Source organism: Anguilla rostrata, chromosome 1 (genome assembly GCF_018555375.3).
Source record: "Anguilla rostrata isolate EN2019 chromosome 1, ASM1855537v3, whole genome shotgun sequence".
Lineage (NCBI taxonomy): Eukaryota > Metazoa > Chordata > Actinopteri > Anguilliformes > Anguillidae > Anguilla > Anguilla rostrata.
This window is the reverse complement of record NC_057933.1, coordinates 32413088-32517329: the sequence shown is the minus strand read 5'-3', so window position 1 is coordinate 32517329 and position 104242 is coordinate 32413088. Positions and strand designations below refer to the sequence as shown.

At 40.0% G+C, this 104242-nt stretch overlaps 2 protein-coding genes and 2 long non-coding RNA genes across 7 annotated transcripts; 1 reads left to right on the top strand and 3 right to left on the bottom strand.

The window, feature by feature from the left end:
- Positions 1 to 3541: 3541 nt before the first annotated feature.
- Positions 3542 to 22504, bottom strand: LOC135254905 (dnaJ homolog subfamily C member 5-like). The gene is made up of 6 exons (XM_064335502.1): positions 22222 to 22504; positions 19276 to 19400; positions 18351 to 18564; positions 17092 to 17248; positions 10575 to 10631; positions 3542 to 6524 (listed from the first exon to the last, which is right to left on the bottom strand). The coding sequence occupies exons 2-6, from the start codon at positions 19389 to 19391 to the stop codon at positions 6439 to 6441; spliced, it is 630 nt and encodes a 209-aa protein (XP_064191572.1). The 5' UTR covers positions 19392 to 19400; positions 22222 to 22504; the 3' UTR covers positions 3542 to 6438.
- A 16011-nt stretch (positions 22505 to 38515) lies between these two features.
- Positions 38516 to 82197, top strand: LOC135254771 (uncharacterized). 2 transcript variants are annotated; one of them, XR_010329961.1, is made up of 4 exons: positions 38516 to 38874; positions 74798 to 74852; positions 79388 to 79454; positions 80721 to 82197. It is a non-coding gene; the product is annotated as an uncharacterized LOC135254771 (long non-coding RNA). The 2 variants fall into 2 exon arrangements; XR_010329960.1 differs by having other exon boundaries at positions 74795 to 74852.
- On the bottom strand, positions 52126 to 75168 carry LOC135254768 (uncharacterized). Its single transcript, XR_010329958.1, has 6 exons — positions 71549 to 75168; positions 68917 to 69032; positions 57361 to 60329; positions 57165 to 57208; positions 56084 to 57034; positions 52126 to 53367 (listed from the first exon to the last, which is right to left on the bottom strand). It is a non-coding gene; the product is annotated as an uncharacterized LOC135254768 (long non-coding RNA).
- cenpo (centromere protein O) lies at positions 82031 to 98869 on the bottom strand. Of its 3 annotated transcripts, none has more exons than XM_064335222.1 (6): positions 98525 to 98869; positions 98115 to 98356; positions 97660 to 97822; positions 84186 to 84454; positions 83065 to 83158; positions 82031 to 82351 (listed from the first exon to the last, which is right to left on the bottom strand). In XM_064335222.1, exons 1-6 carry the CDS (start codon positions 98553 to 98555, stop codon positions 82242 to 82244), a joined length of 909 nt encoding a protein of 302 aa, XP_064191292.1. In that variant the 5' UTR covers positions 98556 to 98869; the 3' UTR covers positions 82031 to 82241. The 3 variants fall into 3 exon arrangements, with proteins under 3 accessions (XP_064191292.1, XP_064191283.1, XP_064191301.1); XM_064335213.1 differs by having other exon boundaries at positions 83065 to 83230; positions 98525 to 98868; XM_064335231.1 differs by having other exon boundaries at positions 83065 to 83230; positions 98193 to 98356; positions 98525 to 98865.
- Positions 98870 to 104242: the final 5373 nt, after the last annotated feature.

Below are 104242 nucleotides of genomic sequence, written 5' to 3'. Positions count from 1 at the left end.
TTCTTCTATTTTTTCGGGGGGCTATTGGTAGCTGTTCAGTTTTTGAATTGACGAAGTCACTTACAGCTGAGTTTGTGCTGAAAGAAGGATATCATTTATTGGAGGTATAGACCGTTTTTAGTTGCTAAACAAAGATAATCCAAACTCCAAACAGATAATCAATAGTTCATTGCCAACAGGCTTTTCTTCTCAATTTTATTTTATATTTCCAAGATATTGAATGTAGTTGTTTGGTTCTGGAAAAATGTGGAGACATTGGCCCAATTAAAACTTGTTTCGCAAGCGAGGCTGGCGGGTTGGGGCTTCCTGATGAATAAATGAATAAATGAAGACAACCAATCCCTCCCTGCCATGTCTGACATTCCATGCTTCTGGATATTCCAGCTGATTATCCTTGGCAAACTGGAAAGCAAACTTCAGGGCCTAGAAATTAAATGAATGACTATTTTAACTTTATTTATGTTAACTCCATACATGAAATGACATTAGCTTAATGTCACATATTACATGATTATGATTTTTAAAAATAAATTAACTGATGAATAATATACTGAAGCAATGTATGGCATTAAATTATTAAATGCACACTAGGCAGACATAGAGTTGGAGGGTTTCCTTGCACTAATCCTATAACTAACCTCTCTGGGACACTGCCCATAATCCAATCTAGATGTTTCCTTGAGATATACCAAAAGCTCTGCTTCCTGCCCTGTCTTGAACATCTGTTTATGGCTCCCGTATCCAACTCGAATAGACGATGTGTCTGAGCTCCATGCTTTACCCTCCTAACTACTTTGACAAATCAATGCAGAGTGATGTGGCAGATATCAAATCTTGTGGAAGAAACCCTTACAGATTGGCCCTTGTCTTGGACTTCCATGGTTGCTATTTCAAGGACCTGCCTAGGGACTCCCCCATCAGTTGTTCTCTTCCGATTTCTCATTTTCAAGACAGATGACTGTTGGTGGCCTGAAATATCTATTCCGCACTGTGTTTTTGTGTTTGTGTTTGATTGGTTGGCACACTTTTCACTCTCCCGTATTTCTCTGGCAATTTATGTTAGAATATTACAATCAGTAGCAAATGAAAAGTTAAGGTCTCAGCTATAAATAAACATAATCTCCACAAATGTTTTCTAAAATTATATGACTAATAATTAGTCATGTTGTGCACTTGTGCCAACAAGCCCCAACATGGGGTTGGTTGGAACAGGTTATGGGTTGATTGGCACGTTAAAATGCTATAGTTACAAAGAATGAAGCAACCAACATTTTCAACATTTAATTCAAATAAGAACCAGAAAACATGAATATTCAATGGAATAAATATTAATATAATACATATAAGGAATAAGTATAAAATATATAATAAATATAAAATAGAATTGAAACAAAGGTTGATTGGCACAATTAGTGAGGGGCTGTGCAAATCAACCCTGGTATAGATGTGACAACATATGCATATTACATGTAATATCACCACCTCCGAAAATATTTGCCGAGATCTCCCGCCGTTTGTTGGAGAGAAGGAACTTCTGTATTTTTAACAGGAAATACGTCACCCAACCACCGTTGCAACCACCTAAAAGGTCTTTTACATTTGGCCCCAGTCTCTCCAACAGTACAATCTGTAAGTATATGGACAGCGACACTATTTTTATTTTGGCTTTGTACTCCAGCACGTTAGATTTGAAATAAAACATTGAATATGAGGTTTAAATGCAGACTGCCAGCTGTAAGTGTATTTATACCCATATCCAGTGATTCATGTTGGAACTGCAGCCTTTTTTATACATAGCCTCCCTATTTCAGGGGACCAAAATTACTTGCAGAGTTCTGGAAAAAGGTCTTGTGGACAGATGATACCAAGATTCATTTGTATCAGAGTGATGGCAAAAGCAAAGCCTGGAGGCCAAAAGGAACTGCCCAAGATACAAAGCGGAGGTGGGGGTGTTTGGTTTGGACATGTATGGCTGCCACAGGTACTGGCTCACCTGTCTTCAGTGATTATTCAGTTATTACTGCTAATAGCAGCATCAGAATGAATTCTGAAGGAAGACAAGAACCAACAGGAAGACAATGATCCCAAACAGACTGCTACAGTAACAAAGAAGTTTTTAAAAAGCCAGACTGGAAAATCCCCCAATATGAATCCAACTGAACATGTATTTCATATGTTGAAGAGAAAATTTAAGGCAACTAGCCCTGAAACAGGCAGGAGCTGAAGATGGCTGCAGTACAGGCCTAGTAGACCATCACCAGAGAAGACATTCAGCACCTGCTGATGTCTATAGGTCACAGACTTCAAGCAGTCATTGCTTGCAAAGGATATGTGACTGTCATTTACATAAAATGAATATGTCCCAAATATTATGGTGCCCCAAAATGGGGGGACTATGTTTAAAAAGTGCTGTAATTTTCACATTTTTACTAAAATGGTGGGGTAGAGCCAAAACAAGAATATCTTTGTCCCAAACATTATGAAGCTCACTGTATGCTTGTGTACACTTCAGAATTCATCCTGCTCCTGTCAGCAGTCACATCATCAATAAAGGCAAGTGAACCAGTTCCAGTGGCAGCCTACATGCCCAAGACATAACACTACCTCCCTCATTTCAAAGATGAGGTGGTATGCTTTGGATGATGAGTAGTTCCTTTCTTTCGCCACACTTTTCTGTTTCCATCACTTTGGTACAAGTTAATACTTATCTCTCCCTAAGAGCCATAGTTTTTTAATTAACTTTTTATTAAACTCTAATCTGGCCATTCTGTTCTTGAGGCTTGCCAGTGGTTTGCATCAAGCAGGGAACCCTTTGATGTTATACTAGGTTATGCTTTTCTCTTTATGTTTTGAGTTTGACACATCTATGCCTACAACCTGGAGTGTTCTTGATCTGTTAAACAGTTGAAAGGTTTTTCTTCACAAAATATTCTTTGGTCATTCAATAAAGTAATTTGCTACTGCTGAGCTTACTGAGTGCACTCAATTTATTCAGATTCTTCCACCCCATGATGGCCTGCTTTACTGACACTTATTTGGTTCTTATGTTAAGAGACAAGGCAATTCCAAAATGGTTCATCCGATATTGATGTAATACCTGAAAATTTAAGCTAACAGTCTGCACTTCAACCTCACATTCACTGTCATATTTCAAATCCAATGTGCTTGAGTACAGAGCCAAAACTGTCAAAATACTTATGGACTGCTCTGTATTCATCTCCTTATGGCATACTGCACAAAAGTCTGAAGGTATTGCACAACAATAATTCAGAAGTTTTATAACTGCCAATATTTTTGGTGAAAAAAAAAAACACTCCCCCAATCATATATAACATCATCATTAATAGTTCTGTTGTAATGTACCTTTCCAACATTCCAGAAAACATAGTCATCCTTGCCATCTTTTTAATTTTATAGATGACATTAACTGTCAGGTTAAGTCAAAAACATGCACAACCATTTATGAGAACAGTAACCTTGGTCACCATCATGTAGGGGGAAAGAAGGTCCTCCCCTTGAAACGTGATAAAACAGAAACAAGTTTTTAGTACAAAACCCCATCCCATTTTTAATTAAAAAAAAAAAAATCATATAAATATATTCAAGTTTACAAGTAGATTTTCATAAGAAAAAGTCAGCAACAAAATGATCACAATTTCAATTGAAACAATTCCAGGTTGTGAGAGTCACAAAGGAGATTATCCATCTTTTCCAGCAGTGGCCTTCAGAAATCAGCCAGGCCTGCTCACCTGCTTAAGGTTACCAGTGAAAGTTATCAACCTCTTGCCACAACCAGCAGGACCTTTTTTTTACTACTATACAGCCATGCGTTCCCCAACATTAAAAAATGTATATGGCTCACGAATCCATGTTACCAAGGCTTAAGGTATGTTCACCTTTCAAAACTGATAAGGCTTGTTAAATTAAATCCCCCTGGAATTCAAGTTTTTCCCAAATGATACAGATGAAAACATATCAGTTGAAGGAACATCAGTGCAATTGCTATTACACCCAGTTACAGATGTAAAATAATCTGTGTAAAAGAGTTTCTTTCCTAATGGAATAAAATGTGTAACTTATTAAGTGTATTTAAAACCAACACAGAACAGGCACTGCAGTGCTTTCAAGATCTTTACGACCTCTAGTGGTGACAAGTTTACTGCAATTCACAGCAGAAGGGAGCCAAACAAGACTTGCTCTTGAATGGTAAAAGTGACGGATAGCTCTACCCACAGTTTTTTAAAAATTCGCTCAAGGGGAACTTGGAACGTTTTTCGAAAAATATCCAGGATTTAGAAATTTTTATTTAAAACAAATGTAACTGCAAGGCAGATACTGTATGTGCCTGGTATGTCCAAGCACTTCCTCTTGGTTTACATTTTTTTCACAGATCCACCACTGGAGTCTTGGAGAGGGAGCATCACTCTACAACTGGCAGCCACCACACTTTCAAATTCAAAGGAGATGAATAGAGAACCTCATCAAAATTCTAATAAAGAAGCTGCAACAGTCAATCTAAAATCTATTTTGTAAAGGTTGCCAAAAAGACCATGACAAGAACTAAACAACATCTGCATATGTCTGAATATTACATTTCTGCTGAATGAAACATTTGACCTCACAGCAAACCACGTAATGCAAGTCCAGAACCTAACACTAACAGATATGGTTCTTCTCGACTGGATTTAGGTGGTTTGCGCAAATTAGATTCAGTACCTATTTGATTTAGTAAAGTGGAACTAATCAGTGGTATATGCCTGAGAGATTCGGATGGTTTTGGCCCTGTACAGCAACGTGCCTCATTGAGCAAGGAAATATTTTTCTCATCCAAGTATTTCTGTTCTTCTGGATCATTTTTTTTGACTGGCAATAATACTGGAGAAAAATGGAAGTCGTGCAAAAAAGCTTTTCTGTTAAGAAAAAGAACTACACAACTTATTTTATGAAAAAAAAAAAACAGTGAAATAATGAAGAACATTTTCTTTTGCTATTAGTTTCCGAATGCAAAGTCGCAGCTTGAGTGGTGGTCTTTTTGAGGACAGCTGAGAGACATGCCCTACTGCCACTGAATGGTCACAAGACAAGTAATCATCAGGCCAGACACAAATGGATGTTTTAAATACCTTGACACCAGTAAAATTCCTGCACATTGGCAATTTTAAATGGAACATTTTTTTCATTACTATCCTGAACCATCACATAAGGAATTTTAACATTTTCAAATACACTATATGACTAAAGACATCTGGACAGCTCTTGGTCTGGGGCAGTTTTTCAGAAAGGCTCTTTCCTGTTTCAGCATGACAATGCCCCAGGCACACAATGAGGCCCATACAGAAATGGTTTTGTTGAGAATAGTGTAGAAGAACTTTACCGGCCTGTACAGAGCCCTGACCTCAACCCCATCCAACACCTTTGGGATCAATTGGAAAGCCAACTGTGAGCCAGGCCTAATTCCTCCATCAGTGTCTGACCTCAATAAAGCTCTTCTGGCTGAATGGAAGCAAATCCCTGTAGCAATGTTCCAACATCTTTTAAAAAAACCTTCCCAGCTGGCGGGTGTGAGCGCAAGGAATTGCGTGTTATGCATTAAAATGACAAAGTGCTTCTCGTCACATTAATACCGCTAATTAAATCAACCGGCAGTAAACTGCATCGGAGAAATTATCTTTTTCAACTCATCTCTACACAAAACACTGCACAAAAAATTTATTGCCAGTCATTTCGGTGTCACCCCCCTCTGATGGTGTCACTTGGTGCGGTCCGCACCCCCCGCACCCCCTAGTGACGCCTCTGCTCCCAGGCCTAGTGATGAGGCAGAGAGGGTCGAGTCACACAATGGCATGTTCATTTGAAACCTTTGGTGGTCTAACCACATTTTTAGGGTACAGACTTTTGTATTTGATCAAAGACTCGTTGAATTAATTGAAACTGAATTATTGGGCAATTGCAAAACAACCATTTTGTTTTCAGTCAGTAAGAAAGTTTGGAACAGTAACCAAGGTTCAACAGAAGTGCTTCAGAATTTGTAAAAACGAATGGCACCTCAACAATGGCTGGTAGCATCTGGTTCAGAAATACTAGTATTGACAGGTCGACATGCAGGCCATTTCATGTATGCATGTGCGTGCTTGTGCCAATTCACATTCAGAAGATCAGTGTTGTACATTGTCAACAAGATGGTGCTAAACTGATGCATGCTTTAAGATAGATTTTTTGAACGTCCTGATTGTTCTTCAACCATGCACAACATCAGTGTTCAGGGAGTGGTCCCCTCCTCAAACAGGCGGCCAAACGTAACCAAAAGAATGATTTTTGTAAAAAAATAATAAAAGGCAAAAGACATGGCAAACAGTTCCCAGTTAGCAACTGGATGGAACCATGGACCCGGAAAGGTGGTGGGGTGAGGCTGCACAAGCTGGGTTCCGAGCCTATGGTTCACGGCTCTGTGGCATCTGCGAGATCCGCAGCCTCTGAAGTGCTGTTGACGGAATTTGGCTGGATCACGACAGGGGCATTGGGTCCTGTGGAGGGAGAAAGCAAATATGAGTACATGAAGCCACCTAAATCCACTAGAGACCAATCAAAGAAATAAGTGAACCAACTCAATCCCCTGCAATGTTAAAAATAGGTTGTGAATGATTCATAAACTCTTAAGAGTGGCAACACATGCAGCTTTGCATGTCAAGCTTATACCTCGCTCATAAGTCTGGCAAAAGAAGTGCAGTTCCGCAACCTGCAACATCACAAAGTGTGCAGCCACAAGTATAGACAATCAGTCAAAGCCACAATTCACAGGCAACATCCAAAACAGCAGAAAGAACAGTCGCAGTACAGATACAGGATTCAATTCCAGACAACAAACTGCACGAACAGACTCAGAACACAAGTTCACAATCTGACAAGGAAGGTGCAGACCAGGAATAAATACACATGCAATAAACAGAAAAGACAACAAGGAACAGGAGGTAGTAATAGGGGTAATTAAAGTATTAATCTCTAAGATTTTCATTAAAATAAATGTCTGTTAAGTCACTATCTATCATCGAATTAGGTAACACAATGGTGATTGAACCTATTATTATATTAGTTTATATTATTATTAATATAATAATGTATGATTAAAGAACTGGGTGTCTGTGGCGACATTCCCAGGAAAAAATCACAAGTGGCGCATAGTTAGTGACGCGTTTTCCATCACCCATCAGTGGTTGGTCCGCCAGAGAGGGTAGACGGAGCTAACGCAACAGGCTCGCTCTTCAACTCACTTGTGTTTGAGCGGTGTACTGTTTTGTGTCTGCTAGCGTTACAATAACAGAGAAAGGGGGGGGGGGGGGGGTGTTATGGAACCCTAAAAAGTTTTTGTGTAACATGAGAGGTCATATTATTTGTTGATGTAGATTTCGTATTACATTTGATGACAATGTAACGTTACTAAATTACATAGCCCAGCTATTTGCACAGCTAACGCTAGCTACCGGACCATGTCAAGAAAGGCAACATTAGTTTAGACAACGTTGCGCACAGTATCCATCTCTCATATCAGGTAACGCTGTGTTAGCTAGCTAGCTAATGCAATTAACACAATTTAATGTCAGCTACCAATAAATAAAAAACGCTAGCTAATGCTACCGACTGGTACCGACCTCGCAAAACGTCTCTCGAATGCAATGCTACCTTGTTGCAACGTTGCAATGTAGCTAACTAAAGGTCAGTTCTGATCAATGATTCGCAACGAGACTGGATGCAATTTGCAAAATTCCAAGACGTCTGATTGTAAACGTTCTAACTGCACTTGGCAATTTGACACGGTGGGTCTTTTGAGACCCCAGGCAACAGCTTCAGACGCTCTGCAACTAACCAGTTCACACTGCTGCAATTTTCTCTGCAACATTCTAAAACCGTTTTGTCTCATTGCGAATCATTGATCTGAATTGGCCTTAACGTTACCGTTATTTACATTGCCATCAAGTTCATCAATATATTATAATGATCGGAATAAAGTCGTCTTTACACAGAGCATTAACCAGGGGTATAGGTGGAGCAGAGCCAGGTCTGATTTCAGTGTAAAGATGTCAAACCGGAGAAAACTAAATAAAAGAATACAGCAGTATGGATTAGCGTTATTATTTTATTACGCTTCCTCATATGGTCCTTCAGCCTTGCCCTTTTTTGATGAAATCTCCTTTGTTTTTGTTTTATTATTCTTGTTCTGATTGCCAATTTAACACCCAGCTCCGCTTTATTCTCGAACAGTTTGCTAGCAAAACCAGAAACACCAGCAGTAACATTTTGCAATGCAGTTGTTTCAAAAATATCACACAACAATCATTCACAAGAAAGACTGTTTAGTGTGCACGAGATACATAATTGTATGAGCCGCAGCGAATCCCGCAAATTCTTCTCTGCAGTGTAAAGATGTTCATACCGGGCAAAATGTGGATAAAGAACGTCTGTGGAAATTGATCATCACTAATTCTACCCCAGGTCTGCTACAGCATTTTAACCCAGCTCTGCAGTGTAAAGGCAGCTTAAGTTAGCCTAATGTTAGACAATGAATGAGTGTGTACATAACGTTACTTTTATAACAACCATTTTTTATTCAGTAAATAGTAAGTGTTATAGTTGGCGTCACACGCGACACTGGTTGGATCTCTGGGAAGTGAGGTCCAAAAACACACCTGCAATTACTGCTTTTCGCCATTGGTACCGCCAAAGAGAACGAAACAGAAATCTTCGAGATGGTAACTTTAAGGCCCCATTCTGGTGCATGGAAGAGCCCCACTCTCTCTGATCGAATCCGGACCGAGCCAGTGCCACACTGTGGTTGGTATATCCACAGAGCGACACCTAAGTTGTGGCTATGTTACGCAGGGATGGGAAGGGAGGGATTAAGTTGGTGAGGGGTCCGTGTTTCATCACTCTCTTGTGACTCCCACTGGTTGATCAGAGGCCTGTGGACTGCTTGCCAAACCTGCACATGAAATGTCTTCTACTGACTCGCTTCGGCTGTGCACTGCAGTGTGAAAAGAACCAGGCAGGTGACACCACCTTGGATGTCTACACCGAATCAGCAGTGGGGACTACCGCATAAGCGCAGAGGTAAATTATTTAAAAGAAAAAATGAACTAGGCTGAGAGCAACAGTGATGGTGAAGAGATTATAGAGAGCAAGGATGAGGACCTTGTTAGGAGCAAGTTTCTGGGGAGTAGCATAATGAAACAAAAACAACTGTAGATTCTAGTGTATAATAAAAATGAATATTAATGGAACACTGGCACGTCTGACGGACGACTGCTGCTTCCCTTTCTTATACTGCTGCTCCTCTTATTACACTGCATGGACTACCTGCTTGTTTTGAACTTGCAGTTTGCCCTGTGTGTTCTCCGAGTGCTTCTCTTGGGCTCTTGGGAAAAAGCTTTCAGTTGTTTCTTAGTAGGATAATTGGCAAAAATGTCATACTGTAATGATAAATGTATTTTTTTCGGACACTAGCATACAGTTTGTAGCGCTTTCGTTCTGGAGAACGCAAGATCAGCATTTTTTGCTAGCAGTTACCGGCTATAGGCATGTTCTCTTTAATTTCAGAATTCACTGCCAGTGAGTTGGGCTATTCCATGTCAAATGACTGGTCAGACTGGAGAACTTTTTTTCAAATAGACCATATTTTTTATAAATATAAAATATAAATATAGAAAAGGTGAAATCATCTTGGGAAAGGCTAATGTATAAGATTATTAGTTGAATCACTTTAATTTAAAAAATTAGTTAGCTTATCCTCAATGAATATGAACATGACTACTTAAGTAGATACAACAGAATTAAGCTTTAAAATACAGAGGAAAAACACATTGGTTCTACTTAAACTAGCTGTGTTGGTCAATGATAGGCTCATAGAATCTATGCAATACTACTCCAAATAGAAATTACACAAAAACCTCAATGCAAATCGCTACCTTATTTTATTTTTTGAGTTGAGGCAGTTAATTATTTTATAGAGTGTATGTGATTGAACATGATTGAGCGAGTAAACATTATTATAGTATGCAAATACTGTACACGCTCTGGGTTAAATAAACAATTAGATATGAAGACTTATAAACTGTTTGTGGGACTAAATGGGTGGCAGTCTTAATTTGTTTAATTTAATGATATTAGTGTGTCACTACCACTTGGACTTCAGCAGATATTCTAGAAAATATCCATGGTGCAAATGCTGGCAGATGCACAAATGTTCTTCTAAAGTGTACATTTCCCAAGACTGTGAAAGGATGGAAGGAGCACAGGTGCTGACCTTTGACTGCTATAGAGAATTTATGCTGACAAACTGATGATCTTTACCGGCATGCTGCTTAATGGACTGTTCTCCAGAAATTCATCATAACTTTATAGCACAGCTATCATTTTGTTTGTGTATCAGTGGCATTAGACGTATGAATTACAGGAAAAATGCTGTGTACACCCTAGTGCACACTGAGTCAAAAGTCCTTTTAGGATTGGCTATAAACACCTGGAAGGTTTCCTTGCAAAACCTCCGTAAGTTGTTTTTAAGGGTATGGATGACAGCAGTTCACCTGAGTTTTCAGTAGATGAGCTGGGCATCGGCTGATCAGTTGTCACTGGGTCTGCTCCTGGATTAAACAAAAGCGTTCACAAGCTTTAGCAACACCAAGTGATATTCATCTACAAAGATATGTCCCAACCACCTTACCCTGTACTCAGGGTGTAAAATTAACACCCGCCACCCACCAAATGTGGGCGATTTTGCGGAGTGGTTGGTAAATTTGTGAGGCTCACACGCCACAGTGGCAGATGCCCAAACTTTATCTGTACTGTGTAATCGCGTTATTTACATGGCAGTAACCTGGCAACCCATCTCGCGTCACGGCCCCGAGATGATATTTCAATGAGAAGTGGCGACATGATCAGGTGTTCGAGCCGTCTAGCAAAAAGTATTGCTCCCACTGTTGTATTTTGCCTTTTAGTGGCAACTGGTGAGCTGAAAACTTTCCTTTAAACTAATCATTGATCTCAAACTGTCTTAATTAATTTTCTGTGATTAACAAGCATGCAAACGATCTGACTAATCAATTGGAAAGTGACACACAGCTTCTTCGCATTGTGTTAGGGAGATTAAATGATTAATGCGATTTAGAAAAATCTGTTTTAATCACTAAGCAGTGGCGGAAACTTCCCCTGATTTTCCTTGAGTATCAATACAATTAATCCACAAAATAAGCTACTCAATACTATCATATATAGCCTGGTCTCCCAAAATAGGCAGTTTTAGCGAGTAGCCTAGGCCTTATAGCCTACATTTATTTTCATTTACAGTATGAAATTGTGCACATTTTTAATCAGCATTATTTGTGGATACATGCACTTCTTTCTCCGCACTCGTATTCATGGCAAATATCTGCAATGTGTAGAGTGTAAACAATACTGAAGTGCAGGTTTTGTTTTATTGGTTATTCTGTAAGCTAACACGGTAGATAACAGACTGGTGTATCTTGTTTGTTAAGTGTAGACTACTTGGTGATTAAAACAGATTTTTAACGGATAGATTGAATTTATCCCCCTAACACGGTATGAAGACGCTGTGTGTTAGGCTACTTGCCATTTGATTAGTCCGGTCATTGGCACGCTTGATAATAAAGGAAAATTAATGAAAACAGGTTGAGATCAATGATTAGTTTAAAGGAAAGTTTTGCGCCCCACCAATATTCAGCTCAGTCGCAGCTGCTTTAATATTGATTTTTAAAAAGTGGCTGGTAAAAAAAGGTGAGTGGCTGGTAGAAATTGAGAACCTACCAGACACAGTGGCTAGTGCATAAAAAAGTTAATTTTACACCCTGCCCGTACTCCTGGTCATGTGACCTAAAGTCAATATATAGATACACTATATGATCAAAAGTATCTGGACACTCCTTGGTCTGGGGCTGTTGTTCATGGTTTGGGCTAGGCCCCTTAGTTCTAGTGAAGGCTAATCTTAAATCTTAATGCTACAGCATACCATCACATTCTAGACAAGTCTGTGCTTACCCAAGAGAACGGTGTGGAAGAACTTGACTGGCCTGCAGAGAGCCCTAACCTCAACCCTATCCAACAACTTTCGGATTAATTGGAAAGCCATCTGCAAACCAGGCCGAACTGCCCAAACAGGGCACGGCCTCACTAATGCTCTGCTGGCTGAATGGAAGCAAATCTCTGTAGCAATGCTCCAACAAGGGGTGTTATCAATCATTAATTTTTCTTCCCGATTCTGATGCTTGATTTTTTTTTTAAAGCCTAACCAGCCAATTCCAATTGCAGATTTAAAAATTTTTTTTATGTTTTTGTTTTTTAAAGCAACAGGTAACAAAGAAAACATAAGATGTAATTTGCTCTATACAGTTGAGGACAATACACCTAGTCTAAAGATATTCAAAGTTTTTCACAACTCTGCACATTTCATGTTACCATACATTTCTTTTAGCAAGTCAATTAGGGCATAATGGTAAATGGATGGTAAATGGACTGCATTTATATAGCGCTTTTATCCAAAGCGCTTTACAATTGATGCCTCTCATTCGCCAGAGCAGTTAGGAGTTAGGGGTTAGGTGTCTTGCTCAAGGACACTTCGACATGCCCAGGGCGGGGTTTGAACCGGCAACCCTCCGACTGCCAGACAATCGGTCTTACCTCCTGAGCTATGTCGCCCCTAGATGCTCATGGTACCTTGAGTTGTTTGGAATTTGCCGATGCTGTCAAGGGCAAAAAGGCAGTGGCTCTAAAGGTAGGCCCTTAAAGCCACAGACGGCAATTAACTCCCAGTTAACTCCTAATTATGACAGTTGGCCAATCAGAAGCTTCTAAAAAGTCATTACATCAATTTCTGGAACCTTCCAGAATGTTTAAAGAGACAGTCAACTTGGTGTATGTTAACTTTTGACCCACTGGAATTCTGACACAGTAAGTTAAAGCTGAAATAAATTTGTAATCGATTGCATCTCCTTTGTTCACATAAGAGGTCATTTTAAAAATCGTAAATTATTTCAGCTTACATGTGAATTCAGTCAATTTCACATGACTGTCTGTGTTTAGAGTTCCAGTGGTAATAAGCTTCTGATTGGCCAACTGTCATAATTAGGAGTTAACTGGGAGTTAATTGCCGTCTGTGGCTTTAAGGGCCTACCTTTAGAGCCACTGCCTTTTTGCCCTTGACAGCATCGGCAAATTCCAAACAACTCAAGGTACCATGAGCATCTGTACAAACAATTTTATGCAAATATAAAAATCTTGGGACCACACAGACACTGCATCATTCAGGAAGGAGGCACAAATTAACTCCCAGGGCTGAATGAACTTTGGTCCGAAAGGTTCAACTGAACCCCAAGACAACAACAAAGGAACTGGTGAAGGAGTTGGAGGCATCAGGTACCAAAGTATCTACATCCACTATTAACAGAATCCTACATCGCCATGGCCTGAAAGGCTTTCGCGCAAGGAAGAAGCTCCTACTCCAAGACCAGCATAAAAAAGCCAGAATGAAATTTGCAGGTGATCACCAGGACGAAGACCTAGCCTTTTGGAGGAGTGTTCTCTGGTCAGATGTAACAAAATTGAACTGTTTGGCCGTAATGATCAGCGCAATGTATGGAGGAAAAAGGGTGAGGCTTTTAATCCGAAGAACACTATCCCAACTGTGAAGCATGGGGGTGGCAGCATCATGTTGTGGGGGTGTTTTGCTGGAAAAGGGCCTGGTGCACTTCAGAAAATAGATGGCATCATGAGGAAGGAGGATTATCTAGAAATACTGAAGCAACACCTCAAGACATCAACTAGAAAGTTAAAACTTGGTCGCAACTGGGTCTTCCAGCAGGACAATGACCCTAAGCATACCTCCAAAGTTGTAACAAAATGGCTTAAAGACAACAAAGTGAAAGTATTGGAGTGGTCATCACAAAGCCCTGACCTGAATCCCATAGAAAATTTGTGGACTGAACTCAAAAAGCATGTCCGAGCAAGGATGCCCACAAACCTGACTGAGTTACACCAGTTCTGTCAGGACGAATGGGCAAAACTTTCAGCAAAGTATTGTGAGAAGCTTGTGGAAGGCTACCCCAAGTGTTTGATTCAAGTTAAGCAATGAAAAGGCAATGCCACCAAATACTAACAAAGTGTTTGTAAACTTTTGACCCACTGAAAATCTGATATAGTACATAAAAGCTGAAATTATTTTGAAATGACATCTTATGGAATTAAAGTAGGTACCCAAATTGACTTAAATGTATGGTAACATGAAATGTGTGGAGTTGTGAAAAATTGAGTATGAATGTCCTTAGCCTAGGTTTATGAAAACTTTTGGCCTCAACTGTAGGTTACCAATAGATTCAGATACTTTCATTATCATTATAATAATAATAATTATTATTATTATTAACAGCATTATTGTGATACTGTTTTCATAGCCACACAGTGAAGGAGCTCTGTTTCAATGTGGCTGAATCTTTTCTGCTTCCAGAAGAATGTGTTTGGCTGCTTTACACCAGGATTTGCACCCGTGCTTTATCTCATGCAAGGTGCAAGTAGAGACAATGTGTTTTACCTTTAATGTGGACTACCTTTATATAATAATAATTTGCCTTATTACAGAAAAGCTAAATGTACAAAAACATCCACCTCAGAGATACTATGCTGCAATCAAATAGCACTGTTGCAGCACTTGCGTGGCCGGAAGCCGATTTCCGTTTGTGTATCAACAACCTGCATAGAGAGGTTCACATTCATACCACAGAGAACAAACAAGTTGAGCAGGTATTCATTTTATAGGGGCTACAGACCAGTTTACAATTTTAAGGCCTTTCCTGGTGTGTCCATATTGTATCTGGATGTTTAGACTCTTTCCAAACTTGGTACTAATATCACTGCACATAATCTCAAAAGTAATAATCTGTTCACTTATACTGTACTTTTAATGATGAAATGTTGCCAGAAGTGCTTTACAGAAAAGTGATTAAAATAAAAAAGGAAGATAAAACAAAGACAAGCAAACAAAAACCACATCAGCATAAAACAGCATATTAGAATCCTCTGTAGGACTGTACTCAACCATACCAAATAGCACAAGTGTCTGAACACTGCGTGTAACCTCAAGAATGGGATAAAGCTAATATAATCGGACACTTAATTTAATCCTATTAATATTAATCATTTGGACTCTCAGTTTATAGTTATGCACAGCATGTCATAGCATGCAAATGTGGGGCTATAGTCTCATATCACTCTATATGAGCAGCAGTCTGGGAAACATCCAGAATTCTGTATTTTGTGAGAGCACTATGCATAGGCCATTGACTGTAGAGGGCATCTAACCAAAGATCATGTGTACCTGCTGTACATAGTGGCCTTAAAGGGCTAGTTGCCTTACTAAAGCATTTGATATTATTTAAGTTTTAGTGGATATTTTAATTTGGTCCAGACCGTTTTTGCATGCATGCTGTGAAGGAACTTTTCGATATTTACAACAGTTGCTGACAACCTTCTGCCTTTGCAATGTCAACTAAAGGGACATTAACCGGTTTGTGGTTCAAATGAGGATGTATATATAAACTGATTAATTTAATTCCATAGTGTTCTTTCACAATGACAAACAAGAATGTGTGTTTTTACATCTTGATGACCATAGAGGTCTCAGGTTGGACTCACCACAAGAAGTAGTTAAAATAGGTACTTAATACCTAAAATAGTACTTCATGTATTTTTGATGAACACACAGGTAGCCTAATACAGACATACAACCTCTGAAGGCATAACTTTGGTGTACAAGTTGCTTTGGAGTTACTTGAAGTGTAATTTCCTGCTGTAGAACCCCCACATGTCCCATACCTGCCATAGTAAAGTCAGCAGGTCATCTACAGCCTTTTGTTAAAGGCACATATTTGAAGAACTTGAAGAATGAAGAACAGTCAAATGGAATGTGACTCTTCCAGTTATACTGGATGTGGCATGCACTTATGGTCTGATGTATCCTGCTTCAGAAATGCTGAGCAGTAACCTGGGCTGTACAATGTAATAACTACAATGCCATACACACTGATAACAGAAAATCAGCGGGAGTTCCTTACCGAAACCATATGTAGGCTATACTGACAACCCTGTCGGAGCAAGAAGCATCCAAAAAAGTGAAAATTACTTGTTTTTTTTATTTTATTTTGCACTTCTGGCAAAAGGTTTAGTGTTTCTAGTGAAGCATTTCACAGACATTTTACTTCAGTGAACTATGCTAGACATGGAATTTGAGATACTGACAGCCTCTTTCAGTGATAGTCAGTCAGGAAAATTTGTACATGTACTCAACAAAAATGTACATAGTGTCAAATATAATGTGAAGACGACAAAGGCTGTGCATGTGTTTAAAATCTAATCAATGTGCAAACTTATGACAGTGCTGCTTGGTATTCTTGGTATGTACAGTACCAGTCAAAAGTTTGGACACACCTGCTTAAACCAGTTTTTTCCTACATCATTTTCACCACATGCAGTACCATATATTTCCGATGGAGAGTAGAAGGGTGAAACTGATGTAGGAATAAATCCCATGCATTTTGAAATATGGCGGATGGTCTTTATTTATTTTTTTAAATTCTAAAAATTCTACAGGTCCTGGAGCACCTGTTAAGATAGACGTCATCATGAACACCAGTACGTACCAAGATATTTAAATGACAAAACAATGTAGCCCCCCCCCCCCCCAATGAGCTTACAAGATTTCCATTTTCATTTAAAAATTAAACTTTTGAATGCAATTCACTTATGATTATCTGCTTATATAAGTACAGATATCATATAATTAAATATTAAGTGTTTATATACAGTTTAAAGCATTTTTAATCATGAAAGAACTGGTTTAAGCAGGTGTGTCCAAACTTTTGACTGGTACTGTACATACTACCAGGTGCACTTCTGCGTACTGCAGATGTATATTTCTATAAAACAGACATGGTAAGAGAGAGAAAATTGCCTTTCTCTGGCCGTGTTTTTTAGGCCCAGGCTCATAAAATATAGGCCAATATGGCCCTGCTCTCTACATCCCTGGCCATACCCACTCACCTCCATCCTGCTCTGCCCTTATCTGGGCCTCCAGGTCTTCAGGGTCCACGTAAAGGTAGTCCTCCTCATCCTCAGGAGCCTTGCACTTTCCACAGCAGAAACAGCAGCAGCAGCAGCAACAGCAGCAGGTGAAGATCGAGCAGCACACAAGCAGAGCCTGAAAAGAAGTCACACAGATGTAAGTGCGGAGGCTGTGACCGCAACCACTTTAAAGCAGTGACTGGCTACTAGGGCCAAAACCACAGTAGGATAGAGTCCAGGTATCAGAAGCACAAGAAAATTGTCATACAACAGCATTCAAAGCCGGGTGGGTCTCAGCACATGCCAGTTGTCCTAAATGCTGCACAGAAGAGCATTTGCAATTACAAAATGGAAATAAAAAACAAAGAAATAAAGAAATGGAAAAATAAAATCAGAAACAATACGAAAAGTGTACATAAAATAGGAGAATGGCAAGATAAAATAATAAATTCATAAAAAATTAATAAAAATCTTAACATAAAATCCAAAACAAATGTACTGAAAGCCAACCTAAATAAGTGTGTTTTCAGCTGTGTTTTAAAATCTGATATATTATGGTTGAGTGTTCGACAGCTTTGTGGCATAAAAACAAAAGGTTAGCTCTCCACTTTGTTTATGCTTTACCTTTGGAAACTTGAGCAGAACAGCGCTAGAGGATCTTAGGACTCGATTGGGGACATACTGTACTTCAGATAAGTAATCACTGATATATTCGGGTGCAAAGACGTTTAGTGTTATTAAAAACAAGTAAAATAACTGTAAGATCAACTCTAAAAGCCAAAGGTAGTAGAACGTGCTGCCATCCCAATTACCTCCACATAACCGGCAACTGGTGCCTTTTCTGCAGATTCGTGTTGTATTGAGATTCTTGCACACAAAATGATTATCTCTTGAGCAGGGTTTCAGCTAAATGTCAGCAGAAGAAGATGAGGAAGAAGTAGTAGTACAGGGCTTGACATTAGTGGTAGCCCTGGGCCGTAAATGAGCAGTTTCGGCTAACAGTCTTTTCTGTCACACTATCAACTTGAATAATTTTCGTATAGTCGTAACATCAAAAATGTAAATCAAACAAACACAACTGAAGAATAAAGCTAGAAAAAGTATTTCCTCAGGTGTCTGTAGTAGTGGTAGTAGTTATTCTTACTTTTTCATAAACCTGACCAAAGTTAGGTTTATGAAACACGCATTCCTTGAAAAAAAGAAAAGCACCTAAAATGCTCCGGGCACAAAGGCCTCACCTTAAACCAACACTTGGACATTAGGAAGTAGTGCTTGACGCTCTCCTCCCCAAACTGATCAGCCACATACAGCCCCATGGAGCCATACTCATCATAGATTTTTCGCTTGGTTTCATCGTTCAGAATGGAGTTGGCGTTGTTGATCTCCTTGAACTTTTCAGCAGCCTCTGGGTTATCTGGGTTCTTATCTGGGTGATACCTCAATGCCAGTTTCCTGTGGCAGAATAGAATTCAGAATTTAAGAGAAAGTGAGATCCAGAGAAATTATATGGTTTGACATACTAAGGCAAACAAACATGCCTCACACAGACCATTGATTTTGCATGGGCCGGTTATATGCAAATAAATGCTTTCCAAGGGGGCTGTACATTCCCTAATTTACTTCTGAAAACAAGAAATTAATTAATATCATTCTGTACAGCAGTAGTTACAAACAAGTCATTCAATTGAACTTCAGTATTAACCTGGTGACCAAAGACGTTTTCAGGTCATGGTTTCAGAACAACATGACTCAAGTAAGATATAGAATTGGATTTTAGGGGATGGGTATTGAACAAGAGGCTAAAAAGGTAACTTTGGTCAGAATTCAGTTCAGTTTTTTTATGAGTGTCCATAAATGTAGACATTAAGCCTTTTAAAGAATAAAATAAATATGAGCATTTCAAATGCACACTTCTCCCTTCAAGAACTATCAAGTCTTTGGTTAAATAATAAGAATTTTTTCAGGAAACACACGGCTCCATTTGAACATTTTTTTCAAGGAGCGCATGTGGACCTAAGGTGAAAAATTTAGGAGGACATTAATGCATCCTAATTAGTAATTGTGCTCCTAAATATTTTTTACAGTTAGCACACATCAATTTTCAGGAGCAGATGCTCCTAAAATGGGAGCATAGCATAGCAGTGGAATGTTGTAGCTGGGTACCTGTAGGCTCTTTTAATGTCTTCTGTAGATGCTCCTTTCTCCAGTCCCAGGATCTTGTACAGACTGTCCCCGGCTGTGGACATCTTCCGTTGGGGGGGTCTGTTTGGATCCGCCATGATCCAAGTCTGAAACAAGAAGTGAAAATGAGAAAGATGCTCTGTTCTGCAGAAAATGCAAGGCAGGGCTGGACCACTCCAGAGCATTCCAGTCAGGAAGCAGCTGACTGCACATAACTTCTAGTACTCTGTTTTTACCACTTTCACTTTGAAGATGTCTGAAATTCTTTTCCTCCACCAAAACGGGCAGAAATCCTGGATCTGCAGTGGCACTGACATCTACTTTACACAACATAACTTTTGTTTCATCCGAAAAGTTATATCAGTGCAACAGAGAAACGGATCATTCAGTTCTGGAGGGTAGTGAAATTTTTGAACTTAGGCCAAAAATGAATTCAACTATACAGGTAAAAGTTAAGATGGATTAAAATTCATAAATATCTTAGGCACTCCAGGTAGAGGGTTGCTGACGCCTGGTCTAGGGGCACTGTGACATTTTGTATTAGGCTACATTTTAATATATAACAGACTGATTTTTTTCCACTTGACCAAGTGGGATCTGAAAATGAGTGTTGATTACACCTCATCTGCAAAGCACACAGTGGGCATTGCTTACTTGGTTCACTGACAAATATTTGCTTTGCTTCAGACAGGTACAAGCTAGGTATCATTACATCTAAAAAATGCTAAATGTGCACAATTTTCAAGCGGGGCAGGACATGGTACTTGCTTCCTTTTTCATGAATTTCATTAAATTCCTTACAGAAAACTCAAAATCTAAAAAGTTTTGTTAGATAAACTTCAACATGGCTTATCTCTAGTTTTATCAGGGTATACCTTAAGACATGTCAAACTGGATCTCAAAAATAATCTAACTGAAAAAGTGAACATGTACTTGAAACAAGCCCCACTGAACATAGTTATTCATATATAGCAACACAGCACACTCCAAGGAAGCAGTCTAAATTTTCACTTGCCTACTCTCTGTAACAACAGGAAATGTGTGTGACTGACATATGAAGTATTGATTCAAAACTCATGTCCACGAGTGTGTGCATAGAAATTCTCAGGGTAAATTATAATCTACATGCAAGTTTTAGAAAGCAACTTTGTTGGCCCTTAGAGTATAGGTCTGTATGTTTGGTAAGTCAAACATAGCACCTTCCCTGAGCTTCAGATTCTTTTATCTGAGCTTTAGATTCTTTTTGTGCCTAGGTCATTAAAAAAATATGTGGGTCCCTGACCAAAAGTGAGGCCTCACTTTAAGAAGAGCAATTTTGTCTGGGGTTGGTATCTGTCTGAGGGAACAAACTCAGTGCTGTGAGGTGAATGACATACGAGTCATTTAAATGGCCTGGGAGGTTTCTCCTTAACAGAGCTCTGCAGGGTTCTACAGTTGCCATCACACAGGCTACATCCCTGGTAAAGGCTGCAAGCAAATGTGTTCAGTCAGTTTGTGTGCAAACCCTTTCTTTCACTTGACTAATCAGAAACATCAAAGTTAATACCAAAGCAAACTAAAGGTTAGGTGGGGAGGTTGTGTACACACACTACATTTACAAAGGTATGTGGACATCTGAACATCACATCCATAAGTACTTGTTGAAGATCCCATTCCAAAACCATGGGCATTAATAAGGAGTTGTACCCCCCTTTGCTGCTGCAACAGCCTCCACTCTTCTGGGAAGGCCTTCCAGTATATTTTGGAACATGGCTGTGGGGATTTGCTAACATTCAGCCACAAGAGCATTAGTGAGGTTGGGCATTAATGTTGGGCATAAGGCCTGGCTCGCAGTCGGCATTCCAATCCACCCTGAAGGTGTTCGGGTGTTTGATGGGGTAGAGGTCAGAGCTCTGTGCAGGCCAGTCAAGCTCTTCCAAGCCAAACTCAGCAAACCATTTTTTTATGGACCGGTAGATTAAATTCAACAATATAGCCTCAGTACTAGTAAGGCCTGTGAGCTGTGTGCGTTGGTAGAACTGTCATTAACGTGGAGATACAACACAGTGGCGGTAGTGCATGCCATAAAAGAACAGTGACTAATGCCGTTGTCAGACTGGAATGCTTTAATCAATCTTCCGATGGATGGCACCATATGGCCAATATGAAGACCAGTTTTCATCAAAGCTTGTGTCAGAAAACAAATTTTAAAAAGTTATTAGCTTAGTGATAAGCAGGGCATTAAAACACCTTATAGTATCCCTATTGGCTCAAGTGAAACCAAAAGCCTTGGAGCCGAAATGTAGGGCGACTGGCCGCGTCGAGTACTGACAGCACTGTCCGACTTCCGAGGCTCTGATATTGTTAGCTCTTTTGATGAACATAATTTCCCAATTTCATTTGATCGTCTAGAGTACAATACGTTGCAAAAGTTGGTACTGTGTATTTTTGTGCGAAATGACCTGCCTTCAACATTTTTGGTCCTGGTATGTAATGTTCGAACAAAAGGCGTGGCACACAAAAATCGTTCCTAACGACGCAATACAGGGTGTATATTGATGGTTAATGGACGTTTGAGCTCTCAGTTCTCACACTGACAGGACAAAACTAAGCCAGTTAGCTACAACCTTACAAGGTACGAATGATCCATTATATCAATTAGATTAAACAAAGCTTCGTGTAACGTCTTTCACGTCCAGATCTGGCTGCAGTACGCTACTAGTAAGTGCATTTATGAAATTGATCAAAAGCACTTTACCAAGAGCTACTAAAAAACGATTGCACTCAGGCTTCAGTGGGAAACCAATATCTTAAAGGTAACGACAGGACGTAGTTAGCTTGAAGTTCTTCGAGCGAACAAGTAGTATCGCTTGCTAGTTGGCTCCACACTAACCTAACGTTACAACAGTCAACTTCGCAAGCGATGGCACCCGGAGGCGCTCACCTTACCTAGTCAGTGCAAATGAGATGAGGTTTGGCTTTTGTGGGATCATAGAGACACTCTCTTCTATTTCAGAAATCCCCACACTCAAGCAGCGTAGCAAGTAGGCTTGCTAAGACCTTTGGTATTTACTGCTTCAAATATTTAGCAAAAATGCGGTAGCATGGGCAAGGGCAACCCGCGCCACAAGGAAGAATTCTTGGGGAAAGATTCTTCACTGCTAGAGACAGGTCTCTATGTACTTCACTTTCGAAATTCTATCTTTGCCACTGGATGTGCTATTACCGGAACCATAGACTCCTAGATAATTGAAAAAGTAACCGGAACTTCTTACATTTTCTATGACGGCACAGTGAAAAGCAGCTCGGCGTTCTGAGTACAGGAAGCGGAAAAGAACAAAAGAATAAGTCCTGGCAGGTGGGAGGGGCACCGATTTGAAGCTGAGGAAGGACGCCTTCGCCTCTGTGCTGGGAATTGCAATTTCATTTTTGCTTGGGGGCAAATAAACACTTAAAAAAAATAAACAAAGGGTATCGTGTGGATATCTTATGCTCAAAGGGTGGCTGTGTTTTTGCTAGGACCCCAAACAGCCCCACATTACATTACATTACATTACATTTATTTGGCAGACGCTTTTATCCAAAGCGACGTACAAAAAGTGCATTTCATGGTCACAGACAACTGCTAAACACAGGTTCAGTAAGGTACAATACTTAATTTTGTACAGCTATTTTTAGCCAAGAACACAGTTTAGTTCACACAGTGAACACTATTCAGACCTAAGGCCTCCATCCTCCTCTATTTAAAATATTCATTTAATACCTAACCAAGTTTTAACCAAGTTATAGGACTCCAAATTTCGAGAAATAGAGGGTCTCTAAATGGCTTAGGCAGTTATGCTTTGACTGCTATTTTAATTGTTGAGACCATTTAAAACTATTAAAGCATTTTATAAACATGATAAACATTTTGAAAAGGGTCTGGAATTGTGTCCTGAAAGAATACAAAAATGTGTCTGATAAACTATTTTTTAAGAAGGTCATAAATTATCAGATGACACCAGTTTGTTACTTAATAACAAAGAACAAATTGCATAGGATTTACACACCACTTATTGTTTATCTTTAATGTCCCCATATGTTGCTAATTTTGATATGGAACTCACATTTGGCAATAATTTAATTTCTTCTGCAAATAACAGGGAAAAAATGTGAGAAAAACACAACAAAAACAATTACCTTATGTACAGTCATGTAATTATACCATCATCTCAATGACCTACATTCCAAAATATTCACCAAGTTGAAAAGAAACAACATTCAACGTAGTAAAATATCTTCTGCATTACCATTTCCTCTTTAAAGCTATTATCTAAGAGTATATTATGAGAAAGATTCAACTATCTTCAAATGGAAGTCTTGTTTTAAATGTCAATTGATCCCACAGATTTTTCAAAAGTGCAGATTGTTTAACTTCACAGGCTCAGTTACCAGGCAGCACAGATACCAAAACGTGTGTAGTAACAGGATAAAACTGTGAATTTCATTTTTAAAATTTCTTTAGCAAAACAGGATGGATATGCATTTTTAACATTATTTATATTATGGTAATTTACATAATGTTTTCATGGTTCTTTGCTGGCTAGCCATAGAAGGTGGTGTTACATTGGCAATTTAATGTGGGTCACTCTTTTATATTTTATCTTTATGAAACCCATCAAAACCACCAAATACACATTTAACATTGGCTAGAAAGGAGCTGCTGGGTGGCTCATTCAGTTAAGGCACCATGCATGCTGTGGTGCATGGATGAGCCTATAGTGAGGTTTAGTTAGGTTTATTCAATACAATAGAGTTCAACAACCAATCAGAATTCGGTACATCAGTAGAGCCCAAATTATTGAAATAACATAAACACGACAATTGCTTGGATATACATTTATTGGTTATGATTGTGAATATGGAGATAGGCTAATTTAAAACAAATGATTTGCATAATATGAAGAATAATATTATATGCTTCTAATAAGAGGAAATGATAATTCTGTGACGGCTAAACATAGAGGTTAGCAGAACTACCATTTAACAAAGGTTAATTTGTGTTATGGGTTAGTGACACGCTTTTCTATGTTACGTTGATAATTTTCTTAAATCAGGCTCATAAAATAAAGTTTCAACAATGTAAAACTACAAGGTCAGGGAATGCTATTCCTGACCAACATACGTACAACAAACAAAACACAACAACAAACAGCAAAAAAATAACCTAATCAGGTATTTCAAGTTTCATCCTGTCCTATAGTTTGATGTCAGTGTTAAAATGTGTTCCATTACTTAATGGTGATAAAGGAGGCCAGTCCTGTCCGTGGCAGGTGCGCAGAGACTTGGAAAACTTCTTCTTTGAAGTCGGGGTAACAACATGTATCTTCCACTTGGGTCCGGCCGCAAGGGAAATACGAAGGAAAAGTATGTAGATACGTGTTCCTCAAACAGCTGTTGATCGGAAATAAATCAGCTTGGTTTATTTCATGGATGGTGGCAGGCCAACTCAGACAGGTCTCCAGCGAGGTGCGAGTTGGGAATCGCAGCAAAGTCCGGCAATGTCCTTTAGGAGATGTCTCTGGTCGGTTAGGCAATGCCTTACCTCAGAGCAAAGTTGTTAGGTTTTTGGATGCGTTTTATGCTCAAAAGTCACTGACGCGACGGAACCCCACGTGTAAGCTCTGTAATGTGATTGGTGTATTATTTTGGCCACACAAACATTTGATTGGCTTGTGATATTGGAGCGGTCAATGAAACATGGATAGATAGACCATTGATTACTGTGTTAATGTTTAAACGTATTAAATCGATCTCCCCATTCCTCCAAAAAGGGGGTGTTCTTGCCCCAAGCTGATGCATAATTGATCAAGCATAGAGTTTATTGCAGGGTCACAAGAGGAAAGGGACGTCATTATGCCTTGGTTGACCAAAAAAGTAAATGATGTTGACTCAGCAGAGAGTCAGTCCTGTGGTTAGGGAGCCAGAGGCCCCATAGTTCCTGTGTATAGTTAAACATTTTTACAAGCCCTACTACCTCGGATAGAATCTGAAACACACCGAGCCAGTGCAGACTGTGGCTAGTAGTTCCATAAAGCCACATGCAGTTAGCATTACACCACCAGTGGATCGGGCGCATCTGGACTGCACGCCAAAGCCATACATAAAACATCTTCCTCCGACTCCACTGTATGTAAGCTTAGCTTTGGTCTGTGTTGTGAAAATAAGCAGGCCAGTAACACCACATGTTTTGGAGGAGAATGCAGATGTCCGAACTCTTCCAACTTGGAAATGGGGGATCACCTATGTATGTGGCAATGTTGAAACTATGCTTTAAAACAACACCCCAGAATAATATCATTCTGTTTGGGCTAATGAACAGTCCCCAACCTTCATACAGCTGGTGGAGCGGATCCTGCAGGGCATCCCAGCTAGAGCCTGCACCATGTATTTGGACAACATCCTGGTGCATGCCTCCAGCTTCAATACAGAACTAGGTAAGCTGCAGCTAGTCCTCCAGCTTACCTCAGGCTCAACCCTGCCAAGTGCCAGTTCTTCAGGAGAGAAACCAGCTTCCTGTGCTTCATTGTGGAGAGATACGGGGTCGCCACTGATTCCAGCCAAAGTGGGGGCGGTGAGAAGTTGGTCCACCCCCTCCTCCTGGAAGGAGGTCCGCAGCTTCCTAGGCCTAGCATCATACTTCAGCCATTCCATCAATGACTTTGCTAGCACTATTACCCTCTACACGTACGCACCAAGAAGCACAGCATATTCCAGTGGTCGCCTAAGTGGCTGCAGTCCTTTAACCGCCTCTGCACCACCCTGGTCACAGTTCCAGTTCTTGTCCTGTTGGACCCTGCCAAGCCTCTTGGCTCGCTGCTCTGGACACTGGCCTAGGTAGTGGATTTTGAAAGGGCAAGGACTTTGAAGGTCTGCAACAAGGTAATTTCTCAACTTTAGAGGGGGGAATAGTGTAGCAGTGGCTAGTAGAGTTAGGGAAATTAACAGAATGTTGCTGTACATGACCACCTGCGCTCAGTCAACCTAACCTGCATAAATAAAGGTTCATATTTAAATAATAAAATAAAATGAGTACACCTAGACCTCTTAGCAAGTTTTAAATCTAATGTTCTGGTTTTTGTTTAGGCCAACTTGTTTTGCTTCGTTCCATCATTTTAGCCAACTAGTAACTGGGAAAATAGACCACCCCCATATCACCTGCACTTGCACAAAATCAATAAATACATTTTTGGCTGCCTTAAGGTAGAACATATTCAATGCGCCAAACAACCTACAATAACACAAAAAAGATTACTTTTACTTTAAAATATTCTTTCCTAGACACAACTTTCTTCAAAATAGCCTCCTTTGGATTTAATCACAATTAAACAAATTATTGGAAGTCTATCCAATCATTTTTCAAATGGGGATGGGAGGGAGGTGGAGGGATAGTTAAACTGACTGAAATCTTCTCTAGCTTAAATTCTTTAAAACCACAGGGAGCCTAATACCATTGGCCTGTCCTGTCAGTAAAACAGGCACTAAAGCTGAAAGAAATATGGCAAAGAGGAAAGTGTTAGGCTTAGATGTGCAGGGCCAAGTAAACATATTGTATCAAGGTTATTCCCAGTGAGAAATAACAAAGAAGCTTAAGATTTCCAGGTGCAGTGTTCAGTACACACTCAGCTGGGCCCAGCTGGTGGGCAGTAATGTTAACAGGGAAAGACCAGGAAGATCAAAAGGCAGTAGACCAATATCTTGTGTTGTCTAACAAAAGAAACCGTTGTAAAATTGCACTGCAACTACAGGCAGAACACAATGCAATTAGAGAGAAACCAGTTCCCCTGACTACAGTGAATGGCAAGTATGATCTGCTGGTCTAAAATATTGTGCGTCTGTCTTTTCCCATTCTTTTTGGTCCAGTGTTGATGGTTCTTGACCAACTGAAGTCTTTTCTTCTTTGTAACAGTATATAGAAGGTTTTTTTTTTTCAGATACACACCCTTCTTGCAAAATGCATACTTTTTGCATCCTTTTTCCACCTCCCACTTTGCAAAATGAGTGGATAGACTTCCAATAATTAATTTAATTGTAATAAAAGCTATAGGTGGCTATTTCAAGGAAGAAAAAAAAAGACAAAAAAATGTCTAAAATTATTAAGTAAAAGTAGTCTTTTTGTGTCATTATTGTAGGTAAAAATAGAAAAGAATGTTTGTGAATGTCAATAAATGTGCATGTACAGTATTAACTGAATTCTTTTCTACCTAAAGTTTTTATTTTATTTGTTAAAGTTACCATCACGAAGATTTCGGTTTCGTTCTCTTTGGCGGTACCGATGGCGAGAAGCAGTAATTGCACGTGTGTTTTTGGACCTCACTTCCCATAGATCCAACCGGATCCAACCAGTGTCGCCTGTGTTACGTCAGTCAGTTGGCACCTGGGCCACGCCAACTATTACACTTATTATTTACTGAATAAAAAATGGTTGTTATACAAGTAACGTTATGTACATACTCATTCATTGTCTAACATTAGGCTAACTTAAGCTGTCTTTACACTGCCTAGCTGGGTTAAAATGCTGTAGCAGACCTGGGGTAGAATTAGTGATGATCAATTTCCACAAACTAGCCACCTTTTGCTCGGTATGAACATCTTTACACTGCAGAGAAGAATTCGCTGTGGCTTGTGCAATTATGTATCTCGTGCATCATCATCGTGAATGATTGTTGTGTGATATTTTTGAAACAACTGCCTTGTTTCTGGTTTTGCTAGCTAAACTGTTCAAGAATAAAGCTGAGCTGGGTGTTAAATTAGCAATCAGAATAAGAAGAATAAAACAAAAACAAAGGAGATTTCATCAAAAAAGGGCATCAAGTCTGAAGGAACATATGAGGAAGCGTAATAAAATAATAACAACGCTAATATATACTGCCGTATTCTTTTATTTAGTTTTCTCCGGCTTGACATCTTTACACAGAAATCAGACCTGGCTCTGCTCCACCTATACCCCGGCTTATATCTTGATGAACTTGATGGCAATGTAAATAACGGTAACGTTAAGGTCAGTTAAGATCAATGATTTGCAACGAGATGAAACGGTTTTAGAATGTTGCAGAGAAAATTGCAGCTGTGTGAACTGGTTAGTTGCAGAGCCTCTGAAGCCGTTGCCTAGGGTCTCAAAAGACCCACCTTGTCAAATCGCCAAGTGCAGTTTTAGAACGTTTACAATCAGACCTCTTTGAATTTTGCAAGTTGCATCCAGTCTCGTTGCGAATCATTGATCTGAACTGGCCTTTAGTTAGCTACATTGCAACGCTGCAACAAGGTAGCATTGCATTCAAGAGACGGTTTGCGAGGTCGGTACCGGTCGGTAGCGTTAGCTAGCGTTTTTTCTAATTGTTAGCTGACATTAGATTGTGTTAATTACATTAGTTAGCTAACGCAACGTTACCTGATAAGAGAGATGGATACTGTGCGCAAAGTTGTCTAAACCAATGTTGCCTTTATTGACACGGTCCGGTAGCTAGCGTCAGCTGTGCAAATAGCTATGTAATTTAGTAACGTTACATTGTCATCAAATGTAATACAAAATCTACATCAACAAATAATATGACCTCTCATGTTACACAAAAACTTATTAGGGTTCCATAACCCCCCCACCTTTAACGCTAGCAGACACCGGAAAAAACAGTACGCCGCTCACACACAAGTGAGTTGAAGAGCAAGTCTGCTGCGTTAGCTCCGCCTACCCTCTCTGGCGGACCAACCACTGATTGGTGATGGAAAACGCATGTCACGTCGCGGGTAGGGGGAACCCAAACGCAGAGGGAAAAGAAAACACAAGCAGGCAGGTACATCAAAGTCAGGGAACAAACACAACTCGGGAACAAACACAAACAGGTAAAAAAACGCGGGCATGTATAAATGGTCTGAACATTAAAAGGCAACAAACACAAGGAAGAACAAACGCAAGGAACCAGCACCCGAGTCAAGGGAACAGAGAACTTAAATAGACAAGGGGTAACAAGACACAGGTGAACTCAAAAACAATCAAACCAGAAGGAGGGGATAACAAGACACAGGTGGGAACAAAGATGGGATAACGAGACAACCAATAATACAATTAACAGGGGGGGAACAGGACACAAAACAGAAGTGCCGCCATCTGGCGGCCCAACAGGGAAAACGCAGACAGGAACACCGGAACATGACAGAGGGATTAGTAGAAATTAGTAAAACTAGAAATAGGCAGGAAGTAAGAAAAGCGAGACTGGAAAGAAGGGGGGAAACCACGAAAACCCGGAACCACCCGAATAGTGAAATCACACAGGGGAGTACAGGGGAGTGAAGCAGCTCAGGGAACACAGACACAGAGACAGTACTGGGGAGACAAGTGACCGGAAACACAGACTACAACAACGCATCACTATCTATGCGCCGCTTGTGATTTTTTCCCGGGAATGTCGCCACAGACACCCAGTTCTTTCATCAGAAATTATTATAATAATATAAATTAATATAATAATAGGCTCAATCACCATTGTGTTACCTAATTCAGAGATAGATAGTGACTTAACAGACATTTATTTTAATGAAAATCTTTTTAGATTATTACTACTGTATTAAGTACAGGTGGCCTAATACTTTTGACATGCACAGTATATATCCCTGTGTATTCCCACAGTTGCACCAGGAAAGCTCTCCCTGCTTCTGTATATGGTAGTGTGCTGTCCCTTCAGTACCTCTGGCGTTTGAGTAAACTGATTGGGATGCACGGCCATGGACAACGTAGTAATTGTCACTCATTGGCAATTGGGACAGCTGACACCCGTCGTCTAATTATTCCACCCTGTAAAAAGTTCCCAGGCATAAAGGTGGAGACCTGTGTTCTACATGGTGAACATGTGAACTTGCCTTGTATCTCTATAGACTTCCTTTATGTTCTGCCTTTTATCATGGCACATTTTTATTTTCATGTCCTTACTTTGTGGATTATTCTTTATTTAAATTAATTAATAAAAGGTGATACGCCAAATATTTAGCTCAGTTTGTCTCATCTGTTTGCCATGTAACTCAGTGACTACCCTTGCACTGTGCCAAACAACATAAACTCAAGATTTTTAGCATGTCACCATTTGAGAAAAATGGAAATACTAAACATGCAACAACAGCAGTGCTAGCTTTACTAGAGTGCTAGCTTTCCTAGTGCTAGAGATGATTTTGTGATTCTGATTAATAATTCAACAACCTGGAACAGAGACTGGCAAGGAAAGAATTGTGAATGGTGCAAGCTGAAATCACTTTAGGTCACGTGTCTTATTGGTGTCTCTATATAATCTAACTGACAGAGCATTTCTAATATCTTGTTTACTTTTCACGAATGAACTTTGCACATTCTTTCACATAATTAAAATTATCTGCAAATGTGTCACTTAAATAGCATTATCAGTAAATACCAATAGTTCTGGAATTAAATGCCCAACTACACGATGGGATTTGCATAGGGTACGCACACATCTTGTCCTGTGATAAAAGTGTTGCTAAAAATGTAGCACTACCACATGCCATTGCTACCACAAGATTAGATGAAAGACAAGTCCAAAAGCGCATTTTAACTACTGTATTGTGTAATGATTAGGTGTAACATCTCACACTAAAGACAATACATCCCACACTATAGTGTCTTTTGTCCCTATTCCATTGCGTTGGTGCATTTTTATGTCTTTCCCAGGAGGTCTCCAAAGATAAACAGCCCAGTTCAACTTCAGCCATTTGGGAAACAGAAATTTTTAAAGGGAAATGGTATAGTTGCTGCATTAACCACCAAGGTACTAAAACCCTGTTCATGCACAAAGCAGGGTTTTAATGGGGAAGCAATGAAAGAAGACCTTTAAAGGTCTCCTTAGAATGTTATCAGAAGAACATATTTTACAGGATGTTTTACATGACAAAAAAGAAGAAAATTCATAGTAGATATTTTTGTTACCTTCACAAAATGTATTTTGTTTAAATGAATTATTCTGAATAAAAGTAATGATAAGGACACAATATATTTTAAACATAAGGCTTTCACTTTCAAACAAATCAGAAAAAAGTGTGCACATTAGGGCAAGCAACTCAAAAATGATCTGTAATTCCACACATTTCTTAAAAGTAACACACTCTATTAAACATAATTAAATGAGTTTAAAGGTAATTCAACATGTGCCAAGTACATGTTTCTGCTAATTCTATGTTTGTGGGGCATACAAGGAAAGATGTTTTGTTTATGGACCACCCTGGATGAGATGTGTGAGTTTTTTTAATGGGGCCTGGGTGTCCTACATTAATGTAGCATTTATGGAAACCTATTTATAGTTACAATGCTGTCACAGTTAGTTCTGTGTTCAGTCACATTTTTGTGAAGTGTCCATTGCTGCTACTATGACCACTTTAAAATTGGTATAGGTTAAAATTATTTGCAACATGTTGTGTGTGGGTGTGTGTGTGGTTGTATGTCATCTTCCTCCAGGTCTTCAGATAGAATGGCACCTTTCATCTCCAAAAGCATAACTCCAGGTGATGCTAAGGGTGGCTGGGGGAGCTGCTCAAATTTCTCTTTACAAAGCTGCATAATACTGATGAGTAGCAAGCTCCCATACAGCTTACAAAATCCATTGTGAATATGAGTACATTTTGCTCTACTCAATCATGGATGTCAATAGACCAGAAATTAATAATTTATTTATTGATTTATTCAGAGAGACCATACGATGCTGTCATGATGATATGGTCAGATGAGTCATCCTTCACCATTCTCGATAAGTGTGCGAGTGCATGTGTGGCATACACTAAGAGAACAGTACAGCCCTGAATGCTTGACCACTACAGTGAGGGGGTCTGATGGCTCTGTTATGCCGTGGGGGGCGTGTTCCTGGCATGGTTTGGGTCCACTTGTCCCCTGAGAGGAAATGGTCACTGCAAATCAATACAAAGTTACTCTAAGTCACCACCTTTATCCTATGATTAAACATTTCTATACTGATGGGAGTGGTTTCTTCAAGGATGACAATGTCCCCATCCACAAGGCATCAGGGGTCACTGAATAGTTTGATGAAATGATGTGGATCTTCTGCAATAGCCTTAGTAGTAACCAAATCTCAACTGAATTGAACACCGGTGGGAGATTTTAGACCGACATGTTAGACTGTGCTCTATACAACCACCAGAAAAACACCAAACATCTTTTGGGAGAATGGTGTTCCATCTGTCCAGTAGAGTTCCAGGGACGTATGTTAGTATCACAGTATCACAGTTGCAATGAAGCTGTTCTGGTGGCTCGCAGTGGCCCAACACCATACTTTTCTCCATTAGTGTAACATATTTGCTACACCAGCTCAATTAACATGGAATACAATGGGATACAAATAAAATGGCAGCTTTGTCTGGTAAAAATCAATTAGTAACCATACAAGTTCTTTTATAAGCTTGGCAACTAATTAGGCTCCAACATGTGACATGCAGGGATTTAAACTTGTACTTTGATGGTTATCCTCCAGGGGTTTCCATAGGCTCTCCAACGGCACAGTCAAGTGGCTATTCATACAACTGAGTTTCTAATTGAGACTTTAATAAACAATTAGTTGATCTAATATGGGGAGACAGGAAGGAAAGTGAATGTGTATGGAAGCTCCAATGCCATGAAAAGCATGTCTTTTTGCCAATGGACCTCACTCCTGCTCCTGGAGAGCTGCAACTTCTACTGATATTCATTGCTACTCAGCACGAGTGCAAACGATAGTCAGTCAGTGAACTAGCAGTTCACGTTCGCGAACGAATCGTTTCACGAAGTGATTCAGTACACTCTGTTCACCCAAAGGATCGTTCGCGAACGACACAACACTAGTCTCCCGCTGCTACCGGCTACAGCAGCAAGCCTCCGCATTATCACCACGGAGAGAGTCACCATCCGTGACTGTACTGTGTCATGTAATCACGTTATATGTATGACATTAAAAATACAATTATGTTCAGTTATCTTCAATTTATGTTTCGCAGCAAAACGAATATGCTTAGCTAGCATATCAGCTTGCCAGTGAGCTAGGTAGGCTATCCGTGGTTAGCTCAGCTCAGCATATGAACCACAGGGCTATCACGCCTGGTTAGCTCGGATGCATTCAGCAATTGAACCACTGAGCGTTGACGTCTGCTACTGCATCCGCGTTTGTGGTGTTCACTTGCTGAGTGACTCTAGCTGACCGATCGTTCAAATCACTTCTACCGAATAAAAATTAACACTGTCAGCGGTGATTAACAAATCTACCAAGTATTTTAATAACTGATCTGCAGGCGTGTAAATATGACAACGCACTTTGTACAGCAAGTTTTCCAACTGGTGCACGAAGACAAAAATAATGTAGCCTACACTGAATTTCTATTATTATTATTATATTTTTCTTGTAAATCATCAAAACCAATGGAGAAAAGCCAATATACGTAAGGAGCCCCCAGGGCCGATTCTGAGAACCACTGTCTTAAATGCCTAGCTTGTCGGTCTCTTAAATGCTAAAAACATGTTCCTTTCTAAATGCCAAGATGGTTAATTTCGTTAAATTCTGTGTGTGTGATTTCATCGTGTGTTGTATGTTATTCAGCAAATGAACCTTGAGACTCTTAATTCGCTTCGTGAAACTGAAAAAATGTTTATCCCAAAATCGGGATTATAGTAGCTTTGTCACATGCGTCAAGCATGGCCCAGGTAGACATTTACGGAATGTACACGACTGACAAGCCGTCAAACACGTCTGACAGATTGAATGTCTGCCGGTTAAGGTTAGCTAGCTAGTCAAATGGCTTGGTAGCCGAGGTTGCGAACTGTTTTAGCATAGGCTACTGGACTACCAAATATAGCAAGCCGATTACGCTTTCTGCCAACTAATTATTTGGTTAAGTAGGCTAAAGGAAATAGTAAAAATGACTCGGCTACCTTAAGAGGAGGATTATTTTATGGTCGTCTAGTGCAGCTGTAAATAGCACACGCCATAATGAAATCACTACGAAATGGGATGCCTGCATTTTCTGACTTCACACAGGTGGACCGTGGCCGGAGCCGCAATGTCAAGGCCAAGAGGCGCCACCGCCCACCCCAGTGACCATAGACTGTAGCCCCTACTGTAGCCTAGTCCTTCGCAGTAATCTGGAAGTGACGCAAGCTATAGCCTACCTCATTGGTCCAGAACAAATATTGGCACTGTGCCCAAATGACGCAATAAATCATGAAATCGACCCATGGACAGTCATACGACGAATAAAATACACCTATTATGACTATTTGTTCTTGTGAGAAAAAATTATTGACTTTGTATTTTGATCGCATTTGTACCGTAGACTTACATGGAAAACGGATATGAAAACACCTATACTGGAGCCATCCGTAGTGGCGCTAGTGAGCAACCAGGAACTACAACACCAGGAAATGAGCTTCAAAAACGAAGTCTGGTTTTGCCGCTTGGTCATGACCAACGCCCATGCCAAACTTCAGCCTCCTGCGGCGAAAACTGTGGCCGCCACGGGGTGGGGCCAGAGGGTGGGACACTCTTTGTGGACCAACCGACCGACCGACAGAGCTAATAAGGTTAGCTGACCTTACAATTCATACATGTAGGCTATGTGTTTGTGACAAGTGGTGCTTTGTTTCAAGCTGTTTATTTAACGGGTAAACAGACATGGAACGACTCAGGCACACATTATTATACGAAAATAGCGAAAAAGCGTCCGTCTATGGGCAACCTGACGATAGCCAACTAACGTTCACCGGTTTAAATTACGGTAGACAATCTAATCTGAGGAACTGTTTTTAATTTAAGCTACATCAGCCCCAACAAGGCAAATATATTTGTAACATTTAAGTGTATTTTCTCTGGCATTATAAATATCTTAATTTATATGAATGTATTAATTTAGAAGTTTTTATGCATTTAATTTCTCTGAATGATCCTTTGCAGTTATTTGGATTGAACTCTGTCACAGCTGCCATTTTATGTCTATAGCTAATCAAATAACCTAGCTCTCACTGTAAGACAAGGAATTGTCCTAGAAATAACCTAGAGCTAGCTACATTATTTATTTATTTATTATGCACCTGATCAGTCATTTTCATCTGTATTACCTGTCACTGGGTCAGCTATGTTTTTAAGGCCACAAGATGGGACAATTTCTTTTAATATGCCAAAAAATGAAATATAAACACATCTGTCTCCTATGGTTTTCACCGTTTCACTATACTGTGCAGGGGCAGTACATAATATGATTGCAACTATCATAGTGTTGATGTTACTTCATGCTATTGTACATTAAATGCTCAGTAACATTTGCTGAAATTTAGAGAAATTTGGTCCTCTGTTAAGTTAAATTTGTAGTTATAAAGTGGTTAGCTTGGCTGCCTCTGACCCTGGAGATCTGAGTTCAATGCTCCTTAGACCCTCAGTTATTAGCCTACATAGATTTTATGCTACTGTTTTGTGTTTTACAATAGGCAATTACAGTGTTATCTATGTTTGTATTCACAGTAAAGTAATGGTTAGTGTATTTCACAATACAGTAACAACACTATAAATTAATAGGCTACCATGTCTGTATTTGCAGTAAAGTAATGGTTATTATATTTCACAACACAGTAATAACACTGTAAATTAGTTATTTTTCACAGGCACCTTTGAACCATGTAGCTTACTCTGTTAGCGTTATATTCGCCCTGGACTTTATACTGTAATTAGGTTCTTGAAGAAACCCACAAACCTTCAATCGCAAGAAAATGTGTAGCCAACGTTATCCTTTTATATTTAAGAGATTTGGTTAAACAAAAAATAGGCCTATGTCCATTTAAGGTACACAGAGTGTTAATTCACTGAAAGTGTTTGTATATTATCATTTATTTCACAACAATCTAAATGCAAAGAAATTAAAAAAAAATATATATATATATTTTTTTAAAAAGCTCAGTGGTTAGGTCTATTCAATTTATCCTTCATCAACAATACGGAGAATCATATTTAAAAAACTTGGTTATCTGAACCGAACCCCATGTTTTATCTTCCCTGCAGACACATTTTATGACTTTGCTAGGCCTTGTCAGTCACGCCTAGACCAGTGAATATATGTCACGTTGCCATATTGCTTCACTACAGAGTTAATTTTTTAAAGACATATTAAAAAATTTCGTTTATTCTGTGTGTTTTCGTCGACCAGCGTGAATGTTTAGGTAGACTGTTCAGCTACGTAGCCTACTTTAAAATATAGCTTGGCTAAATATAGAGCCTATTGAATATTAGCCTAAATAGCAATTCACGGCGATTCAATATCCTACTTATATAGCCTATCGGCAAATTTCATTGCACATCATTCCTGAAAATTGCAGATATACCATCTCAGATTTTGTGTATAGGCTATAGCCTGAAATCTATGTTAATTCTTTCTATTTAATGCCAGTGCAATGCTGAAGCCCCAAATGTTAAAACACAGCTTTCACAGCATGTCATTGTAAAATGATAGGCAGCGAATCTTACAAAGTAAAGCGAATTAAACATTTTAAACACAAATATACTGGCTATTTGCAGGTGGCGTTTTTCGCGCTGCATCGCATTGACAAACTGCGCAAAAATATTCCGGGATCCAGTAAATACGTAGCCTAGCCTACATAACAGCTAATTATTTAGTCATTACTGAGGATCCAATACCACGATCATAACATACGTTCCCCGCCAAACGTAAGCACGACTTATGAACGAATGGTAGCCTATGCAATGTATTATGTTTAGCCTACTTGTAAGCAATATAGGCTATAGTCTACGCAGATGCTATTTGCCCACTCTCTTGGCATTCACCGCGTGCCTTAATTGTATGGACAGATAAATCAAGGTCCGCTGTGAACACGAAGAGCCCGAGTCAAAATTTTGTCATTTTGGCTTTTTTCAGTCTCATTCAGTAGCCTATGGAGAAACAACGTATCTCCGTGAAAGATGCTGCGCGCGCGATCACAGCAACTGCGGCCTTTTGAGGAAAGCTCTTGCATAACATGCCTACGTCCTCCTCGGCGTAGGCTGTATGGTATAGTAGACTATCCCACGGCGATTCATCGAAAAGGTAAAATGGAAATTCATGTGGAATTTAAGGCACTAAAATCCTGAGTAACATACAGTTATTTCGGCGAAAATAATAAATGAGCACAAAAAAAAATAAAAATAATAATATATATTTTTTTTAAAACACATTGACGTCATCTAATTGTGTATTACCTATTCTGGCAATGCGTGGGTAGCTGCTACTATCTCATCCTTTGAGCGTCCTGAAAGTCCTGATTGTGCGGTGCGACAGGAGGTCCGAGTGACATTAGTTTTTAGCCAGAATATCCTCCCCGCTTTCTGCTGCCAGATCCCGTTTCTCTACTCCCGAATGATGAAAAAATAGACGGCCCCCATCTGGCCTGTTCTCGGACTAGGCAAGTCTTGCATAGACTGAAATGCTAATGATCTAGATTGCTCATACAACATGTAGCAGAGGCTGGAGAAGGGAAGAACTGTAAGGCTTTTACCCGCAGAATCGCCTTTCTGTCCGCGTGGGTGTATGCTAAAAAGGTGGATGATGCAGAAAGCACCTGCATCATAACAAGTCTAGCTGTATTCACGTTGGACAAAAGGTATTAAAGTACAGCTTTCCCCCAGCACTTTTGATTTTGTCAGACCTCTATAGTAGGCTATAGCCCACTACCAAATCCACGGTTTGATTTTTATCATGGATCTATATGAAATTTTGTTTCCTTATAAACATAAGAAGCAGAGATTTTACCACTGCAAGCACTGGACTTTCTCGGTGACTTTCACTGCAAACAGCGCATTTCCAAAAACCGAATAATGACTTGCGTCTTTATATTTTATCAAGTAGCATCGCCACGACAATTGAACAACACGTGGACGCTTACACAAAGCAAACTCACATTTCCTGTTTTTCTAAATAAAAATATGTATCAGGCTGTAGATTTTAGCTATATCATTAATCATTTCCCAAGGTTGAATCCATTAGTGCAGTTATCTGGTTATTCATCCGAGATTACATAGCCTTCCCACAGAAACACGCAATAAGCATGTTTCAAAGAGATTTACAATTGATTACAAATGTGACTGCCTTACTGGAAACAGTAAGAATAGAAAAAAATACCACTACCTTCAATACCTTAATCCAGCATCCCAGTGCAAAATTAATTTGGTCCGGAGAAAACTATTTAACAGAAAGGAGGGTATCATGTCCAGTGTATCATGAACATCGCCGTCTGGCCATCGCTCTCCTTCCGTGCACCGCTTTCATTCTATTTAGAAGTCGCAGTAGTCTTTTTGCAGAATATGTCTAATTATCTGTAACAGAAGGTCTGCCGGAGTGGCGGATTTGTCTCGGTTGCGCCAGAGCACAAGCACCTGGGTTGCGTTAGCTAATCAGCAGGTGCTTAAAGGTGTGCTGCTCTCCATAGTTGGGGCCGAGATCAGGAGCTAACACCGAGAGCGCAGTTATGATTTTCTTTTTGTTTTATTTCGAGCACTAAAAAGAAAGGAATCCTCAGCTGGGATGCTGGAGGAGCTGAACCCGGCTGGGAAGGTGGGTCAGTAGCAGGGAACTGAGAAGTTGCTGCTCTGTTTTACTTTTGTCTTTGTTGTTTTAGCTTTGTTGTTTTAGTTTTTTTTTTTTCCCGGAACCCGTGAGGGAGAAGGCTGAAGGTGTCCGTTTATTTTATTTCATGTTCGTGTGGGTGCGCGCTCTCTCTCTCCATGCGACAGACAACGGTGTTGCCCGGTACTACCGAATCTCCCTCCCCGGGGTGTCATGCTTGGCGTGTGACATTAACTAAACATAGACGCGGGTTCTCAATAGGCTACTGCGTGAATTTGTTGAAGTGGGACAATCCAGAGCTGCGTTTCCCAGAGTCTCCTTAGCGCTACGTGCGTCGTAAGGTATACCTTAAGGTCTTCCTTTAGATCTCGAGCTGTTTCCCAGCGACTCCTTAGCTAAGGTATAGGCTACCTTATGAAAGTTATACCTTTAAAAGGGTGGTCTGAGGCACTCGTAAGCTGTCCCTTAGCGCTGCGCTCCGCTAACCCTGTCACAGTTTTGCCTTATGCCAACATTTTGCTTTTCAAATCGACAGTTGTACTACAGTGCGCATCTAGTAGCACATCGGCATGCGAAAATGACATGGTTTAATATTAACTTTACGAAAAGTAATTATCCAATCAACGTTTCTGTGCATAGCACGTCATGAGAATGTTGTCGTTTTACCTGTCTATCCCCATCATGTTGGTAATTAAGTATAGGGCCTATCCATGATACTAATCCAATTTGTGAAAAGAAAAAAAAAGTTTAAAAAAAAAAAAATTTATACGTAGTGGAGCTAACTGAGGATATGGCTTTTCTGACTGCATACCCTGTAGACTTTAGTTCGTTTGTGTGTGAGTCAGTGACTTCAAGGACAAACCGCCGGTTTATTAAGAATATAAATCTGTGTGTGCAAAGCCAACGTTGAGTGAGTCTACTTGCATGACCGATGAGCACGTTGATTGGCCTAGCCATAAACACACATACAGGTATGGTGGCTCATAATGAACAAACATAGCCAAATGATCTCCATCCCCTTCCTTTAGCTCACACCTCCTATATAAAACAAAATAGCACTGGGTAAATATCAACATTACGGAACATTTTTCTTACCATGTTTTACGATTTTCGGTAAACAACCCAATAATGAACAACCCAATAATGATATTCTTGGTTAAATTTAAGATTATCCAACAGCAAATTAAGGTGGATGAGCAAATCACTTTAACGAGTAGACCTATTCATAAGGCACCCGGTATAGAATTCATCATGACCAATTTCCACAAACGCGCGTTTGCCTTATCTACGATCATTTTTGCATTGCAGTGAAAAGTTCGTGGGAATCAGTGGATATGCTGCTACAGTTGCCTATATATTGTGTGACAAAAACAAATTAACATTAGACCTTTGTTTCAATAAGAACAAAATAATTCACCCATATGTAGCTTATATCCTTTTCCCTGGGCTTCCACGAAGTCCCAGACTATGGCTTGTATGTCCCGATTGATGCTTTTTATTTTATCCTTTGTAGTCTATATGTAACTACTTATTGAAACTATCACAAGGTCTCGTCTTAACTGACTCTTAAAGAGATTAGCAGATCTCTATTAGGCATAGCTTCCTCTTCTGCAATATTAGATTGATGTAAAATGATTATGACAACACTTGTTATATTAAAACGTCATTCACAAGCCTTTACAAGTGAGACAATCGATTCGCATGGCATCGATTGATAAACTTTTCAGCACCACAGTGAAGGCCAGATCCAACTTACGCTGTACCTTTGAGGTGTCCCTTAAGGCCTGTTAAGGTATAGTTTGGGAAACACTCGTAAAAAAGCGGTTTCCCTTTGAAAGGTATACCTTAGGAGCCTTCGTAAAATGTTAAGGTACATCAAAACTCGGAAACGCAGCCCAGCTCTTTGTTACTTGTCGCAGAATTTACGTGCCATACACCCTGACACATCAACTTATGTAGCCATGGGTGGGACTACTCTCCCTCTTTTGGTGCTTGAGGTCCGAGGTTAAACTGCCAAAATATTTTATTTCGAAATTACCTTCAGAAAATATTGGGAAACTAAGTGTATGGAATGGCCACGCCATATGGAACGGTGCATGCACCCCCCCCCCCTCCCCCCACCCGCAACAACACCAATAATAACTAGAAAGGTTACAATTCCTGAAGGAATTGTGAGCTTGCTTTGCTGAAAATCATTACCAGAATATTTGAAGTAAGGATAAAGTTTGAAGTATGAAATTGTAACTGTATGAAGTGTACTTAAAGCAGAATCAAGTTCAAGTTCTGAATTAACATTTTAGAAAGTATGTGTCTTCAAAATGAAGATAAAATCACTCCTTCAGGGCAGTTATTGTTTGTTTTAAAACAAAAAGATGTTTTGCATCAACATATGAACACATACATATGCACACACATCTGTGTTGCTCCCCCTTCTCTTGAAGTCAACCCTCATTTATCTTGATTCCCAAACAATTGAGTTCCATCTGTCCTCCCCTACTGCTTCTCCTCCACCACCAGAATGTGAACATTTTTTCAGACATCCCACTTTCCACCACATCCCTATCGCCCACTTCCCACACCCCATCCCTCCACCTGAGTCCAAAGTCTCTAGAAGCCATCCCTATGTTTTTTGTATTATGTTATTCTGATGACTGTTGGAGCATGCGATGCAAGACAAATTTTCATGTGAACGGACTATAAAGTTTTATCTCATGTCCCTCCCTCCCTCCCTCCATCTGAGTCAAAAGACTAGCGGTAACCCCTACCTCCCTTCCTCCCTCCACCTGAGTCAAAAGACTCTAGCAGCCACCTGTCCCTCCCTCACCTCCCACCCACCCACTTCCCACACCCATCCCTCTACCTGAGTCCAGCGACTCTAGCAGCCAGCCACCACCCCTCCCTCTCACTTCCCACACCCGTCCCTCAGCCAGGGTTGGGATCAATTAATGTTCAATTCAGGAAGTGATTTTCTTTAAAATGCAAACACTTACAACCTATTGATGATACATGAGAATGAGTCTTCCATTATCAGCAAGTAATCGTTAATATCTGTTTAAATTTTGAAGTGACTGAATTGAAGGAGAATTGATCCTAACCCTGAAAAAAATATCAGTTTTACTTTATATTCTCTTGATTTTATAAGCCAGGTAATCCAAATGTATCTGAAATTAGTTACTGTTTTGGTTACTGTAATGTAATGGATTAAAAAAAAAAACATTAATAAAAATTGTCAACCTTGTATGTTGATTTAGGAAACCAAGTGGGTAATGTCCAGGATTCATTGTAGGAAGGTGTATCCCTTTGGTTTAGTTCTCCTGCAACAGCATTTTGCTCACATTGGGACAAGTTGTTCTCTCCAAAACAGTGTAATGTTCATCTCAAGGGAATCAAAGTTACAAAAGTCCAAAGTTTCACATGATCACAGTAGTTGTTCCTTGATGTCGTAACTCCTTTGTCAGGATAATTGTCCTTTAGAGTTTGATGAGTAGATCTGCAACAGGTGAGCGGTAGAATAGCTTGGGAATTGTGCTCAATGCAGCCAGGAGATGGCAGATGAGTGGTGCCTTTCAGGCTCTGCTGCTTCTTGGAGGGTGTTTGGTATCTCACACATTTTAACAGAAAAAGAAAAATACAAGTGCACAAAATAAATACAAATTGGTTATGATAATTACAAAATTATCACTAGTACAACTGTCACTTATTCCAAATCGCATGCCAAAAAATAGGTCTACTTGTGGCTGGTGAGGTTTACTGGACCAGGGAGCTGCTGGAGTGGAGCTCAGGAGAAGATAGGCAGCAGGCAAACTGCCATGGAGATGATATGTAGCAATACAGTTTTCTTTGGCAGCAGGTAGGCAGCAGCATCTCTTTCTTGGGGAGCAGCCCAAATGGTGAAGTTTTCTCTGAGGTAGGATTTTAAATCCATCACACCCTCCTACCCTGCCTCTCTGAAGCCGAGACAGCTATGCCAGATGGTAAAGCCTTACTGCCTTAATGTTTGAAGTAGAATTAAAAAAAAAAAAACGCTACAGTAACATTTCACAGAAATGGGGTAGGCTGTAGACCAGGACTCCTGCCAGGAACAAGTGTCAGAATTTTCTGAACTTTTACAAATTTCAGAGAAATTCTTATACAAACTTTCCTATTTTTCAATTGCCATCTATTGGATTACATGGAAAGTTTGATGTGGGATTATTAAAAAAATGCTAAAGTAAAATTTTACAGAAATGGGGTAGGATGTAGACCAGGACTCCTTCTGCCAGGAACACGTGTCAGAATTTTCTGAACTTTTACATTTGGACAGAAATTCTTATCCAAACTTTCATATTTATGTAGTATGTCCATTTTTCAATAGGAGTTTATTACTGTATTTGTTTATATAGACAGTTTGGAGTTTTATTTGCATATGGGGCAGTGATATTTCATCCACACAATTTCAAATGTACATTATTCCCTGTTCTCTCATACACACGTAATGTTGAGACGATTAGATTTTGAGGAGAAAACAAAATGCGTGACACTTGTGTATCTGATATTTAAATATTACAGAAAACGTAGTCTTAAACGACATGTTAAGTGAACGTAACAAAACAAATAATACTAATAATAATGATAAAAACTCATTTCAAATCACCACCTTTGTTCAATTCCTCACTTGAGCCGTATCTCACTTTTAGAAGCAAATTATAGCCTGTGCAAACCGCGAAACCATCCGACCATATAACGCAACCGATTTAATTTTGAATCGGGAGCCAACTTCAGCGTCGTCAATCACGTCAGCCGGCTAGTCAAAGTCTTGTTCGGTTAAAAAAAGTTGCGCGCATTTTGAGGATAGACATTTTAAGCAGTACTTCGTACACCCACCAGCGCCCACCACATTTTTTTTTTTGACACGGCCCCAAGCAGCCAGGCGACGCGTCGACACGCGATGTTTGACGCTGCAGTGGACATTCCTCGTAACGTGTGGTAATGCGTTGGAAATGTAATACACTTGTGCTTTTCTCATGTTCAGTACTAGTAGTTGTAATTATGATGGAGTCATGATTTTAAATCTAATGTTTTAATGGGGAGTTGCAGACCGTACGTAGCCTACGTAGGCTACACAGCCGGCACATGACTTACCTTCAACGTTGAAATGTGGTTGAGATAATCAGTTGTTTCATTGAAAAAACGTTGAAACAACGTTTAACGCTAAATGGTTGTAGAAAGGTTAACACTTATAAATCAACGTTGAAATTTTAACTAGATCTGTACGTTGAATCAACATAATGTCTTCAGCAATGTTCTGCCTTTTAAAGTAATCTCGAAGATTTTCATTTAAATAAATGTCTTGAGTCAATATCGCTGCATTGGGTAACACAATTAATTTATACTATTATTATTATCATAATTCATGATTTAAAAACTTGGTGTCTGTGGTGACATTCCCGGGAAAAAAATCACAAGCGGCGCACAGTTAGTGACGCGTTTTTTATCACCCATCAGTGGTTGGTCCGCCAGAGAGAGTAGGCGGAACTAACGCTCTTCAACTCACTTGTGTGTGAGCGGCGTAGTGTTTTTTCAGGTGGCTGCTACAATAATAGAGAAAGTTATGGAACCCTAAAAAGTTTTTGTGTAACATGATAGGTCATATTATTTGTTGATGTAGATTTCGTATTACATTTGATGACAATTTAACGTTACTAAATTACATAGCTATTTGCACAGCTAACGCTAGCTACTGGACCATGTCAAGAAAGACAACATTAGTTTAGACAACGTTGTGCACAGTATCCATCTCTCATATCAGGTAACATTGCGTTACTAGCTAGCTAATGTAATTAACATAGTCTAATGTCGCTAACAATTAGAAAAAACGCTAGCTAACGCTACCGACCGGTACCGACCTGCAAACGTCTCTCGAATGCAAGCTACTTTGGTTTGCATGTAGCTAATTTAAGGCCAGTTCAGATCAATGATTGCAACGAGACTGGATGCAACTTGCAAAATTCCAAGACGTCTGATTGTAAACGTTCTAAAACTGCACTTGGCGATTTGACAAGGAGGTCTTTTGAAACCCAAGGCAGGCAACCATGCTAGCTCAGATCTTAACTACCAGTTCACACCACTGCATTTTCTCTCAACATTTAAACCGTTTTGCTCGTTGCGAATCATTGATCTGAACTGGCCTTAACGTTACCGTTATTTACATTCCATCAGTTATTATATATTATAATGATCGGAATAAAGCCGGGGTATGGTGGAGCAGAGCCGGGTCTGATTTCTGAAAGCTGCAGGGAAAAAAACTACAGAATACGGCAGTATGGATTAGCTGTTATTATTTTATTACGCTTCCTCGTATGTTCCTTCGCCTTTATGCCCTTTTTGATGAAATCTCCTTTGTTTTTGTTTTATTCTTCTTATTCTGATTGCTAATTTAACACCCAGCTCACTTTTTCTCAACAGTTTAGCTAGCAAAACCAGGAAACACAGGGCATTGAGCTTTCAAAAATCACAACAATCATTCACGAGATGTTTTTGTGCACAGATCAAATTGCACGAGCCACAGCGAATCCCGCGAATTCTTCTCTGCAGTGTAAAGATGTTCATACCCGGCAAAGGGTGGATAAAGAACATTTGCAGAAATTGATCATCACTAATTCTACCCCAGGTTTGCTACGGCATTTTAACCCGGCTCGGCAGTGTAAAGACATCTTGAGTTACTCATTTGTTGTCTAACATTAGGCTATGTACGTAACGTTACTTTTATAACAACAGTTTTTTATTCAGTAAATAGTAAGTGTTATAGCTGGCGTGCCAACTGACTGACGTCACACAGGCGACACTGGTTGGATCCGGTTGGATCTATGGGAAGTGAGGTCCAAAAACACACCTGCAATTACCGCTTCTCACCATTGGCACCGCCATAGAGAATGAAACTGAAATCTTCGAGATTGTCACTTTAAATTATTATTATGATCATTATTATTATTTTATTAGCATTTTATTATATTTTGATCATAAGACCTCTTCAAAAATCTAAATTTATATGTTAAAAATAGAAAACAATAATAATAATATTATTATTAACATTAATAATAATAGTTCTTGTTCTTGTTCTTCTTGTTTTTGTTCTTCTTGTTCTTCTTCTTCGCTACACTTTATTGATCCCTGGGGGGAATTGAGAAAACATTGGGCAGCATTGCTTTGGAATACAGCTTATTTCATTTCAGTGAGGCAAGGAGACCGTGAGGTAAGGAGACTAATTTCAGTGAGGCAAGGAGACTCCCAGGAGACACCGGAGGGGGAACGAGTTGTAGCAAACTACAACTCGTTCCCCCTCCGGTGTCTCCTGGGAGAGTACAGTGCCAAGCCCGACGTTACTCACGTCTGTATCCAGGATAAACTTCCATCTCAGGTCGGGTGCAGCCAGTACAGGCACATTGCACAGAGCTACTTTAAGGCTAGCGAATGCTTCCTACTGTTCCGGACCTTACTGAAAACTCCGTTCTTAGTCTCCAAACCGACAAGATGGGGCCAGATGTGACACCTCAGCATTTTGGATGTGGCTGCCCTGAACATCCAGGAGGATCTGTTGTGCATCACCATCTAGAGCAGCTTCCAGCTGGCTGTCTTTCGCTGCCTCATCCCGACCATTAATCTCCGCAATTAACTCAAAATTCCACCTAAATGCTTCATAGGATGTCCGCCCATCATATTGGCCCAGTTTCTGGGAGCCCTGGTGGTAAGCTCCGCCCTAGTACAGCACTCTCTGCCGCCATGAATGTGGGGAACTGTAATAGGAGATTATGAGGGTGGTGCGTGTCTTGGAATGAATTGATGCATGGCGTAGGCTCTGCAGCCAGGAGAGGGGAAACCTGATGCTCAGCTAGGATCTGCATCACTGCTGGAACCAGGCTCATGTGAGGCCCAGTCACATGAATGGGCATATTACAGGGGGCACAAGGGGACTCCGATGCACTGTTAGCTCGGAAGTTAGTATTGCTAGCCATTTTGGGTGGGAAGTTAGCATGTGGGCTAATGCTGCTATGTTCAGCGTAACCCTCGGAGATCGGTTCCACTGCGTTGGGCAACCTGCTAACGTCATGTGTACCACTGTATGCCAATGAGTTAGTGTGACTGGAAACACAGGGGCGGCTGAAGTTATCCTCACTCATGTAAGAAAACTAGCTAGTACTCTGTTAGCTTCTGCTAGCTGTGTGCTGGTGAACTGGATGTTTTTATGAGGCACAGGGGGTCTGATACGTTATCAGCGGGGTCTATTGGGTGATGCAGTCATTGATGTTCACGCACAGTGACAGCAACGTTCAAAGCTTCAGCTAGCGACAGTGGCAGGAATGGGTTTGTGCTAACTAGCAACTTAGCTAGGGAGCTAATATCAGCTACTTCATTCTGTCCCTTGAGACAACGGCTGCTTTGCCCATGTCGGGGCCTTTCCTTGTCAGCAACTGGCTGTGGTAAGAAAAATCCAATGACCTTACCAGTAGAAACATTTTCTTCCATTACAGGATAGCCTTTGTCACCGTTAATGCTCTCCATTCTTTTTCAGCTAAAATCATGATGAAGATGGTGTTTCACAATCCCACTTCTAACACCAATGTAACGTTAGCATTGTGATCGGGCTGAAAGGAGAGGCAGGAGGCAGCGATTAAAGTGAAATGGAATTAACATAACATAACGTAAGACGAGAACAGGCCATTCAGCCCAACACTGCTCGCCTATTCCTACCACTAAACTGTACTTAATGTTTAGTTTACCTAAAAGCTAGATAGTATCTAACACTCTATCAAGCCAGGCTTTGAATACCCCCAGTGTTTCTGCCTCCATTACATGTCCAGGCAAGCTATTCCACACATTGACCACTCTCTGTGTGAAAAAATATTTCCTAATGTCTGTGTGAAATTTACCCTTTGCCAGTTTACATTAATGCCCCCTCATTCTGCTAACCAAACTCAACTTGAATAATTTCCTGTAGTTCACTTTGAGGCTTTTAAATTTATTAAAGGGATTAACAATCAAATCTCCCCTAAGTCTCCTTTTACTAAGCTTGAAAAGTCCAAACATCTCAAGCCTTTCCTCATAACGCTTATCTTTTATACCCGGAATCAATTTGGTTGCCTATCTTTGGACCTTTTCCAGCGCCTCTATATCTTTCTTGTAGTACGGTCCCCAGAACTGCACACAATACTCTAAGTGTGGTCTGACAAGGGTATTGTATAGGGTGAGTATGATCTCCTTAGATTTATACTCAATACTCCTGGCTATGTATCCCAGCATCCTGTTGGTTTTTTTTACTGCTACAGCACATTGACCAGGCCCTGATAGGCTTTGATCAACTATTACTCCCAAGTCTTTTTCTACATGTGCACATTCTTATTTTGTACCACCCATAAAGTAATCCTGCCCTATGCTTTTATTCCCCACATGTAGAACTTTACATTTAGTTATATTGAATTTCATTTGCCAGATTGCCCACTTCTGGATTCTGTTTAAATCTTCTTGGATTACTTTAGTAGATTCCAAACTGTTGGCTAAACCTCCCAGTTTTGTGTCATCTGCAAATTTAATTAGTGTACTTTATATGTCCGTGTCAAGGTCATTTATGTAAATGAGGAAGAGCAGTGGACCCAGCACCGATCCCTGTGAAACTCCACTTCCCACAATACCCTGCTCAGATAAGATACCTCCTACTACTACCCTTTGTGGTCTATCACGTAACCACTTCCGAACCCACTCTGAAATGCCTCCTGTAATTCCTACTGTCCTCATTTTGATAATGAGTTTTTCATGTGGTACCTTATCAAATGCTTTTGGGAAATCTAAGTATATAATATCATAAGCCCTGCTCGCATCCAGACACTTGGTAGTTTCCTCAAAGAATGTCAAAAGGTTTGTCAGGACACTTGGTAGCTTCCTCAAAGAATGTCAAAAGGTTTGTCAGGTTTGTCTCTAGTTCAGCAGAATCTCTAGATTCAAGTATTTTACATGTGATGCAAGTTAAACTGACAGGCCTGTAGTTTCCTGGATCAGTACAGTCCCCTTTCTTATATATTGGTTTTACAATACCCTGTTTCCAGTCATTCGGTATTTCTCCAGTTTCTAAAAGACTGTCTAAAAATACTTGCCAGTGGTTTAAAAATGATCCCGCTTAACTCCTTTAATACCCTTGGATATATGCCATCAGGGTCTGCTGCTTTATTTGTCTTTAGTTTATGTAATTTATTTAATACTTCTATATCCCCTATCTCAATATCTGCCAAGACATTCTGAGTATTGAATATGCCTTCCGGCCTATTAGTAACCTCTTCTCTGGGTTTTAGGTTTATTAGGTTTATTGCCTATAAATGTACAGGCTAATGCGGGCAAAAGGAGGAGTCCTAACTTTTTTTAACCTCAGAACATAACGAAACAACTAGGTATGTGTGGGAGTTCGCTACACACACAGACACACATACAGGCCACACAACAGTCCGTAAGGACGTGACTCTCCCTAATTGTTAAAAAGACAACACCCTCTTAAAAAATGTCCCTCTTCTTGATACTACCCCTTAATTCTACCTCATAAAAACAATGCCTATCTAATGCCCTAATTATTCCCACCCTGACACCTCCCCCCAATCAAAAGTGACACAGAACATAAAAGCGACAGGTGACAGGACACACATAAGGGGGAAGGGGACAGATGACACATGCACACACACAAGGAGGGGGAACAGACACAGACAACTGCACATAGGGAAAGGGGCCACGGCGCTACAATTTTTACTGAGACTTGCGCTGGAAAAACAAGAAAAATGTGGCATCCCTAAAATTTGCATGTTTGGCTTTAGACCGCAAAAATATGGGAGAAGAGAATGGAAAATTATGCATATTTCCTGCTACAGGTGACTTATCACAGCTGGTGGCTGGTGTTAACTTCCGGCACAAGAGCAGAATAGCAATTCTTAAGAGGAGACATCGTCAGCGTGTTAGAGTAGGGGAGAGGTAACAGTACATGAAGGTAACAGTTTTCACATTTTGCTCATTTATTAAGGAAATATTGAGCCTAGCACTCTGGACTTTTAGTACAAACAGCTTTGGCATGTCAGTAGTCATTAGCCGTCTCAATTACATTCATAACTTATTCAAGTGAGATAAAATTTAGACCAAGGAATACTGTCTGATGTTACATTCATACCACTTAGTCCACATGATTATATTGGATGTGGAATAATTTTTACAGTAAATGGAAATGCCCTATTATGTGCATGCGTGGGCATACTAATGTTAATCAAGGAAACACATTTCCATTGGTAACGTGCAACCAGCAACATCCTCAGATTATGAAGCATGGGGCTTTATTCATGAAAAAATACTGTATGTAAAAAACGGACACACAAGCAACTTCATAACTTAATGTGAAGTGAGTTGTGATAACGTCCAAATAGATGTGGAAAGGTGCTTTTGTTTGTTTCTTAACACCCAGGAAAACTTTTTTAAAGCAAATAGCCAACTATACGGACCAATCTGATGTGTGCTTATAAATGCCTGTGACCAGGTAGCTGTTTTTTTACATTAACCAAAAAATGAGGCTGTCAACACTGATGCAAATTAGCTGAACAAATTTAACATTAAATGCCAAATTAACTTAAAACTTCAAACACTTTGAGTAAAATTACATTTATTAAAGAAATTAAACTGCATTTAAAATGCCTATGGTCTCCCCAAAATGATATTACATGTAGATGGTTTTCAACTCCATCTAGTGTCCCTAATCTCCAAATTTGAAGCTCCCCCCATGACCTCCCTGGGTACCAAACCCCTCGTTTTCTTTTTAGATGGCATTCTGTAAGCAAATAACAGCAAAAAAGCACATTGTTTTCTACAGCAACTCAAAGGCGGTATAATTTTAACAGCTGTTACATTTATATAGATGGGGACATCATGTTTTTTGGTCACCTAGCATCCAATTTCTGCTAGAATACACACCGAAAGCCATACTAACTTTTCAAGGACAGTTTGAAAAGTTAGTAGACATCATTTTTTAAATGATATATGATTGCAACTAAAAATAAAGCCAGAAAATTACTTTCTAAACTTACTTTATTTAGCTTGCTCCAAAATATTTTTTGTCAGTATTTCCCGCAAAGGTTCTCACATTGCTTCGTTCCTTTGGGAGGTAGTAGAGCATTGTACATTGGTATTAATCGTGTTACCTGTATGAAGTGTTACATTTATTGCATCTCTTCCCTACATTTGCAAAAGGAGGGAAACTTTTAAAACCTTTATAAAACACATGACTTGTCATCTTTACACTGTAAAGAGATACTTCTTGTTTTAACTTTAAAAAGTTAGTGTCCGGTCTGCCTTAATTTTAAGTTGACTGAATTTGAGAAGACAAGTTGAGGTAATTTTGTAATGATTCAAAACAAATAAACTTTTCTAGTCAAATAAACTTGATATTAATTCAGTTGTACTTAAATCCTTTAGTTTGCGTAACTTCAAATCAGTTCCTATAGAATTCTCTAGTTGAGTCAACACAATCTTTCAATTTCTTTCAACTGGAATTCCAAAGCTGAAAATACTTCATTATATTACATTACAGGCATTTGGCAGATGCTCTTATCCAGAGCGACATAGAATGAAGTGTATAACCATAACCAGGAACAAGTGTGTTGAAAACCGTAGAGAGAAGTACCGATCCAAGTGCAGGGAACAACCGCATAGCTTAACTTGGACCCTGTAGGTTAATCTAATTAACACTAACACAAACAAGAACAGCAACAACGCAGTCTATGCAAAAAATACAAGCAGTAGTTAAGACACGAGTGCATTAACTAAGTCAACTAAGAAACAGCTACCTAGTTACAACCCTAAGCTTACAGTCAATTTAGAGGTTACAGGGAGGTAGGGAGGGATGGGGAGAGGTGCAGCCTGAAGAGGTGAGTCTTCAGTTGTCGCTTGAAGGTGGTCAGGGTCTCAGCTGTTCTGACCTCCACGGGAAGGTCATTCCACCATCGTGGGGCCAGAACAGACAGGAGACGTGTTCGGGAAGCGCAGGTGCGAAGAGGGGGAGGTGCCAGGCGTCCTGAGGTAGCAGAACAGAGGGGTCTGGCTGGCATGTAGGGTTTTAATATCTTGTGGAGGTATGCTGGGGCTGATCCCTTGACTGCCTGGTATGCTAGGACCAATGTTTTAAATTTGATACAATCCATAACAGGCAGCCAGTGGAGGGTAGTGAGCAGGGGAGTGACGTGGGAGTGTCTGGGGAGGTTGAAGACCAGGTGAGCTGCAGCATTCTGAATGAGTTGCAGGGGTATGATGGCAGATGCCGGTAGTCCAGCCAATCTCTACAGTTCTACAGTCATCTACAGTTCAGTCTACCTACAATATCTAGTTTACCTAACTATGTTATGTCAACTTTATTATATATTTATATTTGAGTTAACTTAATCATAATTCAGTTCTGCTTAAGATTAAGTTTATACTACATATTTAGTAATTCTCTTTACTTTTATTAGACTTCAGCTTCATTTTAGATTAGATTTAAAGGTCTCATCTCTACAGGTTATTGGTTGTTTAAAAGAAACCAAACCAATTCCAGTTCTTCAAAGATTTAATAACACAGATGGGCAAGGTAATAAAACAACCTTTGAGTATACAGCAAAATAACAGATCCCATCAAATACAAAAATATTTTTACCCCTAAAACAGCACAAGCTTGTGGGTAAACATCCCCGCTCTAGAATGTGCACAAATAAGTATTCTCTACTCATTACTGCTGCCGCTATCTTTCATTCTGTCACTATCCTTACTTATACAAGTGTTTGCAGATGCATGTAAAAAAAATTAATGAAAAATGTATTTTTAAAAATACAAGTAAAAATATGAGTAAGTGCATAATAAACTAAAAATATCAAGTAAAATTATGCACAACCAAAAAGGTCAATCTCACGGTAGTAAAACAGACTTTGCAGTAAAGACCTCAAACCCCTAGGCTTGTAGGAAAAAAGTTATGACTAATTTCAACTTACAACTTTATGGAAAAGCTCTTAAATTTGCTCAACTGAGAATGTGGCATAAGATCGGTTAGTGAACAAAGTTACGTTGTAATAGTGGAACAGAACTCTAAAGAAAACTGTAGGATAATGGCCAACCAATGTATCATTGTCAACTTTCACAAAACTCCTGTCTCAGTGTAGTGCCTACACAGTTTTACGAAGAAGTCTATTCCTCAGTCCATGAACGCTTGCAGAGCATTGCTCACTGCCGATATTCACGAGAACCTTCTGAATGACTTTGAAGGTATATTACAGCTCCTTCGGTTAGTCAATGTTCAGTGCATATAGCAGACCAATTAGCATAGCTACCGCATGTGAGTAGTCCTTGATGCCATGCAGAATGATCTGATCCTCCAGCGCCACCGAGACGTCAAGAAGATCCTTTCATCAGGAGGATGCCGACATTCATTTCCCTTGCCATGCTGTCCTCAGTGTCTGTGGCCTTCCCAAAGACAGAAAAAAAATAAATATTGCTGGTTAATCATTTGTAATTGTCTACGAGAAAACAAGAACATGTTTCTCCACTGGTGCCCCGTTGGTGTGGTGTAGGGAAAGGTAAGTTGTGGGATTAGTGGGTTTGTACATTTGGTTGAGAGTGGTGCTAGAGGAAATGTTATAAGGTAACCAAAATTGATTGTGAATAAAATGGGGACAGAGTTTTCCACAAGCACTGGCGGCCGGCCATACAGCTGGACATTAAACATTTACAGCTGGCTACTTTTTACAGAAACATTTACAGAAGGCACATTGAGTGTTTTGGCTGTTCTGCATGCTTATGTGGAGAAATATTGGAGAAATATATTCTGAAGTGGTTGTTTTGCGCTTATACATTTGCTTCAACAGAATAATGATAAAAATGTAGATTGGGACAGGGCTTGACATGATCTTAGCCAAACTGTTGCTGTCAGGCAACGTTAAGCGTGTGTGTGTATGCGCGCGTGCATTATGCAGTTAAGTGTAAGGGGCACTGGGGTTGTTTGGCACACTTTTTCGCTGTCATATTTCTCTTGCATAATGTTTAGAATATTCTAACCAGAAGCAAAGGTCATTCAAAATAATAATTACACATTGGCACATATGACGTCCAACCTCAAAATCAGCGTGCCAACCAAATCCATACACACTAGGGCCCTGCAGAGGGTGTTGTGTGGGTCTGAAAATTGTCTCAATTTAAAAAAGGATGATTTTTATCCACAGAACTCTGCTGATTCAACCCTGACTGCATGTATAAATGCATTTATTATTCAATAATGTTACAGAGTAGATATGTCACAAAAAAAAGAAAAAGAGCACCAAGCCCAACTCAAAGGACTCCGTCTTCTTTCTTCATGAAACAGCCTGCCTAGCTCCTCCTTTTCCGATCGAGTTTCATTGATTCATTCAGCATCAAAAATCAAGCTTGCCTGAGGAACTTTGAAGGATCTTCATGGAGGAAATCTGGCAGGCCCCTCAGAATGACGGCCCTTTTCATTTAATTGGAATTGTGTTTAAGACGGAATGCACTATTAAAGCCACACAACCACTAGCCACTTAAGTAAATGTGGCCATGAGGACACCACTTTAATAACAGAGGTCTGACCACCATTTAACAATCTATGGATCAACTAAATTCATGTTCAACAAGCAACAGTCTGTTCACTCTCTCAAAATGGTACTCTGTATATAAGTATACGAATGAGTGACTGAGCGTGAGACGATGAGAGAAAGAGAAATTGTGCAAGAAAGATTTAAGAGTGTGAGTTAGTGAGGTTGCTGCTATAACTCACAGTACAATCACAACGACTAATTGTGATTGTATTGTTTTATTATTGTTCTATTAGTACTACTATAACTGCTACAACTACTAATGCTGATACCAATGTTACTACGTGTTAGCATCAGTAGTTGTATAAGTTGAAAGTGTACAATCATCATTGACATTGCCCTAAAATGTTTTTCATGCATGCTGAGAAGTAAAGCAAATGACATCTCACATGCTGGGATTTCTAGTGTAATAATATCAGCTGTGGCATCGGCCAAATTAGACATCACCGTTATTAAACTTTAGAGTGAGTATTGGCCAAAATATATCATTGACCGATACTTTGGTGCATCCCTAAGCTAAAATACATCATCATCAAGGATGCTTAGGAGATTTTTCAGCTCTGGAAAGCTGCCAATCTTGGCCCTGTAGAGCTCCAGTAATCGAGGCAAATGCTGGTTCAGCCCAGAAAAAAAGGGCCCTCTCAGGTCAGCTGAAGTGATTTGAGTGAGTTCAACTTCAATCTATAGGAAATAAAAAAGAAAACCGAAGACACAAACTTTTCAGCTCGATCCGTGCAGAAAGGTGAGCCACCTCGCAGCCATAGGAAATAATGATGTTTTGTCTGGCTCATCTCCCAGCCAAACTGCAGTTCTCCTTCACAACAGCAGATGGCTAAACATTTTTGTTGCTATTGAGTGGGATTGAAAATTTGTTGTTTACATTATTTAAATACCATATTTTAAATAACTTATTTTTGTTTATAATGTTGTCCATTAAAGGCCATTGAAGGAGAAAGCTATGACTTAAGACTGCTCAACAAGCTGAACCTTCCTATACTGGATTGATTTTACTCACTTCAGTGCATTCATTGTCTGTAGCTGTAAAGTGAGAGAGATTGGTTCGGGACTCGGTATCGGCAGATACTAAATATTGAATAACTGATCGGATCGAGGGCAAAAAAACGTAGGCCTAACTGCTCATTCTGCAAATATTAAAAAAATAATAAATACTTTCTATTTAACTGACCACAATAGATGGTTGCTTGAATTATATATTCAAATAATTTTTGAATATATGAGGCACAAGGAAGGGTACATAAAAGCAACAGTTTCTCATCTGTACTTGAGACCAGACATGCAAACTCTTTAGGGTCAGAAATGTGACAGGGCAGATGAGTGTTCTGGGGGGATAATAATGGAATTATTCACATATTTCTCCACCCATGCATTATTTTAATATACTGAAGAGCTGTAGTTACTGTATAGAGTGCTGTTATCCCTGTTAATTTGTCCAATAACCCATAAACCCAATATAATGTTATATATAAGTCTTGCAAGCTAACCCCCGACCCAAATTCAGGATCAGAGTTGCAATTTTCACTTAAAGGTGTCTAGCCTGCACCCCTGACCCTTACCTGTTGCTCCGTGAACAAAGCTGGCCACTGGGTCTTCACCTCTGCCACAGGTGGCTCTTGTTCCACAATTTGCTTTTGTTGCAGGGAGAAGATGCTGACCATCATTTTGTTGACTTTCTTCATACCAACTTTCTTCTTCTTCATCTCTCCAATAATGGCTAATCTATCTATCTTCCAGAACATTTTTGGTTCTTCCTTCAGGGAAGTCAGGAAGAAAATTGACTTCGGCTTTTTTAGCTTTCTTGAGCTTCTGTTTTGGTCCTGAGGAGCAGCGATTAACTTGGAGTTCAGAGCATCCAGCCACACAGAGCTTGTTCCTGTAGTTTCCCATTTTTAATTTTTGGCTGAATTTCCAGCAGTGCCAACCCTTGGCAGACCCAGGCTCCCTCAGGCAAGGATGTTTCTTGATGAGACTTTGTGCAACGATGTCATATTCTTCTCGTGATGGGTAGGCAGTGTATGCGTACATTGCTTCTGCCAATTTGTCAAGTATCTCAGATTTAATGTCTTTCCTTGTATTAAGCAAGGTTCTGTTCTCCTGGTAGGCTTCATTATCCCTTTTAAGTTGCAACTCTACATCATTTGAAAATCTAGGAATCTCAAATGGGTCAGGCCAAGGCCGATGGTAGGTGGAAATGTCTTCACGAAAAGACAATGGGGACAAGGACAAACTTGCCGTGTCAAACGTTGAATCAGTGTGATATGACTCAGGGGCCTGCTTGACAGTTACCTTCAGTGTTGCCTTCCCCTCAGGAAGATCAGACAAGCTCATAAAGTTGCAGAGCTCATTGTCAAACTCTCAATCTTCATATTGGACCACCAAGTCACCTTCCAATCCAAGCTTACATTTCAAGAATGAATAAAACTCATCAAGAGTCTCTGGCAAACTATCAATCTGGATCTTCCTAATGTCATCTTTGTTGAGAATGATTTGCAGCAGCATGTTGGGCACTGGAATAATAAAATAAGTATTTATTTCAACAGTAACCGCAATTTGAGATTTAAGATATGACACTTGAATTATCAATAACCGTTGTCGTGCAATAGCAGAATTTTGGTAGAGAACAGAAGTGCATCTCACATCATACACGCCAACAGGGGGAAGTAATCTTCAAGCTCCTCTAGCTGGACAACAAGATACAGGGGGTGGACAAAACAAAAGAAACACCCTACAATGCAATCCAATCCAGTAGCCATACATTTGAAAAGGTCATAATGTTGGTGTTTTGTTAAAACTGTGTAAGAGAGGTGCTTCTTTAACTCTGCGGTTAACCCACCTCAATGCAGCAGAAATGATTTAGGAGAAACTAGAAGTCTGTCTTGAGCCATATACGCCAACGTGGAAGTAATCGTTGAGCTCCTCTAGCTGGACAACAAACCAGGATGGCAGCTCGTGCTCCACTGTGAAGCTGAGAATGACAAAACATGACAAGTAAATGGCAAGACTTAACTGAAGCAAGATACAGGGGGTGGACAAAACAAAAGAGACACCCTACAATGCAATCCAATCCAGTAGCCATACAGTTATAAAGGTCATAATGTTGGTGTTTTGTTGAAACTGTGTAAGAGAGGTGCTAATTTAACTCAATGAGGCAGAAATGCTTTAGGAGAAACCAGAAGTCTGTCTTGACCCATATACACCGACAGGGGGAAGTAGTCATTGAGCTCCTCTGGTTGGACTACAAGCAGTTTTGCAGAGTGATTTTTGCAGACCTCATAACTCAAGTGCTTTGTGTACCAATGCTGTGTACGTTTCCACAAAAAACAGCTTGTTTTCAACAATTAACACATTAACAATTTTCCAAAAATCAGGCAGTCCACTTGTGTTTCGAATTGATAAAAACATTCCTTGTGTGTACTGAGTTCCGTGTAAGAATACAGTTTTTGCAAGAGAAATAGCAGTCACATTTCTGAATTGATAGTGTCTTTGACAGAGGGGGCAGGACATGACAGTTGATATTTTTCCAACTTCCAGTGCTGGTTTGAACAGGGTAGGCATGCCCATGTAATATGCCAACATGAGCTGGTGCCTGGAGGCTAAAGTTAGTAGTATATTTTTTAAAATTATTAACATCGCGAACAACCATCTTAAAAAAGCTATGCTTGGCCTCAAATCTAATTGTCCAAAAGTCAAGCAAAGGCCCAAAACAACAAACTAGACGGGGATAATGCTCTAAAAAATTATGTTTTGGTTTCAGCTTAAACTCAGGAAAAACCTCCTGTAGGAGTTGGCGGTGTTCAAAGATTCTGGCTTCAAGATAAAACCGCTTTTCCTCCGTGAACATGGGCGATGCTAGAATTTCCACAATGTCTTTAATATCTAAGATGATACCCTAAGTCGTGCCATTCTCGGGTATTTTATTGCCAATAAGCAAGGGGAGCAGCCTCAAAAGTGACCAATTTTCATGGCCGTTCCCACCAACCGTTCCTTTTGATCTAAAGGCCTTGGGAATTGTCTGTGGTCTATTTGTCTTATCTGAGAATTTATAGGGAAAATGCTGAATGGCAGAATTCAATTCCTCTAAGGTAAAGTAATTCTTGTCTATCAGTGTCTTTAAACACAAACACAACTCCACACGTACGATTCTTTCAAATAAGTCATGTAAGAAGTCTGATGGAAAACCTGTTACATAGTGAAAGTTTAGTCTGTTTAGGACACAATCCCTTTTCACTCCATCAACAACAAGACCCTCGTTCTCTTTTACTCTCTGAACAGCTTCAGTGTGCGATATTTTAGTTCTCAGTGGAAACAAACCATCCCTCACAGAGACACTCTGAATAGCATCATGGCTGGCTAAGCAGAATCTACAAAATGTATCAACACAAAGTGACTCTTAAAACCCAGCCAAAGAATGAGCTCCTAAATTGTCTGGTGACACATACAGGACTGTGCCTTTGATGGAAGTACTCAACCTATCAATGTAAAATCCCTGGTTTAAAGTATACAAAGCTCCCTAAGAAGTGGTTCAACAATTAGTTCATAACCAAAAGTCTTCACATCACTACTATTGCTCAGTACTGAAAGGTATATATTGGATAAGGCTGATCTGCATCTGACAGGCAAATCTGCAAATACCAAATAAATAGCAGTAACTTTATGTTTTTTTCTTGAAGTCCCAAAGGGTTGCATATTTCAAATTCATCAATATATAATCCTAGAGAAATACCCAAGTCTTCATCTGAAAGAAGTGGATTATCTTTGAAGTATAGCCCATCACAAACTGATTTGTACTGACCAAACTGAGGTTTTACGTTTGACTGTTCTAGGATTTTGTCAATTACGTCACCCCATTCAATAATTTTGGCAATACAATTGAAATTGGGACATATACAGAAGTTTTTTTGTGCAGACCATCTAAAACATATTCAACTGGCTCAATAACATTAAATCTTTTGTTGTAAAATGACTGCCTTTTGTATTCAGTTCCAAGAGGACCACTCTCTGAAAGACAGCTAAGAGGATTGGTTTTCTGGAGGGTCTCAGTCACTAACTTCAGTGTGGCATCATCTATATTTAAGTTATGCTCTTTAAGAACCACTTAAACAGTGTTTTTTGAAAGTTCACCAGCTAAAATACCAATTTCATAAAATTCATTAATTATTTCCTGTGTAGACTGCTTGCATGCGTAGAAGCAAAGATGCAAGTCTTCCCTTAATTTTTTCACCAATGTCATTGCCATGTTCAATGTCAGCATCTTCGTCATCATCTGACTGGAAGTCAACACAATTTCCATCTGCTGATTGAGTGTTAGTATCGGCTATTTGTGCAGCAGTATCTAAAACATGATCTTCTGAGTGTTCAATTTATTTTGGTGGGCCAAGAAGAAGCTCTGCTTTAAAATCTTGTAAAGAGTTGGAGTTATGATAGACTTTTGTGTGGTGGAAAACTGGAGTTAACACTTGATTTAAAAGCACAACGATTAAATGAGCAAATGACAGTTTCCTTATTTCTCAAATGCGTGCCAAGATTACGAAAGTATAGTTTAACGTCTGCAGGTTCTTCAAAGTCACATAAATGGCATCTAATTCTCAACACCACGTTGTCTCGTGTGTTTGGAGAGACTTTTGTGACTGCATATAGCACACACAATCGCTGTAAATGCAGGGGAGAGCTAATCTTCTTCCATAGTGACCATGACTGGATCTGTAGTGTTCAAGTATTCTTCAATAATTTCTTGTGACATAAGTGCAAAACTATATATCCATCTCATTCATGAAGAAGCCAAATGTAGCATCCGACCAGGACCTAAAAGATACAACATCATGTCAGTATAATGGCAATGGTTACAATACACCCTACAACCATAACAAAATCAATTTACAAACAGTTCATACTGGTAATATTGCTAATTAATATTGTGAAATGACAGTTTGTGTGTGTCAACGTTCCGCTACAATCCTCATCACATTGACATTACAGTAGGGCTATTGTTTACAATTTGCAAGGCCACTACTTCTGTACAACTTAACACATGCTCCTAAATACATTTTACAGTTCGCACACATCTATTTTTAGTTGCAAATGCGAGTGAAACGCTTGCACTGTTGAGCCTGCATGGGTTTGGAGGTGGGGGGTCAGAAGCTCGCGCAATGCATCCTGGTACATGTAGGCACTGTCGTATGGCAAGCCGTTTTAGCTTTAAATCATTTCTAGAGGATATCACAAATACAATTCTAACTAGTTGGAATGCAAACTCTTGATATCAGAAATTCAATTATAACTAGTTATAATTCAAGCGTTTCCCCCATTCATTTCAATGGGACCTTTCATTTTTGATATCAAGAATTAAATTTTAACAAGTTAAAATTGGACATTCTAATTAAAACTAGTTAAAATTATATTCTTGATATCAAGAATTCCAATTTTTATCTAGTTACAATTGAATTCATGATATCAGAAATAGGTATTTTAACTAGTTGAAATTATATTGTTGATATCAGTAATTGATTTTATGATATCAGAAATTAGCATTTTAACTAGGTCAAATTCCAACTCCCATTGAAATTAATGAGAAAAATGTTTTCAATTTGACTAGTTAAAATAGAATTTCCGATATCAAGAATTGGCATTTTAACTAGTTAAAATTTAATTTCCGATATCAATAATATGCATTTTAACTAGTTAAAATTGAATTTCTGATATCAGAAATACACATTATAACTAGTTACCATTGAATATCTGATATCAAGAATTTGCATTCTAACTAGTTAGAATTTGAATTTGCGATATCCTTTAATTAATTAAAGCTAAAATGGCTTGCCATACTGCCGGCATGGCTCTGCGAGCCGGCAAACAGAGATGAGGAATTTGTTGCTTCAATTGACTACATTGACCAAAGCACTAGTTAGATGTCTTCACTTATTGGCACCTCCGACGCAACTAAAAACACACATGGTCAATTTGGACTGGACTAAAATCACTGGGGATGTCTGTGATACACGAAATTATTTTTATCTGACGTCCCCCTGTTGTTAAAACAACTAATTGTTAAAACGTCAATATTATTACTAAAAGCTAGGTTAGCTACCGCTAACTTGGTAGCAAAAGAAAGACAAAGAGCCATTTAAGATTATATACTGTAAAACTTCAAATAAAAGCCGACTCCCAGTTAGACTTCAGTCAGTTTAAAAAAAGCCCTGGATAATAATTGAAGTTTTACGGTATGTGCCAAACTTTTAGCTACCTTATCAGAATTCCAGTGCTACAATCCAAACGGCCATAGATCCACACGTGGTGAACTTGAACGAGAGTGAAAATGGCGGACAGCAGCAATGGTTTTGTTGGCGAAGCACGTTCAACGTGATTACATATTTAATAAACAGTCAATGACAGAAGCTATTATCTGTACATCCTTTTGATTGCCATTCTTAATTTCAATTGAATCATTTTTCTAAGTTTGAAAACTTTTCATTAGTTGAGACGACATAAACAGAAAATATTGAGTTATCACAACAATTTCAATAATTTGTAGTCATACTGACAATGAATTATAAGTTATTATGACTAATGGGCAAAATTAGTTTTTACAGTGTAGGAACAGCTGCCAATTACATAAGATGGGGACACTGGAGATGGTTGGCTATTGGGTACGGAATTAAACAACTTAAAATATGAAAAATGTGTTCTGAAGTTTTTACTAATTTTTAACATGTGTGGCGTGGATCGGGGCATGCCCCGCAGTGCCCCTCCCAGCCGGATGGTCATCAGCTCAAACCTACCACTAGGCTCGCAGTTCAGGACCCAGGACAGCACCACTCTGCGAAGCCCAGCCACAGGACCCTGGAGAGCGGCAACCGGGAAATTCCCCAACTCCCTCATTGGCATTCATCACACCTGAAGTCAATGAGGCCACACAGCTGCCGCTACTCCAGGGAAACGAGCTGGGAGCTTAAGAGGAGGCCTTTGTCTCCCTTGAGAGAGGGGGTTTTCGGGCGAGAACAGAGCGGCGAAATATCTGTTTGTAAATTTGCACTTGTTTTGCAGAGCCAGCGGAGACGCGGGACCACATCCCTCTTCGCGCTTCAAAGAGGGATCCCCTAAGCTGTCTCCGGGTCATCACTACTTTAATTTCAGTTATTTTACTTTACTTTAATTTAATTTAAAGAAGAAACTTTTGTTGTTGAGTACGGCTTTGATTTGCGTGCTTAATTTGGTTTGATTAAAGAGCCCTGTTGGGCTATTTTTCCCCAAACCTCCGGTCTGTGTATTTCTGTGCCGCCCCGCCTGCACCGTCACACCCAGTACGGTGCCACAGTGGTGGAGAATGCGGGCATAGGCACGGAGTAATAGCAGACTGCAGCTAACTACCCCGAGCTCGAGTATTACACTCGTTCTCGCGGTAGAGTTTTTTTTTTTGGTTTGTTTGTTTCTTCCCCCCCCCCTCTTTCATTAGTCTTGTGTTCCCCAATTTAGCTGCGACATGGAGGACCTCTTACGGGCGCTCGTGGAGGCTAACCTGGGACAACAACATGCTGCCCAGGTCATGGCTGAACAGGTCATCTGGCTCACCGAGGTGGTCCAGGCCCACAGCGCATCGGCCGTACCGCTCCCGGGTAGCAGGACGAAGGCTAAGGATGTCCTGACAAAAATGACTGAAGCCGACGACGTGGAGGCCTACCTCCACACCTTTGAGCGGGTGGCCGAGCGCGAGTTATGGGATCCCGGGAGATGGCAGACACCCTTGCTCCCTTCCTCACCGGCGAGGCCCAACAAGCATACCAAGACCTGGGCGCAGCAGAAGCCCGGGACTACCACAGGCTGAAGAGGGAGATACTAGCCAGAGCCGGTGTATCCCCCACATCCGCTGGACAACAGGTCACCACCTGGGCCTACCAACCGGGGGTCAACGCGCGCAGCCAGATGGCGTCACTCCGGAGGCTGGTTACCCGTTGGCTCCAACCTGAACGCCTGTCCGTGGAGCAGATCCTCGACCGGGTCGCCATGGATCGGTACCTCCGGGCATTACCGCATGAGGCAAAGAAGCTGGCCGGACAGCATTCACCACAGAGCCCTGAGGACCTGGTGGAGCTGGTGGAGCGAGTCGAAGCCACGCAAGAGATGCTGAAGGCAGGACCGACCGAGCGCTCCCTCTTCCGTCCCCAGACTGGAGGTGACCGGAAGCCGACCCCACCGGACTCGGCCCAGGCCCGAGGGAAAATACCCACCCTGCTACCCACCTCTGGAAAGTCGCCCTCAGATGTGTCCATGCCCACCGACCCGGCCCCCATTCCAGCTCGCTTGCCCCATGGACGGAGTTGCTTGGCTGCGGAGCAATTCGACGCCCTGTACCAGGCTGCCAGAATTGTCCAGAGGGGGGGCAGAAGAGCCCGAAGGAAGGGAACCGGGTCATGGCCCCGACGAGCCAAACCTCGTGTCCATCCATCAGGTCAACCCTATTCTGCCTGGCTGGGAGAACGGGTTGGAGTAAGCGAGGTGGCAGAAGAAGCTGATGGGGAAGGTGAGCTCGTACCCCCCTTAACGATGTCCAATCTCCCTCCCCAGGCACAGCGTAAAGGACAGTTTGGCACCGCGCAGGTCCAGGATGACCGGTTGCGCCACTGCTGGAGCCAGGTGCGGGTCCTTGAAGGGGTAAAGAGGGGAGAAGGACCCCTAGAAGCAAATTACTTCTCGGTGCAACACGGGCTGCTATACTACAACACCACGAGACGGGGAGAAGTCCGGGAGCTGCTGGTCTTACCCCGCCAGTACGTGGCCACCGTCCTACAGCTGGCCCACACACACATCCTGGGAGCTCACCTGGGCATGCAGAAGACCCTAGAGCGGGTGGCAGACCGCTTCCACTGGCCAGGAATGCGCAGAGCGGTGGAGGATTACTGCCGCAGTTGCGAGGTGTGCCAACGCACCTCCCCGGTAAGGCCACCACCCGCCCCTCTAATCCCTCTCCCCATTATAGAGACCCCCTTCGAGAGGATCGGCCTGGACCTGGTCGGACCCCTGCCCAAGTCAGCCCGGGGACACAATTACATCCTGGTCATCCTGGACTATGCCACCCGCTATCCGGAAGCCGTGCCCCTCCGCGTCGCCACCTCCAAGGCCATTGCTCGCGAGCTGGTGCACCTCGTCAGCCGGGTCGGCATACCAAAAGAAATTCTTACGGACCAGGGCACTCCATTCATGTCCAAGATAATGGCGGACACATGTCACCTGCTGCGAGTACAACATCTCCGTACGTCAGTCTATCACCCACAAACGGATGGGCTAGTCGAACGGTTCTACCAGACGTTGAAGCGGATGCTCCGGAAGATCGTCGCTGCTGACGGCAAGGACTGGGACCAGGTCCTGCCGTATGTGCTCTTCGCCATTCGGGAGGTGCCCCAGGCTTCCACTGGCTTCTCCCCTTTTGAGCTACTGTATGGGCGGCGGCCGAGAGGACTCCTGGACCTCGCCAAAGAAGCCTGGGAGGAACAGCCATCACCGCACCGGAGCCTGGTCGAACACGTAGAGGAGATGCGCTCCCGCATATCAAGTGTCATGCCAGTGGTGCGAGAGCACATGGTGGAAGCACAACGCGCCCAGCAGCGGACATATAACCGGCCCGCCCAACCCCGAGAGTTCCGGCCAGGTGACCGTGTCCTTCTACTCGTACCCACCCCTGAAAATAAGTTTCTAGCCACCTGGCAGGGACCCTACACAGTTAAAGAGCGAGTGGGACCAGTGAACTACCGCGTAGACCAGCCCGGACGCCGGAAACCGCAGCAGGTGTACCATGTGAATCTGCTCAAGAGGTGGGTAGAGGGTCCTGCAGCAGCAACGGCGGCGATGTTCACCACCGAAGAAACAACCCCTGCGCCCCGGGAGACTGTGCGATATGGTGCTGACCTGAGCCCCCGCCAGGTCCAAGAGGTGAGAGAACTGGTTGACCAAAACCGTGATGTGTTCTCCCCTCTCCCAGGTCGTACCACCTTAACGGAGCACCATATCCATACGCCAGAGCGCACCGTGGTGAACATACGCCCGTATAGGATCCCAGAAGCACGGAAAGCGGCCGTCGTGGAGGAGATTGAGAGGATGAGAGCAATGGGAGTCATTGAGGAGGCCTGCAGCCCTTGGTCGAGCCCCATAGTCCTCGTGCCTAAACCCGATGGCTCCCTGCGCTTCTGTAACGACTTCAGACGTCTCAACGCTGTGTCCGACTTTGACGCGTACCCATGCCCCGGGCGGATGAGTTACTCGAGCGACTGGGTGAGTCTCGCTTTATTACAACCCTGGACCTAACCAAAGGTTATTGGCAGGTCCCCCTCACCCAGTCGGCCAAGGAGAAGACTGCCTTCACCAGCCCGGTGGGCCAGTTCCAGTATCGGGTCCTGCCGTTCGGGCTCCATGGGGCACCAGCAACGTTCCAGCGCTTGATGGACGTCGTACTCCGGCCACACCAGCGCTATGCAGCAGCCTACTTGGACGATGTGGTAATCCACTCCCGCACCTGGGCTGTCCACCTGATTCATGTCCAGGCTGTTTTGGGGGCGCTGCGACAAGCTGGCCTCACCGCCAATCCCGCCAAGTGCTGCATAGCGCAAAACGAGGCACAGTATCTGGGCTACACCATCGGTCGGGGCCTGCTCAAGCCCCAAGATAAGAAGGTGCAGGCTGTGAAGGACTGGCCCCGGCCCGCCACCAAGACCCAGGTACGTGCCTTCCTGGGGTTGGCCGGGTACTACAGGCGTTTTATCCCTCATTTCTCCTCCACAGCCGCTCCCTTATCTGACCTCACACGAAAAGGGTCACCAGAGAAACTGCTGTGGGGCCCCGAGCAGGAGAGGGCGTTCCAGGACCTGAAGGCCGCCCTGTGCTCGGACCCGGTCCTCCATACCCCGGACTTCGACCGGCCCTTCCTGGTCCAAACGGATGCGTCGGAGACGGGGGTGGGCGCGGTTCTGTCCCAGGTACACGGCGATGAGGAGCACCCCGTGTTATTTCTGAGCCGTAAGCTCCGCCCGAGTGAATCCCGGTATGCTGCTGTGGAGCGCGAGGCCCTTGCCATTAAATGGGCCCTCTCCGCACTCCAGTACTACCTGCTCGGGCGGAAGTTCACTCTGGTTACAGATCACGCGCCCTCCAGTGGATGGCCCGGGAGAAGAACACCAATGCCAGGGTGACCCGCTGGTTCCTGGCACTCCAGCCCTTCGACTTTGAGGTGGTCCACCGTCCCGGAAGGCTCCATGGGAACGCTGACGCCCTGTCCCGCCTGCACACACTCTGGGCGGCCGCGGCAAGCACTGGTGGCGGTTCGCTTAGGGGGGAGGGATGTGGCGTGGATCGGGGCATGCCCCGCAGTGCCCCTCCCAGCCGGATGGTCATCAGCTCAAACCTACCACTAGGCTCGCAGTTCAGGACCCAGGACAGCACCACTCTGCGAAGCCCAGCCACAGGACCCTGGAGAGCGGCAACCGGGAAATTCCCCAACTCCCTCATTGGCATTCATCACACCTGAAGTCAATGAGGCCACACAGCTGCCGCTACTCCAGGGAAACGAGCTGGGAGCTTAAGAGGAGGCCTTTGTCTCCCTTGAGAGAGGGGGTTTTCGGGCGAGAACAGAGCGGCGAAATATCTGTTTGTAAATTTGCACTTGTTTTGCAGAGCCAGCGGAGACGCGGGACCACATCCCTCTTCGCGCTTCAAAGAGGGATCCCCTAAGCTGTCTCCGGGTCATCACTACTTTAATTTCAGTTATTTTACTTTACTTTAATTTAATTTAAAGAAGAAACTTTTGTTGTTGAGTACGGCTTTGATTTGCGTGCTTAATTTGGTTTGATTAAAGAGCCCTGTTGGGCTATTTTTCCCCAAACCTCCGGTCTGTGTATTTCTGTGCCGCCCCGCCTGCACCGTCACACCCAGTACGGTGCCACACATGGCAGCGCCTATCAGTTGCATCCATTGATCCTGACACCTGTCTTAAACCCGACTTCACCAGCGCTGGAGCGGTACAACAATGTTGCTTTCCTGTCATACAGTATGCAAGAGTTAAATGCCAGCAGTGCATTTAAATGAAGTAGCTGTGGCAGTGCTCATTTACATAACCAGACGCATAATTTTATGGCACTGACAGTAATTTGCGGCATGCTTAGTAAGTCCCCTAAGTCCGCTAAGGGACACCAGGTTACACTGCTTGCTTTTTGCTTCATAGATTTTTAGTACCTCTCAGTATTTTATTTCAAACTGCAGGAGAACAACTGCATTTTTTACAAGATAATCAATATAATTGCATTGGTCGCATCTTATATTGGGGCGACATAGCTCAGGAGGTAAGACCGATTGTCTGGCAGTTGGAGGGTTGCCGGTTCAAACCCCGCCCTGGGCGTGTTGAAGTGTCCTTGAGCAAGACACCTTACCCCCTAACCCCTAACTGCTCTGGCGAATGAGAGGCATCAATTGTAAAGCGCTTTGGATAAAAGCGCTAGATAAATGCAGTCCATTATTTCTTCCTAAATTATGTATATTATCTAATATATTGTAAATGGTATTGTAAATGGTAGAACTGACTTGCTTCATTTAAGCCATTTCCCAAGTCTCTGTGATGCTCACATCTGGAGTTATAACATCTTAAATAGAACACCCCCTAAATTGGTGAGGATTGATCAGATTTGGCTGTGCGAAGGGATTAATATATGAGTGCTGTATATGTATACAATATTAACTTATGAGAGCATATGATGGACAGATAATATTTATGAGACAATATTAAATATTAAAATAAAGTTATATTTCATCTTCTCGTGTGTGCAGAAAAGCTCTTTGACTGATATGTATAGTCAGAAAATACTGGAAATCTTACAGTGTAATGGCAGTAATTTCCCCTCTCCCTTATCTGTTCTCTTTTCCGATTTTACAATTAATATTTGTTTGGTTGTTTTTCTTATTATTGATATATGATTTCTTATTATTGCTTAAGGTGAGGTTCTAGTATTAGCCCTGTAGGGTTTCCAAGCTCTCAAGCACATTTGATTTTGTAAATTACTTTGTGTGCTAACATTTATTCTTTATTTGTGTAAACAATAATAAAAAAATAGATGCTTTGAGGGTGTGGAATTGGGTAAAGGAAGGCCACTACTTTGTTATTATATACTGTACCTTACATGTACTTTGAGGTAACATTAAGCCTATGTGGATGTCCATCCATCCATTATTTATACCCGTTTATCCTGGGCAGGGTTACGGGGGAGCTGGAGCCTATCCCAGCATGCATTGGGGAAGTGCGAGAGGCAGTAATACACCCTGGACAGGCTGCCAATCTATCACAGGGCACACATCATTCACTCACCATTCACTCACACACTCATACCTATTGGCAATTTAGAGTCTCCAGTTAACCTACCTGCATGTCTTTGGACTGTGGCAAGAAACTGGAGTACCTGGAGGATACCCATGCAGACATGGCGGAGAACATGCAAACTCCACACAGAAAGGCCCAGGCCAGATTCAAATCCAGCTCTACATCCATCAAATAGAGTAAAAGCAGGGCTACTTACTCCATATTGCAAAAAATAGGACTCATGCATGATTGGATCAGTTGTGGTTTTGTCATGTTTAAAATACACTTATTTATGTACAGCTATCTATGTAGTCATGTCAACAGATTAGAGTGAAGAGACCTTTATCTGCCAGTTGTGATTTTCTGTAGGCTTTACATCATTTGTTGGCCAGTTTGTAATCATGTGTCAGGTGGAAAAGGTTATGCCTTTTCTATACCCTTTTAAACATATGTTCTATTTACATTCTACATGTACACTCCTGGGCAAAAAAATGGGCCAAGCCCAAAATGGCAAAATATTAAGCTTTTAATGGTCTTACCAACAAACCACCGTGCTGCTGCCAGATATGCTGTAGATACTACAAGAATATTTTTTCCATGGAGTTCAACAGGAAAATTAATCAGGAGAAACAATGCTTGTAGTATCTACTGCATATCTGGCAGCAGCATGGTGATTTGAGGCTCATTTGATACCTTGGACATTTGATGACTTAAAGCCATTTAGCCAGCAAATGTGTTCTATACAGTATCAGCATAATTTACAGCTGAATCTAGTCCCACCCCCCAATTCCTATAGAGATCCATTCAAATACAGAGAGTTTTTGTATCGCTTGTAGGACAACCTGAAAATAAGATAGTCTCTGATGATGTTGATAGGTCACAGACATCAGGAAGTCATGGCATGCAAATGATATGCAACCAAATACAAAACATGACTCTTTTATTTAACATTATGTTAATTTGTCTACTGTATAAATTAATTTCCCTGTTTCTAGCTTTTCCCCAAACAGTTCATTGCAGCAAAAGTAAAGAGCAAATAGTGACACAGGAAGTCTCAGAAGTGCATTTGTTTAATTCTTGCTAATTTTCTGACCAATGATTTGTCGTTAAGACCATTAAAAACTTAATATTTTGTTTTGGCGGTTGTGCTATGGGGTGGGGGGTGGGGGGGGAGGGGTTTTCGGGTGTGTGTGCCTGGGGGGGGGGGGGGGCGGGGAGGTGGCGGCCTGGCAGGTGTGCGTGCTAGTAGCATTTATGACCACTATATATACATATATATTTTTTTTTCTTTCTTTTTTTTCTTTCTCTCTTTCTCTTCTTTGTTTGATTATTGGTTTTCTTTCCTCTTTTTCTGTTTTGTTCTGGTTTGATTAGGTCAGTTTATTTTATGACTTTGTTACCTCCTCTGTCCTTTTGTTTTGTTTGTTTTTGTTCACTTAAATAAAAAATTAAAAAAAGGAAAACAAAAAAAATAAATAAAACTTAATATTTTGCCATTTTGGGCTTGGCCCATTTTTTTTGCCCAGGAGTGTAGATGTTAAAAAAATGCAGCATGGGGTAGGCTTGCTCTTTTGCTGCTTAGCAATATCTATGAGTAAGTAATACTAGTCAAACCTATGCTGATTTTGAACCAGGAGATACAGTAAATTATCAAAATAAGTGTATTTAAAGCATGACGAAACCACAACTCATTCAATCAAGCTCAGTTCAGTTAAGCCATGCCATTGATATGAATTATGATAGACATGTGCCTTATTATTTTTCTTCTTTCATTTGAGCAACACCAAATCACTCCCTTGGTTTTATTTTGTTTAACAAAACTTCCAGGTGCTGTTGTCATCATTTCTTAGTTATAGAGCATTTAAGCTATTTAGCTGTAGGTTTAATGTGAAATTAAAACTGACCCATAATAAATGTTTAGACAATTTTATCATTCTGAAGGAAAATTTTTATCATTCAGTAGAAAAGAGAAGTCTCTGTGAAATGTAATGGAAAAAGAGCAAGAGCTGGATTGGAGCAGAGATCCCGGCACGCTTTAAGGAAACCTGCCGGAAATGAGTGGCAACTGAAACATTGAAATTAAGTCCTGGCTGCCAGGGAGGGAGTGAGGAGGGAATGAGAAGTAAGTGAGTGTGCAGAGTGAGTAAACCAATGGGTGCACATGTGCTAGTGCTTATAGGTGGTGGTGGTGGAAACTTTGTGCCAGGGAGGGAGTGAGGACAGGTGAGGACTGAAACTTATTGCCACTTTATTTCAACACTTTAGTGAACTGTTTTTGTTATAAGTAGAGCCTGGAGCCATGCCAGTCTTCTTTGAAAGGCTGCCATGCTGAGAGAAGAGACAGAAGCAAAAGGGGAAGACAAAATGAGATATAAACGAGAGGCATATAAAGTGAGAGTATTACAGAGAGGCCGAGAGCAGAAGAGGGATAGGTTATGAGGAGAAAATGGGAAGGCAAGACTTAGCTGAAGCAGCCGAAGCTTGATTTGTTTTAGTGACATTGCTGTAAGGGAATAAAAAGGCAATGCTTCACCGGCTCTGTTGGAATACTTTTCGAAACAAAGGAGAATTTTAATTTCAGGCTGTCAACATCGGGCACTGCCACATGGATGAAGAAGGATCACAAAGAAAACAGTTTATACTGTCTGTTTTGTTGGAACACATTATTTGTACAAGTTGGGTTCTTGTTCCTTACTTTCACCATCAAAGCTGTTCCCGGTGACCCCTCTTGAAAGGAGACAGACAGATAGCTCAAGGGTTGGCTGTCCAAAATCTAAAGAAACAAGAAGCAATTTTTTAATCTCTTTGCTCCTGAGCACATCTGTGGATTCAACCACATCTTGGATGGAACCATGAGAAGTTCATTTCCACAAGCCAATTAATACTATTTTATTTTAGAAGCAGTGGGAATATGGTTTGAAATCGAGTGGGACGTCCACTCTCATCAATACGAAATTTGGATGGGTTTCACCCTCCCTGCTGCTCCTCTCTGAATGAGGGCTCAAGCTGGCAGAGCTCAAACATTTCTCTGACCAAGTGTGTGGACCTTCAAAACAGGAGCATGATTGTCACTTGAAAATTCCTGGTAAGCTTATTTCTTCAATTAGCTTCTATCAATTTGGTTCGAATGGAATCTGTTTTTGCTGTATCCCCAGTGCCCACTGAGGTAAACAAGGAATTAATAACTGAGCATTAAGCTTTTCTGAACTTGAACAAATGCCCAGCTAGCATAAGATGTTGCAACCTTTTTACAAAACCTATTCAAAACTGAAGTTAAATTGTAAACAGGTCCAGAACATGTTTTAAATACTGGGGCCCTGTTTCACATATGTGGCTAACTCAGTTAACCTGATTAGTTTGTTAACATTTGGGAATAAACTCTGGATTTTTGGTTTCAAGAAGCAAGTTCACAATTTAGCCGAACTTGTCTTAAGCCCAAACCGGCAGAATCACAGATTTATGTTTAAATTAGCTAAATCACACAAACACCAACAGCAGAAATGAATGCAAGGTTTTTGTTGATGAACAACTCATCGCTGTAAGAAGAGCATTTAGAAGGGACCTTTTAGAAACCGACAAGATCCTTCAAGGCATTTATACAATTATCTTTATGATTGCTACTGATTTAGTTGCGAGGGAATTATTTACCTCTAGCAATTAATAGCAGGGCTCAGAGTGAAGAGAGCCCTGACAGTGATATAAACAACTGTATGGAGCTCTGCCTTCTTGCACTGGTACATTTTAATATTTAATAACCCTGCTGGGTCCAGTACTGGCTGAAAAAGAATTTAATACAAAAAAAACTCAGGAACAAACAAAGGGGCCACGAGGGGCAAAACCACAAACTCAAAAAACCCCCCAAAAAAACGAACAGAACACAGGCAGGCCAAAACACAGGCAGGTCAGAAATACGGGGAGGCGGAACACACACAAATAGGTGGAAACTCACAAGCAGAAACACAGTCAGAAACACAAACACAAGCAAGCAGATACATACAAGCGGAACACAAGCGGGAATGCAGGCAGAAACACACATGAAACGCAAGCAGGACCAAATCGGGCAGATACATAGAGTCAGAAACAAACACAAGGAACCAGCACCCGTGTCAGGGGAACAAATAAATTAAATAGACAAGACACAAGTGAACTCAATACATAATCAAACGAGAGGGAAGGGATAACGAGAGGCAGGTGGGGACAATGATGAAATAACGAGACAGGTGGGAACAATGATTAAATAACGAGACAATAATGGAAAACAATAATACAATTAACACAGGGGAAACCAATGAGGGAATGAACAGAAATACAAAAACTGACAAGTACCACCAACTGGCGGCCCAAAAAGGAAAAATAGAAACAAAAAGACAGAACCATGACAAGAATAACCCCTTCGGGTAAGTATTTACTTCACTGGACTATCTCTAATCAAAGTACAGATTTTAGAAGGATTCAACTTTTAAAGGTAAGTATGGATTTCACTAATTATGGGTTTCCCCCATTAAGGTAAGTATATTTAACCCAAAACACCATAACTTTCACCAGAGTTACACAAATCTATGATAAGTATGAACTTCAACAAGATTATACAGGTAAATATCAAAAGTACCAGTAATAACTAACTCAGGTAAGTATGTTAACAAATATATAGTCCCATTTATTCAGAATTATAGAAAAAAAAAACTTCAGTTTAGTAATAGATTAGCCAATAGAAAACACAAAACAAATAAAAACAGGTAATTTGAATAGTAGCTTTTTGTTTAGGACACTCAAATTATGCCAACAGGGCTTCTAATAGGCTATTCCTTTCACAGTGCAATTTAAAATAGCTTTCCGTTCAGAAATGCAAAGTTAGTGACCAAAAGCACTTTGCTCAATATAACACCTTCAAATATTTTGTGGGCCCACACACCTTGAACTCAAAAGACACAAGCTGGCAATGCTTAAACAAAATAAAATAAACACCCATTGCAGGCCTAATCGTTGCTTGGGTACGTTGTGACTAAATATCAATAGCCCCTTAACTCCGACAGAGCAAGAAACAAATATGGTACTCACAGTCCCTACCGTAGGTAATCTGTGGATATGAGATGATGCTGATGGTGGTAGAGTGACACAGGTGGGTAGATGAATGTTCTCAGGAAAAAGGGTATTTCTCCAAAGCTGCCAGAGGAACTTGCGGGCTTTTCCGGTCATTTTGGTGGCCCTAAGAAAATCTAAGGGGGAGGGGGGGTGTCTGTTGGATTCTGTCGGGGGGGGGGGGGCATTTCCCTGTAAAATCCTTCTTACATTACATTGTTATGAAATGCTCTGTTGCTGTTCCATTTAAAATTAATACCGTGAGTTCCGCGATAGGGGATGAATAACGTTATTACAAAAATAACGTTATTTACCTTATATAAACATTGGATCATGTGGCCCCCCTCGTGGTCGTGTGCCCCCCCCCCCCCCCCCAGCGGTTGTGGCCCTAAACAACAGCATAGACTGTTTATGCCACGGGCCGGCCCTGGCTATCTGGGATGAATTCTTGGGTCCTGCGCTGCCAGAGGAACTCACAGGCTTTTCCAGTCACCCAGAGTGCTATCTGGGTCTGCAGTTTTCACGTGTAGTACCCAGAGACTGTACTGAACTAGCTTAGCTAACTAGCCCAAACAACATGGGTGTAATTCTAGACTTCAGTAGCTGACCTAGCATTAGCCGCTGAGCTCATACCAACTTTACAAAGCTAACAGATACAAAAGTGTAATTCACAGACACAAATTCACACTTTGGTGCATTAACTACTTGCATGCAGTGTGTAAGCTTTTCAATTACCGTCTTTTCACCTAATACATAATCTGATACGGCTTTTATCTTCCAAGCTGCATCTGGCTCTCGTCATGCAGCGCTCAATCCGGCACTCACTCTCCTCTCCTCTCGTCTCTCCCCGTATTCTCTCTAGCAGCATCCCATACTTCTCCGCATGTCCCACCCCACAACCAGTCAACATCAAATAAAAGGTGAGTGACGTTCATCTGACCAGTAGGAGGTTGTTTTGGACTGCAAGCAAGGTAGGCTGTATATATAAATTCACACGTGTAAGTATGTTACTAACAAACTATATTTCTCCATTTCTTTTTCTAAAAAGGAAGATATTTATTGGATAAAGCCCAGTCTTAAAGGGCAAAGCCCAGGGCTACAGAAGTAATTGCCGTAAAGGCTATCACATTGCTCCTTTCCTTTTGGAGATGGTAGAGGCCTGAATTGCACATGTACAAACCTGAAATGGCTACGGTAGCCACATTGTACATAAAGTTATTGACCGTTTTACATTTATGGGGACTCTCCCCTATGTTTGCAAAAAGAGAAAATCTGTCTAATTCTTTTAAAAATACATCACTACTTCATCTTTAGGAACAGTTGCCTGTTAGAGAAGTTGAGAAATGGTGTCTCTGGACTCTTCCTTATCATCAGCACAATCACAATGCTACAACTAATAATACAACATTTTAATAACAGCAGACTGTAGCAAAATAACAATGCAGTCAAAATACTAATATGGTGGCATAATAGGATCTTTATTTAAGAGCAACATATGCCAGTTTTATTACTTATCATATATTTTTCAAAATTCATCACCATAAGCAATAAACACAAGAACATTATGGCACGTAACATTATAATTTGTAATATTAATAATAATATCAAAATAGCAATATGATCAAAACAATACTGATGGTGGATTCATATAATTCTAGGACAAGGTTTAATACTCAACGTAGGCCTACTCTGATACATCGGTTCTGTGCTCCACAGGCATGTCTCCCAGTTCAAGCCCTTTTGGCATTAGTCAATTGACCAGTCTGTCACAGCCTCATTCTCGTTCATTTGTGGGTGTGCCCGTTATGCGCATAGTGACGTAAAACCACGCAGACCCATTTGGAATGAAATTAATCTTTTTCTGTGGGTCTCAGAAAAAAATTGGGGGCCGGGAGAGTGATTAGTTCAGTGTGAACAAATTTTAAAGTGTTTTAAAAGTACTGTCCAAAATAAATTTTTGTAGGGGAAATTTGCTTTTTAGAACCAGAGGCTTACTAAACTGCAATTCCTTGAGTAACCACTGGTGGTTGAGTGATCGCAAACATCTCAGAGAATGGCAATCCCTCGGCCCCTGAGTACAAGAGGCCAGCTTTCGGTTCTCAACCTCAGAACCGAATGTAATGTAATGGCTGATATCTGTGCTTTTCTCTCAAAATTCCATTTTCCCATTGAATTCTATTCATTTTTGTCAGCAAAATAAAAATACTTCCACTCATATGTTGATGTTAACTTGCATTATATTAAAAAGAAAACTCATTTATAATGTTTTCCGAGGTGAAACATTTTTTTTCCCCAACCACACAGACAAAGATATGAATTTTAAAATTTTGATTCATTTCAGCCAACGTCATATTTTCGCATCCTAATGTTTGTTGTCCTGTTCTTTTAAAGGCAATATTCAATATCCTGACTGGTTAAGAATATTGATTAATAATCAGCTAACCTCATTCCATTAACATTGTTCAGTGTTGGTACATTTGTGATATGTAAGCCATTGTGTCATAATGGCAGCTGCTTACAATTGTAACCATTGTTCAGTCTCAAACTCAGGTATACATCTTTTCAGGTAGCTAACTCCAGGGCAGCTTGTGAAGCTGGTATTGTTACAGAATTCCCTTAACAGCTGAGCTAATCTGGTTCATAAAATGGTAGGTCTATAATAATGTTTCCCATAGCAGCTTGGCCTGACATATTAACATTATGTTTCTTTGTACCGTGAACAGTGAATTAGCACCTTTTATTGTTTTGGCCAATTCTAGCATAGCCTACACAAACAACATACAGTAAAATGCACTTTGCTATCTCCGTACATAGGCTCTCTAATTAGCCATCGGTGCACATTGGCATGAGGTTGCGATTTTCAGGTTTTGTATGATTACCATTTTCATCTGTGAGGATAATATTTGGTTGGCTGTGTGAGTAGGCTATAGTGTAGTGTAAGAGCGCGGAACAAAAGGACTGCAAGACGGTTTGTTAGATGCAATCACGTAGCGTGTCTCTTTACTATTTACTTCCTCCTAAATACAATCACGTCACTTTAGAGTGCTCGCTCAACATCCCCGCCCCTCTCTTAAAGGAGTCCAGTCTCAAGTGTCCGCCCAACCCTGAGACTAACACAGGGCAAATATGAGTGAATTATACTGTCCTTATGTGATATCCCCCACAATAGCTAATGTTAGCTGTCTGATGATGCTGAAAAGTTTAGGAGCTGACTAATGTCAGTTTTAACAACATACATTGTTTGATGTGGTCCAAAAACACTTTACTCAATATAGTAGTGTTGTTTGCCATCTGTGAATGCGGGTGCTTTATATTCCAGATACATAAGTGCATTGCCAATACAAAAACTGGCTTTTAATTAATACCCGTGGAGGAGAATGAAGGGCTTCGTTTTGCCCTCACGTCACTGCTCTGCGCTATCCTTGTTGTACACGTGATAGGCACGTGACCAAGGACAAAACTGAGAATGTTAATTGAGCAAAAAAACTGTGCTTCCTGGTTCTGATATACTGATATAGGTCTATATTGGTATTGGTATCGCTCTCTTTCTCTCTCTCTCTCTCTCTCTATATATATATATATATATATATATGGGGGTCAGTTAAAACAATAAATACAACGAATACTGAGCAGGTGAACAAACAAGCACCACATATATTACATTAGTTTGCCTATGGCATAATTCTCAGAGAAAAAAAGTAATAATTCATGTCTGGCTCTCTAGGCTTATATGATGAGGCACTCAATCACTAAATTGAGATAGAAAACATTCCATCATATTTATTGCAGTTTGTGGGCCAGAAATAGACCTAACATTGTATGGCAGTGAGAGAGAATTCTGCTATCTTAATATTTGTGGCTTTTATATAACTTAATTTAACATCAGGTTACCTAAACAAATAACATACAGTGGTGAATGCACATCACACAGATGTATAATTTAATAGGCAGTTTAGCAACAAATTAGATATGTTGATCATCATTATTGGCTATGAAAATCAGGCAGAGCTCATTTGATTACAAGGGGAATGCTTTTTAAGTGGCACAAAACACCCATAAAAACATGCGTTGTAATGGCAAAAGATGGGTGTAAAAAACAGGCACATGCATTTTTTATGCATTTTGTGTAACATGTAGTGAGAAGAAAACGTGTTTTTACACAATTTCTGGAAGTAAAACATATTGAATTTAAGGCGCAATTGTGACCCATTTGGTGTTCAATATTTTTCTGACCCACTGATGTTGCATACATTTGCACATTGTGAACACAGACAACACATGTTAAAAATCAGTCTTTAGGATTAGCATTAAGGCACAACATTTTGAGAACTGTGACTAACAATAATTATTGATCATGATGGATAAGTTACAATAAAGTGTTATTAATGAGTTTTAGTTTTGATTGGACCATTGTGACCATCTACGGGCTCTCATTGGGTCGCCAGGCAGCGATTCCTTTTAAATGCTGCTGTTTAAATGCATTTGGGAGGGGACGGAGGGCAGGGCACGATTAAACCGAACCACTGATAGCCAAAGATGCAGGTTGTGATCTCGCTTTATTTTGTGAAAAGCACTATGGACAGCCACCTTATACCTGCACTAAGGAAGCAATTGAACACAATGACTCATTAGAAATACCTATGAACCCATTTGTCCGAAACATTATCGTCCCTGAAATATGGGGTTTATGGATAAAAAGCGCTGTAATTTGTACATGGTGAAACAAAAATGTATAAATATTTGAGTTGATTACAAATCTAAACTTAGGAGTACAGAGCCAAATCAAGAAAAAGTTTGTCCCAAAAATTATGAAGCTCACTGTACTGTATATCAAAGAGTAACCAAAGAAACAGTAGAGATCACTTATAAACCACTGACTGGTATTTTTATGTAATCCCTAAAAAGTATAAATCCCAAACTGGAAGCTGAATACCAAAATATAAGAGGGCTGCAATAATACAGGAATCTATACACAATATACATTTCAGAGTTGACATCATATATGGCAATTATCTATTCTAATCACAGCATGCCTCTTTTTGGTTTCGTACACAAAAATATAAAAATACTGACTTCAGCTGGAAAATTCAGCAATAAATAAGACAATACATTTCCTTTTAAAAGTACATTAATAATGTACAATGGCTTATTCCAGATAAATTGAAACCATCTTATAATCACAAGGTTTTCTCTTTAGTAACATACCATAAAGTTATGTGTGGCAGTCACAGTGAACATGGCAGGGAATGTTTTTTTTTTTTTGCCAACACCCTCTCTCCTAGGAACATGATATAGGACTTAAGAACAATAAGTCTTAGGCTGATAACCAGTCCAGACTTATTGTCATTATTTCCGTGTGAAGGCCTTTAAATACAAAACAGACTGAATTACCATTCGTGACTTCAACTGTCATAGCAGCAAATCCACACTTACAACCTATTTCTTAATTCCGTAGGCTAAAAGTGCTGATGTTCGATGCAAGGATTTCTAAGAGGTCTGTTGACTGCAGTCCATTTACCAAGGTAAGCTTTACAGCACATTTATAATTATACATAGACTGTATCCCATTAATGATTTAAGTTGCTAAGTAACAGACATTTACAACAAACAGGTTTTGAGTGACTACATAAGGGACCCTGTATTATCTACTGCAAAGAAACAGGAAATCAAATGTTATGTTACAATATTTGCAGCAAGATTGGTTAAATGCACACGTATTTGAGTATTTTTATTTGAATCAACATTTTTAGAAGCTGTTAAAGGTGTCAGTAACACTGGAGCAGTAACAGAGACGAAGCAACAGCGAAATTACATTTAGGTGTCTGATGTGTTTACTTACACAAGGAAATCCCTGTGCCAAAACGCAGTTACAGAATTACAGTTTCATCTTAAAGCTGGCCATCAGCAAGGTTAGCACGACTGAGGAGGCTTTCTGGGGATAGTGCAGTTACAGTTTCTCTTTCTTGGTTTCCATCTCTAAGAGGAAATACAATAAGCACGAGTCATGTGCTGGAGTCTCAAGAAGCTTCCTAACGTAAGGGCAAGGACAAAATTACTACTTTTGTAGTCAAGGGGCAACAGCAGGCTCCCAATAACTGAATAGTGAGTTGTCTCCCTGGGTGCTGATCTGGGAGCGCAGCTCTGGCTGCAGCAAATTTATAGTGTTGGTAGAGCCATGTAGCATTAAATGTAAGGGGGGGGATTGCAGCCAGACAGGCAGTCTTGCCACAAAGTATTTAAATACCTCCTACAAGTAATAAATATTTCACACAATACTAACTGCAATAGCTCCTTGCAATCTCGATCACAACGCGATGCGTTTTGCAAGAGTAAAATGAGTTTAAAGAGCTATGTTAGCATAAAATGGCTAACATGGCTTAATGCGTGGATTTAATTTAAAATGTAGAGCCAAAAATTATTTTGTATTTATAAAATACTGTATGTCAAAAGACATTTAAATACAGCCAAGATGCATGTTCCAATACATTCTTTATTCAAGTACTTTATAATTGTATTTCCAATTCATTCAGATTATAACAAATTGAAAATTTTAAATTTTGGATCAAATCATGACTTAATCATGGCTACATATACATATGACATACTTGATCAGGTACCTCCCTAAAAATATACCAGGATTACAAAATGTACAAAACAAAATGTATTATTTGAATTAAAATGACATTGTAGCAAATCTGCTTAATTTAGCTGACTAAAAAACAGAATTTCATGTTTGTAACTTACATGAACAATAAAAATCCTAAAAAACAAAATTTTGGGATTTTCAGGTGCTAAGGAAACTTCATGATGAATAAGGCAGGCAAATCTACAAGGGCGAGGTCTACTTTTTCCAAAGACATGAGGCTAATGAACAAGTATGAGGACATTCATCTCCAGCAGGAACTGGACCTCATTGACCGCAAGTGCCGGGCCATTCTCACCACACTGAGCCAGGACAGAGATTCACTGGTCAAAGATCACAAAAAAATACTTCACCTGAAAGTCTGTGAACCACGAGCTACAGTTGACAACACTATGCGAGAAATAATGGAATCTAAAGAAGCTAACTTTGACCTGCTTTGCCTCACGTCCCCTCCGCAGACATCACAAAACAGACTGCGCTCCTCCAAATCTCTGCTGTACCAGAGGGACACAACAACGCTCATCTCAAGGAGATCAAAGTCAGCATACGCTTTTGTATCAAACACCAGAGGAGGCAACTGCTCTTCCTTGATGACTCAACAGGAGGACAATCGGAAAACCATGTGTCTTTCTCCTCGCAGGCCGAAATCGACAGCCACTTTCTCCAAGCAGCTGACAAAAAAGAGATCCCTGGAGTCAAAGAGTCAGGTTCTTTCGATTATGCAACTGAAGCAAATGGCTACAATTGACAACATCTCAGAAAAAGAGCTGGCTAGCAAACAAGAGCGCGTAATACAGGAAAGGGAACGACTGAAACTAATTATAAGAGAGAAACTACATCAGAAAATACAAACCTTCTTGCAGAAACTTGATGTCCTCGATAACAATATGCCCACAAAACCCATAGGCAGGAATGAGAATTGTGCTTAAAATTAGGGCTGTATTGGAGGGAAAAACTTGAAATGACACACATCAAGCATTTTCAAATTATTTGCTTTACAATTCACACATACTGAAGACAGACCTGGAAATGTGATTGCAAATGTAAATTTGGGTCATACTCAATCCAGTTTTGACAAAAGTAACAAATGTGATGCCACCATCAAACAATAACACATCAGATGGACACAACTGCCAAGAAATATCCAAGAAATAAAAAGGATGCTTTAACCAAAATCAACAGATTACTGAAGCTTGCACAGTTTTACAAACAAACACTTATGTGGGCCAAGCTTTTCCCTTGGAGAACTGGACTAGCTCAAATTTAAATATCAATATGAATTATACTTTCAGACCAAAAATAACAATGATGTTGAAGGGTTTTTTCCATGTAACATGTTTAGCTGTCATTTCAATGCATATTCTATGAAATTATAAAAATGTTCATCAAGGTCAATCAATTATTTGTTAAATATCAAGATGCATAAAGATTATTTAAATGACAAAGAAAGACCTGTCAATGCATGAGATTCCTTTATTATTTTGTTGGAATACAGGAGTCAATAGATGCACAGCTGTAATCAAGCGTGAATGGGATGAACACCAGAAATATCTAGATGGTATGTAACAACCCAAAGCTGTAAAACCTCTTATGGCACAGATAGTAAGTAACATCACATGAAACAAATAAATAGAAGATGGTAAAAGGGCCTTTGTATAGGCTAGGATTAGGCAATCAGCCCCTTCATCTTCAAAGCCTGGAATGCTTTGTGTGCTGGAGTGCACAGGAGCAGAGACTGGCTCTCCTTCCACCATGGTGTACTAGGCAGGTCCTTATCTGCAAGCATACATACAGGCATGAGACTTATTTATACTGAATGGAAAGACCAACAGCCATAAAAGTATTTGAATACAGAGCCTTGGCGACCTCCACAACTTTTACTATAAATGCACCTCAGTGTGCTTATAATACAGTCTTTTCTAATGCTCTGTAAGTTGCACCAAATAGACATTTTTAGTAAGGGTTCTGCAAATATCTGCACTACAAGGCCAAAAGTACATGGACACCTGACATCCAATTTCTCATCCAGAATTATGGGCATTAATATGAAGTTGGTCCACCATTTACTGCTATAACAACCTCCCTCTTCAGGTTTTATACTAAATGTTGGAGCATTGCTGCTAGGGATTTACTTCCATTCAGCCAGAAGTGCATTAGTGAGGTTGGGCACTGATGGAGCACAGAATCATCTAGAATGTGATTGTATGCTTTAGCATTAAGATTTGCCTTCACTGAAACGAAGGTGCTGCGCCCAAACCATGAAAAACAGACCCAGACCAAAGTCAATTATGTAAACAGAGACCTTAATGTAGCAATAATTGTTCCCTAATTTCACCCAAACTCAATTCAGTGATATCAGTTTAGATTCTGAGGTTTAGTAGCACAGTATTCTTCTTCTGGGTTTAGAGCAGTTATTAATCACCAACACCAAAAAATACATGTGAGGAACTGATTAATGATTTGCCCAAAGATTACCAAATACACTGTACCTTCGGACTCTATGGTGACCTTGGTGGGCAGGTATCGAGAGAGGTCTGAGTACTCCAGTGTGCAGAGTATGGCTCTGCCATTCTCTCCGGCGTCCTTGCACATAAGAACAATGGTGTTAAAAAGCACGTTGCTCTCCATCACCTCCACTGAGCCCAGAAGAACTTCCTGAAATGTGACAGACGGAGACAGAGAGATGGATTAGTCCGCGACAAAGAGATGAGACAATTTTTCTCTTTTAGCCAGGGCTTCAGAAGTTTCCAAGCAAGTTAAGCAGCATGGTCCTGAAATGCAAAAATGAACAGAGGCAATAATCACTGCGAAGAAATCTGATTGCCATCTGCTTTCATCAGCAGTCGTGCTAGCCCATGATATGTAGCGTCTCTGGAATGCAAGGCATTTCAAAATCTGTGTTTTACACTGATTCACTTGCGTTCTGAGAAAAATAACTATTTTCCCATGATATGCCAACACACAATTATAACACAATAAATGTATGTAATTCATAACTTTATTACTCTTGTAACAGAAGCGGGAACCTACAAATAATATTTTGGCGTTATGATCAAAACAAAAAAATTGCCACACAGGCTAATGTACAAAAAAACCCTAGGAGCAATTTGTTTTAATTTACGAATGTTGAGCAAGCTAGCGAGACATCTTGTTTTCAACTGTTCATTCAAATTAAGTGCTCTCTTTTTGAATCATGCAATGTTACCAATGGCTGTGTAAATATTATAATTAATAAACACAAATGTCAGACACAGAAAGACGACTGGCTCAAATAAACAGAAGCAATGATTTTGTTGTGGTTCATGTCTGGGTCATCGCCTGCTGTAATCTTAAAAAAAGACCTAAAATAATTGTTTAAAGAATAGAGTGTATTTTTTAAAATATGCATTTTGCCTCTTTTTTCAGCATAAAAATGCAGAATCCTGCAATTACGCGACTGTCGTTTCATGCAAGTAACTTAAATTATAATCAATATATATATTTTTAATGAAATCAATCAATTCAGGGTGTTTAAGCTGCTTTTTATGAATACTGACAAGAAATATTGCATCACTGTAAGGTTAGAGACCTCAGTCAACCATGTAGCCCCCCCCCACCCTTCACACGGTACCTGGATGAGGCAAACTTGTTGCCGGCGCCCAGCAAAAGCGTTGAGGTGGTCGCTGAGGGCACTGAGAAAGTCCATGAGGTCTGTCTGTAGGTGCACCTGGGCCAGCTTCTCCAGGGGAATGAATGGGGGGATGTTGTGACGGCAGATTTGTACAACGTGACCCAGGTCCAGCTCCAGGTTGTATGTCTCCAGGTAGAGGCCCTCAAAGGCGGTGGCTATGGAAATGTACACACCTTTGCCTCTGCCAGTCTCAGTCACATCGTAGCCACCTGAGAAGCAGAACAGTGACAGAGTAAGTGTGCTTACATTGACACTGGCATCATTGTAATTTAAGTTTCTGTTGAATCCTCCTGGTTTGTTCTGGATTTTGTCAATCACATTTAAAACAATGTTCCCTTACACCAGGGGTGTCAGACTGCAGTTCAGGAGGGCTGCAATACCTGCTGGTTTTTGGTTCTTTGGCTAGGGTTCAAAAACCTTATTTCAAACACCAAGAGACCTCAGACTGAAAGGAAACCACAAAAACCCAGACACCGCGGCCTTCCAGGACCCAAGTTTTGCAGCTACATTTTACACAAACAACGCTGCTTTATCGGTCTGATTTCATAGCCTGCAGTTGAGTGGAAATCCACTCTGAGTCCCTGTAGCTATAGTTTGACTAAGGGTTACACTCAAGAGCAACAAAAAAGTAACACAAACATTTTAACAGAAGCGGAACTAAACCAAACATGTGGTTGCAGAATGCTGCTGGTGTGTAGGCTGACAGGGCGATCATGTGAGGCCTTCATACTAGGGCTGGGCGATAAATCAATATTATCAATTATTGTGATAAGGTTTGCCACAATAATGGCGATAAAATCTTCAGCATGATTTTTGATACAATTCTGTCCATTTTCCTCTACCCACATTGTCATTACACACAGTGGCGGCTATGATCAGTTATAACATGCAAACAAATGTTACATGAAAGGCTGATCATGTGCCACAAATAAGCCTACAGAACAGAAAACATCTGTAACTGGTGAGGAGTAAACACTTGTCAAGTCGATATTAAAATAATGAGTGAATACAAAAGCTGTAAAGAAGAGAGGAAGAGAGATCCACACTGTAAGCTTCAAGCATGAAGAAATCCGTCACCAGGTCCAAAAAAAGTGAGTGACTACAAGAGTAGCGTTCATTGCAAATAATGCCAGAGACCAGCGACAAAAAAAACAGCCAAGACAACAAATCTTTTCCACCATCAGAAACCATACCAGTTATAGCACATAAGGTTTCATTTTAAATGGGAGATATCATGGAATTCACATATCGCAATATTTTCAGTGGTTTGTAGACTCTGCTGCAGCAGTGTAACATTGTGAGATCTGTAAAATAGTTTGGAAAGAGGTTTTATGTGGAGCTGAGTTTTTCACAATTTCTCTCTTGAAATGGGCAAATCTGAACAACAGGTATTTTCTATTTTCTACATTAAAAAAAACTGACTGCACTTAATTCAACCAACCATCTTTTACCTGCTAGTCCTCCATCCTCCCACCACCCAGCAAGTAGGGACCACCTACTCTTATGTAAACAACGGAGAAATGTTACAAATATTTACGCCAGCTGCCTACAATCTATCTGAGAAAAAATAATTAATAAATAAATGATTAAATAAATCAATTGGTGCATTTTATTTTTGGGCATGCCCCCATGCTCAGCTTAGCTAAAAGTATTTGTTTGCACAGGGCATTTCTCAGCGAGCAGATTTTCCTCCAAGTTAGTTTTTATTTATTTATTTAACCTTTATTTACCCAGGGTAGGTTCGCTGAGCACAGATGCTATTTTGCAGCAACGCCCTGCTTCACACTCATACACATTCACACCTGGGAGCTGCCCAGAACAACCACAATCCTCTATTGTTGGCCACTGAGCAGCTCCACTGGAGGGAGAGAACATATTTTAGTCAATTAACTCAGGGGATGATTAGGTGGCAAGTTTTTGCGAGAGCCAGATCTGGGATTTAGTCAGGACACCGGGGAACCCCTTACTCTTTGCGATAAGTGTCATGGGATCTTTAATGACCACAGTGAGTCAGGACCTCGGTTTAAACGTCTCATCTGAAAGACGGCATCTCCTACAGTACAGTGTCCCCATCACTGCACTGGGGCATATTTAACCAGAGGGAAGACTGCCTCCTGCTGGCCCACCAACACCACAGTACTAAAACCAGGTGTAGTTACAAATGTTTGAGACCTTACTGCAAACGTCCAGCCTGTAAGTTAGAGCCCCGCACCAGAATTGGGATGTTTAAACTGATGCAGGTGGGCAAAATAGAATAGTACATTAGTACCATCTAGTTTGCAAATGGCATTCATTACCAAGAACGATGACAGTCTGGTTATTTTCTTTTCCGACTGCTATGACATACACAGTCCCTTAAATTTCAACTTTGTTAAATCATATTGACCAGTTTGAATTAAGATTTGTGAGTGAGGCCACAAATTCTGTTTTAAATGCATTTTAGAAATGCCTCCATGTAGGCCTATATTGCTGATGCAAATGTTATGTTAAACCATGTTGTTTCAGTCTTTTTGGCTCATTGTAACCATGCCTTTGGTTCTACAATAAGTATCCCTTACATTTAACCTACACATTTAAGTTGAATGACTAATCTCTCTATACAGTTGAGGCCAAATGTTTACATACACCCTGGCTAAAGACATTCAAATCAATTTTTCACAAATCCACACATTTCATGTTACCATATATTTCCTGTGTTAAGTCAATTAGGGTATCTACTTTATTTCCATAAGAGGTCATTGCAAAATAATAGCTAAGGCACGCAACCAGACATCTCTTGTCAGGGGGGCTAATAGAGTGTTACAGTGATAATGTCATTTTGTAGGCCAACCCGGAATTTTCCTCCACTATGGATACCCGCTGCAGATTACCAATACTTTTCTCCCATAGAGATTTAAATTTGTCATTTTCTGTTTCACGTTTTGTTCTACCAGATAAATTACACCCTTTAATATAACAACTTATTAGAAAATTACTTTTCTAAAGCACTTTTTAAAGCATGTATCAGCTTGGGATACCCTCCAGACCAGTCGTGATCCAGTTTTATCAATGCACCATTGAGAGCATCCACATCTCATCTATAACTGTGGTTCAGCCAATCCTCTGCCTGCACAAAGGACAGACTACAGCGGATCATGCACACGGCAGAAAGGAAGACTGGCCAGAAACAGCTTTCAGTCAAGAAGCTGCATGACACCAGAGCCAGGAAGCAAGCTGGAAAGATTACCACTGACCCCACACACTTAGGCAATCACGTTTCGGAAACACCCCTTGGGAAAGCGGTACTGCTCCATGACAACTAGAGCCACATTTGGTTTCTCCACTCAATCACCAAAATAAAAAGATAAAGACACCCACCCCCCTCTCTGTCAATGTTAAATTGGTGAATTTACAATACATGTTGAATTTATATGTTGGATGGCACTGTTTGGATGGTCACACATTGTTTGTGCATGACCTGTTGCATGTGTGCATACGTTTGTGTATATTGTAGATGTTGCACATCTGAGTTGTCATTTCTTTTATACCAGTATTGTTGTATGCGCTGAACTACCATGTTAAATTTCATTGTACCCTGTACATAGGGTAACCAAAGCAGTTCTGAATTCAGAACAGTGACAGATTGCTTTCCCCCCTCACTGGTTCCACCTAGGCTACATGCTAATGATGCATTACTGACTGTATCTAGAACAAAACATAACTATTTAAAGTGAATACAGTGTTCAATAGACAAAATATTGAACATTTAACAGATAGTTTTGTCTCTTGCATAAAGGAGTCTGGGGCCTCATTTATAAACATTTTTTAACTATAGATTTGATCTTAAGTGAAAATCAATGCACAAATTGAGATTCATAAAACTAGAAACTGACTTGAAAACATTCTTCTGTAAGCAAACTCGAGAATGCTTTTGAAATCCTTGTGGCTATGCAGCTGTACTGCAGTCTCAACACATTTTTTCTCTGACATTACATTATTTTGCCAAACCCTCACACACAGTATGTATGGAGGATTATTCAGCCCAAAATTAAAATCCAAATAGAAAATGGAAAATTACTTATTTTTTTATTGTAGAAGTTGGAATGATCACGCCATTATAAAATGTTGAAAATTAAAAGATAACAGAAAATTGACACTGAAATGTCAAATAGAAAACATGAAATGGAAAATTAAAAAATGAAACTGAAATCAGAAAACTAAAAGGGATAAAGCGTAAATGGAAAAAATATATATTTTTTTTAATGAACATGGTCTCCAATATATCAAATAACCATTTTCCCATCAAATTTTCTTAACTCCCTTTTCCATCTCCCATTTTAAAGCTGTAGGTAAATGAGGGGTTGTGGCAAGCAGGGTGGGTCTCATTTTGAGCACAGCAGCAGCAAGCAAGCTAAGGGTATAATTTGCATACTACACTCAGATTTGCTAACAAAAACAATGTTGTTCCACCGGACACCATTAATGAACAAGGAGACGCTTGCAAGAGGAAAAAGTAGGTAAAATGGCACAATGTCATACTTGGTAACGCACTTGCATATATGTTTTGTGAAAGGATATCTTGGGGTTTTTCAGGAAAAACGAGAGCCAGACTAGAATCCTTGTCCTCACTGCTTGCAATAAGCATTCACAGTCAGTGCACCAACTGCCTGGGCACCACCCTACACAGAATTTTTTTAGTTGCCTAAATGTGTGTGGCAGAGCAATGAACACAAAAGTTTATGTGCACTGCGCTTGTGTCCTGAGGAGTATTTTATGGTTCTTGGACACTCAGAGCCTAGAAAATTCCAGTTATTCAAATTGAGTTAATTGAGTCTGACATTTGTAGCCAAGTCTGCTATTGTACTGAAGGTGTTCCAATCATAGGTCTTTGCCATTTACTAAGGATGCAAACAAATTGGCATTAAGGATGATGATAAATTATTATTTTGAAGATATTTTTTGAATACAATTGATTGACTGATTGAAGATATGCAGTTGCATATGATGGATGTCGCTGTGTCTGTCTCAGTGCCACCTCTACCACCACCCCCACCGCCCCCCCCCCCCCCTCAAACCCCTTACCCTCCCTGTAGGACTACAATGGAAGTAAGCCTTTGCCTTTTTCGTCATCCTGGCTTTTCATTTTGGGCAGGTCTGCTATCTCTTATTTAAATACGATGGTGTCAACACTTGCGTGTGTGGGCATGTGTTTCATATATTAGGAAGCGTTATCTTTTTTTGACCTGTGTCTTTCCTTGCAGTATGGAACAGCAGTGGAGAGTGCACAAGAAATTTCCCTATGGGACAATAAAATACAGCATTTTGTCAGCCTCTTTCCTTTTTTGTTGCAATTTTGACCATTGACCCAAAGAAAAAGCCTTAAAATTCAAATATGACATTTATCCTCATCTTGTACTACTCCTCGAATCAACAAATTTTCTGCATGGGTGAAAATGATAACTTATGGGATACAGCAGGTCTTTTTTCACTACTGGTGTGGGCATTATTTTATTTTTGACAGACTCTTTTTGATACTTTGGTGTCAGTTGGAATTTTATCTAAACAGATATAGGCCTAGTGTAGAATCATATCATTTCTAAGTAAATGTGATAGGTCAGTTATCACACCCATGGCTTTCAGGGGACTCCAAGTATTAAAATATGAGGATTTATATAATATGTGGAGATAGGTCTGATACTGCATTGCATTAAGAGTGGCGAGAGTAAAGAAGAGATATTCAGTTGAATACTGGAAAACATGCCTTTACAGTGTCTCGGTAAGCCTACGCATAGAATGGTCATCTGTGGAAATAGACTGGCCAATTCTCCCTAAATGTTTTCTCCATTCACCGCCTGTTGATCCCACCATGCATGTTTTGAAGGCTCACCCCTCATTTACAAAAAACTAAAACGGTTTGTGGCAAGTCACTCTCTCTCATGCAGTCAGAAGACATCACGTTGTCATTTATAAACATTATTATGATCTAACACTAATTATTTGACAGACCAGAAAGCCGCGAAGTGGCACACATTGCTCAGCACCAGCATGTTCTATTCACATTCGATGTTATTCACATTCAGTGCAATTTGCATACTGAACCGAATTTCTGGCAAGGACATTCAGACTCTGCCAGAAATGCAGTTCAGTATTCAAATTATACCCCTTTACTTACCTACAAAAAAGAAACTTTACAGCACTACAAAAGTTACTTGTGACTGCGACATTAGCATGCTACAGTGGTCACTGGTTTCAGATGACGTGTTCGCCGCTGCCGCAGCGGTTCTGCCGGCCAGAAGGAAATGGATGCGGGGTTCTGACAGTAGAGGGCAGCAGAGTGTAATATTGCCTCATAAGGACAGCTTGCACTATTCTGCATTGTACTTGACGTCACACCGCGTTGCATTTCAGGTCGATTCGCAATCATAAAATGAGTTTAGCTTTGTGATTTTAAGATAACATTAGTACTTGGGAAAAATAAAGCCCTAATACCAGCTGATATTGGGCTGGTATCAGCATAGAAGCCATTCAAATATTTGTATCGATCTGGTCACTCTCTTTTTTAAAAGAGATTATTACAACAGTTTGCAACATAAAACTCTAAGACCCTAAAAGGGACTTCAAACCCGTTTTCGCGATTTTTCAGCACAGTTTATTTTTCACAATTGCATAAATGCTACTCAAATAACCTAACAGAAAATAACAGCTGTTTTCTTTAATACGAACCGAAGTCAATGGGTAATTATTTTAAAAATCTAACCTTTTTGTTATAATAAAAACTGAACATAATACCATACACTATAAAATCAAGAGTTAGTTCAGTTTATGTAATTGTAGGAAAATTTTGAGACTCCCCATGATTGAGATGACGTCACATGTTAAAGTTAGGGTATTCCCATCAATGTTGATCAAACTGTTTCCTCCAAACTCTCGATGCTGCATGATAAAAATATATCACATGTATAACTATACACTAATATAATCAATATGTAATCCAATAAACCTATATCAGTAGTTGCAGCTAAGCTTATGGAAACGCAAGAAACCACAGTGTACACTAGAAAAAAGCAAATGCAGAAGGCTTCAAAAAAACCATACTTACTCAGCAGAAAACTAACACTACATTATTGCCAAGTAAAAAGGCTAGAAGGTGAATATTCTTCCAAAACTAACACTACTTTATTGCCAAGTAAAGATGCTAGAAGGCAAATATTTTTCCAAAACTAACACAACGCTATTGAAGTGCTAGAAGACATTTTTACAGTGACCCTTGTCACTGTAAAAAATTCATGTAAACTGAATATATATAGAAAAGTACAGGAGGCTATAAATCCTGTAACTTGTAGCCTATGCTTAAAGAAACATTACAGAATGAAGACTAAGATTTGTATAAAGGAAAGTTGGGGCAACAGTTCACAGTAATGTTATCATCTAAAGAACAGAAAATCATTGTGGTGCCAAAAAGGTCAGGTCGACCCAAGAGCAGGAAAATCAAAATCATTGTGGTGCCAAGAAGACCAGATGGCTGGTATTTTTAGAAATGTGTTAAGGGGAGTTGTGGGGTACATTTGTGTATAAAATGTATGTGAAACTGACAATCGAGGTTCAATTCTGCAGAGTTGATCCGGCTTTGTGCACCTGTGCAATAAAGTCTAACTTTTCTGAAGAGCTTGCTGCTGTGGTGTCTTTTCCCTCGTGAAGTAGTTTTCTACAAATTAATGATTGGACTTTGAATTCTGTCGGTTCCTAGACACGACAGTATGTTTAATATCATTCAGTAATACGAATAACCAATTGATTCTCGTTTTTCGATTTATGTTTTAAAATGAATATCGAACACCCATTAATTTCTTGCTTTTTAATTTCTGTTCCTGAAACGGTTGGCCAAAAACTACACATATCCTTTCTCCCCAATGATAGTTATTACTTGCCGAGGGAAGCAGCTAATTTTTTAACATTGTAGGCTATTAAAGGAAACAACTATTTTCTTATGTTCTGGAAAGTCAGCGATTCATATATTATAATTTGATTATACTGTAGCATTTATGCTATTATGGATTAAAAATAAACTGTCAAACTGTTTTCTGAAAAATCGGTTTGACCTCCCTAGGGGTATGCATCATCACACACTGGGAACTGGGAATAGAAAAGACGCATCTCCTTTTCACCGTAATTAAAACACCCATTTGTTAAACTAAAATGCTTTATACCACACTGCAGACATGATCTTAAGCCTACGTGACCATGACCGATAGATGGCCTAATGTAACACACTTCACCAATTTCTTTGATGACAGACTGTCCGATTTACGTCTCTAATTAGCTACTCATTTGCGAAACAGAAGGAACCTGCCGGGTGAACAGAGATTTCACTTGGTTTCTTACAAATCTTCGAGCAAATAGAAAATAAAAAATGTTTCTATAAGTCTTTACACAAATGTGATCCTACCATCTCCAGTTCTTATGTACGCGAGACGGCCTGCGTACATCTTTGCCGGTCTCTCTTAAAAATGCCTCAAAAAAAAAAAAAAAAAAAACATCAGACAACGGTAGAGACAACGGTAATGAACCGACATTATCTACGCTCGCTTCCTTCATTTCCCCTTTAACCATGATCAAATACTCAAATGTTAAATAATGATGGTTTATTTAAATGATTCAGTCATTTCAATAATTGTCCATTCCCCTATTCGGTAAACGAGGAACTAGACGCTGGCAGGAGAGAAATGACTACGGGAAATGTGCCTTGAATACATTCTAATTTAAAACAATTCACACAAAACCAAATAGCTAAAGCAGATCAATCTGGTGTGTGCTTATAATACATGTGTGATAAATGCTGTTTCTTTTCCATTAATCATTTGGTACAGGACTGAATTGTGCATATACAATTCTCAAATGACAACTAGCAGCAATGAACAAAAAGTTATTTACCGTGTTACATTTATGATGCGTTACATTTATATAAACTCTACCCTATATCCTAAGTGAAACTAACATGGATGACTTTAGACTGTGCTCAAAATTATCTGACTATTATTAAGTTTCTCAGTCTGACCATGAAGTTCGTTGAATAACCGTTTATAGATGTAAATGTCACTCAAATACACACAAAAATGTTAAGCGTCATCTGAAACCAGTGACCACTGTAACTACCTAATGTTAGCCAATTAAGAACCTATTGCTTGCCAGCTAGCGGAGTTAATGCGGTCAGCTATCCCACTCACAGTTCCTGCCTAGCAGGGTTGATGAACTGTTTTCATGGTTGTCTCCTGGAATACAAACATGAGCTAGGAAGACTTGTAACCTGCAACTAGCAAATGAGTGCCATTATTTCGACCAGCACTCGAACATTAATTTTTTTTTTTTTTTTTTTTTAATAATTGGGCCAATATTCCTGAATTTTGATTAATTTCAATAGCTTGTAATATTACCATATAGTACGGATGGGTAAGCGTAATGGACTGATCAATTACTCATCAGGTACGTGCCTTCACAATCTTTTTTTTCTCATAAAGCCTAAGCATGTACATCTATGTTATAGCGAGGCTCCAATTATTTCATTATACAGTATGTAAAAAATAATAATAAACACATTAAAATAGGGGATATTTCATCTCATATGAACAAAATAGAGAAAACGTATAGTTTATTTTGATTGCAATATTAATTGCAATCAAAACAAACACGTTTTGATTGCAATTATGCTAAAAGTAGCTGATCCACAAATAAATGTTGCTGGTTTTTGCATTGCCTGTGGCTTGCATTTATTTGTGGATTTTTGAGATAATCCTCACGTCATGATTTGCAAATGGGTTTCTTTTTCTCCTCTGAGTACAGTCCAGCCAATCGAATTTTAAGACATCCTTTCGGTAACGCCAACATTACTCCGACCAATCACAGTATGTGTACACTTCAGGATAGTGTTGTGTAGCGCCAAGACAACCGCTTGGTTGGGAAGATTGCTGTAATGGCTCTCTCTTTGATCATCGAATAAAGCAATCAAACCGTGAACCAAAGTAAAAACAGATAATCTTACAGTATATTTGTACCATCCCATTAGATTTGGAGAGGTACTGGAAAAAGCTGTAATGTATGGTCAATGTGTTCAAGTTGGTACACTTGAGTATCATGCTGTAAAAGGGTGAACAATACTGACATCAGTCTGCAGTTTGCAAACTGGAACACCTGAGTAGCTAACAGTAGCCCCATCTCTAGTTGTTTTAAAATGAGTGTTTGTGCAGCGCCCACAGCAAGCAAGCGAACTAGTAACACATAAGAAGTTGTGTTTCAAGTCTTTACGGGCAGCCATGTTGACCATACGTTACAGCTTTTTCATCAGCCTCTCTCCATATCTGGGAAAGTACAAAGATAAGATGATGTTGTTTCACTTTGGTTCACTTTTGCTACACAACACAATCCTGAAGTGTATACTTGCTGTGATTGCTCAGAGTAATGTGTCCATTAGCAAAAGGATGTCTTAATCTGATTGGCTGGACGAGAGTCAGCGGGGGGCAGACAAAAAAAAAAACATATATATGGACTTCTTACAAACGTGCCACACAAACAAATGCAAGCGACAGGCAATGCACAAATGTGAACCAGTTGCTGTTTTTTGTGGATCAGCTACATTCCTTTGTGGATGTTACATTTATTTGTGGATCCGCTGCTTTTATTTGTGGATCACCAGCATTTATTTGTGGATTAGTTGTTTGTTTATTTTTGAATCAAATAATACCCCAACACAAATATCCCATACACGATAACACTTATGACCAAACACGTTTTTCTAGTAGCCTCTCTCAACCAGGTTACCTAAAATTCACTTTGGTTTTGAAGGTCCAGGAAATTGAAATCTGTGAATTCTTTGCCAATGTGTTGTTTTAATACTTTTCTGCATTTACCAATGACTGAAATTTTTTTAATGATGTGGAATCAAAGACTTTCTTTATTCTGGTATAATGTCCAGACTGCACTATAGTCTAATGTTAGTGTACTGTAGCTCAGTGTTACAACGTTATTACAGAGTGAATGGTCTTCAGGTTTAACTACACCATGGTAAAGCCTTGTTTATGTTGCTTTCTTTTGTTTTGTCTGGCAGTGCAAGGTTACAACATGGGGCAAAATGCCCTAACTGTCTCTAACCTAGCTAGCGATGAGGAATGGTTTACATTAGAGCCCGACTGATGCCAGATTTTGGAGAGTCCTAGCCCACCGATTACCGATGTTTTGACCGATATTTCGTCAACATTTTCAAATCAATTTGAAAAACTTATATTTTATCAAAGTTTCTATATTTGAGAACATTTAACTTATAAGCAAACAAATAAATAAAAATAAACACACAAAACACAAACACACTTTTTGATCGATAAAAAAATGTAAAAGATGATATTAAATTAAATATATATATTAACACCATCTTCAAGTGGTGTGAATTCAAAATAACTCCACACGTTGCTTTTACTCCTTTCTTTTCCAGCCATCTATAAAAAAATTAATTTAAAAAAAACTCAGTTTTCCAGTTTCAAACATGTATTTTTATGAATATTATTATTATTGTTATTAATTTATTATTATTTCTTTGTATCTATTCTCAGTAAATGAATTATATTTTCTTATTTTATTCCTACTACATGATCTCAAAGAGTAAGACTATCTAGCGAGCTTCCCTGTCCATAAGAATTCGGTGGTAAAAAAAACTACAATGCGCTGACGCGTGACTAGATGACACACACTCGCAATAACGCATTAGCTGTTGACATAGCCTCATTATTTCTTATTATTTATTCTCAGGAAGTTAAATGAATTATATTTTCTTATTTTATTCCTACTACATGATCTCAAAGAATAAGACTTTATCTGGCGGAGCTAATTAGTGAATCAAGTGTAACGTTAGATGAAGCTAAATTGACTGGATGAAATACGTAACGTGAGGCTTGTCCATAAGAATTCGGTGGTGAAAAAAACTACAATGCGCTTTCGTGCAGGTTACCCGGGCTAAATGCTGGTTGATTCACTTCTCCTACAGCAATCCTTCTCTCATGTTATCACGACAAAGCTAGATAACATGGCTTAAAATGATCCACATTAGAAGTGTTTTATCGGCGTTTTTACTGTCTGGCTAGCTTGCTACGATGACGCGTGACTAGATGACACACTCGCTTGCAATAACGCGTTGGCTATTGACACAGCATCATATAGTAGCTAATATCATTATCTCAGATTTTAAAAAACAAATGTGTGATGCATTCAATCACCATTTTATTTTGGCTGGTTATTTATTTGAGAATACAGCGATGTCCTCTAGAAATGTAGATCCTACGCTGCTTATGTGCTCACTGCCACTTCATAAAGGCTTGCTAGCCAGCTAGCTTGCTAAAGTGAACCAAATATGTTAGGTAGCTCGCTCGCTTGATAATGACGATTGATAAACATAGTGGTCGTATAAACGCATTTAATTAAAAGCTTTCACTAAATATACATACATTTATTGCGGCAATGGAATATGTGCAGACAAGTCTTGCAGTGGAGAATATTGGATGAGGTACGAGTGACAAACGTCTTATTAGGCCTACAGAAGTAGCGCGTCAGCTGCTTCAGTTCACACTTGTATTAGAGCTCCCTCTACTGGATAATTCTAGTAAATAGCAATTACAACGTTCGAACAGACAAGTACAGATAAATAATCAATGTTTTTTTGTTTATTATACTTATTTAAAAATCGTGACACATCGGCTGCATAACTGCCGATCCCGATGTCGTCAAAAAAGTCAAATAATGGCCGAAATATCGGCCAAACCAATATATCGGTCAGGCTCTAGTTTACATATGACGTGTTTTACGGATCTGACTGTCAATGAGCACAAAATACACGCCCACCCTGTCCTTGCCTGCTAAACAGGTCACAATAATCTAATAGTGTTTATTATAATTTAATGGATATAATTGGGTTGAAAACTTGAAAGAAATATTAAGTAGACAATCAGTTGTCACTTCTGGGGAATATAACCATAATTTGAACCCAGAGTCCTGGACCTTTAAGTCACTGTCTGGAGTTCATAAGCTTGTTCACCTGCATACAATTCTAGGATGATTTGTGATTTATAAATGGATCATGCATATAAAGTATGCATATGGACATTTTATAAATAGGTCGTAGGAACATTTTAGGAAACAACTGTATGCTCACATTTAGGATGAATAAGATGATTTTTATAAACGAGGCCCCTGGACTCTTTGGCCAATAAATGATTATATAAATCAGTGTGCTAAACATTAAAAACCAGCAGATATTGTGGTTCTAAGGGACATAAGTCTGTCAACCTTGTTTTGGAAGTAAACAGGCTCAGCTTGCAGGGCAGGAGGCTGCACAAGTTACTCTCCAATTTACATAATCACCCATGCTAGTGAAGCCTTTGTAAGAGGAGTTTAGTACCGATGAAGTGATGGGCCTGCAGAAGGTCTTTCACTTGAGTCCTCCTGGCCACCAGAAAAGAAAGCTGGGACTGCGCAGTCCTTGAACTACCCCCTGCACTGATATCATCTTCATTGCAATCCACGTTTCTTTGGTCAGCTACAGCCTTTAGATGTTGAAGGGACTGGAATAAGCACAAAAAAATACATAAAATTCTAAAATGTATTTGAAATTTTAAAATGAAAAATACATGGACTAAATGATAGAACATCAACTGTATGGTATAGACACAAAGATGAGGCTGCCATCTGAATGTCAATAATAGTAGTGGAATAGCCTACATGAAATTAGGGCAAAAGGGCATTTTTGGATGTATATCGTTGGGAGAAATTAACCAGGACGCACTCCTGGACAACCTGAATATTAGAGAACAAAATGCTGGGCTAGATACTACGTAATTTTTGTTGTGATCTTACATTAAATGTCGTCCGCACAGCAAACATTACGCTGGGTCGCATGTTATAACCAGAAACTGCTCCCCACGCTCCTCTCACCATGTTGGTCTTCGCTCTGGCTTTGAGCATATCTCTGTGCGCCCTCAGTTTCTCCACCATGATTCGGAGGTCATCCACTCGGCTCTGCTGTTGCAAACATAGCTGCTGCCGCCCGGAAAGCGCCAACGCCTCCACCTCCAGTACGTTCAGGTGTTTCAGCACACCTGAGGACACCACCAGTCATATGTGCTCCGTTTGTTAACTATGCAATGTTAAGCAATTCTTTCGTGTCGTACAACCTATGTGTCCACTATAGCTAAATTAATTAATGAGAAGTTATTCTCTAATGAATAGCAAGCAAGCCATATTTGGTCTCATTAAAAAACGCTTACCTTCTCCGAGACATTCTCGAGCGTCCTCCATTGGCTTATTTTGTACTTCGACGTTCGGATAATTCCAACGTCGAATGTTAAGAACACTTCATATACAAACGAATAGCTATCCAGCCAATTATTTTGGGTTCTCGATGTTTCCTCTGCCTCAAATAAACGTCTGATTAAACTTCACATGTCCTAGTTAGGTAGTTAAAGCAAAGCAAAGCAAAGCAAAACAAAGCACGATAGAAATAACAATGGAAATAATGCGAAGAGTTATTGCCGTTTCTTATAAAACAAATAATTGCAAACTTTGTATCCACCATTTTAAATAATTCGCGCTTCGATGTGAAACTAGCGAATCAACTTCCCGTGTAACTCAACGAGCTAGAATTTCAAAATAAAAGCACAGTCTCTCAGCATTGTCACTATTTTAAAACAGTTAAAATTGTGTCGATGTAACGAGACATATTTAAATAAAAATGAGGTATTACTGGCAAAATAATGATATCTCAAACTAAAGCTGTTTATTATGGATATTTGGCAGATAGTAAAGTGACTACAAACGTGAAATGCATCATTTACTATTCGGCATACCATTTTAATAATTAGGGTTCCACTGTGAACCAGGGATCTGTCAGTATCACAAGTATTATGAACCTAAGTCGTGACTTGATCACAACGAAAACAGTGTATTTCCATAGATACAGGTATTTAATGGTCCATCAAGGCAGATCTGAGTGTATGACTCCTTGAGTTGGTACAAAAACATTCAGTCAGAGGATCTGAACGTGCTAAGGTATCTCAAAGTTAAAAGCAAAAAAAAAATAATAATAATTTTTTTTTTTAAATTGTTTTTGGGATAGGGGACAGGGTGGGTGGAATGGGGCTTGCTAGATTAAAATTACTGCATTCGATTCTAACAATACCTTCAGAGACATTCTGGGACTTGCAACTGGACTGTGAGCTACTCGTCACAATGGCTACTCATCCAGACAGATTCCCAAAACTATGGGGTGTTTCTTTGCGCTGTGAGTCACTCCCTCATAAGGCAGTACATTATATTCAAATTATGGTATTTTATACAAAATGGCTATTTGATCTATGCTTAACAAATGGCAAAAAAGGACGTCCGTGGCATTCCAGTGCAAACTGAGACCCTAAAGAAGGACGCATTGCAGCATCTTTGGTGGTACCATGGCACATCTTTGGCAGTGTATGCCATGACACACATGACGTACAACAGGTAGAGAATTCCACTTCATTGCAATGCGATGATTCGGAGTTCATAATCCTGGTTGCTCATCTGTCTTTCAAAATTCCTTCAGAGGTGTCGCTGCTCTGGAGAGAAACAATAACATTGGGGTTCTATTTTCTGGAATCAATGATGCATGGCAAATGGGCGCAGTCCATACAATTGTTTGTACAGATGCTCGTGGTACCTTCAGTTGTTTGTAAATTTCTCTTAAGGAGGAACCGGACTTGTGGAGGTCCACAATTTCTTTTCTGAGGTCTTGGCTGAGTTGCTTGGATTTTCCCATGGTATCAAGGGTAAAAAGACAGTGACACTAAAGGTAGGCCCTTGCCAGAAAATATCAGGCTTGCAGAGTCAGTTCCCCATTTAATATCACTTCTTAAAGCGTTTATTGGGTGATTTTTAAAAAAATGTTATTTTATTATTTTTATTTGTTTCTGTGTTTTGTATTGACTATTGTGAAGCACTTTGTTACCTGTATTGAAAAGTGCTATACAAATAAAGCTAATATTATTATTATTATTATTATTATTATTATTATTATTATTATTAATAATAATAATAATAAATAGAGCCACACATGCCAATTAACTCCTAATTATGACAATTAGCCAATCAGAAGCTTCTAAAAAGTCATTACATCAATTTCTGGAATCTTCCAGACTGTTAAAAGAGACAGTCAATTTGGTGTATGTAAACTTTTGACCCACAGAAAATCTGATACATTACATAAAAGCTGAAATAAATATGTCTTTTAGCTGTTATTTTGAAATTACCGCTTATGGAAATAAAGTAGATACTCTAATTGACTTAACACAGAAAATGTATGGTAACATGAAATGTGTGGAGTTGTGAAAAATTGATTTTGAATGTCTTTAGCCTAGGTGTATGTAAACTTTTGTCCTCAACTGTAGCATCACTTAGAAATACCACTCAATCGCTTTCCATAATTTTGTTTTTCTTGACTGTTCAGGCACTTACAGAGAGGTGCACACGCACATGCACACTCACACACAAACACAAAAAAAGCCTTTTACTGTTGATGTTTAATTGCGAATTTGAAGTAGAAGTTTCTGTGAACACTCATATACCATGGAAACAGATATGAAAGCAAACATGCATACATTCCTTCCCCCCTGGTTGCTGGTCTTAGCTAGAGAAGAATTCAGTTAATACATGTGTATTTACTGAATAACAAAACCAAGTACAAATATATTTTTTCAGTTTCTACCTACAATAACACAAAATGATGAGTTTTACTTAAAAATAATCTCAGACATGACTTTCCTCAAAATAGCCTCCTTACAATTAAACAAAGTCTATTCAGTCATTTTGCATATGGGGAATGGGAGGGAGGTGGATGGGGTAGCTAAATTGGCTGAAATCTTATTTACGTTAAGGTTTGTAAAACCACAGTCTGCCTAATACCATTAGCCTGTAGTGTAAGTAAAAAAGAAGTATGGCAAAGAAGAAGGCTTTAGGCTTAAATGTGCAGGGCAAAATAAACATTGTGGCAAGGTTATTTTCTGCAAAAAACCACAAAGAAGCTTAAGATTTCCAGGTGCAGTGTTCAGTATACACTCAGAAGGGTCCAGTTGATGGGAAATAATGTTAACAGGAAAAGACCAGGAAAATAAAGAGGGAGTAGACAAATATCTTTGGGGCGACATAGCTCAGGAGGTAAGAGCGGTTGTCAGGCAGTCGGAGGGTTGCCGGTTCAATCCCCACCCTGGGAGTGTCGAAGTGTCCCTGAGAAAGACACCTAACCCCTAATTGCTCCCAACGAGCTGATTGGCGCCTTGCATGGCAGCCTTTCGCCATTGACGTGTGAGTGTGTGTGTGAATTGGTGAATGAGAAGCATCAATTGTAAAGCGCTTTGGATATATAAATATATAGATAAAAGCGCTATACAAATGCAGTCCATTTACCATCTTGTGTTGTCTAGCAAAAGAAACCATTGTAAAATTGCATCACAACTGCAGAAAGAACTCAATGCAGCTAGAGATCAGCAGTGTACTGCTTGATCTTCACTGACACATTCTTAACTGCAGCTCTCCTTCCACTTTGGTGCATGATGAGTCCCCAGATTGCCAAATGGGCCCAAGCATGTCAAAGTCAATAACGAAAATAGCACTTTGCCAATGCAGTGGCCTGCTGCAAGTCATGTGCCAGCCAGAGAATAGGTATTTTTTTTCCAAACACAAAATTGTATTAACAAACAATATTTCTGCCAGCAGTAACCAGTCAATTTACATTTAGAGTCTACACCAAGGGCTAATGGAGGGAACAATCAACCTCAACTGGGTGTTACAGTATCACCCACTTGGATCCTCTCAGCCAAAGGCATTCCACCCATTTTTGAATGACGGGTAGAGGAGCTGTGAAAGATGATCTACAGGGTCATTCGGCACTTGGACAACAAAGACTTGAATGAACAAGGTATCTTATTCAGAGTAATGGTCCATAGTTAGGTGATGCTGCAAAAGCAACTCAGGTATTTGGAACATATGCATAGCATTAGTAAGGACCCCTCAATCATACTGAAAATGAGACCAATTAGACTGGAAATAGATGAAATACTTAGCGAACGAGTTGAGAAAAACATAAGGTTCATGAAGCAAAGGTACTATGAGGCAAGCTTGGAAGCTGCAAAGTTACTACCTTGGAGACTCCAGAAACAACAAGCAGAAAATAAAATGTATAAGATTAGAGTCCCTGTTACAAATAGGAGAAATAATAACCTGGATGGAATTCAGAAAGCATTTGAAACCTACTACAAATCCTTAACCCTCTATGGTACGCATTATGATGCCAGTTTATAAAAAAATGTTTGCACTGTTTTCTTGTCATAAAATAGATCAAGTAAACATAATTTAAATAAATTTTCAAGAAATAATTTTTTTGGGGTACACTTTGGGGTGCGTTACCTTAAAGCAACACCGTACCATAATGGTAAGGAATGAAAAAAGAGAGTTACTGTTTAAAATTTGAATAAAATTTATTACTATACTAATGGAAAATATTCAATCTCCTCACCAGTTTGAAATGCATGCCATTTGAAATAGAAAAACATAAAAAATGAACTCTTTTCGCAAGTTTGTTTCTCTGAACGTTACCCTCAGACAACATTGTACCATTGTGGAACAGCCCATAGGAATGAATACGTTAAAGAGTGTAAGCATATTTCAGCAAACTTTACATAAACAATCTATCAAACCAAACTATCATAACCCTCTTCAAAATAAGATAGTGAGTCATATTTCAGTGTTTGATCATTTGTGTTACATTTAAATGCTTGTTTTCAGTTTCCTGGTGTGTGTCTTTCCTGACATATGTTGCCACCATTTGTTGTGTTGCTGCCATCTTTGCCAAATTTTATCAAATTTATCTAGGTTAATCTGTAGAGATAAAAAAAAACATTATGATGACTGTTATGCTTTTGTACAGTATTTAAATCTAAATACACAATACCAAAAAATGTCATGGTGGGAATTCATAATGGTATGGTGTTACTACATGCAACATTTGCATTTTAACAATTTTCCATATCTTAATTATCAAATAAAGTACATTAAACAAATAAAAATTAAACTTTACTATCCTATTATTGTGAATCCAATTTTTTCCAGATTGTAAAATGACAGAAAAAGACATTTTCAGACCAATTTTGTGGAGAGAGATGATGGAGCTGAGCCATGTGACGAAGGCTGCAAAAAAGGGATTCAACTTGGCCTCTAGAGAGTTATGTGACAAATTAAAACACTGCTATTAGTTTCCTTGGGGCCCTCCCTCTTTTAAAAAGTATTGCATCATAAATAAGGATGTATTGTGTGAGTGTAGAAGTCCAAAAATAGGTATGTTACCTAGAGGCAACGTGGTACCATAGAGGGTTATATATACTCAGCCAGACATGGGTGATTGGCAGACAATTGAAGGTTCATTAGACCTCCCTTCCCAGAGTACAGTGCATAATGACAAACTCTCCTCTCCAATTACACTACAGGAAATTTCAGGTCTTAATGCTAATAAATCACCTGGCACTGATCGGTTCCCCCAGAATGGTACAAGGCTATGAGGCAAACATTGCTCCTTCTGTTCAACATCTGTTTTAAATGTTTTGAAAGAAGGGGTTTTGCCCCTGTCTTGGAGGGAAGCCTTTATATCAGTAATCCCAAAGGAGGGTAAGGATAAAATGGATTGTAAAGGGTATAGGCCAAGCAGTGTTTTAAACAGATTACAAACTATATGCATCCATATTGTCAAAGATTGAAGGCTGTGATGCCCTTTCTGATAGATGAAAATCAAACAGGCTTCATAAAAAACAAGCAAACTCAAGATAGCATAAGGAGAGCCCTACACACTATTGATCAGATTAATAGGGGGAAAATTAGTTCCATTCTGCTTAGCCTGGATGCTGAAAAGGCTTTTGATTCACTCGGGTAGGAATTTCTATGTCTAGTCATGAGCAAATTTGGCTTTC

What these genes read in the sequence shown, in the direction of transcription:
- LOC135254905 (XM_064335502.1), bottom strand. Translation starts at nt 19,391, where the DNA reads ATGGCGGATCCAAACAGACCCCCCCAACGGAAGATGTCCACAGCCGGG. An exon ending in GACATTAAAAGAGCCTACAG is followed by an intron (nt 18,565 to 19,275) that starts GTACCCAGCTAC and finishes ATTCTGCCACAG; the next exon opens with GAAACTGGCATTGAGGTATC. An exon ending in AAGGGCAGAGCAGGATGGAG is followed by an intron (nt 10,632 to 17,091) that starts GTGAGTGGGTAT and finishes TGTTTAATCCAG; the next exon opens with GAGCAGACCCAGTGACAACT.
- cenpo (XM_064335213.1), bottom strand. Translation starts at nt 98,555, where the DNA reads ATGGAGGACGCTCGAGAATGTCTCGGAGAAG. An exon ending in TCGAGAATGTCTCGGAGAAG is followed by an intron (nt 98,357 to 98,524) that starts GTAAGCGTTTTT and finishes TGGTGTCCTCAG; the next exon opens with GTGTGCTGAAACACCTGAAC. An exon ending in GCAGGCCCATCACTTCATCG is followed by an intron (nt 84,455 to 97,659) that starts GTACTAAACTCC and finishes TCTGCTTCTCAG; the next exon opens with GTGGCTACGATGTGACTGAG.